The 106,608-nt window shown below is 38.0% G+C and overlaps 2 protein-coding genes across 18 annotated transcripts; one reads left to right on the top strand and one right to left on the bottom strand.

Annotated features, from left to right (window-relative positions):
- Nucleotides 1–316: 316 nt before the first annotated feature.
- Nucleotides 317–86,970, top strand: JAK2 (Janus kinase 2). 17 transcript variants are annotated; one of them, XM_086867875.1, is made up of 26 exons: nucleotides 331–484; nucleotides 1,048–1,099; nucleotides 35,879–36,024; nucleotides 40,230–40,480; nucleotides 47,716–47,839; nucleotides 48,629–48,746; nucleotides 49,152–49,297; nucleotides 50,438–50,759; nucleotides 52,672–52,791; nucleotides 55,143–55,300; nucleotides 56,005–56,116; nucleotides 57,435–57,621; nucleotides 59,874–60,001; nucleotides 60,493–60,627; nucleotides 62,283–62,370; nucleotides 64,380–64,507; nucleotides 65,268–65,406; nucleotides 66,682–66,833; nucleotides 67,810–67,960; nucleotides 68,223–68,359; nucleotides 69,586–69,775; nucleotides 70,267–70,391; nucleotides 75,788–75,960; nucleotides 76,900–77,017; nucleotides 80,412–80,525; nucleotides 82,791–86,970. In XM_086867875.1, the coding sequence occupies exons 4-26, from the start codon at nucleotides 40,261–40,263 to the stop codon at nucleotides 82,896–82,898; spliced, it is 3,393 nt and encodes a 1,130-aa protein (XP_086724001.1). In that variant the 5' UTR covers nucleotides 331–484; nucleotides 1,048–1,099; nucleotides 35,879–36,024; nucleotides 40,230–40,260; the 3' UTR covers nucleotides 82,899–86,970. The 17 variants fall into 17 exon arrangements, with proteins under 17 accessions (XP_086724002.1, XP_086724001.1, XP_086724006.1 ...); XM_023943354.2 differs by lacking the exon at nucleotides 331–484 and adding an exon at nucleotides 597–737; XM_023943355.2 differs by lacking the exon at nucleotides 331–484 and adding an exon at nucleotides 600–897.
- Nucleotides 86,971–100,358: 13,388 nt separating this feature from the next.
- Nucleotides 100,359–103,571, bottom strand: LOC147648452 (relaxin-3-like). Its single transcript, XM_086867968.1, has 2 exons — nucleotides 103,276–103,571; nucleotides 100,359–101,064 (listed from the first exon to the last, which is right to left on the bottom strand). The coding sequence occupies exons 1-2, from the start codon at nucleotides 103,490–103,492 to the stop codon at nucleotides 100,697–100,699; spliced, it is 585 nt and encodes a 194-aa protein (XP_086724094.1). The 5' UTR covers nucleotides 103,493–103,571; the 3' UTR covers nucleotides 100,359–100,696.
- Nucleotides 103,572–106,608: the final 3,037 nt, after the last annotated feature.

Genomic DNA, 106,608 nt, shown 5'->3' with positions numbered 1-106,608 from the left:
GCTCTGACAAAACCCTGGTGCCCTCTCTAGTGCCGACGGAGCCTGACAGAACTCCAGATGAGTTTCGATCACGCTCTCGGGCACATACGTGACTCTCGGGGGTGCTACAGTGTAGGGCCAAAAGCTGGGCTCGACGACCCACGTGTGCCCCCTCGCCCTTTCCAACTCATGCTGTGATTCTGTGAGGAGAAGGCTGCCCTGCGGCCGCACGGTGTCCCTGAGGGCCGAGGGACGGCCCGCCCCGCCCGGCACGGCGCGCCCCGCTCGGAGCGGCCGCGCCTCGCCGGGGGAGCGCGGCGGGACCCGCCCCGCCCGCAGCCGCGCGATGACGTGAGCGGCGGGAGCGCCGCCCAGCCGGAGGCAGCGGCCAGAGCGCGGGTCGGCGCGGAGCTGCCGCCGCGTCCCCCGGCCGGCGCCGCCGTGCATGGGGAGGGAGCGGGCGGGACGCTGCCTGCGCTGCACAGCCGCCGCCGCCGCCGCCGCGGTGAGTGGGGCCGGCAGCGGGGCTCGGGGGGGAGCCGGGGTGGCGGCTGCACCGCCGTGTTCCGCGCCCCGTCCCGCGGGCGGGGGCTCCCCCCCGGCGGGCGGGGGCGGGCGGCGCTGCCCGGCGGGCGCTGTGAGCGGGGCACCGCGCTGGCTTCCTCCGGCTCCGTAAACAGGGCTCCCGGGGGGCGGGCCGGGGCCGACCTGGGCGGCGGGGGAGCTGGAAGTGTGGCTGCTGCGCCTCTTCGGTGGAGGTGCTGTGTGTTGCGGGAGAACTTCCTCGCCAGTACTTATTTGTGCCGTTAAAAAAAATCTCCTCGCAGAAGGAGGGCAGACAGTCACGAAAAACCCCATTTGTGGTTTTTCTCTATGTCTCTACTGAATTTGCTTCTGCGTGGGGAAGTGTTCCGTTAGGTGTGGGTTGTGAATTAATAGATTTGGTTAATTTTCACAAGGTATTTTTTTTTAAGAGAAGAATTTCAGATAAAACTTACTCAGATTTTTTATTTAATTTTTTTTTATTTATTTATTTATTTTTTTTTTTTTAAACTGATGTCTTATTAGAACCTGATTCTGGCATTGTCTTCAAATTTCTCACTTCTGCAGTCAGTGACAGGTGAGAAAATAACACCTTCCTTTGGTTATTCACAAATTGTTCTATGCTGAGAATTGTTTGCTATTCCTTTTGGTTACTGGACAGAAGGAAACTTAATTGGGAAGATTGTAATGGCTATTAACGGGTTTGAGTGTGATTTTGCACTTGAGATTTGCACTTGCTTCGTGATCAGTGTTTCTGACATCTTAGTTCTGTAAAAGTTACCAATTTATTATCAACTTCTTTTGTTCTGTTACTAGTTAAATGTAATTTGTGTGTAACTAGGTGTGAGAGAAGTATTTCTTAAGTTTCTATTTAATGGAAAATCAGTACCGACAGAAGACTATAGAGAGATTCTGTGCACACTTAAAGGTATTTTGGATCAGTTTTATGGGTTAGCTTTATTTTCCTTTCCTGCATCTCAGTCTTCTTTGTAACTGATATGGTGCTAATACTGTAGTGATGCTCTGTGGGCATGCCCAATTTTCTTCCCTTTCTAGGGTTTGTGGGAGTAATTTGAGGATTCGGTAGGAATACAGTAGCCCACTTGATGAGAATGCATCCAGAGTGACTTCCATGGTATAAATATAGACTTTTAAATTAAACAACTTCAGTATTATTGTATGAAATAGCAAATAATTAATTTTAAGCAGTGGTGTACTTTCCATAGAAACCTAAATTTGACCTATTTACAGATTTCAATTTTTTGTAAGTGCCAACAACAGCAACATGGGGAAGGAGTATTTGCTGCTGGGAGAGGAAGTTGTAATGTGCAATAAGTACATGGAATGAAGAAAATGGTCCAACATCCTTGTTGGTGAAATTAGACTGACTGGAAATGCAGAATGGAAAATGAAAGGAGGGTGCTATGGCTTTTTACTTGTAGCTGTTCAAAGTGATGATTAGGCTAATAAAAACTTGAAATCTCTGTAGAATAACCATTTCCAAACTATGTGGAGGTAATGTTATGCATGACCAGAGAATAGTTACTGAAGTGAATGTTACTGCCATGTTGTACGGGCAGTGGCATTATTTTTTATGAAGTTAGGAGAAAAGCAATTGCTGAGTGAGGTTGTTGCTTTGACATTGGTCTCTTTTTATCTCAGCTTTGTGGCATTTTTACAGTACGACCTTATGTAAACAAAAAAGCTAAGTGTCCATGTTTGCAGTTACAAGAAATAACCTGAGATCTCATCTGAAAGAGCCTTTCAAGGGAAATAAGCAAAATTCAAAAATGTAGTAGTATTAAACAGAGACAGTAATTAAATGGCGTGCATTATGGAGAGAAGAGTACCAAAAGTTACAAAACTTGCAATTAAAAAGCAGCCAGCAGAATGGACCGTGCAATAATAAAACAAGTATTTGTTCTAAAAAAATGATGTTCTAAAAAAAAAACCTAACAACAAAACCCAAAAAATCAAACCCCCCCCAAAAAAACAACAAAAGAAACATGGAAGAAGGCAACCAAAATCTGGTGGCCTTTTTAAGAAAAGTTACCAGAATGTTAAGTAAGGTTGAACTAGATGACCTCCTGCAGTGCCTTTCAAGTCAAATTATCCTTTCCTAGTGCTCCTGCCTGTTACAGACTAGCATTTTTCTTGTAACACACCTGCTACTTTTTACCTAGGCTTTCATGAAAATGTTAGCACTCTCAGTAGGCAACTACACAGTTGTATCTTTTCATTTGGTTAATAGACCGGCTGTTTCAAGCCCTCTGACCCTGGCTGTTTACCGATTTTGGTGGGTTCTTTACGAATTCATATGTCCCACGGGGTTCTCAGCATGAGCCCAGTAAGATGACTAATAGGACTAAAACTAGCATGATCTGAGTCAACATTTGAGCTCATGCTTACGTTTGTATTTCCTTATATTTCCTTAAATTGTTTCGGTTGCAGTTTCTTTATCAAAAGGTGAATGAGGGGCTTTCTTGAATTTCTGATTATGAGATTTTCAAAATTATTCTGAAGGATAGATCTGTCGTTATGCAGATGTGAAAAGCACTACAAAAATATGAATATACAAAGAAGCTTCTTTATAGTAGTTCTGCTGAACTACTGTAATACAGTGCTGAACTGAAATACAGTTTTATATGCTGCGTACAAATAGATGCTTCCTGCTGCATACTGTGTTCATCTAGAGAGTAGGTTGTATGTCTCACTTAAATTGGTTGTGTGCATCTCAGTGCAGTGACAGCTACAAAGTACAGGTGTAAGGTAGGTTATGCAATGTCAGTTGCAACCCGTAAGATGCTCAAAGAAAAATGGTGATGCCTCACTCAAATGTCAAGCTCTTTGGGTGATGTAGTACTGGATGCAGAGAGGTCTGGTTCATGTTCATGTGGGCAATGATAACCCCCATGTGTTATGTGGAAAGACTTGCCCAGAAGGCAATTGTCCATCTAATTTTGGTTATGTAGTTACTGTTTCACAGAGCCAAAGCTGAATCTTTAAATCTGATTGTAGAAAAAAACCCAAACCCAGTCCAATCTGATGCAGGGAACTATTGATTTTAAATCAATGGAAACATTGTCCTTTTCTGAGGTGAGTTGTCTCTGCATCTGTCTTTGACAATGACTACCACAGCAGTAATACAGGAGGGTTCCTTTTGTTGTTAGCAGATTGCTTTTTAATCATGGTTGCACATTTTCTTTTATTAGGAAGGGAGGTGTTAGCTCTTGGTGCTTTGATTTTCTGTCTTCTCGGTTTTCTTCTGGTTTTGTGTGGTGGATGTTTTGCAAAGGTGGGGGAAGGGTGGTTTGTGTGTGTGTTTTCTTTTTTCTTAGAGTCTAGTATTTGTTCATAGCTCATACAAATCTATTAATTGATTCTGTTTTTCTGTGTTTTTTGTGATGCCACAAAAGACAATATACCAGGTGAATTGAGAATGTTTTCAAAACCTTTCCTCTTTTCATCAGAACACTTTTTCTTGTCTTGTGTGTGCCTGTGTTAAGCAGAGATTCTGCTGAGCTGCACATTCTGTGAGTGGTTATTTTGTTTATCTGCTTGCATTTGGCTTAAAATTTAGTGTCATGTGGGAATAACTGCAAGTTATTCTTTCAAGGGTTTATTATTTTGTGTTTGTTGACATCAGATGTTATCTGACTTCTGTTTTTTTTGCTTGGCTAGCTCTCAGTTTTGATCCTGCTCAAGTCTCATGTAAGCTGGTTATCACCAAAGTTGTTTTTAGGCTAGGACTTTGAAAGTGCTTATATGCTTGCATAAATATGTACCGTGGAGTATTTCTTGTTCTGCATGCAGCTCCATGTGGGATCTTTTCTGATATTTACTCCAGTTCTTCATCTATGTGTTGTTTGTGGTCTAAGGCTTTTTATCAACAGTTCAGTGGAGCTGATTTAGCTGGTATTACCTTTATCGTTCTGCTTATGTGCTTGAGCAGCTGCAATAGATTTCAGGACTTGGGGAAGTCTTTTACAGATGTATTAAGTAAGTGGATTTATTATACATGTTCAAAAGTGTTGTGATTAAAGTTATTTGCATGTATAATTAAAAATTTTAAAATGCTTGTTTATGTGACTTCATTGGTATCAAGGATTTATTTTTTGTAGTATTCAGTGAGAGTAGCGATCAAATCAGTTTAAATGAGTTTTTTAAGACCTTTTCTTGCACAGTCTATATCATCATGTTCACTAGAAACAATGCAAGAATTTTGAGGGGTTTTTTTAGGGGGTGGATAATATCTCAGAGGAATAGTGTTAGTGTACAGGTCTAGTATGCTTTAAATGCGAGTTTTCCATCTCTAATATCCAGTAGTCTTGTTTGACTGCAAAGATTTCATAGTTATGACGAAAGTGTTCAGTATTCAGTGTGTCATAACTAACACTGGCTAGCTACAGCTTGGGTTTCTAGTACTGTCAGATATTTCTAAAGTAAGAAACCCTTTGCCTTCTAAATATCCAGTCTTAGTAAACGTACAGTACATTTGGTACCTGTATTTATCAAACAGTTTTTAGAGGCCTCAGCTATTCAAGTGCATTTATAATTGGAGGCTTTTTCATTTCAACATGAAATTATGGGATTACTTGCATGGATTCAGCTACAGAGATATGACTGCAGCTGGTGTTTTGAGTTACATATTAAATAAAATTTGACTGGAAGACTAGTGCAAGAGTATTTAAAAACAAAGAAAACTGGAAAACAAGCATTAATTCCTCATGAAAGAGGGGGTTTATAAACCACAGAGAGGGAATTACAAACCATGAAGTCACAGAGATCTAAGAAAAAGGTGGAGTTGTAGTTTTGCAATGCATATTAACTGTTCTCTTAACCTTTCTTTGTTCTCAAGACTTTTTTTCCTTTTTTTTCCTCACAACCATTGGAATTTGCTGCTCTCTCAGTTGTGTAAACACAAGAGCTTTTTGTAGGACTGTGCTGTAAACTGTATCACAAGTAACCTAAGTTAAAATTAATTTTTGTCTCATTTGGAACAAGTGGCATGAGGAAAAGGGAGCGGACAGGATAAGTCCTTAAGCTGGCTTGCAGTGTCAGAGAAAACATTGTGTAATCACATCCTGGATAACCCCAAAGATGGACTGAGCTACAAAAGAGATGTTGGGCTCCCAGTGGAATCGGAGGGCACTGGGTTGCACAAGACCCAGATCCTCAACTGTGGGCAGTAAAGCATGTGTCAATCCAACAGCTGGCTTCCAAAAGACAGACTTTGGAACTACTCTAACAAGTGTAAATAGGTGCATGGTTATTTTTTAATTCCCTTGCACCTGGGTCTTCACAACCCTTTGTAACTATGCTCTCTGTCAGGAAGCCTGTGAAAATGTACTTCTGGTTGCTTTTATCCTAACCTGGTTTCTTCAGTTATCACCAGTTAATCACCAGTTAAAGGTGATTTTGAGGTAGTTGGCTAACACTAGGGCATTCTACTCCCATATGCCTTTTCTTCCCTAGAACTGTAATTTAGCACACTAAAACCATGTTTTGCACATTGAAAGGATGATGAACTTATACTCAGTTTCAGTGAATATTTGATAGGCATGCTTGCAGAAGCTCGGAAGGAGCATGTTAGATTTAAATTTGTGATAAACAAGAATGCAAAACTTAGTAAACCATACAGGCACTGTGCAAAGGGAAAATTAGCTGGAGTCTTCACTTTTGATTGTTATGCACTGGCAGATCTAAAAGCAGTGTGATGAAATAGGTGTGCATTAAAGTGAAGAATAAACAAAGCGGGGGGGTTTAGTTGGCTGAGGTTTAATGAGGTTACACCACTATCACTCAGAACCAAATGACTTTGAAGCTCTGTTTGCAATGTAGTTACATGTGTGATTGTAACACACATAGGTGTACCTGAACTCGTTCACATTTCAGCAGCTGGAAGCCACAGCAGCTTAAACCATACAGGACACTGAAAATTTCCCATGTCTTTTGCTACCCAAGATGGTTCACATGTATTGATGGACAGTGTTTAGAAGGATACCTTTAGACTGCAGCCCCCTTAAGCTGTGCCATAATTTTCTTGGGCTTCGGTATTTTTTCCAGGTTTCTTTCCAAAGAGCTATCTTTTTGTCCTGGTTTCAGCCAAGACAGAGTTAATACTTCTGCAGTAGCTGCGGAGGGGTGGAGCCTGGAGCCATGTGGCAGCGTCTAGGTTGTTACTCTGTACCATGCACTTCATCCTGTCGGAAGTAGGGCGATCTCACTTCGGGAAAGAAGGGTGTGGCTTCGGGTCATGATCCCATGTGATGGGCAGAGGGAACCTGGCGCCTTCGGGGAGTGTTTTGCATGTAAATCACCCTCTTTTGTACGCTCTTGTTATTAATACTGTTGCTGTTACTGTCCATTTTCTTGTCTCATTGCTGCTTCCAGTAAATTGTTCTTACATCAACCTGTAATCTCTGCCTTTTGTTTCTTTCACTGGAACAAGGACATTGAGGGAGCAGCCAGGGTTTCTTTTTAGTTGGAGTACCAAATTGGGAATACCATTCCTAAACCGTGACACTTACCAATATAATTCTGCCAGTGAACCCACAAAGCTGAATTTTAAATTCACTTTGGAATGCAAGAATGTTTTTACTTTGTTTTTTTGAAAAAGGTGTTAGTACTTGCCAATTTTTATGGTGATTCGGTGAGTTTAGACACATAATTTTTTCGAACTCTTGAGCCTGATGTAAACATTTTTGGGTAGGTTGATATTACATTGTGTCTCTTTTTGCAGTTTAAGCTGTTATGCTGCGATGTGGCTGTGCAGCTGCTATGTGCAGGGTGGTGAAGCAGTATTTTTTAGTCAGACTTTTTAGAACAATATTTGAAGTTTGCCATGACTTGATATTACAACACATTAACTGCATGCCATAATATGGTGGAAGACATTGACTGTCTGATTTCTTATCCTTGCAGTAGTCTTGTGGACTGCTCAACCAAATTCATTGAAAGGCCTTTGAGCAGCTTTAGCTTTTTTGAAACCATTTCTGGGGATACAGAAAAGCATGAATTTTGAACAGCATGTAGGGAATGTGGTGCTTTGTGTTGATGTGTCAAACTACTTTGCTCCCTCTTCAATACCTGTAGTATCTCTTGGATAAGAAACTCAGAATTATTTTGAGTTGATGCAATGTAGCTGAAGTATTTCTAAGTGAAAATGCCTAAGAGGAAGCCACCTTGAGTGCCCTTTATCATGCAGTTAGTGGGTTAAATATCTGTGAAGCCAGGAAAAGTGATGGTCCCCTTTCATGCTCAGGGGATATGCAGAATGAAAACAAGAGCATATAATCCCTGATATTCAGTGAACAGGCAGCTAATAGATATGAATTTAAATTATCTTTTGTTTTAAAGAAAACAATTCGGAGATTATAGTTACAATTCTGCTAAAGCCTAAAGTTAGTAAAATAATGTAACTTTCAGTTAAAGAGTGATATTATAGAACAATTATAGAATAATTTAGTAAAGAGGAGACCTCAGTTTCTGTTTCAAAGATCTGAATAAAGCAGGGTCAGTAAGGAGGTCATAACAGGTATGAAAGCTGCATCCAGGCAGGTCATAAAAAATCTCTAAGGATGAAGACATCACATTGACCACTGGGCTATCATCTAGATGTCAAACTTTCTCTTTATATTCTCTGAACACTGTGTGTTTCTACTTGCTTCTGTTGTCTCTTGTCCTGTGGATGGAGGACGAGAGCTTGGCTCTGTCTTCTGAATAACTTCTATTAGGGGTCTGCTGTTAGGCCCCTGGAGGTGGAATCGACCCTGCTTCCAAGTTTGTCCTCATAGGTTCTGTGCTGGAGCCTCCAGCTGTGTTGGTGGCCTCTTGTGTGAGCTTTTTCCTGTTTGACAGTGCTTTTTTCTGTGATAGGGCACTGGAACAAGACCTAGATTCAGAATTTTAAATTCAGCTAAGGTCTGAATATTGGCAGATTTCTAAATAAAAGCCAGAACAGTAGGTGGCCAAAGACTTTCCAGCAACCAAACTGGGAAAATATTCTTCCCCCAGTTTGTGTAAAAATAACCATAGGATAATGAACTATGATTGGTTTAAATCCATGAAGGATACTGTGACCAGAAGCAAGCTGTTCAGCTCATGTAATTGACTGAGCTTTCATTCTTTAATGAACTGCACAGTTTGAAAAATATAATGTTTTGATAAATTTATTTGGCAACGTAACTTTTCTTTATAAGTATTGTATTTAATAACGTCAGCTGTAGGTTTTTTTTATGGTTTCCTATGTTTCTGTTATATTTCAATTTTAGAAATGCAGTATGCCAACAGTAAGTTAAAAATTACTGTAGATGGAAACTATAGCCAATGTGCTTTTTGACATAATGTAATTAATTAATATTCAAAGTCTAGATTGAACTCATTAAGTTCCATCTCTTCTTACATAAAAAAGTAATACAATGTGTCTTGTTTAATTAAAAATAATAGTGCAGAGAACTTCTTGGCTCTTTGAGCAATTAAACACGTGGGACATGTTAAAGACAGGTTGCTTTCTTGATTATTATATATTAAGGGGAAAGAAGAATATCAGTTTTAAGAAATCCCACTGTTAAGAAAAATAACATCTTAATTACTTCCCCTGTTAGGCAGAGGTATATGTTCAGAGGCAGTAAACATGCATGAATTATCACTATGACTGAAACCATGTTTTGAAACAAAACTGCTGCACATCCTCTTGCTCTCAGGGAAGTAAGATGGTAAATCATTGTCACTGATGACACTTAGAAGAGAAAAAAGAGGAACTAAGGGAAGAAAGTATTAAAGCCTTCTTGGCAAAAGCATACAAGATGCAGCAACAAGGTTAAATGGGCTTGTAGCCTCATTTGACAAGCTTACACAGCAAGTGGTAGGAAAAAAAATTTGTTTAAGTTGTTAATTTGAACTTTCTAATACGAATGATAGTGTACCACACACAAGAAAACTATTTTGAACTTTCGAATTAAAGAAAATGGTCTTAGTCAAAGACACTGGGATATAATGCAATATATATATTATAAAATATGTATATGTTTATAAGCATAATATAATCTTACTGTTTCTAAATGGTTATATTTCTAGTGTTGTAAGAAAAGGAATGTTCCTCTTTTATTAGAACAGTAAAAGTACTTCTGCATTCCATTTTCAGAGTAGTGGAGCATGAGGTGAATTTACAAGCAGAAGCAGGAACTCAATAGGATTCTGGAAATAATATGGGCTTAAAGTAAGGAGAGAACAAGAATGTAAACAGCTTTGTCTCATCATCCCTCCAGATGCCTCTCTGTTCACTACCTTCTTACTATCTCTTTACTGTTCTTTTTCAGGACTTTTCTCTCATGTTCAGCCACTTCTCTCCTGTTGAGGCTTTGTTGCTTTCTTACATTTCTTCCTCTGGTCCCATTAGTAAAACCACCATTAGCTGTTCAGAATCAATTCAGAATTAGGTTTTAAGGTTGCCTTCTGATCTTGAAAATAGTCAATGTCTGACCTACTTGGAATCAAACTTCTTGGCCCAAATCTAGCCGAGTATTTTGTCTTTCAGTTTACATTGCTGAAACAGCCTTTTGTCATTCTGGATCTGTTGTCCTCAGATTTACTATAGCCAACTCCCCAGTCAAGTTTTGAGTGCCTCTGGAGAGAAAATGGGAAGAAAATAAGATAACCAAAAAGCATGTTACAGCACATTAAATATGATTCGATTTGCAGGCTGGGCTAAGCTATATTAAAATCATCTGTGGGTCTGGAAAACTGATTTTCAGTTGGAGGAGACTGTTGCTGGTTTTGAAGAAGAAATTAGTTTTAATTTGTTAGTGGAAAAAACAAATTGCTTGTGAAAAACAGATTGTGAAAAGGCTCAGTTCTGCTAGCCTCAGTGGATAAGGGTGTGGTGTTTTGATTAGAATTTCTTTTGAAGTGTGAGGAAGGAGAAGTATTGATATTTTGTCTGGAAGGAAAACAGAACCTGGTAGGTTGCTTAGCAGTATGTGAGAACTGATGTTTACTCTGAATATAAGGATAATGGTAGGAAATCAAGATGTATTACAAATGAGCAAAAGAAAATACAGGTGACAGGTAATTAAGAAGGTGCAAGAAACCCTGAAATTAGTTCAGTTGGTTAGAACATGATGCTAATAATGCTGAGCTTGTGGGTTCAATACCCACACAGGCCATTCACTTAAGACTTGGGCTCAGTGATCCCGGTGGGTCCTTTCCAAAATGGAATATATAGTGGTCTTTAAAGTTGAAAGTGTCCTTTCTTCTTTGACTGTGAAGTGTCACAGAAGGGAAATGAATGTTCTGTGAAGGTGTGGGTAGATGAGTGGTTCTGTATGGAAATAGAGACAGTATTTTACGTCTTTTTAACTTTAACTGTTATTGTACATGTTTAATTATTCCAGCAGTAGCAACTGTTGGAAAGCACTGTGTAATGTCAAATCTCAGTGAGGCTGCTGTGTTAAGAGTGGAGAGGTTCTTTGTGATAAGACTTTGGAAATGTCCTTTTATAACCTCAATATAGACAATTGATCTAGGAAAAGATTGATTTGAGTAGGTGTTTGAAGCGGGCATTCATGCTATCTGCAAATGTTTTGCTCAGTTTTGATTCACCATGGTTGAAGGTCAGACACTCTGGCTGTATGTGAGCATTAAAGATTTCATAATTTAAATTATAGTTTTCTCTAAACTATTGCTTATTTCCCCAGAAAATGCTGTGTCTTACATGTGCGTGCACTCATTCCTTACTTCTTTTTCACCAGTGTCTTTATAGTTTCAGGGGAATAAGCAGAAATATGTATTTCAGATTGTAGTCCTTTCATTCTTTAGACCATGTGATGGACTAAAGTAGCAGTTTAATAAACCTTTTATTTATGACACCTCGATCTATTGACACAGATCATGTACAGGATTTGTTTTGCAATTACAGTTTGTGATCTCGCATTTCCTGTTTATTCTTACGTACTTTTATTTTAAAGTTTTGTTTTACCTTTGTAATGGATGAGGCCCTTTTGAAGTCATAATTAAAATACTGGATCACAATATGTGATTGGATCACAAACAGTACTTATTCACTGGGTGAATTACTACATAATATAACTATTTTTTACTGAAACAATGATATACCCATAAATACAGTGCTGTAAATACTATGTTAACTGTAAAATGTTATACAATTCTGTTGTGTTTATGAGAGGGAATCTTTAATAGATTGCATACATACATAACATTAGTCATTCTGTATTTTAAATTATGACATGCCTCCGTTTCATGGAATATTGGAGCCAGTTCTAGGTAATTATTAGAATGTCATATGCTTTCAGAATGTGATAGAACATATCAAATGTGTTATGGCTATTGCTACCATTTCTGCTAGTTTCAAAACATTTGAGAAGTACTCTTGGTGTTCATGAAAATACTACTGTTGGACTAGTTCACACAAAGTCTGGCTTTAGCAAATCTCATTATATGATTACAGCCATACTTAAAGTGTTAAATTGTGTGTACAAGTAATGAAAGAAATGGCAGGTCAGCTGTGGATTACACAGACTATGTGGGAGTGTCAGTTTGCTAAGTTGTCTGTCTTTTCAGTTTTGTCTTTGTAACCTGAACATTTCAGTGGACTTGAGAACATCACTGTTACTTTCAAGACTACTATGATAATTATACCATTTATTTGGAACAGATGTATGCTATCTAAACTTGATGATAACAGCTACACATGATTTGACATCTGCAAATGTGTGTTTCTTTCACACAAAAAACCCCTTATGTAATTTTTAGCTCATTTAGTAGTGCTGGAACTAATGAAATTGGTAATCTAAACTTCATCACAGACAGAAATGAAATAATTTGCAGTGCAGAAGTAAGAAAAAATTGGCAGGTTTTTTTTGTGGCACTCAATACCTTTAGTGATTACATGAAAATGACTTTTCTAGAACCTTTTTCTAGATTTATTTCCTTTTATATTCTAGGATTTATATAAATTTTTAACTTGTTTTAGTTAAAAGTTAGAAGTCACTCTGAGTGTTGCCTGTTTGCAGATAATCCCGTCTTTTAAAGTTCAGTTGTCACATAAATAGCCTGATCAATAATTTATATTTACGATGGATTATTTAAAATTACTAACTTGAGAGCCGTTACACAAGAAGACACTGAAGATTATCAACTCTGAGAGCAACTTGCCTGCTCTTGAGTGATAAAGAAATGAAATACCAGGGAGAGCTGGCTCTCTTGTCTTCTACCAAAAGGAAAAAAACCCAAACCTCTCAAAGGGGCAGAACAAGTTCCTTGGAGGAGTCCAGCTGCTAGGAAGCGAAAAAGGAAATAGGAAATAGAGAATGCCCTGAATAAACAAAGGAAAAGGAACTTAGAGTAGGGAACTTCTACAAAATACAGAATAGAGCAAGAATATATAAGGTGAAAAGAAGTAAAGCCGGTTTCTTTTGTTTCTCCTTTTTTTCCTTTTGTCTTTGTCAGGGCAGAGAAAGTATGAAAGAGTATAAAAGTATGTTTTAAAAGTTATTTACTTATATTTGAAAGCATCGCAGCATAAAAGAGAAGAGAGGAACAAAACCAGAAAAAAATGGGAAGGGAATGTAGCTGCCAGCATAATTATAGTATTGCTGGACTGAAGGCTCAGCTTGAGAAATATTTATATTTAGAGGTTTTGCAGGACCAGTACAAGCAATATATTTGCATTTGTGTGGTAAGGGGAAAAGTATTTGACCACTTGCCCAAGTCAAGCTAATGCATTGAAAAAGGGCCAGTAAGGGGGCCCTCAATAGCTGAGCAAAGGCAGCACAGAAAGGACTGACTAGAGAGCAGCTATAGCTCTAGGAAGGCAGTTGGACTGCATATGGGACTGCTGTGGATTCGTAAAAGGAATAAGATGTAATGATAAATTAATCTGGTTTGCTCATAGTGAAAACCAGCCTTGTTTCAATAACGTGTCCATTCACCAGGATGTGGGCTCTGGTGTGTGAAGCCTTTGACTTCCTAGCTGGTACCTCCTGTATTAGTGAATTGACAGAAGTTTCCTACCCAGTCTACCAGCTAGTCACAAGCACATAAAAAGAGTGTGGAAAGGAAGACAGCCATACAGGTATTTCTGTGTTGTTTGGTTATAGAGTAGAATTGCTAATATGGTGAGGTAGACAGCATTAACAGGATGGGGTTTGGTGCAGCTGGGATGAGAAGGTATGTGGAAGCTTATTGTTACTCTTACCAGCACCTCCTACAAACGAGAGCATTGAGGTGCTCGAGCAGAAAGCACTGAGGAGAGAGAGGGGTTAAAAGTTAGGAGTACTGACACTTTCTCCTATGTCAAAGGCCTAGCAGACACATTCTTGAAGGGCTCCATGAGATGGGGTTTTCAGTGCTGCAGTGATCCTCTTTTGACTGAGTTAAAGGACAGCGGAATTAACTGGAGTTGAGTACCATAGATGAAGAATGCCAGTAGGTTTTTATTTGTGATTGTTTTATTCCTAGTACTTCTGCTGCAGTGAGAAGGGGTAGGCATTAGACTGACAACATCAGTGCACCTAGTTAGTCAGTACTACAGTATTCAAAGTAATTCAAAGAAAAACTATTTTAGAGATAGAACATATAGGTGGCTTTTATCAAGGCAAGGAGCCTTGTTTGATTGCAGTCACGACAAAATAAGGTCCCTAAAACAGTAAGAATGAAAAAATAATCATAACTGCAATGTGCTTACAGCCATTAAGGTAGCTTTTAAGGAAATGTTTTGAAGTGCTTTTAAAGAGGATCTGCATCTGGATCACATTTTTTTTGTTGTTCCTGTGTATTTAAAAATAACCAGATACCTAAAAGCAAAAGATTAACTATTATCGCTATAAATGTGGTTTCTGCTCTTTTGGGATTCAAGTTGAAATTTACATTAGATTAATATGCATAAATTAAGTCGACAATCAAGCATGTTAAACTCCCTAATGTTACTGAGCTGCAACTGGTGTAATTTGATTTATTGTTTTTTCTTTGAGGATTCATTCTATGAGCCCTCACTTGGACCCTCAATCAAAGCCTTGTAAAATCAGCAAAATTTATTTGAATTTATTTGAATTGAACCATTTTCGTTTTGAAGTATGTGGACATGATACAAATTTGAGAAATATGTGACTCAGATAGTAGCTTAGTAAGTCGAAGCAGGTCTTATGTGTATTACCTCTTTATTTAGATTAATTTCTGAGTTATTGCTGAGGTAAGTAGGTTACTAAAAAGTTCTACATAAAATATCAGGTTGAGCATTTTGGAGGCCACCACCACATAGCACCCATTGGATTTGTTACTTTGACAATATTTCTGTGTAGAGGTCCTGTTTATTGTTAAAACCTTGAAGTTCTTGTTCTGAGATTAACAAGCTTCTATGTCCCAGAACTTTTGCAATGTAAACTAAATGTTTAGAAGAAGTATGGGAAAACTCCCGTATCCATTTCCACTTGAAACTTCTAAAGATAACGGAGGAGTAGGGGCTGGAGGACAGACAGTGGACAGCATGAAAGAGATTATGGTCCTTGCTTGTGTTCACTGGCAGACTGGATTGCAGAGACATACTTTGTAGCAAGGGAAGAAAAACCTTTAATCTCCAAACATTTGGCAATTAGTAACATCTCTTCCATGCTAAAATGGGTTCTCTGTATTTCTTTTTTGTCTAATTGACATTACTTGCTGTTTGATGCAATCATCCCACAATGTATGCTTAAATGTTAAAAAAAAGAAAAAAAAAGAAAAAGTGGTTTAAAATCCCTTTTTATCTTTATGTAGAATCCAGAAAGAGACTGTTTACTTCCTGGAATCAGTCTGGAATCAGTGTGTTAGGCTTTTTTCCCCATTTACAGATGGAGTTTGTAGGTCATTGATGTTACTTGGAGTAAAATATTGCTTTTTCTCATGTAGTCTAGCAAAGTCAGTTGTAGAGTATAATGAAACATCCTTGATATTTGAGGAAAGGGGTTCTCTGGTTTTAAAGTTTGGTCTAACCTGCTTGGAAAAAAAAATCATATTTGCTCAAAAAAAATTTAAAACTGAACCAGCTACTTTATGTTTGTTTTTGTTGCACAGGAAAGTTCCTATATAAAAGTAGAATTTTGGGTTACTGTTCCTTCTTTCATATGCATATCTTGCAATTATTTTGCAGACTTTTGCAAGTTAGAAGCTGTTCCAGCAAGCTTAGTGATTGTGTCAAACATGTACAACTTCAACAGAGACAGCAAATGTTTATGAATGATAGCTTTATTCTTTGATGTAGTCCTGAATTTTTGCAGTTGTTAAGCATTTTTATGTATGTAATTTGTTGTCTAGATAGTCTTTAAATTAGAAAAATCCTAAATAGATGCAGATACCATAAAATTGTACTTCTTTTTTTTTTTTTGGATTTTAGCCAGGTTGTACGTAAGGCCTCCACCCATGATGACTAAGTCCTTTATATATTTGAAGTATATAAGTGAAATTGAATGTACGTAATGTTTATTATATGTGTGTATGTGTAAAGAACACAATCTGATCCATATATATAGGTAGTGCTTATAAGATGTGTTTACTGCTCAATTACATTGAAAATTTGTATTCAATTCAGCTCTCACTATACCAAGAGTTACTGCAATTACTACTTTTCAGGGCATGCTCAATGATTTCCTAAGTGTAGCCTGCATTTTTCTTGAGTATCTACCATCGCATTGATATCACTAAAATGTATTTATTTTAAAAGAAAGTTCTATTTGAAAGGCTTCTATCTAATTTTGTCTGATTGTGCATTCCAGTTTGAAGGTTCTTAGTACTAGATCCTTTCAACATTGACATGCTGGAAACAGTTCAGTGAAATACCGCCAAAGATGAATATGGCTGGAGTACATGATGTACTGTGGGCTGAGGGAATTGTGTATTTTCATTTGGAGAAGTCCATGGAGACGTTTGTTTGTTGTCTTCAGCTACCTGATGGGAGGCTATAAAAAATATGCAGCTGGACTTTTTTTGAAGGTACAGGGTGCTTGCATGAGAGAAAACAAACACAAGGAGCATGGGAAATTTTTGTTAGGTATTAAGGAAAACTTTTCCAGCAGGAGGATGGTCAAACACTGAACAAGCTGTTCAGCGAGGTTGTGAAATAACCACCTCTGAACATGGTAAAAATTTTGCTAGACAGGCTTTGAGTCTGGTATAATTTGACCCTACTTTGAGCAGGGGTAATAGACCAAATGGCCACCATAAGTCCCTTCTAACTATATTAATCCATGATTTATTATTATTATTTTTAGTATTAAACTGTTCCTTTTTTCACTTTCACAAGTAATAATTGTGACTTTCAGTTTCATTGCTACATAAAAATATTGTATTGTTTCACACCAAAGAAAATATTTGCTTAAATTGCACCTGTATATAAATAATTGTAACACTAGGGTAAATAATACTGCTTGGTTTTGACTCCCTTTGATTATTACTTTCAGATTCTAATTAGTGTGTCTGACAACCTTTCTAAAGTGTGGGTTTTTTCTTGTTTCTCAAAGTGGAATGCAATGGGATATTAAGTCTAAATCTCTGCAAATGTCTGCTGAACCTGTATGGATATTTGTGGTTAAATGAAATGCCTCACTATGTAGAAAGTATGCTTGTGGCCTTTTTTCTGTATGAAACCTTTTATTTTCAGATTTTCCATGAGTATCTTTCTAGGAAAATAGAAGTTTCCAGCCACAAACCAGCTTTTTCTTAACTCTGCTGTTTTTTCTGCAGATTTAGAGAAACTTCTATTTTCTGTGGTGCTTTTTCAAGTAAGGAGCATTTTCAAGTTGCTATATGGCAGTTAGAGTGGAGCATGTCCCCATACATGTCTCTGCATCTGTGCTAATAATCCTCTGTTTTTGGAGTGAAAAAAATGCAGAAAACTTAAGCAAATGCTGAAAACTTTAATAGTACTAGCAGAAATTGGCTTACTGAATGTTGTCCCATTCAGTAAGCCAATTTCTCCCAAGACAAGTGCTGAACAAGTAGGGAGCAATTAGGAATACCAGGTGAAAGGGAGAATAAGACTTTAGCTTTCCAGAATTTCACAGACTTAAGTTAATGTGAAACTGTAATCAAAAACTAGACTGTATTCACCTTCATATTTAAGACTTTTTTTTCCCTTAGTAAATTTGGTACTAGAGTTAGTTAATAGTTAAATAATTACCATAATCTTAGGTTTTGGTGATGTCAGAATAGCAGTGTGGCTGGTTTTGTAGGCATTCAAAATTAGTTGAGCTGCTTGTTAAGCTTTGAACATAGCTCTCTTACAGATAAATTTTCAAGTAAATGCCCTTGGTTCACTGTACTTTTATTTCTTTGGCATGTTTATAGAATAGGTATCTTTCACAGTTTCTTTGGGGTTTTTAATGGGGTTTAAATGGTTAAATGTATCTGTTTATGTACCAAAAGATAGCATGTAGAAGAGTTAATTGGAAAGCTGAGAATTGAACTGAGGTTTGTTTCGACTTCATAAATTACATGTTGATCCCTCACGCATTCAAAAGACTTAGCTTGAATTTGCAGTAATGTTAACACTCGCCTCCCCCACTCCCACAGCTTTACCAGCAGCTCATGTATTTGAGTAGTGTAAATTGTATTGATGTTTTTAGAAGTACCACTTTCATATAAGAACTTCCTCAGAACTCTTCATAACTGCATTCTACTCATGTGTTTGCCAGGAGGTCTACCACTTTTGTCTGAGCATTGAACTAATGTGTTTGTGTGGGTTCCATTCTCTTGTGTCTGTCAATTCACGTGTGTGCCACATCAGCACCCCTTATATCTTACATTGTTAATTAAAGGCTGCCCCTACTGCTGCTCCAGAATGTCTGTGTTGACTGGTGCCCCATCTGAGATGCAAGCTTTCCAGTTCATGCAGCTCTCTCTGCTGGTCAGCCTGTATAATCAGTTATGCCTCAACAGAAGCACTGCCAGGATTTTTCCTTTAGTGTAGGTCTTTTCCTACTTAAGGGTCAGGAGGCTTCATTGGAGAAGGTCAGTTGCCTTCCTCCTCAAGTCTCTTAAAGATGTCTAGATAATTAACTTAGGTAGTTCTGCCTCACCCCATGTTCTGTTCCAGTGTGAGTCATTGTCCCTGCCAAATGGATTTGCAGTCTTGCCTGATTTTGCTGCTGTATTCTGTGTCTTTCCTGGGAGCAAAATGCTTTCTTTTCCTTTCTTGCCCTGTTTACCCAGTTATTTTAGTATGGAGCTGCTATTTTATAAAGACTTGTTTGTCTTAGGTCATGCAATGACTGCTTATGCATGTTTTTTTTCTTGTCTGAAAACACCTATCTGGTGCAGTGCTTTGAGTTTGATTTAATTCCTTGAAGTTGACTAAATGAGTGGCTGATTATGATTCTCTGTCTCTTATGTTAGTAATTTACTCTGATTACCTTCCCCTTTTGGGTCACAAAAGAAGAGTGCTAGTCAGTAGAATGGGAGAAAGAAGAAAACTGTAGAAAGTGACAGGAAAAGATGGAGAAAGAAACACTGGAAGAAAAAGAAGAAATTACATGGAAATGAGGTTTGAGTGTTCTTAAGGTTAAGCATTTTGTAGGAAAAAAGTAATCATTTTTAACTTAATTCTAGGACCTTATCTTCTGGTCTTATGATTTTCATATCTGGAGGGACAAGCACCTCTGTAATTTTTCATAGAGTCATAGAATTACTAAGACTGGAAAAGACCTCTGAGGTTGAGTCCAACCATTAACCTAGTAGCACTGTGTTCACCACTAAATGACATCTCTATGTGCCACATCCGCATGCCTTCTGAACACTTTCAGAGATGGTGATTCCACCACCTCCATGGGAAACCTGTTCCAATGCCTGACTACCCTTTCAGTGAAGAAATTTTTCCCAGTATCCAATCTAAATCTCCTCATGTATAGCTAAAGGCCATTTCCTCTTGTTCTGTCACTTATTACCTGGAATAAGATACCAAACCCCACCTTGTTATCACCTCATTTCAGGTAGTTGTAGAGAGGAAGGTGGTTGTTTTCAGGTGTTTCTTGTAAAGATCACAATGTTGGGATTTTTTATTCATCTTGGCTTGAAATATTTGTGAATTTTGGATCACAGTGAAACTACCCTGGGAAAATACTGTTGTGAGCTTGTTCTGCTCCTAAGCTCTTTTCTGGGCACTTATTCTTGGCTGCCACTAGAAAACTAGATGTGCCTTTGGTCTCATCCTGTATATCTGTTCTGAAACAAGTGAACCAACAAATGGCCTGGAAAACATGTACTGAGAGAAATTTAACTTTCAAAAGCAAATGGCCTGTTGTAGTTTAGGCAGAAAAAAAATACAAGTAACGGAATTGTTCCATGGGCAGTTGAAAATTAGTCTGAAGTCATACAGTGCGCTAAACATTGACAGTAGCTGAGAAAACTCAGAGTATTTAAAGTTGGAAGGGTCTACAGTGGGTCAGCTGGTCCAACCTGTCTTCTCAAGCAGGACCATTGTGGAGGACATGGCGTGGGATTGTGTCTTGACAGTTCTTGGATATCTCCAGTAAGGAAGACTCTACAGTCTTTCTGGACAAACTGTTCCAATGCACAATCACCTTCACAGTAAAGAAATTAATCCTTGTATCCATGTAGAACTTCTGTTGCTGTCACTGTTCATTTTCTTCTCTCATTACTGTTTCCAGTAAATTGTTCTTACCTCAACCGGAGCTTGTCACTTTGTGCCTCCAGTTCTCAATTTCATCAGAGCGGGAAGGGAAGATCAAGCAAGTGGTGTTGGTTTCGGAAAGTACTGCTGGGGGCACTGAGCTGAAGAGCACCATTCCTTAACCACAACAAATGTTTAGAGAAGGAAAATATTACTAAGCACATCTAGTTAGCTTTGTGTGCTTTAAGTCAAAGCCACTCCAGAATGGCTGTAAATGAATTTTCATAAATAAGTAAAAGAACCTTAATTGCTAAATTCTCTGGAGATATTTCAAAACTGGGGCTGAACTTACAGGTGTAAGAATTTGTTAGAGAGCAGTTTGAGGAAAATAAGGAAGGCATGCTTCATGTAGCTGAAAGAAACAGAAGGGGTAGACCAAGAAATATTTCATAAATAGTGAGTGTGGAGAATTAAGCTTTTCTTTTCATTGTTGGAATATAGATGTTCCGGAAATATATACTGGTACTCCTTCATTATAGAAGTAACAGTAGCAGCTCAGAATACTAGGATCAGGAGACATGAAAGACCAGAGACTGGTGAAGAAAGAACATAGTTAGGAATTCAGGTTTTGAATCAAGAAAGATCCCTGTTCTGAATCTCAGCGAGGAAAGGAATGCTGTTAGGCAAAGGCTGTAGTGCAAAATGCATGCAACAAAATACCTTTTTGATGATGTGTCTGTCCAAAAAATATGGCCATGTTTATTAGCTTTATTTTTCTCATCCTGTCTATGCTAGTAAAGAATATTAGTCTGTAGAAGTCTTGTTGAAAGCTGTTGTATTGCGATATGTTGTTCAGTGGGCACTGGGCTTCAAGCAACCGCTGCAAGCAAAATCCAAGTATCCAAGTATCAAGTAGTAGTAAGAAGGAACGTGGTAAGCTTTGCTCTGTCAGTTTCTTTTCCTGTTCAATAGACAGTTGAATCTGGGCAGTAGTCCATAAGAAATGTATGTCACATACTGGTACTGAAGGGAAATTAAAATTTTCAAGCTCATCACATTGATAGTCTAGGGAAATTTAATAATCACAGAATCATTTGTGGTAAACTGTTTCTTGCTGTGATACAAATCACAAAGCAAATACTTCACTGATTGTAGAACTGCATACTAGTAATGAGGAAAACTTCTGCAATATAGGCAAGTACTTGAAGTAGAAAAGCAGTTACCTTTGATTTTAATTCTTTTGAAAAACTGAACGAAGGAGAACTGTTTTAAAGGCAGGTACCTGTCTCTAATTTCACATAAATCCATCATATATGTTATGATAATTGTATGTAAAGCAACTGAGGGAAGGAGATGTACTGCAAGTGTGTTTAATTAACTTTGATGGCTGAATAGATAAAACATGCACGAACATCCGACATGCACATTGTGGGAGGATTTGTTGTGTGTTCAATGTAATACAGCCCTTTTCAAACTTAAATGAACAGGATGACTGAGAAATCACGCTGTAGAAAAACCAACATTAACTTAGCATTGACAGGTGAGAATCAGCTAATTGTGTTACTCTTGCTTTTAGTGTGTCTGAACATCTAGGTTTGTTTCCCTGCAAGTCTGTGCTTCGACTTCTTCATCCTCTGTACGGGTGCACAGCTTTCAGACTCATTAGTTATATTAAAGCTAATAATAAATATTAAATATAAATATTAAAAAGTTATATTAAAAGTCATATTAAAAGCAGGGCATGTTGGGGTGAAAGCTGTGACAAGACACAAGGAAATGACAAACTGCTTCAGAAGTTATTGGGGGCTGACTGTCCTTCAAGACCACCAGCACTTCATTAATGCATTGAAACTCATAGTACTGATTTTATGTTTGGCTAGAGAAGAAATTGGCTGGCATGGATTTTTTTTATAAACCCATGTTATAACAGCTGGCACAACTTGCTGAAGCCTCTTACCAGCCTGTAAGGCTGTGTGTTTTAAAAGCTCTGTAGAAAACTGTACTTTTCTTCAAGGAGGAAGGAGAACTGGTTTATCTGAGCAAGATGTTTGCACAGGCTGCCCAAGAAAAATTTGGACAGGTGTGAAATCCATACCTGTGAATTTGTGGACTGTGTGGAACTATTTCTTCAATTCATATTTGTATGTTCTTGTGAGAAAGCCAGATGTTTATAATTACTTATTTTGTTCATTGTACATTCCAGGTGATAAGGAAATAACATAGTTACTTTGTTCTCTCTCCATTCTGTTTGAGAGTGGCAGATCAGACGGTACCTAGCTGGAACCATGAGGACTGGAGCTGCTTTGGAGGATTGTGTTACAAGTTTTTACTGTTCTGGTTTCTGTCAGTAAGGCTAGTTGGCTCTGCAACAGGTAACATTTGCCACTAGTTGAGACTAAACAATCTTTTTTCTGTCATTAGGAATACGCAATGCATGCCATAGAGACAGGATCATAAAGATTGGCAAAGACCTTCAAGATAAGTTCAGCCTTTGAACACCACCATGCCCAATAAAACCATAGCATAAAGTACTGTCTACTCCTTTGAACTCCTCCAGGGATGGTGAATCCACCACTCCCTGAGCAGCCTGTTCCAATGCTTAATCATTCTTTCAGTGAATATTTTTTTTCATTATATCCAACCTGAACCTCTCCTTGCACAACCTGAGTCATTTCCCCTTGTTACTTGGGAGAAGGGATTGAACAGTGCCTTGCAACAACCTCCTTTCTTGTAGCATCTGTGGAGACTGATAAGGTCACCCCTGGCCTCCTTTTCCCCAGGCTAAACAACCTCAGCTCCCTCAGCTGCTCCTCACAGGATTTATGCTCCAGACCCTTCCCCAGCACCATTGCCCTTCTCTGGACATGCTCTGGCACCACAATGTCCTTGTCATAAGGGGGCCAATACTGACCACGGGATTCAAGGTGTGGCTTCACCAGTGCAAGGTACAGGAGGCAGTCAGTGCCCTGGTCCTGCTGGTACATGGCCTCTTGTGCCGTGGTGGCTGAAGCTCATTAAGAAATAGCAGTCACTTTTACTGGTGTGTTTTCTCACTCCACAATGGGAAGATTAAAACAGTGATTAAAATGTGGTTTTTTTGAACATCTGTATTAACTCGGTCTTGCACAAGGGCTCTACTGAAAGGCTGTGTTAACCTTCACCTTTTTATTTTCTTCCCCAGATTAACTCCTGGTCTCTGGGGTTTTTTCCCCCCATTAAGGTATTTTTTCCTGCTTGCTCTAATCTTATGTCAGTTTAAAATATGGTTCTTGTAGGTTTCATTTGTTCTAACTTCATTTTTAAAAAGGCCTGAAAATGTCAGCAGTAGGGGGGTGGCACTTTTAATGCTTAAAGGCATTAGCTGCACTTGTAGTGCTCAAAGACATGAACTACCTCTGAGGTTTCCTTCCCATGTTTAAAGAGGGAATAATGACCAAAATCTTCAGCCCTAAGTTCCTAATCAGCACCCCCTGAGGCTCAGAAAGTGTTCTCTTCCTCCATCAACTTTTTCCAGCCCACTAAGAGAATAAGTAAATGCTGCTTGAAGAGTGACTGAAGAAATATTTGATAAGGCTAAAAATAATCCGTTCTCCTTCCCTGTGAACGGGGAGGGAAGAGGAATGGAGTGCACTGAGCCACCTGTGGTGTATTTCTAACTTCAGCTGTTCTTGCTTCTTACTTCTGCTCATGTGTAGCTGTTATTTGGACACCAAGGGAATGAGAAGTCAATGAATTTCTTAACCTTAGTTAGGAATTGTTCTTCATCATATGCTCTGCAGTATCTGATTTGTTAGCCTAGCAATGCTGGGCAGGCTTGACAGAACTGGAGAAAACTGGAAAAGGAGTGTCTTTGGTGGGGAGTGGTGCATGAGTTTAGTTGGATGAGTCTGGGACCTGATGAGGAGAGACCATATTTGCCAGAAATAGGAGGGGAATGGATGAGTCCTAAGTACTCTTTTGTACAAGACAATGATGTAGAGATGCAGGAGATTAAGTGGGAGAAATATCTGCTTTTCATAGTTTTCTTGATTTTTGTCTGACATGTGGCTCAATGTGCTGTCTTCATCTTCCACCTGAATATGCTTTTACTTAGTCCTCCTGTCATGGAGTCCCCCTCTGGTCACTGCCTCCCAGCAAACAATCCATGAGAAGATACTTTCTTCTCAAGAGTAGTTGGAACTTCCCAAATTTTCATTTGTGTTATGTTTCCAATGTTTAAAGCATAATGCACTGGAAGAACTTAATTTTGGCAGCATGCCTTCATTTCCTTCCCCTTTTTGTGTTTTTCTAGTGTGTTGTGACTGTATTTATTTTGATGACATGAAATATAATTCACTTATTATTTGGTGGATTGCCAGACAAATATTGCTATGTGTAGTTTGGGCCTAGGTGTGGGAGGACTATTTCTTGAATCTACTAGTGATCGAAGTCCTTACTAAATACCAATTAAGAAAAAAAAAAGTATTTAAAAAACTGCTTACTGATAGATGTCACAAACTGAAAGGCCATAAGGGGAGAGGGATGTCCGTTTATACATGCTGGAATACCTGTTCCAAAGTGGTCTACACAGACATTATTAATTCATGCCTAGGATTTTTAATTGGCTTTTGTTTGCTGATTGGAACATAAATTTAGAAAATCAAAGAACTACTAATATTTATAATGATTTGTACTTTGTTTAGGAATATCTTTAGGAGCTCAAAGCGTGCATAAAGAGAGAAGACACCATGGTTGGTTTTAAACTTTGATTTGATTTCAGTGGGCTTCAGCAATTTGACTTGGAAATATATGTACAAAACTTTACGTTTTAAAGCAACTGGTTCAGATGGAGACTATTCTTACTAAATATACTTTGCAAATTATGAAGAAACTTGTTAGTATGTTTGACTTGTATCCTAGACTTAGCCCCAGCTTTTCTAATTATTTGCATTCGATGAAATAAGAAGTGTCAGAGAGTCTGCAGTATCTTTCACAGACATTTTTGGGGGAGCCTAGCTGCGTTTTTCACTGCATTATGGTCACAGCTTGCTCTTGTCAACTTTGCATTAGTCACATTCTGCTTTACCTTGGGAAGTGGTTCTTGGGATCCCTGCTTGTGTGCAACAGCTAGTTCCAAAACCTGGGGAGAGGTGTGAAATCTGTATTTCATCATAGCTGAGGTGAAGCTGCAAATAACTGTGCAGAATATGATGAAAAGTTCTGTAGAAAACTGAAGTGGTTTCTAAGTCTGAGATGATGTAGGAAAGAGTCCTTCTTCTGCAGTTTAGAGAATGGAGTATCTTAGGTTTTGAACAGATTACCTTAGGTAGATTCAAATTTCCTATCCATGGGTGGGTGGGGAAATTGGGCTTTTAGGCAAGATTAGAACAGTATGATTGCTGAGTTGGAGTGTGGGCTTGCAGGAAGAACTAAGGTGCCTTGGTTCACATTTCTGGGTGCATATATATGCAGAACGTTTGGGTGAGTTCCCACAATGCTAAACACATTGAAGTATGGGTGAAAGCCCTAGACTTCAGGGCTCAGAGGCAAAGCTTTTGTTGGAGTTTCACTTATGTACTGAGAGACCTGAGTGTTCTCAGATTTTCAGATTTTTTTTTCTAGTTTTCTCTCATCAGAAAGAATTTTAGGAGTTAAATAATTGTTCACTTGCAGTGTAACATTTTTATAAACTTATCAGTTATTAAACACTGTTGTGCTATAAATGCTTAATCTTTATTTTATAATGCCTTGTCATAAAGGAACTGATAACAGCACAATCAGTAACAGCATGTTTTAAAATCCAGAAAAGAACACTGTATCTTCCAGTCTGATCTTCTATATATCATAGACCAATCAGTTACATCTGGGCTTTCTTCCTCTCTCCATCTAGTTCAGCAACATAGGATTTTCTAAAACCTGTTATGTAACAGTGCATCTACTCTCTTTGTGTTTTAAACTCAAGAAATACAGAATCTTCTTCTTAATTGTTTTTTCCAGTAGTTTGACTCTTTTGTTTCTGAGAAAAAAAATTGTTTTTAAATACATATTTATTCTAAAGCTATTGTATATCCCATTTACACAGTTTGTGTTTTTCCACTTTGATTTTTTATTTCTTGAATCTGTCAGGTAGTTTATGTGATTTTTTAATTTTTTAATTTTTTTTTTAGCCTGTTGGGGCACAATTTTCGTGCTCTTGCCTTCTGCAATTTTCTTACTGTGTTTCAGGATATTGTTTCAAGAATCATGAAGAAAGGTTTGTGTCATTCTTGTTTCAGAGCCTGAGGGATAGGCAGTGTGAATATAGGCAGTTCTAGGTTTATCTTAAATTGGAATATTTTCTTTCTCTTTGAAAGTGAAATGTACAATTGAATGCTTAATCGTACTCAAAACAGAGTTCTGTAAGTACTGGATACACATGATGATAATTTGACTCTTCTGCAGTGTTTGGGGAAGCACCAGTCTCTTGTTTTTTTTAAATGTTCTAGAGAACACAGACTATTTGAAATGTTACATTGTGAAGATATGTTTGTCTTAACATTTCTTTCTCCTTGTTGCTTTTATTAAACTTCTGCAGAATCTCTGCTAGTGGTATATTTTATGAAAAACCTTTGTTTACTTTCAGAGCCCTGGGTTTTCTGGCCTGCATTTTTTTCTGACAATCTGCATTTATAGAGATAACATGATCTTGGCAAAGCATGTAGCGTAGTATCTTTGCAAAAGCTGTCTGGTATTGCAGATAGGGGACAAGTGAAGAACTCACAGGCCATTGATGTTTAAGGAAACATTAAATAAACTATCAAGCAAGTACATTCTCCTGAATTGTAAAGATAAAACATCAACATTGCTGTCATAAATTATTCATCAATATGAAGCATTAACATAGGATTTTAAAATAGAATGTGTTTTTTTGCAAAAATACTTCAGTTCTACTGAAGAGTAACAAGAAGCTGCAATATTTGTATGTTATATCTCTCTCTATAATTACAATATTTATATATTAATATAAATATTGATTTCTATATTAATACTGTAACTGAACTCTGAATCATTCTTTGATAGGCTTGTGAATGCATTGACATGGTCTTGACTTTAGTATTTAATCAAACTTCTAGAGAAATAATTTGATTTCAAATATTTATGTAGCAGTTGCTTGAATATCTCAGATTGTTGCTTGTATGTTCTTGTATGTCTCAGATGGTCTTCATTATGCTTTTGCTGTCTCATATTATGTGACCAGGCCCTGACTCTTTAAGTATTTATAAAAGTAGCTAGTCATAGCCTTGCTGAAACTGTATAGGATCTAAGTTGGAGAGCAGGGAGGGAAGTGTTATGGGTTTGTGTTGGTTTTTCCTTTGGTTGGACTTTTGAGGGAATCTTTTGGGGGGTTTGTTTGTTTCTGTTTGCTTGGGTTTTGGGGGGGACGGTGTTTTTTAAGGAAGGTTTGTAAATAATATTAGTGTCCTGGGTTCCCTTAGCTGATGCATCATCGTAAAGAGCTAGCTTGGTTTCCTTTACAAGACATTAGGCACTTTTCCAAAGACAAGGGGGAAGGAGGGCAGTGACACCCAAATCCCCTAGAAACCCCTGCACCTTGAGGGAATTTGTACAATGAATTTTACATTGGATCTGACCTTTTGATATACAATTTCTTAACTGAAGCTGAAAAAGCAAAGTAGGCTGAAGAAAGTATTTCTGGAGAGTCCAGTGGAGACACTGGCATCTATTGCTCTTGGCTGTTTGGAAGAGTTTGCTGATTCACTCTGACTTAACTGTTATCCTGTTTACATGCTGACAGTTATTTCTGCAAAGAGCTAATTTGTTGAAGCACATGTTTCCAGATTCTGTCCAGATAGTGTAGCTGGTGTAGGAGTAGTTCCTTCATCCAGATGTTTTCACATTTTTGATTGTCTCTCTGTCAGATTTACTAGATTTTTTTTCCCCACATATTTTTCACAGAAAAAATTGTTACAGTAATCAAGGTAACGCATGTTTTATCACTCAGCCTATTATTGCAGTTTTCTTGTCCAAGACAACTTTGCCCTTTGCTTTGGTCATGTAATGAAAATTTGGAGAGGAAAGAAGCCAAATAATCTATGAAATTGGGAGCAGCAGGAGTGACATCTTTCAAACATAACATTGTGGAGGACATAGTGGATCTTTCTGTGGTTTCTCTTTTTGTAGGCAGAAGAGCTGGTTGGAGTTATGATTATCATATTCTCCATGGTACTTTACTGTGTATGGCAGAGTGTAAAAGTGTACTCTTAATGTTTAAAGGTAGATATTTAGAAGTGTGTCAAGGAGTAGTAGTTTCAGTTGTGATATTCTGGAGTTGAAACTGGAGGCACCGTTTCATTAAGAATGAAGAGACCTAGTGATACTGTTCCATGGAATTATTTCTCACTTAAGGGACTGCAAATTTCATTAACCAGTCTTTGAGGTTTGAGTAATGGATTTTTTTTCTTAAGATCTTTTGATTCTTGGGCTAGAATCAGGATCATTCATTACCCTCTTTTTTTTTCTTTCTTTTGTCTCTTTCTGCTTTTGTGTTACTAAATGGAATCTGCGTTGAAAGAGAAAAGCCACAAAATAAACCATGAAGGTGAAAACATATTTTTAAACATTGTTTTGATACCTTTTGCCTTTAGAACAGCTCTTCCTCTTTCTGTTTACCTCCTACTTGCCTAGAGGAGACTTAGTGATGTCACTGCCCTTTTCCCCCTACTACATAATCTTCTGCGCCTGGTTCTCAGGAAAATTCTGTCTCTTCAGCCTCCTTGAGCTCTGCCCAGTGTAAACACATATGTCAGTTACTGTAGAGGCAGTAGTTTTACTAAGCTCTGAGGAGGGAAGTTGCCAGACTGGGGAAGTGAGATAAGAGTGCAAGAAAATGGAGATGACAGTATTCAGAAGGAAGTTCAAAAGAGTTTAACCTTTTAAAATCCAGGTCTTGGAAAAAGCTTCCTGAACAAATGCAAATAGGGCAATATATGCTAATAGCCAATGGCTATAACTGGAAAGAGTTACGACTAGTTTTCCTCAGAAACAGAAATGTTTGTTGTAAGAAACTCATTTTCTTCTGTGAGGAAGAGAACCTTGTAATTTTTGCCAGTAAATAACTCTTCTTGATTAAACTGTTGTGATGATATTTGCTTAGAAGATAATATCTTTTAGAGACTCAGAACTCCAGAGTGCATCTGTAGTGGTAGAGGATAAAGAGTTTTGTAGGTCTGACATCTTTCAGAAGTACCAGACTACTGCAAGTGGCAGCTTCTCTGTTGTATTTATTCCACAGTGAATCTGCTAAAAACAGAATGTACCTGGGAAATCCCTGCCTGCCACAGAAGGCTGGGAGAATAGTAACTGGTTTGAAACCTTTTCCATTGTGATACAGCTGTGCCTGCCGTGCCTCTCTTCAGCACTCGCTGACTGCAGCGTGAAATGTGTATGACTTCTGATAGCTTAGCATAGCCTGAGTGGTTCTTGACAGCATCTGTAAACTGACATATGTTTTGCAACTGTTGATGCTATTCTTTGGCCCTGCAGTACTGTAGTAACAAGTGCTGGTTCATGTTTTCACAAATTGGTCTTCAGTTATGACAGCAGGAATTGCATTTGGGAAAGAATAACTAGCTTTCTTCAGAAATGTCTTCCAGCATCACCTCCTGACTGTCTCATTCTTGCAACATTTAAGAAAGTGAGGTAATTTCAGAGACTGCTTTAGTTATTGTAATTTTTGCTTTTGCTTGCACTTCTAGTACTTATTTTAACTTGTGAGTGTAGCTGTAACTGCCTTAGATATTTTCTAAATGTTGTTGAGGGGTTTTGCCCCAAGACAGGATTTTTAACAAAAATGCCTTTTAATACAAAAATACTTTTTTTCCTGCTTTGGTGGTTTATTGAATTATTTTTTCAACATCAAAACGTTATTTTTTCATGGAATTTTTAAAATAATATCCTAACTGCTTCATAATGCATATTCTTTATAATTTTCCTATGTAGAAACTGGTGCTTTGATTGTTCACTGGAGAACAGTAGTTCACTATTTTTTTGTAACAAGAAGCCAACCAGGCAGAATGAGACCAGTAGCAGCCAATTCTGCTTTTCACTTTGAATTAATTTCTTCCATGTACACAGGAGCATTGGCAATTCCTATTTAATGTCTTTCTGAAATAAATCAAAAAAGCAATTCAGGAAGACCTGTGCTCTAGTAAGTAATTTTTGTTCCATGATCTGAGGTATAAACAGTACTCAGTTTTCAGCACAGTTAATAAAAAAAAAATGTAGTATGATGTGGAATACTTGTGAAAATATCACTTAGTCCTAATTTTGGTGTTGTCATCTTTTATTGCATCACTTTAAAAGAATTTGGGAGACATGTAAAGGAATAAAGGTAAATTGGTGATATTTTTCACATACTTCATGAAAAGGTCTTCCTGAGCCGTTATTGTTATTTTTCCTATGTCTTCTGTGTATATAAAGGTGTGCAGATAATGGTGGCTCTGAATGGACTAAGGACCCTTAGATGCCATTAACTTGGGACATAATCTGTGCCAAATGATTGGGCAACTTTCGAATTGCTTGGAATATTTCTGATGAAATAGACTTTGCTGAAATTTATCACCATGGTGAAACTGAAATGTTTTGCAGATATGGACCAACTTTTTCCAAAATTCTAATGGAACCTAAACAGAGCTGTTGCTTCTGGGCAGGTCTTTGATTTGATTACTTCTCTGGTAACTTTTCTACTTGGCAGGTTACTGTGGTGTTGAGGCTTCTACATGACTGTGGTGTTCATTCATTTTTTTGACAGAAGTGCCAGGTAGTTTTCTTCCTGCAGTAAGTACAGTGATTACTTAATTCTGTTGTGAAGAACTTAGAAATCACAATTTTTAAATTTCTAATCAGAATGGAAAGGTGATAATCCTCCTGTTTGCAGCTTCTATCCACTTAGTCCCTGTGTGTCATGTAAGCAGATCAGGCCAGGACCATTACTCTTTTCTAACGCAGATGTTCATGGACTGAATTGTGGATACTGGTAGTGGTTTTCCAAGTGAAAATTCTAAGCAAATGTTATCTTTGCTTACCTTTTTTTTTATTTTTTTGGCATGTTTTGTCATTGATATGTTAATCTGTCACCTTCCTTAACTATTTGCTTGCTGCCACATGCATTCAAATATTGGAGTATTAAAAATTCTTGTGTGCTATTAACATACACCTGATAAAACAGAAAAACTCCTTTGGAGTTACTCAGCTTTTTAGGCTTGCATCTTGTAGGAGCAGTTGTTTTCTTGTGTGGCTTTGCCTCGCAGCAGGGCAACAATAGGCAGAACATATTATAAAAATGACCATGAAAACTGAAGTTGCACTCCCTGTTCACTAAACATATTTGAATATGCTTTAGGAGAATGGTTTATGTTTTTGCGAAAGCTGTTTTTAAGGTCAGAATAAGTATTACCTCAGAAAAGACAACAGAGTTTTAATGCAGAAGATGGTGCATTTAAAGCTCAATTTATTTATTTACTTAAATTTATTTAATACTTGTTTATATTTATTTAATATAAATTTATTTATTGACTTGGCACCTGTTATCCAAATAATGGAAAAAAAATTTCCAATTTTCCAGATTGCTTAGTATTTTTAGAAGTATTGTTGAATATTTTGACAAAGAGAATATTTTTCAGGAGAATATTTTCTTATGAATATCTGTTGGAAATATATGAATCTGTTGCTGTGAATTTTTTTTAAATTCTCACTAATGTGGCATATTCTGACTGAACAAAGACTTCAGAACCTCTGGTTGGTCCATTAAAATGTACTGTCATTCTGTATGAGATGATATTTTAAGAATACAGTACTTTATTGGCTGTCAGAATAGTGTATGCATTTGGTTCCTTGAATTTACTATACTTTTGTTTTTAAAGCAACCCAAATTTTTTATGTATGTTTAAAGCAACCCAAGTTTTTTTATGTATGCAAGTTTGCATACATGAAAAAAAATCAGACCAGATTTGCAAGGATACCACATGTTTTATATGCAGAATATGAAAACTATTGTTATCACCATAAGATTTTAAACTTTTGATAGCCTAACAAGCCATGTTAAGCACATATTATGGGCAAGCTTAATTGTGCTCCATTTGTCTGTGTATTCACACTGAACTGCAAAGACTATGATTAAATATTAAGTATACATAGTAAGCATAAATCAAACAAACTAGCCAAAATAATGGCAAGCGGGAAGCTGACTGACTTTTTTTCTTGGTCTAAGCTTGGATTTTGAGGTACAAATTTTATTTTAATAGTCTTGGAATAAGATATATACCCTTTAGAACTGTGTAATGTTCTATTACTACCAACTAATGTAAGATTTGTTAGCACTTTTTTTGATACTTTGCTGCAATCTTTATCTCCTGTCACAGGTACAGTGAGACCCTCAGACAAAGTTAATTAGAAAAGCTTCCACTGAGTCACAAGGTGCAAAAGGGACCCCCTTGCCTTCTAAACTCCTCAAAGAGGAGCCTGGTGTGGCTGGATCCAATCTTGGTGCCAAACTAATACTTCTAGGTCTAAGAAATTGTGGGATTGTGATTGAACCTTTGTACAGCCTTGTCCCACAGAATTAAGGGAGGCAAACCAGATATATTTATAAAAAATGAATTCTTTACTATAATAAGTGATTAGTCACAAAGATCTTAATCAAAAGTATTTACTACTCAATATAGAACCTAAAATTAAGATAGTATAGTGTGTACTATGTCAAAGCAATTATACTTAAGCAACTCCATTAAAGCTAGCAAAGAAACCCCCTAAAAATTAAGTAGAGATTGATGTTACTTACTCATATCACCAACTGTGGGCAAATCGGCTTCACTTAACCAGGAGGAGTAGATCCTCACCCAAGGAAGGAATCTCCACACACACTCTCCAAGAAGGGATATGTTAGAAGAACCTTCTTTGAAAGTGGAACTGGACTTTGAGTATGAAGCGGTTGACTGTCAGTCATATCCAGGCCAGCTGTGTCACCTTAGCATTTTTAGATAAGGATGCTTTACCATATCTGCCACATCTTCAACTTACTATCAGGGTGTTTAACTTTGGTGTTAATGAGTCAGACTGGTTTTAGCATAATTCAACACCAAAAGCAGCATGACAACCCCTGTAGTTCACTACAGATAGCTTTGCAAACAGGGCATTGTTCAAGTTGGTTTATTCCATTCCAGGCAGAGCATCCTGCTATACCATCTACTCACCATAACTTGGGAAGGCTTTAATTATTGATATGCACTCAAATTCCTTAAAAGAAGGATGTGTATACAAGCAGATGGAAAGTGTGCACATCACTGTCATCTTTGGTTTACTGGCAATAAACATACTGAGTTGTTGAGAGAGAGCCTATGTATTTAAGGCCTTGCTTGTCAATAGAAAGTGGTGCTGAATCTTCTTTCTTTCACTAGGAAACCAAGTAGTTGGTGACACAGGCACAAACACTGATTTTATTTGTATCAGTTCTGAAGGCTTGTTAAAATGACAAATATTGTACTGTGTTCTTTGCAGACAGTGGCAACTTGGAGATCATGGGCTAATTTATTTTGACTGAGATTCATTAGACTGTTAAGTTCATTTTGGAATTGGGCATTTAAATCCTTGCAGCTACCAGAAATGTAAGCTGGTGTAGACTTGAACAAGGAGAGGGAAGGAGGAAATAAGGGAGTGAGGTCACTGACAAGATGGTGCACTGTGAGATTGGTACAGCAACTCTGCTTCTGAAATAGTAAGTTGTGTCAGATGAGACTTAGTCTGAAAGTGTGTGAACTGATTAGTTTTATAAGGCCTTGATGCAGATCCTGTAGATGGTATGTCAGTAAATCTGTGCTGGAGAAAAAGTAGTTGACTCTCTCTTAAAAAAAGGGTGAAGGAGTGTTGGGGGGTGACTTTATGATGCTTGTATCCCCAGTCGTCTGTTCCGTGTATGCTGGATGTTAAGTTCTGCACCTTTTAAGACTGGTTCCAGGAGCGAAGGGGGGAAAGAAGAAGCCACAGTTTGTGTTCAGAAACAGCACTCACTGCCCTGCGTGCTTCTTGGGACTGGGCTGTCTGAGCAGAGACAAAGAAATATATCACATAAACCTGCTCAGCTTGGAGTTTTTAATCTATGAGTTTCCATGTGTCTTGTTCATGGCTGTAAGCTGCTCCTTTATAAGCAAGCAATCATTTTTGTTTGTCATGTGAAGAATAGACTTTATTAGGCTGCTTTATTGATTTTTTTTGCCTGTAAAAGGTAAGGTGTGGTGTTACTGGGGCTATTCAAAATGTTGCAATCCTTATTCAGCTGGATTTGTGGAAAAAACTATGTAATTAAACACAGATAAACCTTCATGCAGTTTTGCTTATAGTCAGGAGCCTGACTCAGAATTATAAACGTTAGGCAGTTCTGAGCATGGAACAGTACTTTTAAAATAGAAAATAAATTAGAATACCCACAATGCCCCTTGATCTGAAACCTGCATGAATAAGTGGTTGTTCTCTGCTGTGTTTGAAGGTCGTGCTTTCAGATCAGTGTGCATGGAATGTGTGCTCAGTAGGTCAGAGATGGATAGCTCTCCCCCAAACAATCCTTCCTCTCTCCTTCTGGCATTTCCACACAGGCCTGGAAAACCTGCACTGACTGTACTGGCCTTCAGATCAGACCCTGGTATGATCTGTATGCATTTGGGGAAGGTGCATACAAAGTACACAGCTGTCAAATCAAGGCAAAATTGTCTCTAAAGCTAGTATTGCAAGAGGAGAAATGCTAGTCATTGCCATCATTGTCTGACTTCGGTGGAGAAAGAAGCTGAACTTACTGCTCACTGAGATGGGTTCTTTTTTGGGGAGGGAGGAAGGGAGGGAGTGCGGTATTCATGACAGACTCAGTCAACACAGCACATGGCACTGAGGAAGCTGTGTTGAAGGCTTCACCCCTGTTCAGGGAGATACCCATCTGAAGAGTCATCCAACATAAAACTTGAAGAGTTCTCCATTCTGAATTCTGCCCCCTTTGAACTTCCACTGTAATTCCTCCACCTTTATTCAGTTTTAAAATTAATTTTTGATTCTCTATCAGGCCCTTCCTGTGTTGGGAGGGTCACAAAGGGAATGTATATATCTTTTCACTGCTGCAGGAAACTGCTGTTGTGCTTAAGCACTTTCAAATAGTTTCCTGCAACCACAGAAGTGTTGTGCAAAGAGAGCAAACTTCCTGCTACGAGACAGTTGATCTTAAATTCAGCATGAATTGAAATGAGTGAATGTTGTCAGTTTTCAAACATAATTAGTTGTTGTTGAAGGGATTATTACAACATGAAGTGAATATACCATGTCTCTTTTTGTGATTACTTTCCCTTTTTAATTTCTATTTTCTCCATGTAATGCCATCAACAGTTTTCTTAAACTGATGCTGTATTCACAGAAAAGAAAAGCATCTTGTGTGCAAAAAACACTGGTGATTGCATTTTAAGTCAGATATCTGGCTTCTACATCACTTTCTTGCTAGAACTGAGAAGCAGTCTCAGTACCAAAAAATGTAGTTTATTTTTTTTTTAAATTTTGTACTTTAAATATCCTAAATTTAAAAAGTTCTTAACAAAGATGACAGGAATTCGGGCAAATAAGACAGGAGGGGATCACTTTATCTAAATGCAGATTTTATTTCTTCAATAATCATACATTATGTATTGTTCACAGCCATTAACATTTTTTAATATTGTATTTTTAATGCAGATACATTATGTTCCACCTCTGCCTTTGTGCCTGCTTTGTCTGACTTTCTGTGGATTCCTGCAGCAAGTGGATGGCTTGTGACATGCTTATTTAAAGGGCTTCATCACTCCCATGTTTAGTACAGAGATTTCTCAAGTGATAAAAAGGTAATTAATTGTTGGGGATTTATGTGTTGTGAGAGGATGCTCTCATTGGTATGGCTAAAGACCCTGGCTCAGAAGGCTTCCCTTCAACAGCCAGCTATTGCCTCAAACTCTCTCTGTCCTCCCCCCGCCCCCCCAAAAAACCCGTAAGTTGAAAAGCAATGTTTTGAAGGCTGTTGATTGCTGGGACGTTTTTGTATGTTTGTCCTCCATATTTTAGTGAAATGTCTTCCATAAGTCATGATTTTCGGTCTCATCAACCAGTTCCTTGATGGCTGACTTAAAAAGAACCTGCAGCCTAGTGTGGCTGGTGAAAATAATTTTCAGGAGCATTGCCAGTACAAACGTCAACAGAGGATTGTATGTAGACATGTTCCATTGTAGATACTGGTGATTGTGGTTAGAGCAATGTATAATTATGATTAATAATTAATCTTATCTTTTAAAAGCTTTAGAAGCCATGACTTAAAATATTATCTGGATTAAGAACATAAGATAAATCTATTGAATCAAATCATCTGTTCATCAGTACCAGAATCACATGTCCTACAGCCAGTAGTTTTCATCTCCAAAACATTATCCTTATTTCTCAGACTCAGACATCCTATTCCTACTTGGTTAGGCCATTTTTTTTTAATTGAATCTTCATTATTTCAGACATCCACTCTAAGATGTGTGTGGTCTTGGTATAGCTTTTTTGTTCACAAGTACCTTTTGTGTACCTGTGGTACCAAATAACTTATCTGCAATAGTTACATTCTGAATATATTAAATCCTCTCATACAGCTGTAAGAATTACTTGCATTCTTTACAGAAACACAGAAATTCTTTTGAATTACAGAATGATAACAAACCTGTATACCCCAGAAAATGACACTCAGTGTGTTTTGCAAACAGGTTCACTATTTTCTCCCAGTATATTTAGTATCAAAATGCTTAACTCCATCAGAAGAATAGGTCATATTTTAAATATACTAGATCACCAGCAGTGAATTATTTTTGCCATGTTTAGTGCTTCTGTTGTGCTAATGTAGTGGTCTCTGAATGGAGCTGAGCAGGGAAAACCAAGTGTATCCAATTGGAGACTTGTCTGCTAAGAAAAATAGGTGAAAGCTGTTTTGTTTTTCACAGCACCAGTGAGTGCTGACCTTGTGTTTCCGTTACTTTGCATGTGAGGCTCTGCCCATATAACTGCTTTTGTTTCATGTATAAGACAGAGGCCAAAGGAATGTGTTTTCTATTTTCATTGAAGAAAATTATATAGGAATATTTCTTGGTTTCACCTGTTTTATCTGAACTTTTTCATAAAAGACAAACTTGAAACTTGGAAGTTATTTAGTTTGAGGTCATGACACAATTTTACAAATAGTATCTCACGAGATTTTTTTTTACATTGTTACATGGAATCTTTGAAATTAGTGCAACAAATAGAGCAGAGTATTCTGTTACAGTATTTACTTTGCATTTTTTACTAAATTTTATTGCTATTTCACATTTTTAGGTGTGATTAAGCAAGATCCCTTTCTTGGTTTATTGAGTTTTACAATACAGAAACAAAGAGGGAATGATGGGAGTTTTTTGAAAGGACAAATATGGTGTAAATACACAGACTTTATGAAGGAGAGGCAGGCACAAACACAAGTGTTTAATACACTGAAATTGGACAGGTTTTCAGTTAAGTCTACAAATTTTATTTCCATTCACTATTGGATAGACATAAAGCCAAGTGACCAAGATGAAAAGATCTGTCAGCCCAGGTCAAGGTTTGAATAAACAGAGGGTTAATATTGGAGTATTTTAGGGAAACTACTATAGGTAATTAAAGACAGCCCCCTGTGGAGATTAAAGCAGGTTAAAAGTCAGTTAAAGCTGTGAATACTTTATAAAAGCAGGTTGTAGAGAGCAAACATTACATCTTGCATAATGTTGACAGAAGTAGTGAAAATCTTTTAAATATAATGTTTATAGTCATGTGGTGGTTATTTTCTTCTGAAAAACAGTAATTCCTTGTTGAGTTAAGAGGGAGGCTTTTTTCCCCTTAGCTGAACACGTACTTGTTACCTGTGCTACCTTTGGAGCTAAAAGCACATATCTTCTCAGCTAAAGGAGGCTGCCTCAGTAAATGAGGCCTAGGGAATCCACATATCCCCTATGTAAGAACTTAAGGAATGTAGTGAATGACATTTGCATCTAGACATTCCTTGTTATATTTCTATAATACCCTGGTTCTTTGTGTTTGGGAAGTAAAAGGATACATTTTTCACTTGGTGATGGTGTCTTTTTTGTCTTTCCCCCAAAATTAGTGTAATGGTAACATGGTTTTATCCTCTTGTACATGTAACTGAATATTTTTGTCATCTCATCACTCATTAAGTTAATATTTTCCTTATTTCAGATGTTCAGCCTTTTTTTCCTGTTGATATAACTGTTGTGATTTCCATAGCACACATAATCTTTAGCCCACATTAATGAATATTCCTACACTCATCCTTTCTTAAGTAATTGTAGTTAGGAACAGACAATTAAGAAAAAAAACCCAAAACATATTCCAAACAGCTCTTTTATGATAAAACAATATAGTTCAATACAAACAAAAGCTGATGAAAGTAATGCACTAAGAATGTATCAGCCATATGTCTATGCAAAACAATAAACATATTTTTAGCTTAAACATTTACATTTTCAAATACAGTATATTTATTAACCATGCAATATCTTCAGCAGTAACATGCAGACCCTTAGTGAGTTTGGGAATGACACCAAGCTGACTAGCGCAGCTGAAGGGATTGAGGGAAGGGGCACCTTGGCAGACTTGAGAAGTGAGTCCATGGGAAACTCATGAAGTTCAACAAGGCCAAGTGCACCTGGTCTTGCATCTGGGATAGAGCAATCTTCAGGATCAGTACAGGCTGGAGGATGAATGGGCTTGTGAGCAGCCCTGTGGATGAGGACTTCGGGATCTGGCAGATAACAAATGAGATGTGAGCTGACAATGTGTACTTGCACCCCAGAAAACCAATTTCATCATATAAAAAGAAGCATTGCCAGCAGATCAAGGAGTGTGATTCTCCTCTTCTCCTCTGCTATGCTTTTATAAGACCACACCTGGGGTCCTGTGTCCAGGTCCGGGGCTCCTGGCACAGGAAAGACATGGACCAGACAAGTGAGTCCAGAGGAGGGTCACAGAAACTATCAGAGGGCTGGAGTGCCTCTCCCATGAGAAAGGACTGGGGTTGTTCAGCTCAAAGAGAAGGAGACATCAGGGTGACCTTATTGTGGCCCAAACCATTCTTTGATTCTAAAAAATCAAATCTTTATAATTGTCTTGTTTAGACCTATTCTGCATTTTCAGAATACGAAATGCAGAATTCCAGGTGGTAGCTACTTGAAATCACTTTCAATAAAAGCAAGCTCTTTTTTGTGATCTAAGATTTTGTCTTAAGCATGGGTTATGCCAATTAAAATTATGATGCAGTCACAGAGAAGCAAAGACATTCTTCCACTGGCTTTTGGAATATGCTGTCTAATCTCACATTTTAAAGCCTTTTTTTTTATTATCAGATATATCTGTGGTTATTTATTACATTATTAGTCTTATTTTCTTTGATTACATTTATCAGAGAGGATTGTTATTTTGAGAACAGATTAAATGATTTTTTCTGAACGAAGGTGGTCATGGAAGATCTCCCATTCCTAGGTAAAAGTCAGGTCTGTTAGATTCTCATCTCAGTTAGCACTTGTGTTTTAAAGTGTCTGCTAACAGTGAAAACTCAGCTGAAAGCACTATTTCTGTCCTTCTCTTCATCAGTACTAGTTTATGACCCAACTAGTTATTTTGTCTTCTAAGTTTAAATTTGGAATAAAATTAGTTGTACAGATGTCATTAAAGCAATTCTTTTGGCTTTCAGGTTTAATTAGCATGTTGCAGGTGAGCACATGCTGTATAAGATCCTGCAATAAGTGATAACGCTGTAGCTGGACTCCCACTTAGTATTTTGGTTTTTCCTGTAATACTGTCAGTTATTTTTCCTCTAGGGCTATGTAGTAAATCAAAGACAAACTTAGCTTTTCATAAACCACCTAAACTATTCTCTTGTCTTCAAGTTTTCATGCTTTTTCAGTGTCAGAACAGTACTGTAACTAAATACGAATATTACAAATGAAACCAAGTACAGTTAGTCAAGAAATATTTCTGACATATCTTTCAGGCAGATGCTCTGAACAGAACGAAAACAAACTATGGCTTGTCTTACAATGACAAATATGGAAAGTGCAGCCACTTCTACTGTCCACCAGAATGGTGACATCCGTGGGAATAGCAGTGCACCCAAGCAGACAGAACCACTGCTTCAAGTGTACCTTTATCATTCTCCTGGGAAGACAGAAGGAGATTACCTTCAATTTTCAGCTGGAGAATACGTTGCAGAAGAGATTTGTGCTGTTGCCTGTAAAGCCTGTGGTAAGTATATACCTAACAGTTTATCTAATGAAGCACTGAAATCCAGCTTCATACAAGAAAGTTTTTAACAATCCAAAGGTCATCAAAATGGTGGCATTTAGACTGAAATGCTAATTTCTCTATTCTTTCAGAAGTAATTAGCACCTGACTGTAAAACTGTTCCCATTAGAATGGTTGTGAAGCTGAACTGGGTGACTGCCATATTTTTTCAAATAATTTAAGGGCATACCATCCTGTAACTGAAAGTGTTCTTTCATTGAGCTGAGATACAGTTTGAATAGTTAAATCATAGCAGGAGCTGTAAATAGCCTGAATTACTTCCTGATGCAGCCCTGCAAGGCAGATTGGTCTTGGAAGTTATGCATATATTATACATGCTTAATCACTTTGCAGAAGGAAACTGTTCTATTAGATATAACATGAATGCTTCTGTGTGTGGTTAATGCTCTTTGTAATAGTTTAGGAAATAAAGTGTGTAAATAACATGGTGGTATATATTAAATGAATAAATAATACATTGATACCTAAGAGTGCCTTTGAATTGCTGCATTTACCCAGAGTCTAGCATACAGGGCTGAAATCTGTAGTAAAACAATTCAAGCATGCATCTTTATTTCTCTGCAAAAGTGCATTGAATTTTTTAACAAAACAGATTCATTCCTATAGTCTCTGGGAGTGGAAGTGACCATCTTTTTGTTCTTTTTTCTCTTTCATAACAACTATTAGTGCTTAAATTATGAGGCATTTCTTCTTACTAGTTTTTTTTTTTGTTTGTTTCTGGGTTTTTTGGAGAGGATTTTGTGGTTGTGCAGCAGAGCACATATGTCTCGATGCAGTCAAATAATGTTTATGTTGGCAAGACTCATCTTTCAGGAGTAAGCTATGAGTCAGAATACTTCATTCAGAAAGGGAGTGATTTGGGTAGTAAGCAATAAAATATAACAATGAAAGCAATGAAATATAACAAATTTGGTAATTTTTAATGAATTTTGTGATCTGAAAAACTGATAGATCTTTTGATAGCAGAGCTGATTACATCCAGTTATGACTGCTGTTGGTGGTAAGCAGGACTGGATCTAGGCAATATCAGTAGTCAGAGAGAGTCTTGTTATGCACCTTTCAGACAGTTCAAACAATTGAAGATTTTCCAGTTGCTGCTAATTTGACATTAGAACTGTTGTATCTGGTATGTATATTGGCTATAAAAATATTAGTTTGTCCAAATATTATTCTGCCAGTTTGATACATAGGTGCAAAAATTCAACCTTTTTTTTAAACTTTATTTAAAAACAGTTTCCTGGTTTGGGAAAAATTAAATAAATATACACATTTTTTATGGGATTGTTTTTTATAAGGAAAACTGTATGTAAAAGTGACTATTTTCCAAACAGAAATGCAAAAATAAAAAAGTTGTCTTGCAATCAAATTTAAATTGATGAGTCACTCATAGTTCAGTTCTTGCATTTTAGCTAGTTAATCGCCAAGTAAAATATTAGAAATGTCACACCAAATTGAAGAAAAAGTATTGCTCTCAGCCTGAGGGGGAAAGTGATATTAGAGGAACTAACTGACAATGGAAATCAAACGTGTCAGAGAAATTGTTCTAGAGGTTGCAGAATCATTTTGTTAGGTGTGTCTTCATTTTAATTCTTACCCATCTGAATTGCAAATGTTTTGGAAGTTCTATGGACTACACTTGAAAAATATTGGTCTCTCTTGGAAAATCATAAAATTGCAGAGAATTTTTAATTACAACTAAGTAAAAACAGTATTTCAAAGCATTTAATGTAACAAGTGGTAGCAGCGTTTGCAGTCAATTAAATGTTTTCAAAGGAGTCAACTACATTGCATAATGTGATGATTTGTAATACTTCTACTTCTATGCTACTGAAGAGATTCTAAAAAGATGGGATGCTAACAAGGGAATTCTAGGCAGATTTTTTCCTAACATGCTGAATTTCCGGAATTGGCATGGCTCAGAGTTATCATTGAGTATAATTGTTCACTGAGGGTGGGGCTTTTTTTGGTTTTTTGTTTTGTTTTGGAGGGTTTTTTGTTTGTTTTTGGTTTTTTTTTTTGTGTGGTTTTTTTTTTGTTTGGTGGGTTGTTTGGTTTTGGGTGTGTGTATGTGTGTGTATGTTTGCTTGTTTTTGTGAGGTAGTGTTGTTGTTTGGTTTTTGTTTGTCATCCTTAGGTGATAACCTGAAAAGCTACCCAGAACATGCAGCCTTCTGCTCTCCCCTGCTAGCTGGGGAATCAATTAATCAGAACTCTGGGCAATTCTGTTTTTCCAGGAAAAGAAATATAAGCTTTGATTGACTATTCAGAAAGCCTTTTGTTGACAGGATAGTGAATGTGATATTAAGGGTTTGGTAAGCCTCCAGTTGGTATGAATGATGAATACAAGATACTATTTTTATGTCATAAAAGGCAAGCAAATTTCCATCTGCTATACACAAGACTACATAAGTTTTAAATAGTTTACTTCCACTTGTTTAAGAACTAATTTGTAGTAATTTTTAGTTTAAGAACTAAATGTAGTAGTACATTTTTTTATGTAGAAAATTTGAGTTGTTTTAAACTGTTTTTAATCATTCAACTAATTGCTTTCATCTTTTTACATCTAATTACATGCTTGAATTGAGAGTTTCATATGACAGTTTTTCTATTGCAGACTTTGCATGGCTTTCACATTTCATAGTATTGTCATGGCTTGTGATTTACACTCCCTGTTTTTTAGTTTTTCTTAGAAGAGGGACATTACCTACATTACCTTATAAAAATACACTGTATGTGAGAAAGAGTTCTAGTGCCAACAAAGAAGGAGATACAGAAATACTCTATTTTCTTAGCTGCTTCAGGACAAATGAATTGAGACTTGTCTGGATGTGAAGCTTTAAAATCATAATGAGGAAAACAAGAATCTACATTTTTTTAGGCTTGAAGCAGAAGTTCGAAGTACAAGCTTACGCTGTGTTGTAGTCTTTCATGATGTTACTTGACTGCATAGTGTGACAAGGCTCCTTTCTTTAGCCTCATGTAATAAATAAATAACTTGGAAAGAGTTATTTATTTATTAATAAATAAATATTTGTCATTGCAATAGTACAGAAAATCTATTTGATGGAGGAGCAAAGCAGAGAAAATTCTGATTAATTATGTCTGAGTCACTATCTTCTAATTCCTCATTGACTGAGCTGATGGCATGGTTAATGCACTGCAAAAATCTGAGGGAGGATTTTCAGTACCTGTTGTGAATGGCTTTTATGATTTTACTTGTGTTGAAAAATACATTTCTTCTAAGTTTTTGCAGTTGTTAACATATCTAGACTTCAGCAGAAGACTTTTATTCCTCCAGTTTTTTGATTTTCATTGTTTCTAGAGAAAACATTCAAGTGCTGCAGTTATCATCATTGAAAGGGCCCTGCAGTTAATAGTGGTGGTAAGAATTACATGAAAAGACAAGTTTCTGGCATCTTGGCTTTTGTCACATTTTTGTGGACAATTTTCAAGACACTATTTAATAAAGGGATTTGCTCTGTTTTATAATTGCTGAGCATTAAGTGTAGCAAATGCTCAAAGTGTAGCTTCATTCTTAAGGGGAAGGTTCTTAAGTTCTGGCTAGTTCTTAAGGGGAAGGGGTAAGAAAGTGAAGCTCATTTTCTTGAAAAATATGCATGATCTCTGTGTCCTGCCAGTGAATGGTGCAAGTTACCATTCAGAACTATGAATGGCAAAGAATGAGGGATGGAAAAGTGCAGAGTTTACTTTTCATTCAAAGGAAGGCAGCAGCAGGGGAGCACTTAATATAAATATATCTGATTTGTAGGGGGAGTACCACAGTCATGTCTTGGTTAAAGTTTCAGAAAGGCAATGATATGATCTTGAAATACCTGTGGGGTTTTTTGAGAGGTGGGGTGGCATGGTGCTCTTGGTGTCTGTAATGTATTTGGTCGAATACAGCAGCTAAGCATTTGAATTTAAGAATATGGTTTTGAAATGTTGTTCAGTGAGCGTACATGGGATGGTTACTAGTTTGGGTAAATGTTTTAGTGCGACTAGGTAGGTCTCACTAGCTATATAGTAAATATTCAGCATTGCCCTGAATGGTGTTTAGCATCTGGCAAGGATCATGATCAGGCTAGTGGTTCTCATGTACATTACACCGTAATTGATCTGAAATTGTTTGGGATACAGGCACTAAAGAGCCTTAAAGCTGCTAAGTTATTACTACTTACCCAGTTACTACTGACATGTAGTATAGTATAGTTAATCCTACTTTATACATCAAATGAGAACCATGTTTAGTTTCACGGGATAGGTTTCTTTTTAACTTCACAAAAACATTCTCAAAATTTAGATTAATTAAATATGTCATATTGTGTCATACATTTGCAACATTTAGAATTAGAGCCAATCTTTCAGTTACTTATCCCTTCAGTTTTATTCTTGGGGGCGGGGTGAGGTGTGTTTTGGTTTCCCTTTCATTGCCTTACATAATGCTTTCTGTTTCTCTAATTTCTTGTAAGTCTATGACTCCTTTTCATTAAAAAATCATGTGTTAAGACCTGCAACTCTGATATGTTTTGCAGAGCTTTGGTTTAAGAAGGTGTCAGATCATTAGCCTATAGCTTTTAGCAGTTTAATCTTCGCAAATACACGATAGAACTCCAGTTCTTAGCCCTCTTACTGGACCCCTATAGAAGCAAACACTTTTTTGAATCAAATTTAGTAGGTTAGTTGTTGTTTAAGACTGAAATATGTTTTATTTTTATAAAGGGTTATGTGGTTTTATGTGTGGAGTTGATTTTTTCTGATTGTCTTACACGCAGTTCAGATGTGATGAAAGGAAGGTGAGGTCTGCCACTTTCAGTAATTAAGTAGATGTTGTTCAGAACAGAAGGAAAGAAAGGATTTTTTTTCCTCCTGGTTTCTTATGAGAATTTCAATTACTTCATTATAAGTCTTTGAGGAAGTGGGTACTTTGCCTTTTTTCCAGAATTCTTTTGTCTCTTAACATCGTTTTAAGTTACTTATATTGTTTTTACCTGTTATTTTTTCCTTTTTTTTTTTGCCTTCTTACCCTAAAGTATATTGCTGTAATGTCAAGTTTTATTTAGATATGACCTACTGTGACTTTGACATTATCATTTTTCCTCCTACTCTCTTTTGACCTGTTGTCGTGGTTTTAAAGCAGTAACTAAAAAAATTACTTATTTCTTGCTGTGAGATAAGGATTAGAACAAGAGCAAAACAGGCTTAAAACTTAAAAGGAATAAAGGAAGTTTATTAACAAAACTACAAGAATAAAAACACCGGAATAAACTTACAGAATACTCTTTTATCCCCCACTACTTGACCATTCCTTTGTGACATGACAACATAGAGACAGAAAAACTTTAGAACTTTGGTGGTTAAAACAGTCCCAATTCCTGCTAGAGTCTTTTCATCAGCCTTTGTAGAGAAACAGCAGTCTTCTTTTGCTAATCTATGAAGTTTCTCACAAGAAAACTATTTCTGTTATAGTTTTCTATTTCTCTGATGCCAGCTGCCCAGAAATCTGTCATCAGAGTTCACTCCTCCCATTTCACATCACTCTGAGGTGTGTATGGGCCATGAGTCTAGGAATGTCATTTTAAGGATAAGTTATTCAAAGGCAAAAGTCCTCTTCATCTGTCTCCGTGAATCTCTCTGGAAACAGTTTTCTCATTGCCCTCAAGGCCTCAAACCTTTGCTTCACTCTGTTCCAGCACCTCACTGTATCACAATTACTCTACTTTTTGCTCAAAATCCACACTTTGAACACTCCATTCCTCCCAATATACTCTGTCATGAATTAAAGGAGTCTTTTCAAACTACTATTGTCCATCTCCATAGCTTTAACAGAAAGATATTTTCAGCTTATAAAGCATCTCCTTATTCTCTCCCCATCTAAAACTTAACTCTTTTTCTCACTGTTGTTGGTGGTTTTATGATGTCTTCTTCATGTTGATTGTCTCTCTCTCTGTCTCTCTGGGAAAAAGGAGTAATCTGTATGTTTTATCCAGGTAGTAAAAGAATTAAAGCCTTAGAAAAGCTGCAAGTGTTCATGGTGTCAGGTTTCAGTCCAGTAGCAGGAACTACAAACTAAACCAGGCTGGCCGGCTCCGTTTCTCCCCCCCCGCCCTCTGCGGCCTTGTCCGGCCTGGAGGGGGGAGGAGGCCGAGACAGAGCCTTGTTACCTTTCCAGAAGCTGGAAACACAAAGAGCACAAGAGAGCTCTGACTTTAGATCTTAAGGGGGTGCTCATAAGTTGATTTCACTTTTTAATGGTCAAAACTGCTGTCAGTTCTTAGAAATGACCGATAATTGGTCAGGAGGAAAGACTCCCATCAGCCACCAGCAGCTTCAAATTCCTTAGCTCCCAAAACCACCTTAAAGGTGAAGCCACCCCATGACACCTGTGTCTCTGTCTTCAGAATATGTGTGTCAATACTTGCAGTTAATCCTTTTGTGCTGTCAGTTTTAAGGCACTTAACCTGTTTCCCAAATCTAATGCTGGTACCACATGGATGCATAGCACTGCAGCACAGAACAATGCTGAGTTGGAGGCTGTGTTTCAGCTGGGAGCGCCAAAGTCCAGTTAAAATTCTGGTGCTGCTGGAGAGTTGATGATCAACTGAATTTTATAGTTTCTGGTCAAGTAGGATTGCTTGTCAATTACCATTAGCATAATTCAAAGTGGCTGAGGGAAAAGAATATTCTCCATTTCTGTTTTATTTTAACAGTATATGTTTGGGGTTTTTTTGAGTTACTCAAATGGGAATGGCTGGTCATTGTCATAGTCATTATAAATTTCTTTGTGTTGCTTTACTTCTAATTTTCAATCGGTCTTAAAATCAATGCTCAAATCAAATTATCTTTGGGAAATATCAAATATCAAAATAATATATATATCAAATCAAATTATCTGATTTGGGAAAGTCAGGGGGAGAAAAAAAAATCTACTGTTGTAAGCTGTTTCTAAACTGAGAGGCATTGTATTAAATACCATGCAGAGAAAATCTTGTAATCTAACAGTGAGGTATAGGACAACAGCAGAACAGTCTTCAGTGAGAGAACATAAAAGAAGAACGAGAAATTTAAACAAGGATATATAACCAGATATGATCTCAGTGTGACAATTTTAACCCACAATATTTTTTTAACATTTTGTGAAAAGTCTCTTCATATATGCTTCTCTGTTCTTCATGTAGGTATCATGCCAGTGTATCATAACATGTTTGCACTCATGAATGAAGCAGACAGAATGTGGTATCCCCCAAATCACATCTTCCATGTGGATGAAACAACCAGACTCATCCTAATTTACCGGATAAGGTAATCTAAGTAAAATGTTGTACATTTTTCATGGTAAAACAAGGCTGTATGAGAAAACACTGCCAATATGATATTTAGTTGAACTGTAGTTTCTCTTAGAAGTTATGGATAGATTGCTGATGTTTTCTGGAAAGCAGGGAGCTAAAAGAATCAAAAATATTGGAGTGATCAGAATTATATGCTTTAGTAATTTTCTCTATCCCATATGTTTACCAGTGTCAGATGCCAGGAGAAAGAAACAATAAAAATATACTAGAAGTAGAAACGATGCCTTTCTTAATAATGGTACATCTCGTCTCCTCTGTGCTTGCCTGTTTGAAATAAGTGGCAGTTTCTGAAATGCAGAGTAATTGTCCTGTGTAGCCAGGCATATTTATGCAATACAACCATTTTTCCCATACCTTGTAATTGAGTGTGGACAACTAATACTATAGTAAGTTTTCCATTTGTAAATGGCTCAATTTATTTACATTATATAATTGGGCCTGTTTTTTAGGAGCTGTTTCCAAAGAAACTAGAAGACACTGATAAAATTGTCTGTATTCTGATTAGTGAGAACAACTTAGCAAAGGTTCTGATTCCTATCAGTACAGTTTTTCACCCTGCTTAAATACTATACTTTAAAACACCAAGAACTGCATCTGAGGTCTTCATTGAGTAACTGGGATTCCATAGTGGTCCTTCAGATCAGCAGCACTAGTTACACGTATATGAGAGCTATATAATGTCTGATATTGGTAACCAAAATGTCTTGTTTATTGACGTTTGCTTGAATTTATTTCCTGCCAGGTTTTATTTTCCCCACTGGTATTGCAGTGGCAGCAACAGAGCATACCGGTATGGCATTCTTCGCGGTGCAGAAAGCCCCGTCCTTGACGATCTTGTCATGTCTTATTTATTCGCACAGGTACGATTTGCTTGCTTATTTTTAAATGCAGATTGGTAAAGGTTATTAGTATTTATTCCCTTTCCATCTTCTCCTAGTAACTCTCTAGGCTCTTGAAAGCTTGAAGCCCTCTCAAGCTGGAAATTAAATTCCATGTCCTATTGTGTATTTGGAGAGATGAAGTTCAAAACAGTGCTTCTAAGCATGATAGCAGCTGGTATTCCTTATGAATAAGTACATCTTTTTGTGGATGAAGTACGTCCTTCAGTCTTTAAAAAACCAAGCTAATAAAACCCCCTAAATAAACCAAACACAAACAATCAAACAACACAACAACAGCTCCCCCCAACAACTGCACCCCAAACCTCTCTTCTTGATAAGCAGCAGTGCACCAGTTTTCATTTGCTTTTTTGAATTCTTTCTCAGTGGCGAGCTGATTTTTTGGATGGATGGGTACAGATGCCTGTTACTCATGAAACACAAGAGGAATGCCTTGGAATGGCTGTTCTAGATATGATGAGAGTGGCCAAAGAAAAGGACCAAACCCCAATGGCTATTTACAATTCAGTCAGGTGATTCTGTTATTTGTAACTGTTCCACATCTATGTGATGCCTAAAGGTTGTATTTTTGCACATTAGTGTCTAGGAGGAGGTGTTCAGCAGCTGGCATTTGATGTATTCTAATGGTTACATAATTTTACCTATTATGTAAACTAGAAATTAATAGAAAATTTGTGTCATGATGCCCATTCATGATTTGGAGACATGGATTTGACTCTTAATGAAAGGTAAGGCAGCAGCTTCTTACGTAAGAAAGTATATAAGCAATAATTTTAGGTGAGACACCTTCTGGATGTCATCAGATGTAAGCCCCTCTTCTTGTCAAAGCCAAATTCAAAGTTAGGTGAAGTGACTCAGGGCCTCATCCAGTCAAGTTCTGAAAATGTCCAGGTGTGGAGATTCCCCTATATGTCTGTGCAGCTTTGTCTTGTGAATGACCATAGTCATCGTGAAAGATTTTCTCTGTACCTAATCCGTCTCCTCTGTGATACTGACAATCCTTTCTTGTCCTTTCACATTATTAGAAGACAATTAGTAGAATACCATACTTGAGCCTTCTTTTCTCCAGGCTGAACAAACCAAGCTCCCACGTGCCTCTTGTCTCATGTCATGCACTTCAGGCTCTTAACCATCTTGGGCAGGTCTCTGCCAAAATTTATTGAGCTTATCAACTCACCTGGGTGTACCAATCCTATCAGTTTCTACTCCACTTCAGTTAATTCTGTCCCTGACATAGGAACTTCAGTGACAACCAACCACAGTGTTGTATTCTACCACCTGTATTTTAAGCCAGGAAATCTGTCCTTTATCCACGTAATTGCCATGCAGTATCCTCTTTACAATTTCTGCACCAAACAAAGCAATTTTGTAGCTTCTGCTGCCTTACCTTAGAACTTCACTCATGAAAGAACAGAGATCTTTAAATTTATGGGAAATGCATTATATAGTTTATGTTGCAATTGAGTACGGGGGAAAAAATGGAAAATACTACAGATCTAAGAAAGGATCTTTGTTATCCTACAGTTGAAAAAATACGGTACACTTAGAAGAAAATGTGTTTTAATGTTGACTCATTTAGCACAGCACTAGTTATCTTCGCTGTATTTAATGGATGAAATTAGTAGTTTTTTTGTCTGGTTATGTATTCACAGCTACAAAATGTTTTTACCTAAATGTGTGCGAGCAAAAATCCAAGACTACCACATTTTGACACGAAAAAGAATAAGGTACAGGTTCCGCAAATTTATACAGCAGTTTGGCCAATGCAAAGCTACTGCCAGAAACTTGAAACTTAAGTACCTCATAAATCTGGAAACCCTTCAGCCTGCCTTCTATTCAGAGGTTTTTGAAGTAAAAGAACCTGGTGGAGGTCCTTCTGGAGAGGAAAGTTTTGCAACTGTTGTAATAACTGGAAATGGTGGAATTCAGTGTTCAAGGGGAAAACTTAAAGACTGTGAGACACTTGGAGAGCAGGTAATTTTTTTAAAATTATTTCAATAACTGTGCAGTTTTTTATGGAACAGAGTAGTAAGCTTGTTTTTAGAAGTTCTGATTTACCTCAAGCAATTTTGGTTGGCAGGTTTTACTTCACAGTAATGATACAACTTCATTGTAAATAAACAACTTCATTGCATAAACAGTGCAAGATTTTAAAATTAGATTTTATTTAAATACTAGAGAAAAGTTGTGTAATACTCCCCTGCATGACAAAAATGTGGGAAAATGTGGGAAATGTAATGACCATGCCCCCATGTGTAGATAAAATGCAGAAATTCCCCAAATTCTCTTTGAAAGCAGGGCTCTAAGGACTCCAAACAGTAGGCAAATTCCCTTATACCTCTTTCCTGCTGCAGTTAGACACCTACCAGTGTCTCATTTAGCAAATTTGAAATTACATCTGTGTGACTGTGGAGTCCATATAGTCTTTGTTCAGGAATTAGGTGCTCAATGGCTCCTATAAATGCTAGTAATCACATACTGCTGCATTTTTATTTATCAGTATTATTTTGTGTGTGTGTGTGAAATTTCCCTTCACGACTGTTCACTATGTTGAGTTTACCAAAACCTGATAGAAACTCAAAGCAGTGTACATTGAGAGTGAGGGAGTTAAAAGGTAAAAGTAAAGGCTAAGTGGAGTTATATGTAAGTTTTTCCAAATAATCACATCAGTTTGGTACTTCTGATTCATAAAATGTAGCAGGCAAGACCAAACTACAAAAGGTTGTGTATTTACAGTATGCTGTAATGGTATGTAAAATTGCTATATGTTAGTGGGTTTTTTCCAATACTTAGCAAAAAGTAAATCTGATTACATGCCCACATTTTTTAAAGCATGGTGTTCTTAGAATATTTGTAGATTGACAGTTACCTCATTCATAGCTGTTTTGTATCAGCCCTTTGCCTTCCTTAATTTTCCAGTAAGTGCCTGTTGCTCTGGCAGAAACTATCATAAATGTCAGATCTTGCAATTTCCAGTTTTAGGAGTACAAAATATATGCATGCTTAGCTTTTTGGGCTTGGTAACCAAGCCTTTAGTAAAAGAGTAGTGTTTGAAGGAATCATATTTTTTGATAAAGATTGCCAAATTATTTTTTCATAATTAAAAATATTATCATTCTATTATTGACCGACACTGCATATGTTTTAACTGGTAAAGAAACTGTTTATAACGTTGGTTTTGAAAACTGAATTAATTAATATAGCTGCTTGTAAACATGATTATAACTAATTTAAGTAAACTTTACTGATTAATTGTCATTTAGATACTGAACTGAAAAATAATTTTTATTTTTTTGTATATGATGACATATGTGGAGTAGATTATGAAGATATTTGTTTTGCAAGCTTACATTTTCAACAACCAGATGAACAAATAGATAGGACTGAGAGGACAGCCTTTTCTTACATTTTTCCTTCATTCCAACTACCGATTTTGCAGCTTGTGTCACTCTGAATGAAGTCATGACATTTTGTATTGTTAACAGGCTTTCTAAACCTATTTAATCAGCATGCAAATAATCTCACAAACCCCCACCACCAAAAAAAACCAAACCCTCTCAAAAAAGTAGTCCTAATGTTCCACTGTTCACAAAATACTACAGAGAGAAGAAATAACTACAATTATAAAACCCCAAACCCATATGGGGATATTTCTGTTCACTGTTCCTGCATCTCTGTCTGGTCTTTAATTTTAATTCTCATCCTAGTGATGATTCCATAAAGAAAAAAATCCTTCATTTGCTTGTAATGGCATGTGTAAGGTTTTATAATCCTCTTTCTTGCTGGCTTACGAGTCCAGAGATGTAGGAGTTCTAATGCTGAAACTAGGTGAGGCTTTTTAATTGCCATTTATGTTATTACTGAAATTATATAATATTTGTTGCAGGATTTACAAACATACTGTGATTTTCCTGATATCATTGATGTCAACATTAAGCAAGCGAGCCAAGAAGGCTCCAGTGAGAGAAGAATTGTCACCATTCACAAACAAGACAGCAAGAATCTGGTCTGTTTACTTTGTTTGCTGTTCTTTCAGATAGATACTGCTTTTAGCAGGCTGTGTGATTGTTGTATACATAGTGTTGTACAATCTGTGACCATATTAATTAAGCAGGACATTAAACATATATCAGCTGTGTAAGGGGTCTAAAAACACTAAAAGTATTCTGCATTCAAGGCTGTGTGCTTGGAATGAAATAGATATTTATATCTGAGGAAAATTTCTGGTACACAGACTGGTTCTTTTGTTTATTAGTCTTAAACCTGAGTCCATGGTTTCAGTTCTCAAGTGTGCTGTTTCCATGGTGTCCTGATAAGCTGTCTGCTAGAGACCAACACATTGAAAAAGGCTTCAAAATGCTCTGAAGAATCATGATACAAAATAAGTACCAGGATAAAGTTAATGTTATTGCTTTTACAGTGTACAATTCTTTAAAGAGCTTAATAAAGTATTTTATACACAAACGTAATAAGTTTTTTACTTGAACTACAACCTTGCACTTGAGTCAGGCTTTCTAGCCAGGTATAACTGTCACAGAGTTGTGGGGTGGGCTGACCCTGACTGGGCACCAGGTGCCCACCAAAGCTGCTCTAATCACTCCCCTCTTCAGCTGAACAGGTGAGAGAAAATATAATGAAAGGCTTGTGGGTCAAGATAAGGATAGATATCACCCACCTATTATCTGTCATGGAAAACCAGAGTTCACTCAAGGAAATTAGTTGAACTTGTTGCCAATCAATTCAGAGTAGGGTAGTGAGAATAAAAGATCTTAAAAATGTTTTTCCACCACCCTTTCCTTCTTTGTGGGCCAACTTTATTCCTTTTTCTCTAACTCCTTCCCCACAGCAGTGCAGAGGATTGGGAATGGGAGAAGTGGTCAGTTTATCACATGTTGTCTTTACCTCTGTCTTCCTCAGCTCATCCCCTGCTCCATCAAGGGATCCCTCCCATGGTGGACAGTCCTCCACAAACTTGTCCAGTGCAAACTGTTTTCACAGGCTGCAGTTCTTCATGAACTGCTCCAGTGTTGGTCCCTTCCACGAAGTGCAGCTCTCCAGGAACAGACTGCTCCACACCTCCATAGGGGCCCATGGAACCACAAGTTCTGCCAACATGATTCAGTCTAGGCTTCCCATAGGAACACAGCCTCCTTGAGGCACATCCCCCTTCTGCAACATGAGGCTTTTCACAGGCTGCAGGGGAATCTCTGCTGCACCATGGATCTCCATGGGCTGCAGAGGCACAGCTGCCTCACCATGGCCTGTAACATGGGCTGCAGTTGTTTGCAGGTCCTCTTAAAAAGGAGTTTGAAGGCTCTTAAATTGTTGACACTTACTCAAAAACACCAGCTTTTTTTTATCACTCTCTAGCAAAGAACTTGCTAAATAATTGTGTTCAGCTACTAGGTATGTCTCTGGTGTCACAGGCAAGCACAAACTAAAGCCTGTCCTGTTGGGTTACACTACTAAATGAAGTCTAGTGTGACTCAAAAAATGCTTCTCTATTTTTGTTTTATTTGCAGCAATAACTATGTTGTGACAGATGAATTTAATTTTGCCCTGCTTTTATCTGTTAGTTATATTGTACATAAGACCTTTTTCACACCCATTTTCCTTTGACCACTACTTTTTTCCCTGGTCCTTTCCAGTGTAGCTGTGTTCATAGTAGTAAAAGGTCATCTTCTGTCTATGATCCAGCTCAGGGTGCCAGTTTTTGCTGACAAGTAGTTAAGTTTTCCAGCAGGTACTTCCCTGGAGATTTTTCTTTTCTTCTTGAAGGCAGACATATAAATCTTTGATAAGTGAAGGCTTTCCTTTAGAGAAAAGAACAGCGCACACACACTGCAGTGGCAATGCAGTAGGTGTCTGCATGCTGAATTGTATCTACTTGTTTTTCCCTTTCAGATATTCTTTCTTTTTGACATTCCTCTGCTGTTTCATTTATTTAGACTAAGGCTTTTTTTTTTTTTATGGCAGATTTCATAGAATCATGGAATGGTTGGAGCTGGGAGGGACTTTAAAGGTCATCTGGTTTCAGCATGCCTGCCATGTGTCAGGACACATACATTAGAGCAGATTGCTCAAAAGCCAGTTCCAGGCATAAGGCATCCACAAAGTCTGTTTTGTTTTGTTTGGATTTGATTTTGAGCACTGAAGGTTGCTATCAAGTTTTGAATGATAACAGGAAGATAGAACATACAAACATCAGTTTAAAACTGTTTTTATTCATATTTTTAATGTGCACATATATGCATATCTTTTACAGTATTAGCATATCCAATAACTTTTTGTTGCCTATTAAAAATTGAAATTCTCTCTCCTTTCTGCCCCCCACATTGTTCTCTGGCAATTGAACAGGAGGCTGAATTTCAGTCATTAAGAGAAGCTCTCTCCTTTGTATCATTAATTGATGGATATTACAGATTAACAGCAGATGCCCATCATTATCTCTGTAAAGAAGTAGCACCACCATCAGTCCTTGAAAATATCCAAAGCAACTGTCATGGGCCAATTTTGTAAGTATTTTTTTCAGTAATATGACAATTGGATATTATTTTTTGAAGATAAGCTTTAGTTGTCTGTGAACTGTGGTAGGCATCTTAAAATGTTTTTTTAATTGCGCTTATGTAATGTAAAATGCTTTATATTTTTCCTTTTATTTTTCACTTAGTGAAATACAGTGCCTTCTTGACGTGGTATAAAAGTTAAGTGGAAATGTCATTCCTTGATATGGATAGAAATACTTAGAAGGCTTGTTTAAGAGCAATTTGTTCATATAATAACGAATGTTGTTTTATTTCAGCTCTTTCTTCTTGTTAGCCATTTTACTGGTTACACCCACCTTTTTCACCCACACAAATGTTTTGCTAATTTAAGCTTATTTCTTAGGCAATTTTATTATCCCTTCTTTCATAATGCATGTCGAAAATCATATAATAAGCTGTGAGGAATACATTTTTTTAGTCCTTAACATTTCTCATTGGATAAATAATTGTGATGGTTTAGTATCAAACAGTTTTAATATACTGCTCTCTACATAAGGAACCTCCCTATATATTGGAAAATAAAGGGCAAAGAGATTAACTTAAAGAAAGCTGTACAAAATTGAAAGTTTTAATTGCTGTTCTGTTAGGTATTTGTTAATATTGCTCATTACTCAACCTCTTATATCTCTGAATTTTGCAATTATGCAATATTAAACATTTTCTTTTTTCTGTAGCATGGACTTTGCTATCAGTAAATTGAAGAAAGCTGGTAATCAGACTGGTTTCTACGTACTTCGCTGCAGTCCTAAAGACTTTAAAAAGTACTTCCTTACCTTTGCTATAGAGGTTTGTATTCCATTTTAGTGCCTATATAATTTTTTTTGTGATATAACAATGAGCCTGAGATGTTCAGTAAATAATTCTGAATTTTCCCTCCAGAATGTTTGTCTGATGTATAATATATATTATATATAATATTATGATATATGATCATTATATACAATTGTTATATATTATATATAAAATAATATAATATAGATATTATATTATTATATATAGCAGATGTATATAATATCTTCTCTATTCTATAGCTATTTTTGTCAGATGGGCCAACTTTCAAGGTCTTGTGAGAAACATGAGATTTGGTACAGTGTTGCTAATGCACATACCACATACTTTGAAGCCCAAGACAGGTTGAAGGAAGAGAGCTTAAGAGTTCTGGAGATAGTGATGTGGGTCTTGGGACTGTGATTAATGTTTGTGTTTTTAGCTAGGAAAGGTAGCATATTAATTTTCCTGCTGGTGTACAGCAAGCTAGCAAGCTTGCCAATACTGTCAGAGATAGGTACATCTCTGAAAATGACCAAGTAATGCTGATGTGTGAATGGAGAAATGTTCAGTCAATGAAGTATGTTTGGTAGGGAATTTGGTAGACAAAGAAATCAGTTCCTAAACAAGTTCAGAGAGACAAAGTTGAGAGTCAGGCTTGTGAGAGAGGACTACCATTGCCTTTAAGTGACTTTGCTGCAACTCTTTTTTCTTTTTCTGAGTTCTGTGCAAGTCAGTGGAAGGCTTTTTATATTCAGAATTTGTTGGAACATTTGCTGCAATATTGAGATACAGGTCCACAAAAGCACTCTTAAGAGCTCATCGTGTTTAAAAATGCTTAATGGTATCTTTTCAAGAGTCATTGTGAAAATAATTCATTACATATTAAAAATATGTATTAGGAAGTGATTTCTTAGAACTGTGCTGGAGATAACAGGACTACAGCTGGTATCTCCAAATGCTTGCCAAACAAACATGGAGTATAAGCATTAAGGCTATTGCTTCCGACACAATTTTGTTTTGATATCAGGGTGAATAAGCTTCAATTAATAGCTCTGAAGGATTTTTCCTGGGATCCATTATCTGTTTTCTCAGTTCCATCTTTACAGATTCCATTAACATTTGTTTTTCTCTAGCATCAACATGCTAGTTCCAATGATGCAAGCAGAATCTTATTTTCTCAGAATCAATATTATATAGTAAGAACAAAATAACAAATTATGATCGTATTTTCCTGAAACATCCTTTAATTAGTAGAGTGCTATACATTTAAATAAGCTTTCAAATATTAAATATTAAATATCAATTTCATTTTTAATGGAAAAATTTTCTGCAGCGTGACAGTACTACAGATTATAAGCACTGCTTAATTACGAAGAATGAGAACGGAGAATATAATCTTAGTGGAACCAAGAGAAGTTTTAGTAATCTTAAGGATCTCTTGACCTGTTACCAGACAGAAACTGTCCGTTCAGACAGCATAATTTTCCAGTTCATCAAATGCTGTCCTCCAAAACCAAAAGGTAAGAAAAAGATTATTTCTTAGCCCAAAGTTTTATAAATTCTAGATTAAAGACTTAAAAATGAGTTAGTACTAAATGATTCTCAGGTAGATGCATGATACAAAACTGGAAGGAGCTGCTTGTAACCTTGAAAGCAGGGATGCCCTTTCAAGAGATCTCAGCAAATTAGAGAATGGGGCAATCACCAACCATATGAAGTTTAGCAATGACAAGTGCTCGATTCTGCATCTGGGATGGGGCAACCCCAGATGTGCAGACAGGCTGGGGAATGAAATGCTGCACTGCAGCACCATGGAAAGGGACCTGGGGGTCCTGGTTTGTGGCAAGCTGAACATGAATCAGCAGTGCCCTGGCAGCCAGGAGGACCACCGGTGTCCTGGGGACATCAGGCACAGCATCAGCCAGGCAAGGGAGGGGATTGTCCTGCTCTGCTCTGCTCTGGGGCAGCCTCACCTCCAGTGCTGGGGACAGCTCTGGGTTCCACAATAAAAGAGAGACATAAAACTATTGGAGAGTGTCCAAAGGAGAGCCATGAGGATGGTGAAGAGTGTAGAAGGGAAGCAATATAAAGAGCAGCCGAGGTCAATTGTTCTGTTCAGTCTGGAGAAGAGGAGACTGAGGAGACACCTTATTGCAGTGAGCTTCCTCACAAGGGGAAAGGGAGAGGCAGGCACTGATCTCTTCTCAATGGTGACAGGATCCAAGGGAATGGCCCGAATTTGTGTAAGGGGAGGTTTAGGTTGGATATTAGAAAAACCTTTTCACCCAAAGGGTGGCTGAACACTGGAAGAGGGACTCCAGGGCAGTGGTCGCAGTGTTTGGACAATGCTCTCAGATACATGGTGTGACTTGGGGGTGGTCTTGTGCAGGGCCAGAAGTTAGACTTGATAATCCTTGTGGGTCCCCTCCAACTCAGAATATTCTGTGATATATTTGTGTGGTATTTTTTTACATTTCACAGACCTATTTAGTCATCTTCTTAATCATAGTTTTCAGTTCCAGTATCTGCCAAATTTTCATTTGGTGTAAGATAGTAGAAGAAGCAATTATGATAGCCAGTTTCATGATTAGAAGCAAAACTGGTTTCTTAATTACAGTGGATCATATGCAGCAGCATTTCTTCTTATGGCAAGTGTTTTAATGTCTGGAGAAGTAAAGAGATACTGAAAGGATTATTTATCTCTCAGAATACTTCCATAGGCCATGGAATCAGCAATGTCAGTGAATTTCTGTCTCTGTTGATCTTAGCTGAGTTATGCTGGTCTGCAGTGTGGTTTCAGCTCCTTTTTATTACTGAAAAGAACACATGGAATAGAGCTCCTGCCTGAGGATTTTTCTTGAATTTGCTTTTAATTTTTCTGCCTACCTTTGATATTCATATCTTTCTCCTTTATAAAATTTTAAATATCTGCCCTTCTAAGTATTACTATGTACAGTTTATATTAATATTTGTCTCTGTCAAAATTCCTATTTAAAGACAAACTTGCCAGAACAGACTATGATATAACTTTTACTTCTCTCAAATTTGATTGAAAATAGCCAATGGGTTCAAAACCATAGAAAAGATATAACGAGTAAATATGGATGCACATTATAGAGAATAATTTTGTAACATTATTCCATTGAGATCAAACACATTTATGCATCAGAGTGATAAATTACTGAATAAATATAATCATGGATGTGAGCAGACACCCACAAAGACATACTTTTCAGATTTAGTTTTAGTATCGGACTTGCTCTGTTTTGTGCTATAAAAGAGGGTAATTTACATCCCTGTTTTCATCCCCAATTTTATTACAAATAGTGCAGCAGTTAAAACATGAGGTATGGAGGTAGGAACATGAGGAAAAATGGAGGTAGGAATATTTTCAAAATGTTTGTCAAAAGTAAGAATACTTAACCAAAAACTCATGAGTGAACCTGCATGATTTTGCTGATTAGAAAACATCAGATTTTGATTTGAATTAAGTACTGTGCGGATTTTAAAATACACTAATCTCAATGTGATATCGTGTTTGTGTTTAATTAGGAGCCCCTCCTAATCCTTCCTAAGGATTAAATTAATCTTATAGAATAAATTATAATTAATATAATACCATTAGTAATAATATTAATAATAATTTAGTATTTTATAACATTAATAATACTATTAAATCTTATTAAATTAATAATCCTTCTGAAAATGTATTGGTTTAGTTGTATATTTTACAAATTTACTTTGGTTTTCCTTTCCCTCTTTCTTCTTCCAGATAAATCAAATCTCCTAGTCTTCAGAAGCAATAGCGTTTCTGATGTACCTTCATCACCTACGCTACAGAGACACAATAATGTCAATCAGATGGTCTTTCACAAAATCCGTAATGAGGACTTGATATTCGTAAGTACATTAGTTGCTTTTTCCACTGCAGAAGCTGGGTTTAATATGCACCAAGTTTTATAAACCTCAGTATGTGTTTAAAAGAATCTTATGTGAGCTAGGAGATTTTGCTGTAGTCTTTCCTTAGAGTTGTGGAAAAGAATTTATTTTATTTTCCAGTAATGCAAATAACTATTATTTTATAATTAACTGCAACAGCAATTATTTGGTTCTAGAGATGTCTAAATACATATTTAATGGAATTGCTTCCTCTCTGGTTCTTGCAGCAAGTTATTTTCTGAGATCCTTGAGCAGTCAATTAAAAAACAAGCAAAAATTAAGATGTTTCTGATACAGTTGCTTCCTCTCCTCCTCAGCTGGACTCTACAGCCAGCACACCTCTAAAGACTTGCATATGCTTAAGCAGGGGTGGGGTTTTTTTGTGATGTCTTTTAAAACAGGCAGATATTTTTTTAATTTTTTTTTCCATCTGTACCCTTCCTTCCTTTTAGGAGGAGAGTCTTGGACAGGGCACATTTACCAAGATTTTCAAAGGTGTAAGGAAAGAAGTGGGAGACTATGGCCAGCTCCATCAAACTGAAGTTCTTTTAAAGGTGCTGGATAAAGTGCACAGAAACTACTCTGAGGTTGGTGTGATTGTTGACTGCTATATAATGTTTGTCCATGCTATGTTGAGCATTACTCTTTTTCCTTTCTTGAGCATTACCTATTTACTTCATAAATGAGTATTTGTTTATTGGAGAGGGTTGTATATTGAACCAAGCTCATGCTTAGACTTGTGACACTGGGAGTATGGATTTGAGACTGGCTTTGGCAAGTACACCTAGGTACTTTTTTTGCCCTGCTCCCACCACCTGTGAGAGAATTCACAGCTACCCACTGCAAACTGGAGAACAGGTAAGTTACACAATTAAAGTCCCAGAGGAGGGTTAGTATGGCCACAGGATTGTCTTAGCCAGTAAATTCATTATTTACAGATGAGGGACCACCATTTATGGAAAAACACTTCCTCTGGGTAGACTGTCAGATTTTCCAGTAAAATCAAGTAATTAGAAATATTTATGTATGGGAAAAACTTGCCATACATGGACTCACCCATAATCACTGAGCCTACTCACTTTTTGAGTGAAGATTTTAGCAGACCTGAAATGCTTTTTGCAAAAACTAATAAACTGGTAGTGTAATCAAGCCCAATGCTGTGTATGTGAGAATTTAATTTTAAAGACTTTCACAAGATGTAGTAGTGTTTATTATATTAATGTAACTTTATATGCTGCTTATTGTTTATAAAGGTAATTTACTCAAATTTCTAATTATCTAGCTATGCTTACAGCAAGCCAAGAAAACCAGTACACTATTCAGTGAACTTTTCAATTATTTAAGATAAATCTGTGAAATCTTTACTTATATGAAAATATAAGTAAAAAAGGAAGAGACATTTCAGATGGCTGGTATTTCTAAACAGTATAGACATACACTTTGGACTATTGAAAACAAAAAAAAAATTATAATTTTGATAACATGGGTAATATATTTATATTCTAAAGTGAAGTATGAATCAGTTACTAAAAGCTCAGAATATAGAAATAAAAACATAGTCACCTGAAGGAAAATGTTCTCATTTTCACTTCACCCTTTTGGGTGACTAATCAGTACACAAGCAAGTGTAGGTGGACATGCCACTGAACGGAATAAAAAATAAAGAAAGCAATAAAAGCTTTTGAAACTTACCTGACAAAGTTGAAAAAGGTCATGCAGTAGTGGAGGATTTACATAATACTTTTTTGTCTTTTAACTTAATAATGTGCTTGAAAAAATGAATTGGAAACTGAACAGTGCATTATAGCAGAATAAATTAGAAAGTGAATAGTGTATGATGAATTTGCCTTCAGTTTATTTAACCTAGGTAATTGACACCGAAAAAAAATTATATAAATATATATATATATATAATTTTACATATTTTTAAAATGTTGAGATATATTTGTCTGCAGAGAAAAATAGGTTGTTAACCTATCTGGAATGTGTATTACCAGTAATTTAGGAAAAGAAAATTTGAAAAAACCCTCTACACCCTAAAAACTGAAGCAAAAGCCAACCAAACAAGAAACAGTTGCCAAACACAAACCAACAACCTACAATATAAAATATGTTACATAAGACTTTGCAAAGAATTAGTTGAAAAATTTTAAAAAATGCTTTTAGTAAATGTATTAGAATTTGGGGCTTTGTTTTCACTGATATATTTTCCTTGTCAATCTCTCCTTCTCCTTCCAAAAAGTCCTTTTTTGAAGCAGCAAGTATGATGAGCCAGCTTTCATACAAACATTTGGTGTTAAATTATGGAGTCTGTGTCTGTGGAGAAGAGAGTAAGTAGAAATTAATTCTTTTTTTTTTTACCAATTTTTATACATCTCTATTAGATTTTTACATAGTTTTCAGGTGAAGCCAGGGGAAAAAAAAAGTTCAAAACCAGCTGAACGGCTAATAATACATGTTCATGTTGCAGTAGTATTAGTCTTGGTGTCTGAGAACTAGTTAATAGTAAAAACAAAGAAAAGGGAAAAATTACAATTGTTTAAAGTACAATCAGTGTGAATAGTAACCTCTGTAACTAGCTCAGTCATGTCTGTTCTGAGATCAGTTTCGCTGTGTCTCTGGAATGAGCTTTTCAAGTGCCTGAAAAATTGCAGCCCTACATTATGTCAGCTGTGGTTAGCTAGAAAGGGAGGTACTGTGCCACTCAGAAAAATCTTCATTTACTGTGATTAGAAACAGACATTGCCGCCCTTTTCCACATGCTGACTTTGTCATCACAAATACAGCTTGGTTTTGAGGTCCCATTCTGAAAATATGGTAATTCAACACACTACAAAATTTTAGCTGCAGTCAAATCTTTGCATTGTCTGCAGAAGTTGAATGGCTTTTCAGTTTAGCTTGCGCCTTTGTGACTATGTATTAATAAGATTTTTTAAGAACACCTGAAATACATTTATGCTGTCTTGTAATGAAATCTTAATTTTGGATGGTTGTCATATGCTAATGTGTGTTGTCTTCAAATATGACTGCTGGATCTCACTTTGACAGTTTTTCTTCATTCAGTGTTTGAACTGAGATGTCAATTTGCCCAAAGCCCATTTTTTCTGTGATTAGAAATTTGTGTGAAAGGAAGGATTTTATAATAACTGTAGGAGCGTATTATGTAGGTGATTACCTTCATTAGGGAGAAAGAATTTCCAGAAGAGATGGTGGATTTAGTAATCAGAATTTACCTCTGTAATCTGAAATTACCTCTCTTAGGGAGCTGGAAAAGGCACAGCATTAAGTTTCGCCAAGAACTTGTGCCAGAACTTGCGCCAAAACAACTACATGGGTTTTTTTGTATTTTGTTCATTGTACCACACAGGGGGACTATATATAAAATTTCAGGTAGATCAAACTTACAGTTGAAAAGAAACTGTTGTAAGAGGTATATGATTACTTATTTCATCTTAAGATTGTAGCTGTCCTCTGGAAATTATTCTCTTTCTGAAGGCAGGAGACTTATTACAGTTTAAGGAGAGGCAGTTACTAAGAAATAGGAAGAGCAGCTCTTATTGATTCTGCAGTTTACACACTTGATGTACAAATTCGATAAAAATCATTTCACAATATTGCAAAAAAAAAAAAAGTTTGTTGTCTCTAAAATGAATTTGTTAAAAAATCCATTTGTCACAGACAGATATTATAGTAGCAATTTCCAATGTGAGCATCTCGCAGCTGAGGGCAAGAGTTCAGTCACGCGATTTGAAATTGTTCTGTTGAAAGTGATGAAGACGGCAGTTCTTGTTTCCAGAGGTATTTGCTAGATGGCTGCATGAAGGCATATGTCATACATGTATACACAATTTTAGGGTAAATACTTGTCTGTTTTCAAGCAAAGCATCTTTTGTCAATAAAGCATTGTGTTTTCAGTAAGAATATAGGTTGCAAAGAGCTGTGAAGTGAATGACTTGAATGTTATTCAATTCACCACATTGATAGTGCTATACACTTCTGTGCTTCATCAGCAGTTTACATTGTTATGCCTTTCAGGTGAGGATGGAAAGATGCTCACTGGATCTTACCTAATCTGTAAAAGATTAAATAATTAACCCTCCAACATTAAATCTGGTAACTTGGCATTTGAGAAGAAATTAGGTGAACTTCCACACTCCAGAGAAGTCTAGAGAACATAGAGTATTTGTGGCAGTACTCAGATAGCACAGAAGCTGAAATTTCTAGTTAGATCACCAACAAGGTATCAAAAGAAGAGTAGTAATAAAGTAATGAATCTGTCCTGAAATTTCATTATTTGTTGTTGGTTTTAATTGTTACTTTTTTTATCATTATAAATCAGACATTCTTGTACAAGAATATGTGAAATTTGGATCCTTGGACACATATTTGAAAAAGAACAAAAATACTATCAATATTTTGTGGAAGCTGGAAGTAGCCAAACAGTTGGCATTAGCCATGCATTTTCTGGTAAGTGTTTCAGTTTTGTTAATGGCAGAATTCAAGTGATTCCTGCTAATGTATGTAGAAAGGCTGAGCTATTACCTGAATTCTTGAAACTCTGGAGGGTTTTGATGATGGGTTGGCCATACACCAGCTATTTTGTAGATAGCCTGAGACAGACTTTGTGTCTTGCACAAAGTGTAGTTGAATGTCCATTCTTTTTTAATGCTTTATGTTTTAGCATGAAATATAAACACATTTCCAGTAATGCTTTCCCCCCATCTCCCCCATAAAACAGTCCTTTCTGGACTTCCCTGCTCAGATTATGATGTGGAACATTAACTATTTCCTGCTAGTGTTAATACTTAACCACTTAAAACACTACTGTTCACTCTGCTAGTGCATTCTTCTTGGGCATTAGGCCTCAACCTTACAGTCTTTCTAGTTAAATACAAAGGCCATTATTCAAGACAGGGTATGTGACTAGATAAGTCTTTCCTTTAACAGAATTTAAATGTTCTTGCACTAATTTTAAATGGATGGATGAGTATTCTTCCAAGTTAACATATGTCAAATTGTTTCAAACTTTAGGTAGATGACAAAAATTGGCTGAAAACTGTAACTTTGAGAGAAACTGGTGAAGTATCTGCAGTTTGGTCAACTTAATCTGTGATCATTGTTTTATTAGCTGATGTTTCCCTCATGTTGTACAGTATTTGTTTTTAAATATCTCTTCAACAGTAAGACTTTTTTTGACAGTTTGTAAAAGATGCATTTCTTATTATAGGAGGATAAAGGCCTTGTTCACGGGAATGTCTGTGCAAAAAACATCTTGCTTATCAGAGAGGAAGACAGAAAGTCTGGAAGTCTTCCATTTATAAAGCTAAGTGATCCTGGCATCAGTATTACAGTTTTGCCAAGAGATAGTAAGTCTTTGCATCAGCTTTCTTGTTCAGTGCTTCTGACTTAAAAAATAAGTTTGGGGTTGGGTTTTTTTTCTGACCACCATCTAAAATAATTCTGTTGTAGTAAGTTCCTTGATCTGTGTGTCATTTTATAATTATCTCTACAGTCTTGGCCAAGCAGTTTTGAGTATACCTTTTCAATTAGGAAACAGCTACAGGAAATAAAGCCACACTTCTCCCTTGTGTGAGCTTTTTTCCCCTGCAGTTCTCATTTTCAACCCTTTTTCATTGGTGGTAGTATTGTTACATTATATTGTAAATATGTAATCTAGTCTGTTACATTTGCAGATAGCTGCTGAACTTAGCGCCTTGTAATCTATCAAGTCTTTTAGAGGACTTGTTTACAGGAACTTTCAGAGCAGAAATCAAATGCACTTTTGAAAATGCTGAGTTAAAAAGCATCTTCAGTGCATTTCTTGGTGAATACCTGAAGCCACTTGATGAAGTTAAAACTGCTGGGTTATCATCCACCATTAACACTGTTCCAATGCTTTATAAACAGCAAAATTAATTAAATGGAAAATATGGGCAAGGCTTTTATGCTAATGGAATGGAAGTAACCTTATTATTCTTTTTGTGGTTGGTCTTTATAATAAAAACACTTCATACTTGGTACTTCTATTGACGTCCAAAGAAATAATGTATCTAACAGCCTATAAGTAATGCTGTGTCATTCTTGTCATAAACTATTTAAATTCTCCCTGTTTTAATAGGAAGTTTACATTATTCTTGTGAGATCTCATTTTAAGGAGCTGTAAATCCAAATCAGTAAAATCCCACGTTTTAACTTGTTACTACAGTCAGTAGCAATAGCTTAAAAATCACATAGTGTAAAATTCCTTTTCACAGTCTTTTGCTGTGCCGTAATATGCCATCCACTAGCCAAGTACTTTTTACTCTTTGATGTCTTGGTAAGATTGGGGGAAATAGAGAAGTGAGAGAAAAAATGTCACATGGAAGTTATATTAAAACTATTATATACCTTTAGGCTTATTTTACAATAAAACTAATGGACCTTCTCTCTGATTCACAAATATTTTTATTTTTGTCCATATTTCGTAATTTGATTTTCTTGGTGGGAAAAAATAATTGGAAAAGTATTATTAGTACATTGCTGAGTGAATTACCTATTAATGTAATACCTATATTAATGTATTTTTTGCAAAATTAAGTATGATAGGGAATTTTCTGGTCTTATTATTTGTCTTAACAAGTTTTGTTTGTATGACTGCACAGTTCTTCTTGAGAGAATACCATGGGTTCCTCCTGAATGTATTGAGAATCCCAAACAACTTAGCCTAGCTACAGACAAATGGAGTTTTGGTACCACTTTGTGGGAAATCTGCAGTGGAGGAGACAAACCCCTGAGTGCACTGGATTCTTCAAGAGTAAGTATTACTGCATCTGCAGTCATAGCAGTTCTTCAAGCACTTCTAATTTAGAACATCTGCTTGTGTAAGCACATCAGCATGTAAGGTGGAGTGGCCTATAACCACTGTAGGAAAAAGACATTTTTACTTGGATAATAGCCAGAGGAGATGATTCGAAATTTGTTTTTATCTTGTTTATTTTGATTTTTAGGGGGACAAAAGACAGAATTGTCAGTATTATCTAGCTGGTACTTTTGTTACTTTGTTGCAGCAGGGTTTTAAATGAAAGTTAAACAAAAAATATTCCTAACAGTTTGCATGTGTTTTAATTAGCATTCTTGTAATTGAACATCTTAAATACAGTAGTGCTTTGTTGCAAAAATTCTACTATTTTGGCTAAACCAGAAATGTTAACTTTTATCTCAGGTAGGGGCAGGAGATGGAGGGGATTATTATATATTCCGTAAAAATATTAATTCATAAGTATTTGTTTCTTTAGTTGGAAGCAAAAAGAATACTTCACTATGCCACAAGAGTACTGATAGTATTTTTATCTCCAAGGTTTACCTAGACCTAGCTTTTAGATATCTAGGTATTTCAGAAGCTGCCCTACATTCTTTCATAATAGTCACAAAGCTTTTCATAGCTGTGAGTTCAGCCAGTTCACAGGTCAGTAGAATTTTCTGCTGGACCTATCCAGTTGAGGATTTATGAAACTACCAATAAAGGAGACACTATTTTTCTCATCTTTCTCGATCCTCTTATCTTCTACCAGTAACTGGCTGGAGATTTCTGAACTGATCACTCTAAATTATACCAGCCTTGCTTTTGATGAAAGTCAGTGAGATGTACATTTGGTGAGATAACAAGTCTAGGTTTAGAGCTGTAATTTTTGGCTACTCTGGTTAGAATGTTAAGGCTTCTGCAACTCTTCACGGTTATAAAAAGTAAAATGTTACTGTAGTAAAATGTTGACTTACCTGTTCAATTCCAGAAACTACAGTTTTATGAAGATAGGCACCAGCTTCCTGCCCCCAACTGGACAGAACTTGCAAACCTCATAAACCACTGTATGGATTACGAGCCAGATTTCAGGCCTTCTTTTAGAGCAATTATACGTGATTTGAACAGTTTGTTCACTCCAGGTGAGTTTGCAATACAATAAGATCAAAAAGACTCCTGATTCCTATTGGTTCACTTTCCTTTTAGTATGTTTTTTGCAATACACCATTGTATTTGACTGCCAATTACTCATTGGAAATAAAGGTGGCTGTCAATATTCTACTGAGCTTGAAGTGTGCCAAACAAAAGCAGAACATATCATGATTGTAATAACGTTCTTCCTTCTCTTGTTCACTACTTTGTGCCTTCTCTTTGCTTTCTTCCCTTCTGCCTTTTACCTCTCAGATTATGAGCTATTGACAGAAAGTGATATGCTGCCAAATATGAGAATTGGAGCACTTGGATTTTCTGGTGCTTTTGAAGATCGAGACCCAACACAATTTGAAGAAAGACATCTTAAGTTTTTACAGCAACTTGGAAAGGTAAGATGTTTCAAAATTCTGTTATAGTTTAGGAAATAGCTATGGTTTTCAGTTTTTGTCAGATGACCCCATATACAGTATTTACAATGAAACTTCTCTTTTAGAAGTTGCTAGTTTCAGTCATATCTGAGCAACCTGTGCACTTCCTTCTAGCTTGTTTTTCATTTTCACAGTTCTTAGACGGAAGAAAATTAGCTAACCTCCACAGTGAATCCAGTCACACCAAAAGGCTAAAGTATTTTTCAGTAATGCAGAGCTGCCAGACATAAACTTTATACATATACACACACACACACACACACACACATATATATATATGTATGTATAGATAGATATATGCACACATTTGATAGTTACTAACACTCTGGAGCAGTCTTGTGCAGAACTAGTGGGACTGGGGGGTTTGTGCATGCATATTCTGAGAAATCTGAATATATAGTCTCTAAATTCAAAAGGAAGATATGTGTCTTCAAGATACATGTAGGCCTTGAACTTTTTGGCTTTAGAAATCAGCATTTGGTAACTAGTTTTGCAAATCATTGCAGCCTGTGTGAAAGCATACCAAGACAGATGACCAAGTGCAGCTGGCAGATCTTCACCAACGACTATTTTTCTAGAACGGTTCTTTGCTGTTTTATTTGGTTTTTACATGCTAGTTATATATTTCTTTGGCTTGAAGTACTAAAGCAGCCTGGAAGTAAAGTAGCAGAACTACTTCTGTTTGCAGATGATTGGTTGTTGACTGTGATAGCATAGCAGGGAGAACAATAGAGTGGTAGGTGATGGCTGCATAAAAGAAGACAAAGGACAATATAAATGAAGAAAGTGACAAAACCAGAACATTGAAACAAATGGGAGAGGAGCCAAAAAGAAACAGAGCAGAATTAAGAACCAAGACAAAGGGATTTATGCAAGTGCAGGAAAAGAATTATGCCAGTGGAAGCAGAAATTTGTGAAAGGAGAGAAAACAGATGGACATCACCCTCTTTCCTTGTTTCCTTGTTGTTTGCTTCCTTTCATGGAATACGTTTCTTTTGCAACTGTTATCCTTGGTCCTGCACTTTTTCTCTCAGGGAAATGTTGTGACATTTCACATCACCTTAATGCTTAGTACAATGAGCACTGAACAAAAACTACACTATACCTGAACAGATATGTATACTAGGAAACACAGAGAATAATATGGACTTGTTTCTAATTCCCAAGTGTTTCCATTTGTGACCTAGGGAAATTTTGGCAGTGTTGAGATGTGCCGGTATGACCCACTGCAGGATAATACTGGGGAAGTGGTTGCTGTGAAAAAGCTGCAACACAGCACAGAAGAGCACCTTAGGGACTTTGAAAGAGAAATTGAAATACTAAAATCTCTGCAGCATGATAACATCGTTAAATACAAAGGAGTATGCTACAGTGCAGGTATGTGCTATATTGAATACGCCTAAATATGCACACTGAGAAATTCGGAGAGGTAAGTGTTTATGACACTGACTTGTCCTAAGTTTACCAGGACTGAGAGAGTACAAAACAGAAGTTGTTTTGAAAGATAGTGACATTGGTAAGAAGTTGATGTCACTTGCCATTCCGAGTTTCATCTTGGCAGCAGTTTCTACTTTGTTTTAGCATTAGTAGCTGAAATATTGATGAGATAATGTTGATTAGTGATATATTATTCTTTTAAGCATATCACATTGTTGTTGAGTTTCAATAAGTGGCATTTTCTGAGGAAATACAATTAATATATGGAAAAATTGCATAGTGATGTACAGATCATGAATTAATATTTTTTTAGTAAGTCCATTTTCTGTTACTGTTTACTGATAGATGTTTTAAAATACTTACATTTAAAAGCTTGTTTTTGGAAAATTGCAGAAAAAATTTATTTGTATTTTTTGTTATTGCTGTAAAAGGACGTAGGAATCTAAGATTAATTATGGAATACTTACCATATGGAAGTTTACGAGATTATCTGCAGAAACACAAGGAGAGGCTGGACCACAAGAAGCTTTTGCTTTATGCATCTCAGATATGCAAGGTAGGACATTTCAAATTATATAAATCTTTCAATGAAGTTTTGTCTCCTTTTTTCATCCCATTTGTCTTAGACCAACAATAACTGGTTGTTTTGGTTTATTTTCTATAAAGCTAACATTACATAACCCTAAGAAAAAGTAGCAATATATTCATGTACTTAAGAGCTGTAAAAACTTCTGGGTATCTTAAAATGGGATGCTGAGACTGGCCTATCTGCTGACTGAGGGAGAATATACTCTCTTTTCTCCCTAAGGTGACCTGACATAAAATATTGTAGAGTTAATGTACTCACTCGGGCAATCTGTCCATGACATTCTATGATGGAATTTTCAGAAATCTGACATTCAGCTATAAAAACACCACAACAACACGTGTATGTTAAAACAATTTACTTTAAACTGTAAGCAAGAGCAAGGATACATGATTTCCTTACGCAGAACTAGAGGCCTTAGAAGTACCCAAACATGAAATAAATTATTTGGTACCAAATAGAATTCATAAAATCCTGAAAAGAGGTACAAATATCTGATTTTTCTTGTGATATCTCATTTTCCTTAAAAAAAGGGCTTATGCCTTCTCTAGTTTTGTTCTGTAATTATACTTTATATATAATAGACCATAGACACCTGAGATTTCATTGCATATTTAGGTGTTTAGGAAAAGATAACAAATGGAGATGAGCGGAAGAGAGACAAAAAATATAAACACATCCCCTCAAGGCATGCACCAGAAATATTTTGAAATTGCTTTTCCCAATACGTACATCAAATACATGGAAACGGTAGGTTACATAAGATTACATAATCACAGAATCAACTAGGCTGGAAAAGACATTTGAGATCATTGAGCCCAACCTTTGAATGAACACTGTCTTGTCAATTAGACCATGGCACTGAGCGCCACATCCAGTCTTTCCTTAAACACTTTCATGGATAGTGACTTCCCCCTATCCCTGGGCAACCCATTCCAATGCCCAATCACCGTTTCTGTGAACAACTTCTTCTTAATGTCCAAATTAAACCTCCCCTGGGGCAGCTTGGGACTGTGTCCACTGGTCCTATTGCTGGTTGCCTGGGAAAAGAGCTCAAACCTCATCTGGCTATAACCTACTTTTAGGGATTTGTAGAGAGTGATGAGGTCCCCCGTTACCCTCCTCTTCACCTGACTAAACAAGCTCAGCTCCCTCAGCTGCTCCTCCCAGGACCTGAGCTCCAGACCCTTCACCACCTCCATTGCCCTTCTCTGGACATGCTCCAGCACCAAAGTGTTCTTACTAAATTGAGAGGCCCAGAACTGAACACAGGATTTGAGGTGCAGCCTCCCCAGTGCTGAGTACAGGGGACAATCCCTGCCCTGCTCCTGCTGGCCACACTATTGCTGGTACAGGCCAGGATGCCATTGGCCTCCTTGGCCATCTGGGCACTGCTGGCTCCTGTTCAGGTGCTGTCACCAGCACCCCCAGGGCTTTTTCCTCTGGGCAGCTTTCCAGCCACTCTGCCCCAGCCTGTGGCACTGCCTGGGGCTGTTGTGGCCAAAGTGCAGGACCTGGCACTATGAGGTCTTGTTAAACCTCACAGCGCTGGATTTGGCCCACCGATCCAGCCTGTCCAGGTAACTCTGCAGAGCCCTCCTGTGCTCCAGCAGATCAACACTCACACCCTACCTGGTATTGTTCATGAATCTACTGAGGGTATATTCATCCAGATCATCAGTGAAGGCGTTAGACCGAACTGGGCCCAACACAAATCCCTGGGGGACACCGCTAGTGAGCAGCCCCCAGCTGGATGCAGCACCATTCATCACTCTCTGGGCCTGCTCTCCAGGGAAAGGTTCTTAACCCAGGGAAAGGTGCACCTGTCCAAGCTGTGGGCTGCCAGCTTTTCCAGGAGACTGCTGTGGGAGATGGCCTTGCTGAAGTCCAAACAGACATCCACAGCTTTCCCAAATCTACCAGGTGGTCACCTGGTCGTAAAAGGAAATTAGGTTGACCAGGCAGGACCTGCCCCTCCTCAATCTGTGCTGGCTGGGTCTGAGTCTTTGCCATATTGTAGGTGTTGTGTGATGGCACTCAAGATGATCTGTTCCCCAACCTTGCCAGGCACCAAGCTGAGGCTTACTGGCCTGTAGTTTCCCAGGCTCCTTCTGGCCCTTTTTGTGGATGTGTGTCACACTGGCCAGCTTTCAGTCATCTGGGATGTCCCCAGTGAGCCAGGACTGATGTCAGATGATGTAGAGTGGCTTGGCGAGCTCTTCTGTCAGTTTCCTCATCATGCTAGGATGGATATTTTTTAGGATGGAGGGTATTTTTTAGGGTATGTTGCCCACAGATATTTTTTTATCTGACAATCATGCCCTGCCGCATTAAGATCCTAAGACTTAGCTTCTTCAATATCAACAGAAAGGGTCCAACAAGAATCAAGAGAGAGTCTCTGCCAGAGCCAAAATCTTCTCCTGACATTCAAACTTTCTCATGATGAAAAGAGCTTGCTGGTTCTCTACTTGAAACTGAACTAACCTTTTAGCTGCTGAACCTCTTGCATGTACGAGGAATGCTGCACCCTTAACAGTTTATCTCACCTATTCATGTGCTTCACTGAAGAATGGCAATGTGGGTAGTCTTCAGGAGAAGCTCCTTGGGCCTGTGGAATGAGGGAAAACAAAAAATGTTAGCAAGTCTACAGCAAATGTCAGTCTTTTTGCAGAGAGAGAGGATTGAAACCACTTCAGAGGGTTGAAGAGCTCTCTGATCTGTGTCTCCAAAACAACAAGTTATTCTCCAGTTACAGGCATAAGAAATTATCTCATACTTACTTCTGCAACAAAATTGCTGCTGTTATGCTGGCAAGTCACTATAAACAATCTTTGCTCAAGCAGAGATCTAGAAGAGTCTTAACACTCAGTACCATTTATAAGGGTGGTGACTTTCAAAGAAGTAAGATGCAACATGGATTTTTGAACACAAAAAGGATGCAGACACTTAGCTGTTTTATTCTGTGTCCATCTCAGCCTGTGATCTCAAGGTGCTGGCCTTGTGCACTCTCATAAGCAGCTGTGAAGCATGTAGAAGTCTTCAGGCTTTCATTCAAAGCCTGGTGAAATGACAGTGGCAATGTGTCTCAGGACCCTGGTCCTGAGGTATCCATTGGGAGGACTGGAAAGTGGATCTTGGCCTCTTGGTGGCTGTGCAAATATGATAGAAATCTTTGGGAAATTCAGAAACTACAAAGAAAAAAGAACCTTAGTGTGTGTGTACATACACACATATGAAAGAACTTCCTAACTATTACAGGTCTTCAGGATGATGAGAAATCAAAATAGTAGATAAGGTGATTCCTTCCTAAGTACCAAGCACCAGCCAAGAGGAAGGGAGCTGTATGCATCCTGGAGATACTGAAGTGTGAAAATATCCTGCTTTGGTAATGGCACACAATAAGGACGAATAGAATGAAAATGTGGGAAATCTGCATAGAACTTGCTCTTAAAGAAATGTCTTCACTTCTAAGGAAAGCAAAATCTAAGAGTTACAGTGTATGTGCCTTGCTCTGGAGAGTTGTTGCTGTATGGTCTGCGAAGTAGAGGTTGTATCGATTGCTGTAAGATTTCACTCTAATCTGTGGCATTCTGTTACTCCAAAACAATTATAAACACAGTGATTACCTGATATTGTGAAAATGGAACCTGAATGCTTTTTCTTCATTTAGCTGATCACATTACACTTTTCAGCTGGTTTTGCTTTTCTTGCAATGCTTGCTCTTTCAGCATCTCACATCTCTTCCTTCTGCTGGACATTTCTGTCAGTAATCTTGGGAGGTTTTGATCAAAAACCTTTCTACCTCTGCCTTGCTGCTCTCCTCAGAAGTGTATGACAGAAATTAAGGCACACCCATTACCTGAGGGTTAAGATGACTGTGTTTGGCTCTTTAATTTGTTTTGGTTCCTTGCTACTATACTGGAAAAGGGTTTTTTCCTTCCCTTAATGTTCAAAGTGTTTCAGGTGTCCTTGCTGGACACCTGAAAGTTTTAAAGACAGAAACATTTTAAGTCACATTTAAACTCTATTTTTAGACTAGTGCCACAGGATTATGATATCCACTTAGAATTTGCATGATTTCAGTGAAAGCTCTGTCTTAGGTGTTTTCCAGGCTAACAGAAAAGTTATTGTCATCAAACTTTAGGTCTGTTTTCAGAATAGACCATCGTAGTAAGAAAAAGCTTGCAGCATTTTCATAGAAAACACAGAAGCCTTTTCATAGAAAACACAGAAACACAGAAGCCTTACCTTGAAGAAGTTAGGTTTGGCATTTATGGCAGTGAATAAGCTGGCAATGAGGAATGGGGCATTTTTGAGCAGATGTTGTAGAATGATCTGTAAGAGAGCAGCAATGCCACCCAATGGTACTGCGAGGTACTAGACTCTGAGAGAAAGATAGCCAAACTCTGAGGTTTCTCACATTTAAAAAAAAAATAAAAATTAAAGAAATGAAGTATTTTAAAAATTAGAGGGAGAGAGAAATAAGCCTTTTGGCATGTATAGTATAATGTTAATTTTCAGAACTTTTGTGATCACCAACACTAGTAGTGTAATTTAAGTTTCCCATTGGGAAAAGGAGGGGTGATATGCTTTCTTATAAAACTATGAAACTGACAGCTTGCTTTGTGATTCCTTTTACATATGAATTGGGCATCTCTTGACATTGTGCCACATCACTTTCAGTCCTCCATTTATTGCTGTCTAAGCAAGACCTTCTTGTTTTAGTAGTGCCACTACACACACTGGCTTCTTCCAAATTTCATTGTTAGTGAAAGTAATTAGGTGCATTGGTAAGAAGGGACCAGCAGCAGCAAAAGACAACATGGCTTCAAACCAGTGTTTTGTTACAGCAATCTGTGGATATATAACAATAAGCAGAACTGTTTTGGTGAATAATGGTCCATACAAAAGAGAAACAAGGTACACAGTTGGGAATACAGTGAATAATTGTCAAATTCAAGGAATCATAACACAAAGTTTCATGGAAGCAATTGGAAAGCAGATGCAGAAAATGGAGAAAAAAGTGTAAATGAAATAAATAGGTTGGACAAACTTCTCATGTGCTCTGGATTCCATAGCATAGCCCAAATTTTTTCCTTCTGCATATCACCAGCCAACTGCATTTGGGCACAGAAAGGAGCAGTAGTGTTTACCCAGCAACATAATCAAAAAATACTTGGCTCTGATAGGTTCTCAGTCTCTCCAGTTAAGGGAAGTCTCTGAACTTGGAAAAATTAACTCCTTAGAGAAGACAAACCTGGTTTTGTTTTTAACTTTGAGGTTAATTCATCCTCTTAGGGAAAGTGCAGCTATGTAATGGTAAAAATAAGTAATTTCCCGTTCTGTTTGTAACCTCTACAACCTAGGGCATGGAGTATCTGGGTACAAAAAGATATGTTCACCGGGATTTAGCAACAAGAAATATCTTGGTGGAGAATGAGAACAGAGTGAAAATTGGAGATTTTGGATTGACAAAAGTCTTGCCACAAGACAAAGAATACTACAAAGTGAAAGAACCTGGTGAAAGTCCTATATTTTGGTAAGTCTTCTTTTGGTATGTGAAATCATAGCATGTTTTCAGTTTTTGCCATTTCAGCCAATTCATTTTGCATGTTGTGGAATTCTTACTTGCAAGCTCCACATCAGTTTTCCAGCAATGTGAAAGTTACATGCATGTATTTCACTTTACAGAGTAGCATCTAGGACTTTTCAACATACATAAAAAAAAAAAAAACAAACCCACAGAAAAATACCCAAAACAAAAATTGCAAAAAATATCTATTTGAAGAAAATAGCGACCAACAGAGGACATATTCAGAAATAAAGGAAGTCTAAAATAGCCCATTAGTCTGGATGCTTTGAAACTTTTAGGCCTTCTAGTTCTCTAAAACTGGTCTTTCATGTCTTCCAGCTGGGATCTGCTGGATACACTCCAAGAGAAAATGCCATTCTATACATGCAATTTTAGTATGTTTTTTAATTCTGACTTAGGCACTGTTTACCTGAAGAATAAATGATATAAAAAGGCGTCTTAGTAGATGTTATTGGAGATGGACAGTGTAGTTCCAGAAGCGCCTGCAACACAGTTGAAGGGTCTCTGAAAGTGATGGAATGTATAATTGTTTCTTTCCAGGTTTACACCAAATTATTGCTTGCTTGCACTACAAATAAAAAATATATCTACAACCTTGTCGGGGAAAAAAAAAAATCAAACTTGGTTATAGTTATCACTATGAACAAACTGAGTTTCTTTAAGGTGGATTTGGTTTTCAAAACTAATTTATTATTATTAAAGGAGTTATTATATTTGTTATTCAATTATAATTGAAGGTACCAAAAGGAAATGAGAACATGCTAATATCAATGAATGAAGAACACTTATTCATGAAAAAGAAATCTCTCTTACTAAAGCAAATATTTGCAAAATCAAAATGACATGTGTTGCAGAGAGAAATTTTCCTTGTTCCATGTGTTGTAGGTACGCTCCAGAATCACTGACAGAAAGCAAATTTTCTGTGGCCTCAGATGTGTGGAGCTTTGGTGTGGTCTTGTATGAGCTCTTCACCTATATTGACAAAAGCAAAAGCCCACCAGCTGTAAGTATATTGTTAATGAATCTCAGAGAATTTGTTTATTTAAATTTTCTAGATTGTTGTGTGCCTCAATAGGTTGATATTTACTGATCCCTTTCTGGAGATGCCATAGTGTTTGTGAGACAGCATCCAGTCTGAAGCAGTAACTAAAAGGTACTGGTATCAAGGCATAAGAGGGAAAGATCTGAAAATTATTTCATAGTCTGTGCTTATCTTATCCATTCTGTGGCTTCTGATTGAAAAATATTTTAAAATCTCTTACTATAGGTAGTTCTTTCCCATCCTTCGTGGAGTGTTATCCCAGATGCAACCATTCTATTGCATGACCTTTATTTTTAATGTTCCAAATTCAAGGTTGAGCCAAACATATATATATAGATTAAGGAATTTTAAATCAGGAACTTTAAAGGCATTTTATATTTGCAGAACCCAAGTTAGTAAGTTAGTGAAGTTCAAGAAAAAAAATAGTGCCTTTTGCAGACTGTTGACAGGTGTCATTAAAGACAAACTTACAGTGGGTGAAGAAAGATACTATTATCCTCCAATTGAAAATAAGATACATGCTTTTATTTTCACCTAGCAGTATCCATGGGCATAACAGAGGAGAGTTGAGGCTTCTGTATTTAACTGGAGCTGGCCTCACCCTTCACCAGAGTGTCAGTCCTGGCAAATGTGGTTTTAAGAGTTGAATAGTAGTGATAGGCACAAATGCCCTTGGAGGATAACACTGCACTGGCCTCAGTGGACCTCTTACTAATTCCATACAATGAGCTATCAGAGGTATTAAGGAGGAACTCAGGACAGCTCTTCCAGCCTAAGAATGTAAATGTTGCAGACGCCTAGAGTTCTCCAGAAAGATTATGAAATGAAAAGTGATAGAGTAAGTTATGAGGAACAGGAGGACTATTCTTTCAATGAATTGATTCTCCGTGTGCATTCGTCATTTTATGAGGTTGGATATCCTATTGATAGGATCAAGAAAAGGTAATTTGGTAAATTTAACCAAAGTCTGTTCAACTCTCATACTCTTTATAATTAGACATTGTTTTTACAACTTGGCCATTTGCACGTTCAACCAACGGATGTTTCACAGTTTCATGTCAAGGATCATTAAAGAAATTTTATAGCATTGGAAGAGAAAAATGTCCTCTATGTTGTGCTTAGAAGTTTATTTCAGTTAATGGCACATCCTCATTTACTTCTGGTGGTCGGGTATTCTGAGTGAGGTTTTAATCTGTTTTTTGCTTATTTTGGTTTTTTGGACTTTTTTATCTAAGCCATTTTTGCTGGCTTTAATAACACTAATTTTTCTGCTGTGTAGTTACTGATTAGTCCTGCTAGCCATTTTTTATACATCAGCATGATAATATCTGTTTTCTGTTCAGCATTTTTCAAAGCATTAAGTTATATTAATGTTTCAGAGAGGTCTTTAGAATCAGCTGTGAGTTTCATCCTTTTAAAACTAATTAATCACAGAAGCATAGAATAGAATATAAGGAATGGACCTTAAAGATCACCTAGTGCCAATCCCCTGCCATGGGGGCACCTCCCACTAGACCATTGGGTCTGTCCCTATCCAGCCTGGCCTTGAACACCCCCAGGGATGGGGCAGCCACACCTTCTCTGGGCAACCTGCTCCAGTGTCTCACCCCTCGCAGTAAAGAATTTCTTCCTAATTTCCAACCTTTTTCTCCCCTTTCATTTTGTATCCATTACTCCTTTTCCTATCACTGCAGTTCTCTCTGAAGAGTCCCTCTCCAGCTTTCCTGTAGGCCCTGTTCAGATACTGGAAGTTGCTGTGAGGTCTCCACACAACCTTCTCTTCTCCAGGCAGAACAAACCCAAATTCCTCAGTCTGTCTTCATAAGGAAGGTGATCCAGCCCTCTTATCAACCTCATGCCCTTCTCTGGGCTTGCTCCAACATCATGTTCCTCCTGTGCTGGATGCAGCACTGCAGGTGGGGTCTCAGCAGAGCAGAGGGGCAGAATCCTCTCCCTGGCCCTGCTGCCCACGCTGCTCTGGATGCAGCCCAGGACATGTTTGGCTTTCTGGGCTGCAAGTGCACACTGCTGAGTCATGTTGAGTTTTTCATCAGCCATTACCCCCAGTCTTTCTCCACAGGGCTGCTTTCAGTCACTTCCCCTCCCAACCCACAGGTTTATCCAGAATTGTCATAACCCAGGGTAGAAACTTGTGCTTCTCCTTGTTGAATGTCATGAGGTTTGCATGAGCCCATCTCAAGCCTGTCCAGGTCCCTCTGGATGGCATCCCTTCCCTGCAGGGTGTCGGCTCCACCACACAGGCTGTGGTCAGTGAGAGTGCTGAGGGTGCACTCAGTCCCACTGTCCACATCCCCTACAAAGGTGTTGAACAGTTTCAGCCCTGGTACCAACCCCTGAGGGACACCCCCCATCGCTGCTCTCCCCCTGGACAGTGAGCCATTGACCACAGATCTGAACCTTCCAGACAGTTTTTTATCCATGAAAAAAGGATGCTGCAATATGAGTCCTTCATCCCTCAAACCCATGTCTCTCCCATTTATAGACAAGGATGTAATGTGGGATTGTCAAACTTTGCGTAAGTCTTGATAGCTCCATCATAGAAGAACACTGGATTTCTCAGGCAAAAATTTGTGCCCTAAGTAAAGCCACGTTGTCAGTTTCCAGTCACTTTGTTTTCCATATGCCTTATCATGCTGTGCAGGAGAGTTGCCTCCATAATCTTGCTTGGCAGAGGCAAGACTGACTAGCTTGTAGTTCATTGTGTCTTCCACTTAACCCCTTTTCAAAAATCAGGGTTCTTTCCCTTTTTCCAGTCATCACAAACTTCACCCTAATAACTTCATCTGTCAGCTCCAGGACCCCTGAATAAATTTCATCAGATCCTTCAGACTTCTGCACATTCAGGTTCCTTAGATGGTTGTGAGCATGACCCTCTCCTACAGTGGGCTTAGTGTCTTCCTTCTCTCGGTCCCTCCATCTGCCTTTCTCAGCTTGGGCAGTGTGCCTGGACCACTTGCCCTGGAGGACTAGTCATAGAAGTAATTGAAAACCTCAGCCTTCTTTTTATCCAGGGCAGCCAAGTCATTAGTTGATGATCAAGATTTTAAAAGATTTTTCACTTAGTGCTTTAAATTGTGTATGTATCATTCCATTTTATTCTATTCTGTATCATTTTTCCATTTTTAATTATTGATATATTCTCTGAATGTGTAATTTATAATTTCATCATTATGTGCTATTTAATTTACTCTCATTATTCTCAAAGAATTCTTGCTTGATAATCAATATTCTTGATAAGAATATTGCAGCATCTTTTTTTTCTTCTAAAGATTATTACATTACATTATATTATATTACATATGAATATTATATTACAGTTGGCCTTTTTTTTCAGGAATTCATGCGCATGATTGGCAATGATAAACAAGGGCAGATGATTGTATTTCATTTGATAGAGCTTTTGAAAAATAATGGACGACTGCCAAGACCAGATGGATGCCCTGATGAGGTGAAGTACTGTGTAAAAGTATTACTATAGTGTGAAGGGTGCTCAGTTAGGGTGGGTACCTGTAAATGCAAAACTTGTATTTTGTTCTGCTTGGACCACTGAAGTATTTATTCAAGTGCATTCGCATGGCTGTGCTGATATTTTATCAGTTTCATGATGAATGTAATCTTTGTTTTTTCTGATCCTTTATCTTGTACTGCCTCAGGAGCCCAGACTGTAGGCTTCCTGATTATATGAAATATGACTATTATGACAGACTGCTGGGCACTCACTTGTATTTCAAAAAGATACAGGTATTAAGGCACCAAGATTAGTATATAGAACTTGTTCCATTAAAGTCCCGTGCAGAGATTCTCATTCAAAGCTGTGAACCTTGGATTCTTTTGAAATCTGTAATATTTAGCAAAAAAAAAATATCTACCTAAGGTTTTTCACATTTAAGAAGCTCTTTAAATCCTGGAATTATCTTGGTTATTGCCTTTTCTGTTACTGTTATCTTCTCAAGTGTAGATGGCTCATGTTTATCATGTATCTTGTTCATTGTCAAGCATTTTCAACTTGCAGACTGTAGGCACAGTGAAGTATATGAATCAGATTTTCTATATTCAGGGTCTTCAGATTTGTATTCATGTTCATTGTGGATACTAAAGTATTGCGTTAAAGCTGCCCTCAGAGCACACCAATTACATAAAGATGCATATTACATCATGAACACAATTCAGTGTTCTTCTGGCTTTACTTATACTCCAGATGCTTTAAAAAATGCTTTTATACCACTCCTAAGCCTTGTAGTATTCTGTTATTCACAGCAGGGTATACAAAGCCATGTTCAGTCAATCTGACCTGGTTGGGCCGTGTAGGTGAATCAGTAATGAAAAAAAAAAATTAAAATAATTATGAGTTATTCTTGTTTTTTACATATGTACATATGTAACTTCCAGCTCAGATTAGTTGCTGCATTCCCTTAAAGTCAAGCACACTTGACAATAAGTCAAGAAATAACCCATTCAAAACTGGCGGAAGAGGAAACATCAGGGTCAAGTGGCCTAATAGAGGAGAGAAAGAATGGGACAAGTGAGGCAGGAAGCCGTGGGGGAAGAAAAAATGTATAGAGAATGGAAAGAGAAGTCTTTGAAGAACCTTTCTTGCATTTTATGTACAAGAACAGCAACTGTTGAATTGCAAAAGTTTGTCTTTTTATAGATAACCTTAATGTCATGTGTATTAGATAATACATAATTGGTTTTACTGAAGCAGTATTTTAACTAACCCAAAGGTTTCAGTGTCTGACATTTCTCCAGATATGAAAGCAGGGTGGAAATGTCTCTGTGTCAGAAACTGAACTCATCCCCTTTTGATCCTGAAAGGCCAGTCACCACAGATAAGAAATCTTCCAGGTACCTGTAGTTTACAGCAGCTTATCTTGCAGCTTACAAGCTGCTTGAAACTTGGTTCTAAAGCAGCTTGGTCAGTGCAGGTGTTTCACATTTGCTGAAAGATAAGGAAAGAAAGGAATTTCTACTTTTTTTCCTGGTAGCTGTGCAGATTGTTCTTAAGCAACATGTGAAAAACTGTTGAAAGTATTAAAAATTGGTAATAATTTGGACTGAATTAATGAGAAGGGCACAGGTGAAGAGCTTGGCAAGTCATGTGAGACCAGGTATTATCAGGTGCATCTCTGGGCAATAAGAAAACTACTTCCACGTAACTATTGTAGGGGAAATAGCTTTCAAAGTAGCTTCAGTTTGCACAGTAACTATTTTTTTACTTATTTCTGATTATATATGAAGAATAATTTAGAATTTCATTCACAGATGTGGAGAAGTATATGTTAAGTTTTCAGGGGAAGCCTTATTTAGAATTAGTGTCTCTGTAAATCTGATTTCTGGTCATACTGGTGTTTGTCACATCAAAGCCTTTTGAACTTCTAAAAAAAAAGAGCAAGAAAAAATATATAAAAACTTAGCAAAATAACTTAAGTCTCACAAAAGTTTCAAAAAACAGCTGAGTGAATTTTCATGATAACTTTAAAAAAACTTTTTTTTTATAATAAGAGTTTTTGCAGAGCCACCTATCCTAGATTCTTGCTGTCACTGGAATCAAGCAGATAAACTGATGGGTATAGCAGGAGTTTAAGCATACACTTTTGCAGCTGTTGTTTGGAAGCATAAAGTTAAGCTGGATGTTCTTTAGTCCAGTTTAAAGTAAATATATATGGTATCTGTTTACCTACTACTAATTTTCTTTTTTTCTTTTCTTCTCCAGATTTATGCTATCATGAAAGAATGCTGGAACAATAATGTTTCCCTGCGCCCCACCTTTCGGGATCTTGCTCAGCGAGTGGATCATATAAGGGAAAACATGGGTGGATGAGAAAACTGTCTCTCCTTCAGAGGATGAGTTGGAATGCAGAACAAAATGTACTTGGTCAGCTGTGTATATTTGACATATGTACATGTGCACACATCTTAGTCTTGCTGGAAGTACAATCTGTGTGGCAAATACCCTATCTCAATCTGCATACTGAGGAATCCTGCTAGGGCTTTTTTATCAGGATATATTTGTTATTAGTATGAGAACATGCTGAAATTCTCTATAGGGAAAGAAATTATTTTTCTAAATTAAATAATGGGTGGTGAATCAGCAACACCATTATTTGCCTTACCTGGCAATACAAAAAAAAGGGTGACTTAAAATGTGATGAAACTAAGAGATAAAAAACCAGTGTATTTCTGTGTTGAAATGGAGATGCCCAGAAAAGACTTCTAGAAATGCTTTTGCACTGATATGTAGTGACTTGGCACCCTGTTTTGTGTGTTGCACAAAGACTTTTGTCTGTTAATACAGTTTCATGATTTTTTTGTTGTTGATGCAGAACTGGCTTCTCTATGTAACAAAACAGAAGTGGTTTGCTGTGCCTGTCTAAATCAGTTGTCAGCCAGCAGTATATCCAAAGAGATGTAATAGGCTGTGTGAAGTACTGTAAGTATTTTGAGGAAAAGGGAGCAAATTGTGCTCTGTTGGGAGAGACAGAAAATTTACTAATTCATGCAAAAATTTTAATTTAAAAATTAAAAAATCAAAGGTGTTATCCTTTTTTCTTACTCTTCCCTTGCCGAGTATTAGATTGCCTTTCTCGAATTGAGGGTACAGTGATAACACATAGAAGTGAATTCATTTTACAGAAGGCAGTGTCTTCAGTTTAAACAAGGAAAAGTTAAACATACTGCTTTTAAATGCTGCTCTTTTTTTCTTTCCATCTTTGTAGTTTCCATGCAGTCATAAGTGTATCCATGAATTGGAACTTTCGAAGCAGGATTAAAAATCTAGAAAATGCCCTCGCTTTCACAATTCCTCACTTTGCCATTAAGATGATCATTTTAATATCTTCCTTTCAGCACAGAAAAAGAATACTTACAGCTCAGTATCTGATATGGCCAGTCACAATCACATCAAGCCTGTTCTGTATTGAAGTGGCCCAAGTGTATTTCTTTCTGTGGTAATACCCAACATGAGACTATTTGGAAGGAGGACTTACAAGTGCAATTTCTCCGTGCTCAGCGGAGGGCAAGGACATGATTCCAGTTACTGAGAACTGGAAAGAGATCAGAGCTACCTGAATGCTGTATAATTCAGCTTTTGAAATAAGTAAAATTTTTGGACAAGAGAATGCTTCGGTTTTGCCTGGAGGCATAAAACTTGGGGATAATCTCATATCTCAAAGCAGTATGATTGCAGGGTTTGGTGTTTTTTAGTTCAAATAATCTTGTTTGTTTGTTTGTTTTTACTTAAGCATTATTATTTGCAAAGTAAAATGCTTGTTCTTCTTGGACTTCTGCTGAGAGAAGTTCAATTAAGGGGATATACAGCTTGGCAAACTGACCTGACATCCAGATTTATATTTAAAATGAAGTGTTCATTTTTAAAATTTGTGGCAGTGAGTAAGTGAAACAGAGGTTACTTTCATCGTGGAGCCTCCTTAATATTTGTGGTAAACTACATCCATCTTATGTTGAAGTTGAGTTGAAGAACCTCAGCTTTTAAAATAACTAAAAAAAAAAATTTAAATATCCTTACTTAGTGTAACATAGTGCCAGTATAGCAGTATTTTGTACCACTGTGATGTTTCTCTCCCACAATCACTCCTACAAAATTAAAATTTTATAGTATGAGAGAGTGCTAAATAGGGAGAGCAGCATCAGCCTTCTCGCTGTCCATTGCATTTAAAACTATTTCTGTTAACATTCTTGCCACCAAGCATTTGCATAGATGATTTCTCAAACTAATTTCACAGTCAGTTTTTAAGCTGCGAAGAACTTTGAAGTGCTTTGTTCAACTTAACAAGTTTTCTCAATTTCTATACATTGCTTTGAGGATTTGAAATTTTGTGCAAAAAATGTTGTTGCATTTGTAGTCTCAGTTATGTGTATGTGTCTTTTTGTAACAAAGGAGATAAAGCTTTAAAGCATCAAGACAGCATTTTAGCTGGATAACATATGCAGGAATTATGTAAAATTTGCAGTGTATGACACTCAGTAGCTCATTGGTTTCAAATACATAGTAGACTAAACATAATTTATGTAAAAATCTCAGGGAAGTTTGTGTAATGCAATGAAGAAATCTTCCAGTCTGCTAATATTTCAAGTGAATTAAAGGTCTCTTTTCTTGTTCTACTACAGTATGACTAATTATGTAGTCTATTTGATTGCATAAATGCAGTGGTGAACTCAAGAATGATTTTTAAGTGTCTTGTGGAGCTGTTTTTTGGTTGTTTTTTTTTCACTTTAATATTATATCATTTTTAGAGAAAGCCATATCTTTACACTGCAGAGTAATTGTTTGCTGCTGGTGAGAGACAGTCTTTTTTAACAACCAGAGGCTTGTGTGGAGGGCTTGATCATTTGGGATGAATGTTCTTAGCTGGGAGGATAGGACCAAGTAGTGCTTTGGACTCCGGGGATGTATAGTCACCTGCAGTGTCAATATTTAGGTCCCAGAGCAGACCCAGTGGCTTTCTCAAAAAGTTGTTGAGGACGTAAATGTAGTGATTTTGCTGAATTTGCTACTGCCAATTGTGTAACCTTTAAAAAAAAAACAAAACAAAAAAGCAAAAACAACACCAAAAAAAACCACCAAGAAACACTGTATTTTGTATTTTGAAATATCTCATATCTACAGTCACATTAATAATGTCATATTTTTACATGGCTTTTGTATTAATAGACTAAGTACTTTGTTTTAGAAACTGTCTTCAGCTGGAATTGCATTTGTCATACTTTAGTGTAATCATTATGCTACCCAAAATGCTGTTTGATTTTGGTGGTAGAAAAAGTGCTGGTTTATGTATACATGACTGATACTACAGTGTAGAATTGAAATATTAACTCCTGCTTTGCACTTATATTTGAAGTGAAAAAAAAAATTTAATAAGTGCACAATGTATCTTATAGAATATCTGCAATCAAATATTGTGTTGTGTAGTATTTTTGTCGTCTATCAGTATAAATATGTTAAGCTTCAAAGTTAGTTTTTAAATATATTCCACACATTATTCCACAAACTTGCAACAGTCATGTAGTGAGCCAGAGGAGAAATGAATTTTCAAGAAAGGAAACCCGTGTTCTTGTCAAGTTCTAGTACTGGTTAAAAGCTTCCATATTTGAGATAATTGTTACTAAATGTGTTGATGATTGCAACTGTGAATTATATTTTTCCCCCAAAATTAAATTTTTAATTGTTGCATTTAGTTGAGATGTTGACCAGCTGCCTTGAAATGTATGGAAAAAGATGTATTAAGTATGAAGAAATTTAATTCTTGTGTAAAGAATGCAAGCTTTTCAGGAATGTAGGATCACAAACACCTAGAGGTTGGAGTTCTGAGAGCAAAAGTACAGGTGTAGAAGAACAAGACTGAAGGAAGAAGGATGATGTTCAGCATAGGAGAAGCTTTCTGAAATGTGAAATGCACAATGAATTGTGAAAAACCGATGTCTACTGAAAATGCCATACAGTGACAAATATGTGCTAATATATTTCTAAACTGTGTATTGTCTGCCTTAAGTCTGAAATATTCACAGACACCTAACCTGAAAAATATTGAAAAAATTTCAATAATTACTATACCAAAATAAACTATGAAATGCTGTGCCATGCCAGACAACAATTCTGAAAAGGTGTTTGACTAAGAAGTTTTGTTATGAGTTTTTCTTTTTCAATAAGAGGTTTACAGTACTTTATATTAAAGTAGAAAAAGTCCCTTGGTGGCAGGGAGCAGGGAGGAAAAGATGCCTGCTACTTATGATTAAAATGTAAACATTTGAACACATGGTTTATTGAAGAGAACATGAAACGGATATTTTTAGAAAACTCTGTATCCATACCTGAAACTTAACTGTGTGTTTCTTTTGCATTTGGTAGTGAAAATAAAATAAGTGAATACAATGAATGACACGTGCCTGCCAGCATTTTCTTTTGTACATTAAAATTTGTTACTGGTGTTTAAATTGCTGCTTAAGGCAGCTGTTCTGTTTGATGAGGTAGAACACAGTGCATTCAACCTTCTGACCTTCCTAGAATAGCCATATAAAGCATTTATCCTTTGGAAGAGGCTTAGATGTACCAAAGTAAAGGTGTATATTAGGTGTTACCTTAACAATAAGACTGACGGCTTTTAATCTCTTTTTTAATGAAGGTTTTCACTAAGGAAATTAATTTGGGATCAAGAAGCACTTCCTTTTGTTCTTGCTATTTAAAGATAATAATGCCAGTTTGTAAGACAGAGGTGCCTTACACCATCTTACATTTCTTAAATTTGTTAGAAATTCTTATGTGTTGATTTGCGTTACTTTGTTATCTTTCCATATGACTTTGCTTAACTTTGCAGGAAGTAAACAACCAAGTACAGGAAGTTACATCAAGTGCACCTCTGTCCTTGAGCAAAACCAGTCCCACAGATGAGTTTGTCTTTGATTGAGGCAGGACTAATCCAGAGAGTTTTCCCTAACACATTCCCCATATGGACCACAGGGACTATTCTCTTCCACAGTATATGTAGGTTCTGTTTGGGGACGTCACCCACTCAATACCATGCTCTCTGACCCAGATGTCTATGAGGCTATTTTTGAAATGAGTCTCATTGTCCAGCTCATTTCTCTCACGGCTGCCATGTCCCAACAGGAAAAAAAATCCTTTTTAAGGCCCAGGATGGTGTTCCAGGTGGTGGCATGAGGCACAGGGCACCTCTCCAGCCATCCAGTGGTTGCACTATTTGTAAGCATGTCGTGCTTGCCTTGGCAGGTTTGGGTAATGTAATCAATCTTCCAGACCTCTCCCGTATTTTTCTTTTTATCATCATCCACCATCAAACCACAGGCATTTACCTGCTTGGTCTGTTGGGTTGCAGCAGATATTTCACAGTGTCCTGGTTACAGGGAAGGGTGATGGAGTTTTTAGTGCTGTGTGGGTGTGACAACATGGTTTACTGCATACCACACACGTATCAATGGGATATGGTTTCAGCAGGAAAAGCCAAGGATCCGAAAGAAGGGGAAGTGTGCCATTTTGGCTATCCCTGGCTGAGATGGTCTCAGGATCAGCCTTGTGGACTCAGCCCTACTCCATCACCTGTGGTCCCTTCTCTGTTCCTTTGAGCCCAGTGGAGTGAACACCCTGTCCCTGGCAGAGTGGAAGCAGACTCCAAACCCCAGCTGAGCCAAGCCTATCTGCCCTGGTGATGGAGTCAGCCACATGGGACCAAGCCAAGCCAGGGGAACAGTACCAAACACAGGTGAGCTCAGCAGTCCAGGAAAAACAAACAAAACAACAACAACCAAAAAAAAAAAAAAAAAGAAAGAAACAAGCAGTGCAACATGGATGATCTGTCTTGTCCCAGTTCTTAGCTATTCTCAGACTGGTGGAGGAAGGGAACATAAAGCCATGCAAGCTTTCTGTACCTTACTGCTTTTGGCCTCTATCTTCGTGAAGTGTTTTTTTTGTTCATGCTTTTGTGTATCAGGTCTTCCTTGAAAAAATATCTTTCCCTCCCATTTGACAGAAATCATCTGCAGAGGTTGAGACTTTCTGTCCTCTTCCCAACCCACTTGTCATTGCCCGAATTCTGTGATAGGGTCCCAGTTGCTTGGCTTTGCTACCATCTGGTTTCATACCATGTGCCGCAGTACCGCAGCATTGGAACCGACAGAGCAACACAGGCTCTCCTGTCTGGTGGCTGAAACTTTTTCCTGTCTTGCACCTCACCCAGGGGTGGGGACTGTGTAATTATCGCTGGCCCTTCCTCTTGTGGTGAGGGTCCTGCTTTCTCTTCGTCCCTCACAAAGCATACTGATTTGGTTTTGAATTTCTTCTTCTGCACTTCTGTTCTTATTCTGTTAGAATAAGCATGTCAGGAGAAAAAAAGGATATTATTGCAGAGTTGTATCAGAACTGCCATAAATCAGACTATCTAAACAAGGATAGCAAAAAATTCCTGTTTAAGTTCAAAGTATGTGATCAGTACAGATATTTTAAGTATATACAATCAATTTTATCTGAGTAGCATGTGGCTGAATGCTGCATGGGGAAAGAAAATTATTATTTTGTTTCATCCCCTCTGTAATATAGCTGCAATCATATTACTAACTCCTTAAAAAGATAATGTTTCCTACAAATGTAATAGTATTAGTGATTTCACTTTGACACTATAATCTTGTCTACTCTTTTACTGAACCTAGACAACTCATTTTAACTTTGGTCTTTACATGACATATAACGATGTTTACATAACTTTTAGAAAACTTCATTAAGAAATTGAATATTAACAAATAAATTATTTAAAATAGTTAGATGTATCTGAGTATCTAGCTCAAGGGTATTATTTATCTGAGCATCTAGCTCAAGGGTATTGCAATTCATTTAAAATTGCAGTAATTTCTCCCAACAAGAACTCCAGTGAGCAATAATGAGTCTGTTGTTGAATTAAACTAAAAAAAAAAACAAATAAAACAACAAAAATGTAAACAGTTATATCAGGAGCAGTGGAAAAAAGCAGCTACTAAATCTGAATATTGGATGTGTTTCCTGAGCTACAGCAGGTGAGTTCTAATCAGATCAAAGGAATTTTCTAACCATGTTATTAAAACTCTGAGTAGGGTCACTTTGAAGACTGGTTCTTTTCCCTCAAAAATACTGATCTATAAATTAAAAATTTATTTTAAAATTAAATTAAACCTTAATACCTAGTCATCTTAACATCTGCATACAACTGCTTTTGTGTGGGCACTTACAAATAATCTTATGCAGATTTTTACCTCTGAAAGTACCTCAGAAAAGATCCCAAATAACATTTCAGCTTGACTTCAGTCTTCAGAAGAAAAGGACCTACCATAAGGGTATGAATCCCTCTACTCACTTAGTCAAAGACATTGCTGTTTAAAATAATGTTTTGATAGCAAATGATTTTGATTGTTCCTAAACATAGGAAGAAATTTCCCTAATTTTTGAAGAACCTGAAGTTCTGAAGAGTCTGAAGTCTTCCAATGTAATTACAGTCCCTTCCTTCCCAATACTGTATGTAAATTCCTCTGCCAGTTCTTTCTGCAACTTTACTGTCTCACTTCATGCGAGCAATTAATGAAAATGTCAAATAATACTATACCAAAGGGAAGATGCTGTGAATTCAGTTTGGTCTGTCTCTCCTCCTTGAAAGTACACCTTTTTTAAACTGCAGAAACATGATACTAGGAGGATCTGACAGAACTAATCTTCCTTAATAAAGTTTTTTCTGTCTTACCCAGGTTTAATTATGAAGATTATCAGTTTTTATGCCAAGATACATAACATCTAACCACAATATTTGATTTTTTTTTTTTAAATCTGTGTTGGTGGCTCTTCATCATCTTATAAGTACTCATATTGTTCACTTGATTGTTCGCTGTATTTTCTCTTGCCCCTTGACTTACAGTTAGACTAAATTACTTATCTGTAGTTTCCTTCCCAATCTTGCACAGTTTATATATTTTTTCCTGCCACTGGGAAGCTCTCTCATCCTCTTTGAATTCCCACAGGTAACTATTAACAGTTTTGGAGCCTAAGCCTGGGTGAGACAAACACCTAGCTTAACAAGCCCTGGCTGTCATAAAAGGGCATAAAGGTGATCTGGAAAGTATTGAAAATTTCAAATAGTGGTTTCAAAACCCAAACATGCATGAAATCCAACTCAAAGAACAGGACACCGTAACTGAAATTATGACATCTATCTAGCCTCTATTATTCACTAGCAGCCAGCTACTTCACCCATAGATACCACCATCAGGATGGACCCAGCTGGAGCTCTGCCCGAACTGCAGCTGGACTGTGCAACAGATGACTTTTCCCATGGGCAGGGACACTTCTTGGGATTTTAGATTCCTTTCCTGACACTGACAGATCCTGCCATGCCCAAGGCAGATCCTGTTGAAGTAAGGTCTGGCAGCTCGGAAGATACCGGAATGTAACGGGAAGACAGTGACCCCCCTCTCTGTTAGTATGGTAATGCCTCTTGCAATTAGCCAATAGCACCTGGCTGTGATGAAAGCAGATGGGAGGAACATAGTGAGCCTAGGTTATAAAATGTCAAATTCTCCAGCAATAAACACCATCCATCACGTTGATGTCTGTGGGTTATGGTCTGAGTGGCCTGGGCTTTGGTCGCTGTGCTGGCTCCTGAACCAGGGTGTTTGCCTTGCTTAAAAAGGCAACAAGATCCTTAATCCACAACAGATCCTTGGTAATGGACTAATAATGTAGTGAATTAAAATTAGTGAAATACTACTAATCCTTGTAGCTACTCAATATTATTATAAGCATTGTAGAGAAAACTCCTTTAGATATAAACCATTGTCCAAGTCTGAGACTAAGACTGGACCTAGCCCCAGCTTGTGTCCACAAAGGGTTTAGAAAGTAAGGGGATCCTCTCTGAACCTCATAAATCAACAGGATCTTCCTTACTCTTGGCATTTCATAACTCTATGTGAAGCATTTTAAATTCTAAATTGATTCTCTTTCATTTCTATCATGAAACGATTGATAAGGTGAAGCTTGCCATGAAACTTACTGAAATTTGTGAAACCATTCTTCATTAAATTCCTTCAAATTTATTGAACCCAGTCAAACAATTATTTTGCCTTAATAAAACATATTGCTGCTTCTCTGTTTTGAGATGTATCCCACTCATCCACAGCATTAGGCTAGTCTTTGTTCTTAGCTCTAGATCACTGGTGCAGTTTTGCTAGCTAATTACACTTTTTTGGGAATTTTAGTAAACACTAGGGCATGGAGAGAGGTACTAGAAACAGGTTTCTTTTAAATTCTCTATCATGATTTGTTTCAATACTCCTTTATTTTCTGAAATTAATGACTATATGTTGGTATTTTTTTTTCTTAGGATGCCCACTATGTCCACATTCTCAGCTAGATATTTTCCTAGGGGTAATTAGCTAGCACACTTCCCTCCAGTTGTTTTATCCATCTTCTGCAGAGTGCTTCAACACTTCCTGAATTTTCTGTGCATTTTTTTGTCCTTTTGTATAACTTTCTCATCGAAATTGTAATTGAAATTTTCCATTAATATGAAGTTTTTCTGCTTTTGATAAGTCCTTCGATCACAGAGAGAAAGACTCATCTCCTTTAGCAATTTTATTTACAGCCTACCATAGTCCTCTACATGACAGCAATGTTCTTTTTACTGAGAAATGTTTAGTCACTCCAGCTCCCAAAAGCCCTTCTGGTCTAAGAATAAACATCCTGGAAACAGTCTTTTAGTCTTAAATATCTTCCCTGAAAAGGCCATACATGCCTGTGTGCACTATCCAACCAAATCTCTATCATGCCAATTAAGACATGATTTTGAATATGATTTAAGACATCAAGCCATATCTGTTTACTTTCCTCTTCCTTGTCCATATTCCTATGTAATAAACTAATAATGGTGTACGTATAGATCTATAAATGCAAGTTATCTGCTAGTATGTAATGAACAATGTCATACAGTGAATAAATATTTTTAGATAATTAACTAAGATGTGTCAATTTAGCCCTCTCAAGACCACAGCAGGAAAATACTTCCTTCCACATACAAGTCTTTATATCAATTACTGGTTTGTAAGTGGCTCCTTGTTTTGTATCCTGGTCAGCACTCCAGCAGGAGAAATCTCAGAGGAATGCTCGTTGGGTAAAGCTCTTCTCCCACACTCTGCCCGCAGTATGCTCAGCTGCAGGGTCAGGCCAGGTTCATTACTGATGAGTCATTGCTCTGACAGGGCCGGAAAAGTCCTCAGAGCTGGGGGCAACACAATTTATCAGGATCCTGGTCCTGCAGACAAAGCTACCCTTGTGGGCTAAAGGCTTCTTCTTATCTCCAGCCTGCACCTCTGTGTTTCACTTTATCAATATTTTCTCCCATCCTCTCCCCATATACTTTAGTGAAGAGCCTTGCTCCCTGATGACCTCTTCATTGATAACAGCAGGATCAAGAAATCTTGGGGATTTTTTGAATTCTCCAATTACCTGTTCAGGCCAACTGATTTAGTTTAGCTGCCATATATGTTTATAGTTAAATTTAGACTCAAAGATAAAGTTTTGGAGATTATTGTGCTAAGGAAACTTCCCAGACTGACCATTCAGGTGTGTGCAGATACTTCCACAGCTGGGATCAAAGCCCCTTCATAGTGGGCATCTCCAGGAAGCCGATGGGTACCCTGCTTGGCTCTCTGCACACCCACTCACACCCAGTCAGACTCAGTTTCCTTATAGGTTTGACCCCAGATTTCCCAGAGCAGAGACCCAGACATCTTGATCCTTCATGCAGTTTATTCATGGTGCAGTAACACAGAAGAAGCCTGAGGCGCCTCCAAGGAGGAGCCTGTTGGGGTCAGAGATGCAAGATATATACCTTTATCTGTAATGCCTAACTCTGACACCCAAGAAAGCGCTGAGTTTCACACAGCACCATGGAGACAAGTGTTAGAGTTCAGTAGAAAAGACTGAAAATGTAAGTGTGTGAATTAGAAGGTTTCTTGAGTCACTGGGTGAATGGGTTGAAGTTTAGAGTTTAAGGTAGTCTAGAGAGCAGAGGACAAGATGGAGGATTTAGGGTGTTATCTCTTGTCTTCTTTCTTCTTCATGTTCTTCTCCTAGGGGTTTTTGGGTGGTAATAAGTGACTGGATAAAAAATGCCGCAGTGCAGCACACAGGTGTTGGGTCATTGGGTCACTAAGAAAAATAATTTAGTTGGCATCTGTTAATTGGGTAAATGGACATATAAAAGACCTTGAAAAGAATCTTTGTTAGCCATTTTACCCCTTTTCTATCATAGTGCACAGATCTTGTATCTTGTAATGCTGATAGGAAAAGAATAAACAACTGAGACAGAACAAGAGAAAACTGCCTCCCTCTTGTCAATCTTCAGTTCAAAGGGAAAAAGAACCTAACCCAAAAGTCCTTAATGGGACAGGGCCCTGAACAAAGTAATCCCTGGGCTCTTATGCCCTCACAGTCAGCACAATAAAGGTCTTGCTCTTCCATCTGACTCCTTGGTTGGAGGCTGCTGAGTCCAGACGGGCTCCTGCTGTGACTCTGAGTGTCCAGTCACCCAGGCAGCACCACAAGTACCCGTGCCCTTTGTTTGCAAAGGGTCCATACCAGCTCACAGCTTCTTGCTTTGGGCTGCCAGAGCTCCCTCTGCATTTGACACTGCAGCTGCCCACCAAGCTACCTGCACTGAATGTGCTCCTTAACCCTTGGACACTGCAAGTCTAAAAGAATCAAGCCAAGTTTAGCCAAGTGAGGAATGAACAGCAGTGATAGCTCTCTTACATACACTGCTATGGAAAAGTACTACATCATGAGCAGGACAGCTTTTTTTTTTTTTTTTTTTTGAAAGCCCAAATCACTGTGATTTAAAGAGATTTGAGTTTAGAAGCTCTGATCATCATTAGAATTTTTTTTAGCAGACTGTCTCCTGAAAAAAAAAAAAAAAAAAGATTTTTAGCTTCCAGTATGACCTTTTTGTGTGGCCTGGAACTCTGCAAACTGACACCTAACTCACAGACAAATTTTGAGATAGATGCTGTTGCCCAAGTATATTTTTGGGCAAGGTTGGAGCCACATTATGAAAACAAGATTTTGTGTACTTGAAGGTAGAGTCACAAAGCAGCAGTTACTAAGGATCTGTCAAAAAGAGAGTCGGAGACAGCAAAAACTTGGGAAGGCGTGCTCCTTCATATAAATTTTGGAAAGAATTACAGGAATTTCAGTCTAAAAATTCTTGAAAAGAGGACATGTAGACATTAAAGGATGAGGTTACAGTGAAAAAAAAGGTGCACTCCAAAGTGAGTGTACCTCTTTGAAGACATACTCCACATTTCTATGAGTCAAAGCAGACAAGCAGCTGAGTTGACAGGCAAGTAGGTGTACCCACATGGTCCTCAGTGCTGGGCTGGAAACCATCTAAGTTTCCAAAAGCAAAGCTAAGAATCCTTGTCTTCCATCAGATGGGTAAAGCCTGAGGGAAGGTAAAAGGTTAAACGACATTAGACTCACATCCAGCAAACAAGTTCTGACTGACTGCTAGACAACTGATACAGAAGGATGTGCCTTTTCCCATGGCCTATTCAGTTTTTGAGCCTTCTCATTTAGATATACAGAAAAGAACACACAGTTCTCTCTCCCATGAAGCACTCAGGGAGAGTGGAAGAGACCCAAGAGAACCAGAGCTGAGAGATCTCAGACAAATGTTGGGAATGCAGGAAATATGACAAGGTGTGAAAAGAACCAGAATTTCCTTTGCAATGGAAGTACAGCCAGACTTCTACAAACCTTAAGAGGTCCTGAAAAGGTGCCTTGCTGTTCAAATAACTTGGCCCACATCGTTCTTTGTATCAGAGCTGGGAGGATCTGTGGGATGCAGATGCCTCAAACCAAAGAAGACGTCCTAGGTGTCATCAGCCCATGGTAGAACACACCAGCCACTCAAGTTACTGGGAAGCTCCAAGGCCAACAGCTACTACGTGTCAGCAGGACAGGAGTGTTGACTTGCCTTTTGAAATAAGGGGCTGCCTCTCGAAAGCTCTGCACACAGGGCAGAGACTGATGGGGTCAGCATGGCACTGCATGGGAGCCCTCAGCCCACTGCTGAGATGCCAAATGAAAAAAGAACATGAGGAAAAACTGTTTTGTCACACGGGAAACGCCTCATCTCCTGGTGCAGGGACAAAAAGATGCAAAACTACACAGACAGAGGAGCATTTCAACGGTGGCCTTTGGTGCTAGGACTAGCTGCTGCTGCACTCAATGGCTTCTGCAGTACCAGAAGGATATGGTCACAGGCAAACTCCACTGTGCTGCTGGCAAAGGCAGAACCTTTAATAAATTTACCACTGAGTAATGATAACAGGAGACCTGAAACCATAGGGATCCCACTCAGATTCAAAGGCACTTTACTTTCAGCTTTTTTGGACAAAACTGCTCCTGATGAGGGACTCCTCTGTGCCAGGAGGGATGCATCACTTGCTGGCTGAGATCTCATGGACACTGGAAAGATATGCAGAGTCTCAGGTCAAACACTACAGTCCAGGAAAGACAACCCAGACAAGGCAAAGCAGCGTGTCTGGCTGTGGGCTGCTTGGATGGCCTATCTTGAAGGAGTTTTCAAAGCAGAAAGGTTGGCAGCCAGGTTTTGATTCTCATCTGACTTTCTGTGCATGAGGGATACACTACATCACTCAATGCTGTTATCAATGATGTGCTCTTGAAAAATCATAGAGATACATCACTCTAAGGTTAAAACATGAGAGCAGGCTGCACTTGACGAATATGTAGAAATTCAAATCTAGTGTGGGAATAACTTCCAGGAAAAAAATAGGTAGTAGGAGGCTGAGATGAAGAAAAAGAATCTGATGCACAAGCTAGATTATTTACTTTCCTTCCCATTGGTGCCGTTTTCTAGAGTTTGTAGGTCAGAAAACAATATGGGACAACACTGTTACACTGCAGTAACTATTATCAAGACCTCACTATAAAACAGGTGGCACAAAGCAGTATAATAGTCAAGTTTGTTGGAATGAAAATCCAAGGGAAGGAGCCAACAGCTCAGGTGTTTGCTCCCAAAATACATGAAAGCTGTGTGATGAGTAGAATTCATTCCATGTGTGGTGGCAGGGTGACATAAATTAGGAAAGGACCCCCTTTCAGCTAATTGTTTATACAATTCCTCATACACTCCACAGTGAGTGACTGCAGAGCAAGAGGTGAGATACAAATCTACTTAGGTTCCATTTTGCTGAGTAGGAAAGGAGTTGTCATTTTCTACAGAGTAATTTCTCTACTGCTGGCTGAGTGGGAAACACAGTAGTTTTAGGAACTCTTGCTGAAACTCAGAGTCATAACTCTAGGTCTGTCTCCAGCTCTGCCAGAAGGCAAAATTAAATGTTAATGTTTTTCCTGCCTGTAAGTGAATGATAAAAAAGAAAAAAAAAAAAAATGGATAGCACATCTCCAGTAACTCATTAATCCAGATGTTTTCCTCTATGGTTTAAACAACTGGCAAAATAAAGAACTGAATAGGACTAGAGTTAGGAGGGAGTTGTGTCTTTCAGGTCTCTGGGACTTGCTACACTGCTGTCCGTATCACATTTAGCATTCTGTCTGTGATCAAACTTACATATCCTCACTACTGGAGGTACTGGACTTCTGCTACATTGCAATTGCACTACGCAATTGCATAATTGCATTAAGACTTTTCCATTGGGTTTAAAACAAGGCTATAGCAGGGAACAGAGCTGGGAAACCTGTTATTACATACTGCTATGAATTATTCCCATGTCTTTGGGCATTATTCTAGGAGGTTATAGTCAGATCCGAATGAGACTACACCCCTAGTGAAAAAACTTCCCCAAAACATTCGGAATACACTCATGCAGACGCAAATGGCAGCGCTAATATGGGAATGAGCTGGTATACCACTTTCTACTCATGAACTCAAAATAAATAAATAAAACAAATAAAAATTCAGTACCTAATTTCTCTGTGAAAGAAATGTGGGGGAAAATTCGATTTTTTCCTCACTAAAAAGTGTATGTTTCTGCACAGCTGGGATGGTAAGCAGAATGTGTTGCCTTAAACTCCTGTCCTCATGTTTATGCTGCTGGATACATATGGCAGCACTCCCCAAGGCACTTTCAGCAGAGGCAGTGTCCTTTTGCTCTGCTATCTGGATCAATACTCAACTCAGTCATTTGTTTATATGTTGAGCTGTCTGCTCCAAAATATATTTGTTTCAAAGTGTGTTTGCCTTCCCTACCAAATAGTCCTGATTTTACATACAAGGCCTGCTTCTCATCTTAAGAAAAGTACCTCTGGACAGCAAGTGATGAGAGCAGATGGCATCCTCTGGACCTGTTCCAATGGAGTGACACATGATTGTCACCTTTGGCTACATTGCAAAGAAACCATTAGAAAATACAGCCTAGGGGAGAGGGAGAGGGAGAGGGAGAGGGAGAGGGAGAGGGAGAGGGAGAGGGAGAGGGAGAGGGAGAGGGAGAGGGAGAGGGAGAGGGAAAGGGAAAGGGAAAGGGAAAGGGAAAGGGAAAGGGAAAGGGAAAGGGAAAGGGAAAGGGAAAGGGAAAGGGAAAGGGAAAGGGAAAGGGAAAGGGAAAGGGAAAGGGAAAGGGAAAGGGAAAGGGAAAGGGAAAGGGAAAGGGAAAGGGAAAGGGAAAGGGAAAGGGAAAGGGAAAGGGAAAGGGAAAGGGAAAGGGAAAGGGAAAAGAAAGATCCTTTGCACACTCTAATATGTACCAAAGTACTTTCCTACTCTAAAATACAGACTTAATTTTTGTCTGTGCCATGACCTGCCTGCTAAAGTTGTTAGACTATGACAAGGCCTATTAAGAAGCCAAATAAAAACACAAATTTCACCTTTTCTCTATGTTGACTCATACCTCTGAGAAAAGCCTGTTTATATCAGATAAAGACTGATTTTTCTATTTATAATCCCATCTCAGCCTGAAACAGTTCCACTCGAACAGTATTTCTACTTACACTATTTATAGTATTACCAGTGGTTTACATCTAACCCAGCAAGTCAAACTCCAGGTTGTTCCATTCAAGACTTAAACTCACAAGTTTAAGGTTTTAACTAGATCTTTGTTTCACTCAAGCCTGCCATAACCATATTCACCTTTTCCAACATTCCTTTTCAAAAGTTTGGGAGACAGTTTTCTAGCAAGAAGAGGGCATACAGTTTCCTGTCCCATGGAATTTTCATATTTTGGCTTTTAGGTACTCTATGTACCTCTTATTCTTCACCTTACTACTAAGTAATATTAACTCCAAAAGTTCTTGATACTGCTCAAAAATACGGGATACTTCTCCTCAAACTCCTCCTGCAATCCTCTAGGAAATCCTAATCTAAACAGTCTCCAAACTCAAAACTGTCTGTGAAGAGAAGTTGCCAGAAGCCAAGCTCTAGATGTTTAGCTAATCTGTTGTAAAAACAAACCCACCCACAACTATAGCAGAATGTCACACAGTTGCTTTTTCCACTTATGGTGACAAAAAGCATCTTACAGTCACTACAACCAAGATGTTCAAGAAGATGACTCATTTCTTCATAAATATTGTTACAAGAACAGAAGAGATGATTCTTTTCATGTGGAAGATAAGAGCATTCATAGTGAATACCCATTCTGTCCAATCTCTACTGAATAAGACTGATGTCTTAAAAAATAAAAAGGGTTGATAGACGCCTAATTGCTGCAATAACAAACAGAAAATAAAAAATTATGCAATAATTGCAGGGAGCAGTAGTCCAAAAATCTGAAAAGCAAAGCTAAAGGCATCAACAACACAGCCTAAGTGTTCTGAAGTAGACTTCGAGTTTACTGTTACAAAGATAAATTACTATGAGCATCATTGAGGTGTACGAACCATACAGCTAGAAATACAAAATTTTACAGCTGAGAAAAGCATGCAGGAGGGGAAAAGGATTAGAAACTACAAGAATTAAATCAGCTATTCATAAATGCAGTAGCAATTAGCAACTGAGAAGTACATCTGAATTAATGTAGACCAGCACATCGTAAGAACATAGAGAGATGTCTGAGTGTCTGTAAGCAAGTTACTTGATGCACATCCAATACTCTCACTCATCAGCAGTAGGGAAAAATTGGAGAAGTAAAGTAAACAAGGAATGACTGAAGTGTTAATTCTCTAACTATTTAAGCCTATACATAAATAAATAAAAAAAATTTGGGCTGCAAGTGTTGTGGTAAAGTTTCTATAAAGATAACATAAAAATATGAATAAAAACAATTCTGTAATTATAAGGAAATGGAAAATGTGTGGTCAAAATAATCAGCAAGCTGAGTCAGTGTCAAGTGGGGATTCAATTGGCCAAATATTTTTTTTCTGTACAGCTTTGTACCATGAATCCCATTTTAATATTGTTGGATGTTACAAGGAAGCCGGAGTGGGACTCTTCATTAGAAGCTTAGTAGCAGTAGAAGAAAGAGGTTCAAACTGGAAGAGGGAGAATTTAGGTCAGATATTGTGGAAGAGATTGTTCCCTGTGAGGGTGGTGAGGCACTGGAACAGATTTCCCAGGGAAGCTGTGGATGCCCCATCCCTGGCAGTGTTAAAGGCTGAAGTTGGATTGGGGCTCTGAACAACTTCATCCAGTGGAAGATGTCCCGGCCTATGTCAGGGGTCATGGAACTGGGTGACCTTTAAAGTCCTTTCCAACACGAGCCGTTCTATGATTCTATATTCATTCTTTTGACAGAGGAAGAATAATTTGGCAACACATAGTATAATTACATTTTAATGAAATATTGAAGTTCTTCTTAAAGTGTTACAAAGATATAATACATCCATAATATAAGTGTAAAGGCTCAACATTAAAATGAAAAGACTTAGTAAAAAATATAGATCAGAAGTTACTGCAGCCAAACAAACTCATTGCAATTACATTTATGTTTTGCTTGTTTTGTTGGTTTTGGGGTTTTTTAAAAGAAAACCAGCTATATTGACTGGCACATATAGACAAGATAAAACACAGCAAGAGTTTTTTTTCCCTCCATGAAGTAATCAATCGAGTAGTACTGCAACAAACACTGATTTCATGCACAAGTGTAGAGAGGATCTTAAACTCTGCATATAGTACTAATTTCAGCTTTTGTACAGCCCCATTTGCAACACATTCCTGCCAAACCCAGAGACTCCCGTTTTCTTCTGGGATACCTGGCCCAAATGTAGCTGCTTAATTCCATGGGATTTGCATTTTCTGTTCCCCCCCTGTCCTTCTGAACAGCTTCCTCTACCTGGCGAACAAGTTTTTTTAAGTCGCCTGCCAAAGGTACATATTCATTATAGTAATTCAAACTATACAAGTCCTTAAATGTTTCCCATCCAGGAACTGGGCTGCTTTTCTGCAGCTGCTCTGCTTCAGGGTCCAAAGCTGATTGCAGGTTGAAGCTTCCCAGTAGTTTGTTACTTGCTGTTTGTGCAGAATCTGTTTTAAAAAGAAGAATTATCTTAAATTCAGATTGTAGGAGCATCAAAAGGATTACACAGCTCTAAGAAACAGCAACAAAACCCACCCAGTTAGTAATAAGTGAGACACTATTATGAAGGAGAATTGTCTGTATTTGAGTCTCCACACCATGACTTACCTGTAGCTCACTTTTAGCTGAATCTACATTTCAAAGTCTATACCTGTTAGACATGCAGAGTACACAGAAACAGCTGTAACTGAATAAAGGCATCCTGTCACAACTGCAGTGTTATTGATAGAGAAGTCTCAATTTTCCACAGAAACTGAATTTTCTTGCAAAGACATATATCCGGAAACACCACTGAGCTATGTGCCTGATGAATTAGATCAGACCCCTCCTGTCCTGTGCACAACCATACAAACTAGCATTGTGTGAAGAACAAATGTAGTAAGGACTAAATAAGCAAAGATTGCATGCAAACTGATTCTTAGATTGCATTTTTCTGTAGCTGTTTTTAAGTGATGCTTTTCACTCATTTATTTCACTTCTCAAGGCATATCGGGGGCTTGCAGAATTTACTTATGGCATGCCTCATCTGACTAAATTGTTCTCAAAAACCCAGTCCTACTTCATTACACCTTACACTGTTTTCCCCTTGATTTTACTTCTGCAAAGCAACTGGCATTGCTTACTTCAACTAATGTGAAGAGAAACAGCTTCTTCAATTCTTAATTTTAAAATAATTCAAAATAAGTCTCTGTCTTGTGATCTTTAGGCTGTTGATATAGTTATTTTTTTTGTTCTGAAAGTACATGAGAACATCCAGCAAATTTCATATTTACTTAAATATGGCTAATTAGTATATAGAACCTCATTTTCATATCATTCTTCATCTTTTCATCACCTATTTTCAGAATGGTTGCCCAAGTATGTGCAAAAACACAGCCACTTGTAGCTACTTTATTAATTAGACTTTGACTGCTATTTAATAGTCTTTTGGGATGGAGAAGTCTTCTGAGACATCTGGCAGCATAGTGGAGGCTCCTTAGTGACTGTTGTTCTCAGAAGCTGCTGTTAATAAAAAGGAAAGCAAAATTTGCTGGGAAAGAGCATAATCCCCACAGAGGCTGTATGTAAGTTATTTGTTATCATTACAAAATTTATTTTTATCTTTTACTCAGCCTGTTCGGGGGTGGGGGGGGGTGGGGGGGGGAGAAAAAGGCAAAAAATAAATTCTCAGAAAACCCAGAATGCTGGCTTCATTAGTTACCTTAAGTCTTAGGTTATTTCACTAAAGTGTGTTTAATCAGAAAAATAGAGAATCTCTTCCATTGCACGTTTTAGCCATAATTCCAGTTTCTGTCTTTTTAAAAAACGTTATTTTTTCAGTTTTCAAAATATCAATATAAATCAATCACTTAAATTACTGTTACATTACCACAGTTGGACAAGACAGCCCAAAAGACACCTCCTAACAATTTCTTAATATATCGGGCTTGGGGCACGCGGCAGCAAAGCTACGAGGGATGTTTTACCCAATATTAACTGTTTCACCGTACAGCAGTTCTTGCGGTGCCGATCGTAACCTGAAGCACCAGAGTCCATCCTCCCACGTGCCGGCTCCTTGGTGCAGAGCAGCACAAGGGAGCACTGATAACATCTCCCGCGGTTCCCCATCCGCCGCTGTCCCGCACGTCCCGGGAGCTGCCGGCCCGGGGGGAGCCCCCGGCACGAACCCCGCTCCGTTCCGCCGCCCGAGGAATTACGGAGCCTCGGGAAGGGAGAGAAGCCATAGCGACAGGCGTTCTCCACAGCTCCCCGGGGCGCATCTGTCCTCCCCACACGGCCGAGACAGGGGAGAAGTGTGCTTTTGTGGGATTTTATAGCAGAAGCTCCTCTGCAGCCGCGCGGCATCTCCGAACTGCAAAAACTTTGCGGATTATGCCGGCAAACGATGCCCCAGCGCCTGCCGTCCCTTTCCCTCTGAACCTCAGGGCGTCCTTCCAAAAGTCTTGGAAATGCCAGCCTAGGATCTAGAGGGAAAGCGAGAGAGGGACGGGGACCTTCCCTCCGCGGCTCCGGGCGGGGGCAGCGAGAGGCTCCGCGGGGCGCTCGCCCTTCCCCGTTCCCTCCCGCTCTCTCCATCTCTCCTGGCAGGCCGTGGCTCGGCAGCGAGCCGAGCGCCCCGACAGCCGCCTGCCCCTCGGCCCCGCTCCCGGGACACTCACCGGCCGCGGGCGCCGGCTCCACCGCCAGCAGGGAGAGCCGCTTCCAGCGGGACCCGCCGCAGGTGAAGATGACGGCGCGGATGAACTCGCGGCCGCACAGCTTCACCCCGTAGCCGTCCCCCTCTCCCGCGGGGGGCACGGCTCCGGGCTGCCCCGGCGGGGCCGCACACAGCAGTGCCACGGCGGCGCACAGCAGTCGCAGCTTGGCCATCCCCATCGCGCCGTCCCGGTCCCGCGGGCGCCTTCCCAGCAGACCCGACGGCCTCCACGACACCCCCGACCGCGGCGTCCAGCCCAGCCCCGCCGCTGCCCGCCGCTCGCCTTTTATGCGCTGCGGGAGGCGCTGAGTCACCGCCCCGGCCCCGGCCCCGAGCCCCCTCCCCTTTCCCGGTGCCGCCGCCGCCGTCCCCCGCCGGGCGGTCCCTGCGCCTGAAACAGCCGTCGAGGAGCCCTCGGGCAGCGCCTTCCCCTCTTTCTGCCCTAGCTAGCTGTGGCGGCTGTTCACGCAGCCTTGCACCTCCACCTTCGGCTGCCCTCCTCGGGCTCCCGGCCCCCACCTCCCCGGAGACACGCTGCTTTTCGTCCCGCTGGGTCTGGACCTCAGCTGTTCCTGCTCATGGCCAGATGGCAGTGCTGATGCCCTTTCGTATTGCTTCGAAAAAGTGAAAAACTTCATCTCGACTGTTTTTCCCCTTGCGGGTCTAGAATCTCTATAACTACCTCTGTGTCCTAAAAATGTTGGCTGACATAAAAAGACAGAAACAAGTGAAATAAAAGAAATGCACCCTCAAGGAAGTACTTCAGCTGTGGGTACTTAAAGGGTGATTTCAAAGCCTGGATTCCTCTCAGGTTTGTTGTACAGGAGGCCTGAGTTCAGTGGCAGCCATAGGAATCCAAGTGTCTAGAGATACCCTGGCTCCAGTGTGGGCATCCTAGAAATTTGAAGCTCCACGCATCTGTCTGTCTCCCACATAGGGCCCAGCAGGCTCTTGCTGACAGAGGCGGTGGTCTTTGGATTCCATGCAGAACAATGTGCTCTGTGGAAGTAAACTTTACTTCTGGATTTGTTTGTTCACTTGTGGTTGGCTGTTTTTATTTTTTCCAGCACAACAGGACAAGAAGTGATTGCTGCCATCTTTTATAAAAAGTCATACTGTAGAGAATCAGAAAAGTTCATCTCTCTTGAAATACTCTGAAGATGTTGTTTACAGGTCATGTTGCATGAGGGCTATGCTTTCAATCTCTTGAGTATTGTTGGCATATTAAAAAACCCCTCAAAACTCCATCTAGAAGGAGAGCACACAGAAGACACACATTTACAGACATGTAGAAAGACATGTAGAAAGGTGCATGATCGTGCTAGCAGAGAAGTTATAGACTCCATTGTGCTCCTCAAGGAGGACTTGGATGTTTTACATTGAGCTGACCTAGAACAAGGCTGTGGAGGGCTGAAATAGTGAGTAAAGTTGTTGTGGTTTAACCCCAGCCAGCCACCAAGCCCCACACTGCCACTCGCTCATTCCCCTGTTAGCATGACTGGGGAGAGACTTAGAAAAGTGAGAAAAGTCATCACAGTTTAATAGGGAAAGCAAAACTTGCACACATAAGCAAATAAAAACAGGAATTGATTCAGTGTTTCCTGTGGGCAGGCAGGTGTTCAGCTATCTTGGGAAGACAAACACCATCACTCCAAATGAACCCTCCTTTCTCCTTCTTCCTTTCCCCCCCCCTCTTCATATACTAGCATGACATCCCTTTGCTCATTTTGGGTCACCTGTTCTCGCTGTACCTCCTCCCAGGCACCCCCAGTCCCCTCACCAGTGTGGCAGTACCAAAAGCAGAAAAGACCTTGGCTCAGCAATAACAAAAACATTATTATTATTATCAACTCTGTTCAGCACAAATCCAAAACACAGGCCAACACCAGCCACCAAAGAAAATGGACTCCACTTCAACCAAAACCCAGACACTTTTCTTTTTTGGTCCAGTCTTAACTGTTTAAACAGTGGCACCTCTTCAACAGTAGGCACCATCATCCAGAGCGTTGCTAGGATGTGATCCACAGAAGTGGAGGCTGCTAATTTGAAACTCCCTAAAAACAAACCTTGATCTGTTCCTTGCTCAGCTGAAGTCTTACCTGCAACTTCTGCTACAGACAGAAGTTGTGCAGGGGTGATTACAACTTGCATTTTGAGAGCAGCACCTTGATTTTGTTGGTCTCTCTGTGGACTTTTTCTGAAAATACCGTCACATCAGGCAGACTTCTGAAGGGACTGTAAGTAGTCTTCAGACAACAGATTTGTTTTCAGTGACTAGAAAGCTGTAGTAATGTGAAAAAGCACTACCAGGAGAAGGAAAGAAGAAAAGTACCTCCTGAGTTGGGCAGTGACTAGAAAAACTACTAGTCAAAACAAAACGTGCAGAAGATTAATAATATTTAACAAATCTGAAGTAACTATGTAACTCAGTGTTTGTTTTATAAAGAAGGAAAAACAACAGCAGAGCAAAGAAACTAATATCCATTCATGATCTATAAGATGTTTCAAGGCAAGCACATCCAGTGAACTGGCTCAATGCAAGTATTTTGTGTCTTCTAATTTCTAAAAAAAAAAAGTAAAGATAATTGTAATATTTCTCTCTTGCACTAAATTATTAATCTGTTGAGCAATAGCAAAGGTTATAGAAGGTAAAGGAGGTTTCAGGAAAACTTGGTACTAAATAAAAAAGATGTCCTTTAACAATACCTCAGTAGCCTTGAATACCTTGAATTAAAGGCGTATTCCCATGACTCCCAAATGTCAGACAAAGAAAACAGGCAATAAGGCAAAAAAATTACTGATTTCATTAGACATTTTCCAGAGACTTCGTTTCAAATTCATGCAATTCACTGCTGCAAGAACAACTTAGTTTTTGAAAGCTGTCCAAACGTGCATTTAAAGTATTTCTAAAGTTTGCTTAGTACCATACAGGATTCTGCAAGGAATGGGAAATACCCCTGCATCAATGTTATTGGTGACCAAGCACAAGCATTACCCAGTTACTTTCATTAGAGCGTTGTGCAGTTTAGAAAACAGCGTATCTTAAGAAAGCTCATAATTAAAAAGAAATCCATGCATTTTTCCATAATGAAGTCCAAGTCTGATTAAGAAAATAAATAATAATGCAGAAACAGTTTTGTTTGTGTATTTCCACGTAAGTGCTTTCCCCTTCTTTTAAAAGCAGTGACAGCAGTCAGCAATAAAAAGAACTCCAAAACATGTAGGAAGGGGCCCAAACTGGGGCCAAAGTGACTTTACTTGTTTCTCCTCAATACATATATATCTCAATACATAT

Source organism: Cyanistes caeruleus, chromosome Z (genome assembly GCF_971803275.1).
Source record: "Cyanistes caeruleus chromosome Z, bCyaCae1.hap1.1, whole genome shotgun sequence".
In the NCBI taxonomy this organism is placed as follows: Eukaryota; Metazoa; Chordata; class Aves; order Passeriformes; family Paridae; genus Cyanistes; species Cyanistes caeruleus.
The sequence above is the reverse complement of the archived record's forward strand: the minus strand, read 5'-3'. Positions and strand labels throughout refer to the sequence as shown.

Bases quoted from the DNA above. Each gene is read 5' to 3' on its own strand.
- JAK2 (XM_086867876.1), top strand. From the start codon at position 40,261: ATGGCTTGTCTTACAATGACAAATATGGAAAGTGCAGCCACTTCTACT. The intron at 67,961-68,222 runs GTGAGTTTGCAA...TTTACCTCTCAG, and splicing joins GAACAGTTTGTTCACTCCAG to ATTATGAGCTATTGACAGAA. The intron at 68,360-69,585 runs GTAAGATGTTTC...TTTGTGACCTAG, and splicing joins TTTTACAGCAACTTGGAAAG to GGAAATTTTGGCAGTGTTGA.
- LOC147648452 (XM_086867968.1), bottom strand. From the start codon at position 103,492: ATGGGGATGGCCAAGCTGCGACTGCTGTGCGCCGCCGTGGCACTGCTG. The intron at 101,065-103,275 runs GTGAGTGTCCCG...TTTTTAAAACAG, and splicing joins GGAGCCGGCGCCCGCGGCCG to ATTCTGCACAAACAGCAAGT.